Source organism: Anomaloglossus baeobatrachus, chromosome 6 (genome assembly GCF_048569485.1).
Source record: "Anomaloglossus baeobatrachus isolate aAnoBae1 chromosome 6, aAnoBae1.hap1, whole genome shotgun sequence".
In the NCBI taxonomy this organism is placed as follows: Eukaryota; Metazoa; Chordata; class Amphibia; order Anura; family Aromobatidae; genus Anomaloglossus; species Anomaloglossus baeobatrachus.
Genome location: NC_134358.1, coordinates 20,581,508 through 20,725,686, shown reverse-complemented (window position 1 = coordinate 20,725,686; position 144,179 = coordinate 20,581,508).

Genomic DNA, 144,179 nt, shown 5'->3' with positions numbered 1-144,179 from the left:
CTCCTAGACCTGTTCTCTGCCTTCTACATCACTCTGTGCTCCTCCTCCTAGACCTGTCCTCTGCCTTCTACATCACTCTATGCTCCTCCTCCTGGATCTGTCCTCTGGCCTCTACATTACTCTGTACTCCTCCTCCTGGACATGTCCTCTGACTTCTACATTACTCTGTACTCCTCCTCCTGGATCTGTCCTCTGCCTTCTACATTACTCTGTACTACTCCTCCTAAACCTGTCCTCTGCCTTCTACATCACTCTATGCTCCTCCTCCTGGATCTGTCCTCTGGCCTCTACATTACTCTGTACTCCTCCTCCTAGACCTGTCCTCTGCCTTCTACATTACTCTGTGCTCCTCCTCCTGGACCTGTCCTCTGCCTTCACCTTACTTTCTGCTCTTCCTCCTGGACATGTCCTCTGCCTTCACCTTACTTTCTGCTCTTCCTCCTGGACATGTCCTCTGCCTTCACCTTACTTTCTGCTCTTCCTCCTGGACATGTCCTCTGCCTTCACCTTACTTTCTGCTCTTCCTCCTGGACCTGTCCTCTGCCTTCACCTTACTTTCTGCTCTTCCTCCTGGACATGTCCTCTGCCTTCTACATTACTCTGTGCTCTTCCTCCTGGACATGTCCTCTGCCTTCTACATTACTCTGTTCTCCTCCTCCTGGACCTGTCTTCTGGCCTCTACATTACTCTGTACTCCTCCTCCTGGACCTGTCCTCTGCTCTCTACATTACTCTGTACTCCTCCTAGACCTGTCCTTAGCCTTTTAAATTCCTCTGCAATTCTCCTCCTAGCTCTGTCCTCAGTCTTGCACATCACTTCGTCCCCGACCTTCTGTCCACATTCACTTGTGAGTTTCCCATTTTCTGTGCAGTTGATTTTTCAATTTTTACTTTTCTTGTAGGATTTCTTTCACATTATCTTAACAATTTGCACAGGTAAAATGAATTACAGCAAACATCTGTCCTCCAGGACTGTAAATCTCTCCGCTCCTACCGTAATTTCATTGTAAAAAAATATATATATGCTTCTGTTATTGAAAATGTTCTGTGTGCCCATGTTTGTCTTCGGGGGGGCTCCGACTTAAACTGTTTTAAAATTGATTGTAGGGCCACTTGGGCCCCGCTGGCTCAATGCATTAGATCCTGGGAATATTACTGCATTTAGAATACAGCAGTAATGTAATAGAAGCTCTGTCAAAATCTTCTACATTCTTGCAATTTAACAAAGGGGGATTATTACAAATGTGCGAATGCTCGAGACTTGGCACAATGTATTCCTCACTCTGTATACAAAGCGGAATGAGACAGATCCGTGCTGCGTCATATAATGACAGTCTGGCCCCATTATTGGATCTCTATTACCGGGACAATCGGCATCCAGAGTTTGGGTCAGAGAGGGAGCCCCATCTTCTGTCGAAACACCTAGATACCAGGATTGCTACTGAAGGAGGCATCTAAATGTTGGTATATGCAACAGATGAGGACTTCTTTGTGTGAAGGAGGACTTTATGCTGATCTAACAGTAGATGGCGATGTTGTGTAAAGTTTCCTTACTCACTCTACTGTAAAAAAGTCTCTTGTTCTTTTTGGTTTCACTTTCTCTCCCTGATGCAATGCTGTATCACTGTACATATTTTTACCTTATTTTCCAGAAGTAAAGAAGTTATCCCATGTAATCTGCTCTGAGAACTTTCTTCTGCAACTGGGAAGCTGGAAGCTGTGCAACACTAAAGGGGTTAGTGAGCAGGGCCAACCTGCTGCATCTTCCTCATCTTCTGTGGGGGTGGGGGGGTGGTTGCATATTTTTTGAGGCCAGTAACCTTTTTCTTATTTTTGCATCGATTGAGCTGTGTGAGGACATAGTCAGCTCAGGTTTTTATTGATATCATTTTGGGGTGCACGAGCACTATTTTATTGATTTTTCCATGGACTGGTGACTGAATCGCGGCAATTCTGGCTTTTCAATTCTGTTGTTTTTTACGTACTGGTTAATTCATTTTACGTTTTTATAGATCAGATTTCTACAGATGCCATTATATCACACCTAATTAATATTTTAGATTTTTTTTATTAGTTTATTTTCGTATTGGGAAAAGAGGGGAGATGAACTTTTATTTTCTTTGATATTTTTTGAGTATCTTTTACAGATTTTCTGATCCTCATAGGGGATATGATATGAACTTTTATTTTTGTGACGCCCTGGCCTATCAGGTCGTCACAGGGTATTGTGCAATCTGCCCTTCTGCACAGTATCCACCCTCCTTGGTTAACGGATCCCAGTCCTATGGTGTTGTTAATAGCTTGTCAAACAAAATCCTAGGAACATTTCCCACTTGAACCCACCAGACACACCATTGGAAGGCCTGAAGGGAATAGGGCCGCCCATATGGGGGTTGGTGAGGGAGAAGTGAGGAAAGTGGCAGGAAAGTCGCAGGGGATAGTGTCAAGGGGCTTGGACAGCCGAGGAGGGCAGCCGACGGCCTTGAGCTATCACCGGGCGGGGGCCAGGGCACGACGGGGTATGTGGACCCCAGGCCGGAAAGTATCTTCACGCGTTCCGGTAATTTAGGTGACGGGGTGAAGACTTCAAGTGTCATCCCCAACCCGCTCCAAGATCGGGGTACTAGCGCACCGATGGGATAGGACTTTCCCAATACTGTTCAAGAAAATCCTACGCGTGAACCCTGAGAGCAAGCTCACTCCGTTAGCAATACGGGTGAGCCGGACCTGGAGAGTTTCATACCAACGGGTCCAATTGAGACTAAGGTGACAGGATTAGGGCCGCAGACCAACAACAACACCAGGGGCACAGATCCAGGCGTGCTCCTCGCAGACTACAGTGGTGCTCAGAACTTTGGTTTACAAGCTGTCGGTGTGATTATTTTGGGACTGAGTACCTTAAAAGCCCCATACACCTATCTCCCCAACGGCACCCGAACACCATCCTACACCAACGGGCCCCAGGACACGAACCCCCTACCCACGGAGGGGATAAAACATCAGGCTGCCACACCATCGTCACCAGGCTCCCCAACGGCAGCGGTGGTTCCTCACATTACCACGCACCGTGGGTGGCGTCACAAACTTTCCAAACCCCCACCTGTACATATCTACCCCTTCTCTTTTAATCGAGTAGCCGCGTGGCCCCCGGGTCCGGAGACCCCTCGAGCCACTGCGGATCCGGATCCGAGTGGCGGCAGCAAGCCAGCTGCTCGCCCAGGGGCGGTACATTTTCTTTTATGCTTTTTTCTTCTCAATGTTCTTTTTTTTGTTGTGGAAAGTAACAAAAATACACAGTACAAACTTTTCTTTTATGTTTTTTAACTATTTTTTACAGATTATTTGATACTCATACGGACCATTTATTTGCAATTCCTTGATCACTTGTACTATAAGCTGCAGTTTTGTTATGGAAACATCCAAACAGACGCCCCTCTCGATTAGAACCACTTAAGAACTTGCTCTTTAACACAGTGGCGTCTAAATGGTTAAGCTAGCTCTTCTGTACGAAGCAGGTGCACACTGAATAACACAGCCTGCATATGCTGTATGTGGCACCGGCTTACCTTCTACATATGCAACACACATCCATCATACACAAGCTATGGATGAAGGTCAAAAGGTTACGTCTATGATACCGTAGAACATTATATGACTGTTCTACTTCTAGGCGACTGTTTGGAGTCCAGTGATGCAACAGCACACCACATGGCCAGTCATGTTACTACAAGTAAAACTTATTGCACTTGACATTGTCCAGCTTGAAGGACTTTTTTTTTTGCGTATGTATGTTTTTAGGACTAAAATAATTTTTGATGTAGGTTTTTTTTGGGGGGGGGGGGGTTACAGACTCTTCTTTACTTGGACATTCAACTTTGATGTAGTCTGTGGTCATCATGCAGCTAAGATGCGCCCAGAAAAAGACAAATCTACATACTATCCCATAGAACTGTCAAAATAAGCTGCATCCAACAACAGAAAATGCAACACAATGGTTATAAAAGGCGGGCAATGTAAATTAAAAAAAAATAAATATCATTTTTAGCTCAAAATACATGCAGTAAAAAAAAAATAAATATATATATATACACACAGTACAGACCAAAAGTTTGGACACACCATCTCATCTCTAGAACAACTGTTAAGAGGAGACTGTGCAGCAGCCTTCATGGTAAAATAGCTGCTAGGAAACCACTGCTAAGGACAGGCAACAAGCAGAAGAGACTTGTTTGGGCTAAAGAAAACAAGGAATGGACATTAGACCAGTGGAAATCTGTGCTTTGGTCTGATGAGTCCAAATTTGAGATCTTTGCATCCAACCACCATGTCTTTGTAGAAAAGATGAACGGATGGACTGTACATGGCTGGTTCCCACCGTGAAGCATGGAGGAGGAGGTGTGATGGTGTGGCGGTGCTTTGCTGGTGACACTGTTGGGGATTTATTCAGAATTGAAGGCATACAGAACCAGCATGGCTACCACAGCATCTTGCAGCGGCATGCTATTCCATCCGGTTTGCGTTTAGTTGGACCATCATTTATTTTTCAACAGGACAATGATCCCAAACACACCTCCAGGCTGTGTAAGGGCTATTTGACTAAGAAGGAGAGTGATGGGGCGCTACGCCAGATGACCTGGCCTCCACAGTCAGCAGACCTGAACCCAATCGAGATGGTTTGGGGTGAGCTGGACCGCAGAGTGAAGGCAAAAGAGCCAACAAGTGCTAAGCATCTCTGGCAACTCATTCAAGACTGTTTGAAGACCATTTCCAGTGACTACCTCTTGAAGCTCATCAAGAGAATGCCAAGAGTGTGCAAAGCAGTAATCAAAGCACAAGGTGGATACTTTGAAGAACCTAGAATATAAGACATATTTTCAGTTATTTCATATTTTTTTTAAATATTTCATTCCACATGTTTTTATTCATAGGTTTGATGCCTTCAATGTGAATCTACAATTTTTAGAGTCATGAAAATAAAGAAAACTTTTTGAATGAGAAGGTGTGTCCAAACTTTTGGTCCATACTGTGTGTGTGTGTGTGTGTGTATATATATATATATATATATATATACAGTCATATGAAAAAGTTTGGGCACCCCTATTAATGTTAACCTTTTTTCTTTATAACAATTTGGGTTTTTGCTATTTCAGTTTCATATATCTAATAACTGATGGACTGAGTAATATTTCTGGATTGAAATGAGGTTTATTGTACTAACAGAAAATGTGCAATCCGAATTTTATCAATATTTGACCGGAGCAAAAGTATGGGCACCCTTATCAATTTCTTGTTTTGAACCCTCCTAACTACTTTTTACTGACTTACTAAAGCACTACATTGGTTTTGTAACCTCATTGAGCTTTGAGCTTCATAGGCAGGTGTATCCAATCATGGGAAAAGGTATTTAAGGTGGCCACTTGCAAGTTGTTCTCCTATTTGAATCTCCTATGAAGAGTGGCATCATGGGCTCCTCAAAACAACTCTCAAATGATCTGAAAACAAAGATTATTCAACATAGTTGTTCAGGGGAAGGATACAAAAAGTTGTCTCAGAGATTTAAACTGTCAGTTTCCACTGTGAGGAACATAGTAAGGAAATGGAAGAACACAGGTACAGTTCTTGTTAAGCCCAGAAATGGCAGGCCAAGAAAAATATCAGAAAGGCAGAGAAGAAGAATGGTGAGAACAGTCAAGGACAATCCACAGACCACCTCCAAAGACCTGCAGCATCATCTTGCTGCAGATGGTGTCAATGTGCATCGGTCAACAATACAGCGCACGTTGCACAAGGAGAAGCTGTATGGGAGAGTGATGCGAAATAAGCCGTTTCTGCAAGCACGCCACAAACAGAGTCACCTGAGGTATGCAAAATCACATTTGAACAAACCAGTTACATTTTGGACAAAGGTCCTGTGGACTGATGAAACAAAGATTGAGTTGTTTGGTAATACAAAAAGGCATTATGCATGGAGGCAAAAAAACACGGCATTCCAAGAAAAGCACTGGAGGTTCCATCATGCTTTGGGGCTGTGTGGCCAATGCCGGCACCAGGAATCTTGTTAAAGTTGAGGGTCGCATGGATTCAACTCAGTATCAGCAGATTCTTGACAATAATGTGCAGGAATCAGTGACGAAGTTGAAGTTACGCAGGGGAAGGATATTTTAGCAAGACAATGATCCAGAACACCGCTCCAAATCTACTCAGGCATTCATGCAGAGGAACAATTACAATGTTCTGGAATGGCCATCCCAGTCCCCAGACCTGAATATCATTGAACATCTGTGGGATGATGTGAAGCGGCTGTCCATGCTCGGCGACCATCAAACTTAACTGAACTGGAATTGTTTTGTAAACAGGAATGGTCAAAAATACCTTCATCCAGGATCCAGGAACTCATTAACAGCTACAGGAAGCGACTAGAGGCTGTGATTTCTGCAAAAGGAGGAGCTACAAAATATTAATGTCACTTTTATGTTGAGGTGCCCATACTTTTGCACCGGTCAAATTTTGTTTAAATGCAGATTGCACATTTTCTGTTAGTACAATAAACCTCAATTCAATCCAGAAATATTACTCAGTCCATCAGTTATTAGATATATGAAACCGAAATAGCAAAAACCCAAATTGTTATAAAGAAAAAAGGTTAACATTAATAGGGGTGCCCAAACTTTTTCATATGACTGTATATATATATATATATATATATATATATATATATATATATATAAATGTACCAAATGTGAACAGGCACCAACCAAAAAACAACATAGCTACAAAAGCATATCCAGTGGCACTCAATAATATAAGGATACATCAGCATTTCATTACTGCTATAAGAATACTGGAGAAAGGAGAAACATGCATAGCTAATGTGAAAAATGAGTAAAAAGACATAGACATTGCGTTACTGCTTTGGAAATATTGACAAAAAGAGATTCTTTACTTATGTATTGGCCAATGCATGTGAGCCCGATGACCAACTGCAAGGTAATCTCATTATGTCGGGAGCCTAACTGTAAATGCCTCTATGTGCAATTATAATTATTTTGGCTATCTGGCTCACATGGATTGACCTAAGTTAAGAGAAGTTTTTTAAAGGTATATTTTTAACATTTTCTTAAATGCACATATTGAGGCTAAAAATTATTTTTGCAATTTGGTTTCATTAAACATCTTCCACCGTTTTGATTTTGAAGATTTTTTGTGTCCCTCCACAATTAACTTGATCTATGGTAGTAAACCAGCTGAGAGGAGCTCAGAAAAAGATAGACTGAAAAGTTACACACTCCTTGTCACATCATTATAAAGGCTGCCTGACAGATTCTCAGTTAACTCATTCTGCAGCCAACACAGAGGCACAGCAAGATCAGGAGGCAGTTGGTGCAACATTTTTAATTAAACCCAATTACAAAAATGATTGCTAGCCTCAATGCTACAGGCATTTTTGTTTCAGTCCAACAAAAATTGTCTCCAAAAGAAAACAAACTCAACATTAAAATTGTATCACCAATAAGGAGAAGTGGTGGAAGACAAGTCTGGAGAAGCTACAGCCATGGCAGATAAGTCCAGTTGCTCTGGATGGGTCTCTCTGAGTGATGGGCCTGGGGCCCCCACCCCCTCTGCCCCCCCTCACCTGAATAAAAATATATGTCAGAACTTTTGACTGGTAATCTAATATATAAAGCTGAGTGTATGTATATGTGTGTATGCATGTGTGTGTATGTGTGTGCATGTGTGTGTATGCATGTGTGTGTATGCATGTGTGCGTGTGTGTATGTATGTGAATGTGTGTGTATGCGTGTATATATATATATATATATATATATATATATATATATATATATGTGTGTGTATGTGTATGTGTGTATGTACTGTATGTATGTGTGTATATATACAGTATATATGTGTGTGTGTGTATGTGTGTGTATTCTGTGTGTGTGTGAGTGTATAGATGTATGTGTGTGTGTATGTGTGTGTGTACAGATGTATGTGTTAGTGTATATGTATATGTGTGTGCATGTGTGTATAGATGAATGTGTGAGTGTATGTGTGAGTGTGTGTATATGTGTGTGTGTGTGTGTGTGTATAGATGAATGTGTGAGTGTATGTGTGAGTGTGTGTATATGTGTGTGTGTGTGTGTGTGTATAGATGTATGTGTGAGTGTATGTGTGTATGTGTATATGTGTGTATGTGTGTGTATAGATGTATGTGTGAGTGTATGTGTAAGTGTATGTGTATATGTGTGTGTATGTGTGTGTATAGATGTATGTGTGAGTGTATGTGTAAGTGTATGTGTATATGTGTGTGTATGTGTGTGTATAGATGTATGTGTGAGTGTATGTGTAAGTGTATGTGTATATGTGTGTGTATGTGTGTGTATAGATGTATGTGTGAGTGTATGTGTAAGTGTATGTGTATATGTGTGTGTATGTGTGTGTGTATAGATGTATGTGTGAGTGTATGTGTGTATGTGTGTGTGTGTGTGTGTATTCTGTGTGTGTGTATAGATGTATGTGTGTGTATGTGTGAGTGTATGTGTGAGTGTATGTATGTATGTGTGTGTGTGTGTGTGTATGTCCGCTAAATGAATCCGCACTGTCGCATTTACAATCACAAAACTTTGCACAGATGCCTCATGGGACTCAGGGAACATCATAGACTATGTTATGAGGGAAAATTTAACCCCGTGCTGTACAGTTATTCGCTAAAAAACCTGCTTACTGTACTTTAAAGTGAATGGAGCTGGGAGCTACAGGTCATTAATGGCAGCTGTGATTGGTTGCTATAGGCAACAAAAGACATTGTTAGTATAAGAAGCTTCTGTGTGAGGTAATATGATGTCGGTGGAAAAACGGATAGAGAGAGAGACAGAGAGAAACAGAGAAAGAGAGAAATAGAGAGTATCAGACAGAGACAGACAGGGAAAGAGGGAGAGAGACAGAGAGGGAGACAGAGAGATACAGAGACACAGACAGAGACAGACAGAGAGACATAGAAAGAAACAGAGAGAGATAGAGAGAAACAGAGAGAGATAGAGATGGATAGAGTGAGAGACAGGGAAGACAGACAGAGAGAAAAAGACAGAGACAGACACAGTCAGACAAAGACAGACAGAGACAGACAGAGAGGGAGTGAGAGAGTGGGAGAGAGACAGTTAGAGACTTAGTTACCATCCCGGGCATCACCAGGTACCACGGCTAGCATATATATATTATAGTTCATTAGGTAAGTTGAATTCCCAAACCGTAGCTTGAGATGAGCAGCACGGACTGAAGGCGCTGGTGCAGTGCTGAGCAGTGAAAGCAATTTACAGAACAGCACCTGGAGCAGTGAGAAATAGCAGAGCTGGAGGATGGACTGATCTGATGTTTGAAACAGCAGAGTTGAATATGCTGAATGTCATCTTAGTTGTGTAATGGCAGAATTAGGTATGCTGGATAGCACCTTCATCATAGAACACCAGAACTGAGTATGCAGAGCCGCAGCTTGGAACTGCAAAACTGGGTAATATGGTATGGCAGATATGAATTTGTCAGTAGACTCACTTTGGGGAATATGCAGCAGAGCCCTGCAGTAAAGCAGAGCTCAGTTTGACAGTTTCACAGGTATTAAGTCCATAAATGCAGTAGAAATGCCAGACTACCTGAATACTCAGGCTGAGTGCAGCCACCTGAGCCGGCCTACTAAGCCTAGATGTGTGATATTAGAGGTGCTACCCCACGCGTATAGGACAGAGGGAGACGAGCACTGGGGAATGAGGACGCAGAGCTCGGCGCTGTAAGTAACATAAATATTGTATGTATATAGTTTAAATATTTTCCTTTTTTCGCTCATTTCTTTTTCATCCTCGTTTTGATGTCTTTATAGATTTTGCGGTTTGTCGGGATATCTGGGACGACCGACGTCAGAGCTTCATTCCCTGTTTGTAAACGCGGGAGGAGGATCGCGCTGTGTTTTGACAACACAGTTTCTATTGACCTGTCTATTGTGCCAAAAGCTATGTGCAGCGATTAGAGAGTCCTTATCTACACTTGGTTTCTAATGGCAACTGGCAGCGAGACGGTACGAGACAGAATGTCTGCCTTATGTCAGTTATGTAACGGGTGCGTCGCTGGGAAGACGTCGCTACTCGTCAGATGCGCATTGTTTCTACAGGACAGGGATGGCGGTCGTCATTGTAGAAGATTCTATCTCAATAACCTGGAAAATAAGCAACGCCATTCATAAAGATGGAAGAGGAAACATTGGTCCATTCAGCGAGAAATCCTGGACGGCGCTGCCCTGGTGTATGGATAACAGCAGGGGTGGAGGAGCACAGAACCATGGGGGAAGTAGGGTGTATCCAGAAAAAAAGATACAAAAGCTCGCAAAACTCATCAATGTGCCGGCAAAATCCAAAAATAAGTGCAAATCCACCGGGAAGAGTAGAAGTGAGCATGGACGGGCAACAGCTGGGGGCTGGAGAAAGTGGGCGAAAGACGGGGGTCACCCCTCATACACCGTAATGCTCACCACTGAGAATATTTGAGAGGAAATATCAATATATGTGATTGGGAAAGTGACTGATAATAATCATATCTATCATCTATCTATCAAATGCAAAGAAGCTTTATTACATGATTTTCCAAACCAAGTGTGCAATAGGGACTGTAGGAAGGATGGATGGGGGCACATCCAGGGTGGAGACTGTAGGAAGGATGGATGGGGGCACATCCAGGGTGGGGACTGTAGGAAGGATGGATGGGGGCACATCCAGGGTGGGGACTGTAGGAAGGATGGATGGGGGCACATCCAGGGTGGGGACTGTAGGAAGGATGGATGGGGCACATCCAGGGTGGGGACTGTAGGAAGGATGGATGGGGGCACATCCAGGGTGGGGACTGTAGGAAGGATGGATGGGGGCACATCCAGGGTGGAGACTGTAGGAAGGATGGATGGGGGCACATCCAGGGTGGGGACTGTAGGAAGGATGGATGGGGGCACATCCAGGGTGGGGACTGTAGGAAGGATGGATGGGGGCACATCCAGGGTGGGGACTGTAGGAAGGATGGATGGGGCACATGCAGGGTGGGGACTGTAGGAAGGATGGATGGGGGCACATCCAGGGTGGGGACTGTAGGAAGGATGGATGGGGGCACATCCAGGGTGGAGACTGTAGGAAGGATGGATGGGGGCACATCCAGGGTGGGGACTGTAGGAAGGATGGATGGGGGCACATCCAGGGTGGGGACTGTAGGAAGGATGGATGGGGGCACATCCAGGGTGGGGACTGTAGGAAGGATGGATGGGGGCACATCCAGGGTGGAGACTGTAGGAAGGATGGATGGGGGCACATCCAGGGTGGGGACTGTAGGAAGGATGGATGGGGGCACATCCAGGGTGGAGACTGTAGGAAGGATGGATGGGGGCACATCCAGGGTGGGGACTGTAGGAAGGATGGATGGGGGCACATCCAGGGTGGAGACTGTAGGAAGGATGGATGGGAGCACATCCAGGGTGGGGACTGTAGGAAGGATGGATGGAGCACATCCAGGGTGGAGACTGTAGGAAGGATGGATTGGGGCACATCCAGGGTGGGGACTGTAGGAAGGATGGATGGGGGCACATCCAGGGTGGGGACTGTAGGAAGGATGGATGGGAGCACATCCAGGGTGGAGACTGTAGGAAGGATGGATGGGGGCACATCCAGGGTGGGGACTGTAGGAAGGATGGATGAGGGCACATCCAGGGTGGAGACTGTAGGAAGGATGGATGGGGGCACATCCAGGGTGGGGACTGTAGGAATGATGGATGAGGGCACATCCAGGGTGGGGACTGTAGGAAGGATGGATGGGGGCACATCCAGGGTGGGGACTGTAGGAAGGATGGATGGGGGCACATCCAGGGTGGAGACTGTAGGAAGGATGGATGGGAGCACATCCAGGGTGGAGACTGTAGGAAGGATGGATGGGGGCACATCCAGGGTGGGGACTGTAGGAAGGATGGATGAGGGCACATCCAGGGTGGAGACTGTAGGAAGGATGGATGGGGGCACATCCAGGGTGGGGACTGTAGGAAGGATGGATGAGGGCACATCCAGGGTGGGGACTGTAGGAAGGATGGATGGGGGCACATCCAGGGTGGAGACTGTAGGAAGGATGGATGGGGGCACATCCAGGGTGGGGACTGTAGGAAGGATGGATGGGGGCACATCCAGGGTGGAGACTGTAGGAAGGATGGATGGGAGCACATCCAGGGTGGGGACTGTAGGAAGGATGGATGGAGCACATCCAGGGTGGAGACTGTAGGAAGGATGGATGGGGGCACATCCAGGGTGGGGACTGTAGGAAGGATGGATGGGGGCACATCCAGGGTGGGGACTGTAGGAAGGATGGATGGGAGCACATCCAGGGTGGAGACTGTAGGAAGGATGGATGGGGGCACATCCAGGGTGGGGACTGTAGGAAGGATGGATGAGGGCACATCCAGGGTGGAGACTGTAGGAAGGATGGATGGGGGCACATCCAGGGTGGGGACTGTAGGAATGATGGATGAGGGCACATCCAGGGTAGGGACTGTAGGAAGGATGGATGGGGCACATCCAGGGTGGGGACTGTAGGTAGGATGGATGGGGACACATCCAGGGTGGGGACTGTAGGGAGGATGGATGGGGGCACATCCAGGGTGGGGACTGTAGGAAGGATGGATGAGGCACATCCAGGGTGGGGACTGTAGGAAGGATGGATGGGGGCACATCCAGGGTAGGGACTGTAGGAAGGATGGATGGGGGCACATCCAGGGTGGGGACTGTAGGAAGGATGGATGGGGGTACATCCAGGGTGGGGACTGTAGGAAGGATGGATGGGTCACATCCAGGGTGGTGACTGTAGGAAGGATGGATGGGGGCACATCCAGGGTGGGGACTGTAGGAAGGATGGATGGGGGCACATTCAGGGTGGGGACTGTAGGAAGGATGGATGGGGGCACATGCAGGGTGGGGACTGTAGGAAGGATGGATGGGGGCACATCCAGGGTGGGGACTGTAGGAAGGATGGATGGGGGCACATCCAGGGCTAGGACTGTAGGAAGGATGGATGGGGGCACATCCAGGGTAGGGACTGTAGGAAGGATGGATGGGGGCACATCCAGGGTAGGGACTGTAGGAAGGATGGTTGGGGACACATTCAGGGTGGGGACTGTAGGAAGGATGGACGGGGGCACATCCAGGGTGAGGGCTGTAGGAAGGATGGATGGGAGCACATCCAGGGTGGGGAATGTAGGAAGGATGGGCGCACATCCAGGGTGGGGGCTGTAGGAAGGATGGATGGGGGCACATCCAGGGTGGGGACTGTAGGAAGGATGGATGGGAGCACATCCAGGGTGGGGACTGTAGGAAGGATGGATGGGGGCACATCCAGGGTGGGGAATGTAGGAAGGATGGGCGCACATCCAGGGTGGGGGCTGTAGGAAGGATGGATGGGGGCACATCCAGGGTGGGGACTGTAGGAAGGATGGATGGGGGCACATCCAGGGTGGGGACTGTAGGAAGGATGGATGGGGGCACATCCAGGGTGGAGACTGTAGGAAGGATGGATGGGGCACATCCAGGGGGAGGACTGTAGGAAGGATGGATGGGGCACATCCAGGGTGGAGACTGTAGGAAGGATGGATGGGGCACATCCAGGGTGGGGACTGTAAGAAGGATGGATGGGGGCACATCCAGGGTGGGGACTGTAGGAAGGATGGACGGGGGCACATCCAGGGTGGGGACTGTAGGATGGATGGATGGGGACACATCCAGGGTGGGGACTGTAGGAAGGATGGATGGGGGCACATGCAGGGTGGAGACTGTAGGAAGGATGGACGGGGGCACATCCAGGGTGGGGACTGTAGGAAGGATGGATGGGGGCACATGCAGGGTGGGGACTGTAGGAAGGATGGATGGGGGCACATCCAGGGTGGGGACTGTAGGAAGGATGGATGGGGGCACATCCAGGGCTAGGACTGTAGGAAGGATGGATGGGGGCACATCCAGGGTAGGGACTGTAGGAAGGATGGATGGGGGCACATCCAGGGTAGGGACTGTAGGAAGGATGGTTGGGGACACATTCAGGGTGGGGACTGTAGGAAGGATGGACGGGGGCACATCCAGGGTGGGGGCTGTAGGAAGGATGGATGGGAGCACATCCAGGGTGGGGAATGTAGGAAGGATGGGCGCACATCCAGGGTGGGGGCTGTAGGAAGGATGGATGGGGGCACATCCAGGGTGGGGACTGTAGGAAGGATGGATGGGAGCACATCCAGGGTGGGGACTGTAGGAAGGATGGATGGGGGCACATCCAGGGTGGGGAATGTAGGAAGGATGGGCGCACATCCAGGGTGGGGGCTGTAGGAAGGATGGATGGGGGCACATCCAGGGTGGGGACTGTAGGAAGGATGGATGGGGGCACATCCAGGGTGGGGACTGTAGGAAGGATGGATGGGGGCACATCCAGGGTGGAGACTGTAGGAAGGATGGATGGGGCACATCCAGGGGGAGGACTGTAGGAAGGATGGATGGGGCACATCCAGGGTGGAGACTGTAGGAAGGATGGATGGGGCACATCCAGGGTGGGGACTGTAGGAAGGATGGATGGGGGCACATCCAGGGTGGGGACTGTAGGAAGGATGGACGGGGGCACATCCAGGGTGGGGACTGTAGGATGGATGGATGGGGACACATCCAGGGTGGGGACTGTAGGAAGGATGGATGGGGGCACATGCAGGGTGGAGACTGTAGGAAGGATGGACGGGGGCACATCCAGGGTGGGGACTGTAGGAAGGATGGATGGGGCACATCCAGGGTGGAGACTGTAGGAAGGATGGATGGGGGCACATCCAGGGTGGGGGCTGTAGGAAGGATGGGGGCACATCCAGGGTGGGGGCTGTAGGAAGGATGGGGGCACATCCAGGGTGGGGACTGTAGGAAGGATGGATGGGGCACATCCAGGGTGGGGGCTGTAGGAAGGATGGGGGCACATCCAGGGTGGGGACTGTAGGAAGGATGGATGGGGGCACATCCAGGGTAGGGACTGTAGGAAGGATGGATGGGGGCACATCCAGGGGGAGGACTGTAGGAAGGATGGATGGGGCACATCCAGGGGGAGGACTGTAGGAAGGATGGATGGGGCACATCCAGGGGGAGGACTGTAGGAAGGATGGACGGGGGCACATCCAGGGGGAGGACTGTAGGAAGGATGGATGGGGCACATCCAGGGTGGGGGCTGTAGGAAGGATGGGGGCACATCCAGGGTGGGGACTGTAGGAAGGATGGGGGCACATCCAGGGTGGGGACTGTAGGAAGTATGGATGGGGGCACATCCAGGGTGGGGACTGTAGGAAGTATGGATGGGGGCACATCCAGGGTGGGGTCTATGGAAGTCCATGGCTTATCATGTTCCCTGCTCTCTATGACATGCTGTCACATACCGCGCTGCTATCTCCACTGCGCTCTCTTCTTCCCCCAGCAGGATATATGTTTTCTATTTCTCCTTCATGGAACTGATATCCTGGAGGAAATAGGAGAGTCTCCTGAAGTGAGTGTCCCTCACTGCTGAGTATTTGGTGCAGTGTAGCAGGAAGGGGGTCTCATCCTCAGGGTTACAATGGTGGCATAGTCTATCCTCCCTTTGCTTGTAGCTCTGTCTGTGTTGGACAGATTCGATGGCCGGACTGTGGCCACTGGGTCTATACCAGCTCAGGTTTCTCAGGGTCTGGGGCCGGTGTGTAGTCTCTCTGTAGACTCTGGTACATGGTGATGATATCATTCCTCCAGTCACTGACACCTCTCCTGGCCCTTGTCTTCCACCTTCCTGATTCTGGCTGCTGTCAGGCTGCAGGGATTGGTCATTTTCTCCAGTTGTGTTTTCGTGAGCTGTTCTGGGGTCCTAGTTCATCTGGACCACCTACATGTATTAGGGCTTTATGGTGATGCACCTACATCCATGTCTTTACAGGATTGTGAATAAAAAGTTTTTTTATGGGATGGTGAGTGCTGCCTATTTTTCCTTCTTTTCACTTTGTTAAAATATCAGAATATTGGCGTGACAAAATATTCTGCATCTTTATATTTGCAAAAATAATAATGTTTCAATGTACTGAAACTTTTATGCATTAATTATATTTATCAGTAAAAGGAAAACTTTTATATCAAAGAAAAAAAATTTATTGTGAGATTTGAATTCAGGAGGTGAGAACCGATAAAGGGTATATTCGGGACGTTACAAAAAAAATGTTCTCAAGCACTAACAGGCAGGTAGTTGCTACCTACCTGCCTATTGTGGTGGGTGCAGTTCTTCGTCAGCACAGAGGGGTCACAGACCACTTCATTGTCACGGGGTATGTAATGATAGGACAGGAGCCCCTAGGCTGGCTCTCAGACTTGAGACCCTGCACTGACCCTTACTTCGGAGGTAGGCTTGATGGTAGTAAGGTCCGAGCCCTCAGCGTGACCCTAACTCATGTCCAAACCCTGATCTTACTCCCCCTCTCCCCCACCCTTGGTGCGGGCCGGAAAACACAATAACAAAAGCCCACAAAATGACACGGACAAGGGAGAACGGAGACTCACACATGCAGCACACATAACACACAGGAGAGAAAATTTGTGTACAGGGGAGCCACGAAAAAGGAAGGAAGTAAAACACAACTGGGGAATGTTCATACCATTTAAAAGCGCAACACAGATCACCATAAACAGTATCACCACCAAGACTGCGATCGGTGGAGCTTATGCTGAAGCTATCATCAGCACCTACTGGAAGGAAGCCATGCTTTAAATAGGGAGGAGACAGCTGCACCTGACAATAAGCAACCTGAGCTTTTAGGTCCTGCTTCCCTGTCTGCAGGAGTTAACTCTTGCAAAGCTGAAGACCAGAGAACATGAACCAGCCGATGCCCGGCTCTGGTGGAACAATCCAGAATCCTCAGGTTGCTTGTCAGAATCGGTAGTGTGAACAGTGTCTGATGACTCCGTGCCACCAGGTGCGTGCAGAGCTGGACATCGCATGACATTCAGCCAGCGATTCTGCAGCTTCCACTGATGTCACGTTAATAGAGCGATGGCTTCTCATCCGCTCAGCTCTGTAGACGGGGAGGGACATTATCATTGATTCGGACCTGACTCTGGCCTCAATGTCTCATACGGATTGTCCCCCTCTAGATGCATGGTGATACAAAGTGGCCTGATCTACATTGCGGTGGCCACATGCACAAGACTTATATTTTTCTGTCTTTTCCTCCTTTTCATTTTTTTGTTAATCTTTCTAATGCTGTTGGAAATATTGTAAAAAAAAATGAAATACTTTTCAAAAACCTCGTCCTCCTCATTGTGTCTCTCCCCTCCGGAGTTTTTCCTTGGTTCCCGTTAAAGGTATTTAACTTTCACAGCGGGGAACCGGCAGTTCCCCTTCTGGTAATTCAGCAAAGCGTCTTTTGTAGTGTCAAGGTTAACAATCCCATAATGAAAAAGAGAAGTAAAAATGGATTTCCATCATAAGAGGCAGAGATTTGTGCAGGGGTCTCGTGGGTCTGGGGTTGCGGGCAGTGTGCAGCGCGGGTGCACCGGCTCCTCTTTAAGGATAACTTAATGATAAGTGATTTGCGGCTTTGTTGTCTTCCCTAGGACGATACGCTGTATCCTCCTGGACTTGCTTCAATGCGAAAGTTCAATATTTTCCTCCCTCTGATATTAAGCTTTGCCTTAAAGGGCTGTAGTTAAATGAATACGTCTGTAAAGGTTTTCACACTTACTGATAAATCTGATTTTTTCTCGCAGAGAAAAGAGGAACAAATCGATTCTTAACCAATCAAATTCGTTTAGAATTTTTTAAAAATTCAAGGATTCAGGTAAATACAAATTTTGGGTGATTTGCTTCCCCGAATACAGTAAGATGACAGCTCCATGATTGTCATTATTCTCCATTACGGGGACAGGGGGTTGCAAGTAATGAACTCTTGTTCTCTCCTCTCTTTAGTCCATCCCGTACCTGCCGCACCCTGCCTAGGCCACTTTAACCTTGGGTGTAGTCTGGACAGGGGGTAATCTGGCCTGTTACACCGTGTGACCACTGCCAGGGACCACAGACTCAGGATGGCTGTGACGAACAGACTAGAGGCTAGCGCCCACTAAGCAGGATCCCGAGTACCCAAAAACCTTTAACCCCTGCACAGGGATCTAGAATTACTGCAGGGTCCAGGAGGTCACTGCCTATGGAAGGCTGCAGTCCAGAGGAGAGTAGTCGTCAGACAGGGTCACACCAGGAGGTATAAAAAAGGGACAAAATCGGCAGGCAAGAGAATAGTCAGAAAATCAGGCTAAGGTCAAACTGGAGATAGCGGTGAAGTCCAAAAAACAGCAGGCAGGAGATTGGTCAGTGAACAGGCAGAGGTCAAAACACAGGGATCAATATACAGAGCAGGGTGTGAACTAGAGACAAGCATGTACCTAGTCTATATCTGGTGGTGACCAGCAGACTGGAGGAGGAATAAGAAGGATGTTATGCCTTCCCATTGACCCTAGCAGAAAGATGGTAACTTCAGCTGGAAGGCATACACCACCACAGTCAGCCAGTGTTACTTCACGTCCTAGTGAAAGCCAGCTTAGTGGATGGGCGGAGCCTGCACCTACCAGAGACACTGACTCCTTCCCCATCACCAATACTGCCACGGCGGAAATACGGCAGTGTCTGGTGATCGAGCAGAAGGTGCAGGAGTGGACTCTAGTGTAGACATGACACACTGGTTCTCTTCCATGGCTGTTCACATGTGTTTTGGTCCCCGGCTCCTGCCAAGGTTCCTAAACCCCAAGCTCTGCCCGGGTGTTTCCTGGTACTCAACCTAGGATGTGCATAAGAGCTCTCCCCACCTCTTAAAGGGGCGGCAGCGTGCACACCTTTAAAAGGTGTCCCCAGCCTATTGCTGAGAGGCACCAGGTACTTAATGCACCCTCCCCTTTTGGGCAGGACCTGAGCAATTCATTAGGTTTCTAACCTAGTCCTGTCGTGTTGGTCCAGTCTGTTGCTCTGGTCTACCTATATCCAGCACCAGCCTGTAACCAGTTCTGTGCCTGATAAGTTCCTGAACCTGTTCAAGCCGGTGTTCCAGTACCAGACCTGTTCAGTGTTACTGGACCCATCTAGCCTGCTTTCCTGTTCATGTTCCTGGACCGGTTTTCTTTGTTTCCCTAAGTCCTGCTACCAGTCTGAATCCTGCTAGCCCATTCCTGGGTCATGCCTGATGACCTGTGCCAGTAGTTAACGACCGTGCCAGTGTCCTCTAGTATTTGATGTCCTGTGCCAGTACTTGATGTCCTGTGCCTAATGACCTGTGCCAATGTAACGGGGTGCCGCGGGGGTTGCAGTCGTGGCCCCTTTGCGTGACAGGCTAACCCCCGGCCCCGCCGTCACTATTGGGACAGGGGATTGTTTTGTGGGGCAGAGTGTGGATGAAGGAAGCACGTTGACAGACGCAGGAAGATTCTGCAGGCGGGCATCAGTTGAACCAAACGGCATTTTATTGCACATAGTTTCACAACAGGCTCAATGCACGAATCTTGTAACAAGCAATCACAATTCCTGCCGGGAAAACAACTGCTCCTGTCTTCTCTTCTCAGAGGACCTTGCCCGGCTACTTCTAGTCTCCTTCACCTGGGCTCCCGCTCCGGCTACCACAGATTTGACCCACACAACTCTGCTTCACCGACTAGGGCGGGCTTTGCACGCTGCGACATCAGTAACAATGTGTTACCGATGCTGCAGCGATAGTCCCGCCCCCGTCGCACGTGCAATATCTAGTGAAAGCTGCCGTAGCGATTATTATCGCTACGGCAGTTTCACACGCACATACCTGCCGTACGACGTCCCTCTGGCCGGCGACCCGCCTCCTTCCTAAGGGAGCGGGTCGTGCGGCGTCACAGCGACGTCACACGGCAGGCGGCCAATTGAAGTGGAGGGGCGGACCGTCCTTCTCATTGCAGCCGGCGGCAGGTAAGGTGAAGTTCCTCGCTCCTGCGGCTTCATACACAGCGATGTGTGCTGCCGCAGGAGCGAGGAACAACATCGTACCTGTCGCTGCACCGGCATTATGGAAATGTCGGAGGCTGCAGCGATGATACGATAACGACGCTTTTGCGCTCGTTCATCGTATCAAAAAGGATTTGCACGTTGCGATATCGACTGCGACGCCGGATGTGCGTTACTTTCGATTTGACCCCACCGACATCGCACGTGCAATGTCGCAACGTGCAAAGCCGCCCTAGGACACTTTCTTTCTCCTTTCTTTTGCTAGCTGCCACCATAGCTCCCACACTCTGCCCCCGTTGCTCTTGCTCCCCCGTCCCGGAATCAACTGCCTCAAACTTTTTCCCTTACAGCACTCTCTCTCCCTCCCCTAAGCTGCCGGCTCCTCCTCTCTCCTGCACTGTTTCTATGGGGACAGCCGTCCCACCAGGCCACTAGGGGGAAACCCAATAATACAGTAAAAACACAATTTATCATTAACATTAATATTAACAGCTTAATCTACCCCCAGCGTGGGGTATCTTCAGGGGGAAAACTGCGCCTCCTTGTAAGGGGTCCGTCCCACCCCTTACACCAGTACCTTGCAATTCCTGCCATCCTGTTCACAGTACACATCCTGTATCAGAACTATCTGACTCCTAGTACCTATACTGTCTGTGGCTCCATTCCAGTCCTGCTCCACTCAGTTGCTACAGTCCAGGACACTGCACTCGGAGTGGCACTTGGCGTCTACCGGCAGCCAAGTTCAACCTCACTATCAGGGGCTCTGGTGAACACCTGGTAGGCGCTTAGTTAAGTCCCTCTCACATAAGGGTAAGTCCGGACCCCCCTGTGGTCCAGTGGGTCCACTCCCACTCGAATCCATAAGCGTTACACCCTCCCTGTTGCTTCTTCCTCTCTTAGTCTTCTGGAAGAGAGATTAAGTAGCCAAAAGCTACTAGGAGGCAGGAACCCAAGAGAAGACCGCCTTGAGACTGGTTGAGGATCTGGATGGACTTTCATGAGTTTCAATTGATGTAAGGTTGTCTGAGTTGAGTGAGAATGATAAAATTTCGGAACGAAAACTGCGACAGTGATCGGTGGAGCCAGATAGTGGCACAAGCCCAGGTGCACCATTGACCTTGGAGTGGGAGAAAGATACTTATGTGTTTTCTGAATCGTTGTAATGCTATGTGCGCACGTTGCGTACAAGCCCTGCAGAAATTTCTGCAGCGATCTGAAGAGCACATGTGCGCTTTAGATCGCTGCAGAAATGTCCGTAGTGAGCGCCGATTCCATGCGCTCTGCCTGCAGCTCCTGCCATAGACAGAGCAGGAGCTGCCGGCAAAGCGCAGGAAAGAAGTGACATGTCACTTCTTTTTGCGCAGCGATTCGGCAGTAGCCGAAGCGCTGCGCTCTTAAACGCCACGTGCGCACGGCCCCTGCACAGTCTCCATAGACTGTGCAGGGGACACAGGACGCATGCAGTTACGCTGCGCTACAAAGCGCAGCGTAACTGCATGTTTTTACGCGACGTGCGCACATAGCCTAAGTCTTATACCTCCATGTTGGAAGACTGGTAAATAAATGTTTTTTTTTCAGTTTTATTGGGGAGCTGGTGCTTCGACATACTACATGGGGCTTGGGTATACATTGGCCTGGGCCTTCTTACAAATCCATGGCTGAATAATTATCACCAAATCCACCATCTGCTGCGTGGACTCATCTGTTGGTGTTCACATTATGATTATGCTTTGCATTGTCCGCACAGTGTTGTGTTTGGAAGGCAGAAGCGGGACATGCTGGGATTTGTAGTTTGGGAGTCAGGACCGCAGTATAAAGTTCCTAATACTACAGAAGAATGTGAGACTTTGGATCTTTAATCCCTTTAATGTTATCGATCATTTTGATTCTGTTTCCAGAGCCATTATTTGGTAACATTTTGCATTTAGAAGTCAAGTTATATCGATTTTTAAGCAGGATAGTTACAACATTTTTCAAAATATTTCCAAAAGACAGCTGGTGTTTTATTTCTGTCACGGTCGTCTCCTTGTTTTTTAGGGACTAGTGACAGCTTTAGGACTGGAGCCTCTCATTTCCATCTGGGTCTCTATATTTAACCCCATCACGACAGCCTTACGGAGATAAACGGCGGCAGAATCGGGTCCTTATTCTGATCTGCCGTTTATAAACGGCGGTCAGAAAAAGGTAAATAGCGCCCCCCAGCGTCAGAAAATCTCCGGGGTTTCAGCTACCGAGGGTAGCTGAGACCCTGGAGATCATGATTCGGGACGGTCACATGATCGCCGTTACACACGGTGTAACAACGATCACATATAAGAAAATATAATCGTTGCTGAAAATGCTTTTTCTCCCATCTGACATGATCAATCATGTTAGATGGGAGAAAAATGTTCTCCCAAGACCCCCTCTGGTCCCCCGGTGCTGGCACGGTTCTCCACGCCCCCCCCCCCCCGACCCCCACCATGTTTTCAGCCTCCAAAATGGCGACCGCCAGCTCTGTGAGGCCGCCGAGAAGTGTCACAATCTGGTGATCTCTTTCACATCTGAGAGAGATCACCAGATTGTGACATAAGTAAAAGCTCACCCAGTCCCCTCCGGTCCTTCCCCGGTGCTGGCACAGTCCCACACGGCCCCCCCTCCATGGTTTCAGCCTCCAAAATGGCGACCACCAGCTCTGTGCGGCCGCCGAGAAGTGTCACAATCTGGTGATCTCTTTCACATCTGAGAGAGATCACCAGATTGTGACATGAGAAAATGCTCACCCGGTCCCCTCCGGTCCTTCCCCGGTGCTGGTGTGACGCCCTGGGAAAGCCAGGGGTCACAGGTCACAACAACATACACACACACCCCACATTCCCTGCAGGTACACCAGCTAACCTACAAATCCTTGTTGCCTTCCTCCAGGGGCTGGTGTCCACACCAGGGGGTGGAGCCAGGCGGTTGGTGTCCGCCCACCTAGGAGGTCACAGCCCTGGAGGCAGGGAGTACCAGGCAGTTGAGCCCAGGCAGGGCAAGTGTGAAGTCTAGCTGAGGGCTAGAGCGGAGTAACGAACCAAGTGAAAGGAGAAACAACAGAGTGTAGCTCAGGAGGGAGCTAGAGTGAAGTGAAACAGCAGTGAAGTGACAGAAAGCCTGAAGTTGGTCTGTGGCTGTGTGCCCAGACGGAGTCAGCAAGGTCAGCAGACGGCGGTGAAGGTCTGCAGTGGGACTGTCTGGAGGTTACTGGAAGGACCCCGTTGGCTGTGTGCCCGGTGGTCTGGAGCGGATACAAAGGGCAGTCAGCACCAGAGCAGGGGCTTTTCGGATCCCAGCAAGGCTTGGAGTCACTGTAAATTGCTAAATCCGTTAGTGAAGGGGACGTAGATCTCCCAACAAGCAAGTCCTGATTGACGGCAAAGGTCCAACCACAACGGGGAAACACCGCCACCGCCAAGGCACCAGTTTCCCAGGGCCGGCGCCTGCGGGCAAAGTGTGGAGCTCCTCCGGCCCAGATTGCAGTCGGGGAGCGGGTAACCGGTGGGAATCCATCGCTACCAAACAAACATTTCAAAGGTGCAGGGAAGAGACCGTCACCGCTAACTGCAGGGAACCGCAGCACCGTGAACCATCCGAGGGACCCGTCCAACCAGCCGTTTGTTTACCGAGAACTGTGTCGTGTTTACTGGCTGAGTGAGTACCTTCGTGCCGCAAGGCACAGCGCTGCCCCTGCGCCCCTGCACCCCACTGGGCCCCGGGATCACCAACCCCTACCCACGGAGGGACAACACAACAACTGGCTGCTCCGCCTCACCATCCACGGGACCTCCACATAGAGCAGCGGTGGTGTACACTCAATCACCACAACCGTGGGTGGCGTCACGGACATTATCCCAACACCCCAAACCCCCCTTTCACTCACGGGCGAGGAGCGCCGCTAGAGAAACCCCCGGGATCCGGCCCACGGCTCGAGCCACCACTGAGCAGCCGCCGGACCCGAGCAGAAGGGGTGAGCGCGGTGTGCTGACACCCTCCTCCCCGCCCGCGACACTGGCACAGTCCCACACGGCCCCCCCTCCATGGTTTCAGCCTCCAAAATGGCGACCACCAGCTCTGTGCGGCCGCCGAGAAGTGTCACAATCTGGTGATCTCTTTCACATCTGAGAGAGATCACCAGATTGTGACATGAGTAAATGCTCACCCGGTCCCCTCCGGTCCGTCCCTGGTGCTGGCACAGTCCCACACGGACCCCCCACCATGTTTTCAGCCTCTAAAATGGTGACCGCCAGCTCTGTGCGGCCGCCGAGAAGTGTCACAATCTGGTGATCTCTTTCACATCTGAGAGAGATCACCAGATTGTGACATAAGTAAAAGCTCACTCGGTCCCCTCCGGTCCTTCCCCGATGCTGGCACGGTCCCACACGGCCCCCCCACCATGTTTTCAGCCTCTAAAATGACGACCGCCAGCTCTGTGCGGCCGCCGAGAAGTGTCACAATCTGGTGATCTCTTTCACATCTGAGAGAGATCACCAGATTGTGACATGAGTAAATGCTCACCCGGTCCCCTCTGGTCCTTCCCCGATGCTGGCACAGTCCCACACGGACCCCCCACCATGTTTTCAGCCTCTAAAATGGTGACCGCCAGCTCTCTGCGGCCGCCGAGAAGTGTCACAATCTGGTGATCTCTTTCACATCTGAGAGAGATCACCAGATTGTGACATAAGTAAAAGCTCACCCGGTCCCCTCCGGTCCTTCCCCGGTGCTGGCACGGTCCCACACGGCCCCCCCACCATGTTTTCAGCCTCTAAAATGGCGACCGCCAGCTCTGTGCGGCCGCCGAGAAGTGTCACAATCTGGTGATCTCTTTCACATCTGAGAGAGATCACCGGATTGTGACATGAGAAAAAGCTCACCCGGTCCCCTCCAGTCCTTCCCCGGTGCCCAAGTACCGTCAATGCCCCCTCCCCCATTCTCCTCCAGCTTGTCTAATAGCGGGCGCATGCGACCGCTGCAATCAGCTTCTTCTGTCCCATCTAACGTGCTCAAACATGTCAGATGGGTCAGAAGTGTGCTCCCCCGGTCCCCTCCGGTTTCCCCTGGTACCTCAATAAAATTACAAGTCCCCCGTGGCCCCCCTTCTTCTCTCCTGCTCCAAAATGGCGGGCGGAGGAGGGGACGCTGCGCTCACCCACTGCTCGGGTCCGGCTGCTGCTGCTGCTGCTCGGTGGTGGCTCGAGCGGTGGGCCGGATCCCGGGGACTCGAGCGGCGTTCCTCGCCCGTGAGTGAAAGGGGGGATGTTGGTGGTTTAGGGATATTGTCCGTGACGCCACCCACGGTTGTGGTGAGGTTGTGACACCACTGCTGCTCTGGACGCGGATCCCGGGAGCGATGACAGGGAGCAGCTTGGATGTTGGTTCTCCCCTCCGTGGGTAGGGGGTTGGTTGTCCCGGGGCCCGGTGATGGGGTAGGGATGGTTGTCAGGCGGGTTACGGGGCCTGGTGAGGTGCAGGGTCGCGGGGGCAGCGCTGTGCCGCACGGCACGGTGGTACTCACTCAGCCAATGATGAATACAAAGTCTCCGGTAAAACAAACGGCTGGATGGACGGGTCCCACAGACGGCTGCGGTGTTTCTCCTCCCGGTAGGTTGATGGTGACTGCCTTTCCCTGCACCTGTGTTGTGTTCACGGTTCCAAAGGCTTCCCACCGGTAACCCGCTCCCCAGCTTGGATGGGTCCTGAAGGAGCCCCTTTTGCCCGCAGGCTCTGGCCCTGGGAACTGTAGCCTTGGCGGTGACTGTGTTTCCCTTCACGGTTTGAGCGGTTGCCTTCAATCGGGTCTTGACTGCTGGGAAACCCCGAAGGTTCCCTTCGCTAACGGATTTGACCGGTTTTACGGCGACTCCAAGCCTGGTTGGGGTCCGTAGGCCCTGCCGAATGGTGCTGGCTTCTCTTTGCTCCCCGATCCGGTACCGCCGGGCCACCGCCCGTCCACGGTCCTTATGGTTTACTCCGATTAGCCTCTCCTGCAGACGTTCACCTCCGTCTGCCAACCTTGCTGTTTGTGCCCGGGCCACGCACCCGGACACGGTCAGTCTCCTCTACTGCCACTTCACTCTCCAAAACTAATCTCTAACTGACTCCTTTTCCCGCCTCCAGGACTGTGAACTTCTCGGTGGGCGTGACCAACCGCCTGGCCCACCCCCTGGTGTGGACATCAGCCCCTGGAGGAAGGCAACAAGGATTTTGTGTTTGACCTAGATGTGCCTAACCGGGGTGGGGGGTGTGCAGGTGTAGTTCCTGTGACGTCCTGGCTTGCCCAGGGCGCCACACATGTGCAGTGTTTCCACAAAAATCTGCCTCCTCCACATAGCAACCAGTTTCATTGGCTGCTGGCATTTTATCACTGTGATAGATCCTATCAAAGTGATAAAATACCCAAAATATTTACGGAAATGGCAGCATTTGGGTCTGCCTCCCTCTTCTCTCTCTTGTAGTTGATCTGGGAGAGAACAGAGAGAGAGACTACATCTGCTGCTGCTTCTTGTCAAAAAAAAAGAATAGTTTATCATAAATTCAGCAAATATCCTCACCCCAAATATCCTCACCCCAAATATCCTCTCCCCAAATATCCTCACCCCAAATATCCTCACCCCAAATATCCTCACCCCAAATATCCTCACCCCAAATATCCTCTCCCCAAATATCCTCACCCCAAATATCCTCACCCCAAATATCCTCTCCCCAAATATCCTCACCACCTCTTTCAGCATTCCCCTTAGTTAGAATTTTTAATTTTCTATTTTAGATCAGGGTTAGGGTTAGTGTTAGGGTTAAAAAAAAAACAAAAAAAAATTGTATTTTTTCTTTTTCAGAACATTCACTGCTGAGCAGGTATACACGCTGCTTGCCGCCAGCAGTTCAGGCTCAGATACAGAGTCTGCCTCTGAAATCGAGGGATTTTAGGATAGTGACTGAGTGAGTCATCAGTCGCCACTGCTGGAGCTTCGGCGGCTGGCCCTGTCACTGCTGGAGCTTCAGCGGCAGGCCCAAGTACTGCGGTCCCACCTGAACTATGGTATCCCAACGAATCATTTTCCCCCCAAATTTCCCCTTTCATAAGTGTGGCGCCCCAGGACCTGGTCGCCACAACAGCATTGCCCTCCCAAAGGGTTAATGCTGAGCCTGGGAGTAATTGGGAGATCTATTGGCCAGTAAGTTAACACCCAACACAGTTCTCCCTCCGGCCAGCAGGGGGAGCTCTGAACCTGGAACTTCAGGGAGCATTCCTTAAGTTTGGATGAAGGGAGGAAGTAGTGGTTAGTCTGGAGACAGGAGTGAAAGAGGACAGACGGAGAGTAGTGCTGCCTTGTGGAATTGGGGCCTAGAGCTGGAATAGCTTGGCCCAGTGAAGCAAGAGGTGCAGAGAGGCACAGAGGAGACTCGGACATCGGAGTCTGTGGTTGCCAGGGTTATAAAATCCTTCCCTGGTGGCTGAATCCGGAGGGCAGGAGAGCTGCAAGCCCCTGGCCCAGAAGCAAACTGAGGGTACAGCTGCATCCCAAGGGCCTGGTGTGGACTCCAGCAGAGAAGCACCAGAGAGGGCCTGCGCAGTCTACCCCACAGAAAAAGGGGCGAACCACCGGTCCCAGCAGCAAGAGGGCAATTGCTAACCCAAAGTGCAGTGTCCTAAACAGCAAAGAAAGATTAAGGAGTAGGCCTCATACTCAACTGGCCAAAGATCACCCCAGGCACTTCCAGGCCGGCCGGACCATCTTTACCATCTGTGACGGTCTCCCTGGACTAAACTTCTGCCGAGTAAAAGAGGAGAAGGTAAAGAGACTACTGTTTGTGCCTGTTTCTTTCATTGCTTGTCGGCCCTGCACCGTGCTAGTCACACAACACCATAGACTTCCACAAGCACCAACTGTGTCCCGGGGCACCGCTCCACCTGTGGGGAGTAGTACCACCATTGCTGCCACTTCATCACCCCGGAGGCCTTACACAGCAGCGGCGGCTTAATAGCCGCATACCACAGGTGGAGTCACGAACACAAACTTAAAGTCATCAGCCACATATTCTACTGACACCCACCAGGGCCACGGAGCCGGGCCCAGCCACCACTGACTACCACCGGACTAGTCCGGCCCGGCACCGGGTGTCCCATAGCCCTGGGGTGGGCGAGTTATAAGCAGCCCCTGGAATCAAAATAAACATAACCAATTTTGCCCCCTTTGATTTTTTCAAAATCTTTATAAACCAAGATGTACTACTACTAGACCTTATTGTCCAACAAACCAATTTGTATGGCCATCAATATTGCTCCCAAAACCCCAACTCCATCCATTCCCGCTCTTGGATCCCCACAACCGTCTCAGAAATAAAAAAAATTTTAGGCCTTACCCTCAACATTGGTTTAGTAAAAAAAAAACACTCTCCGCTAGTACTGGGCTACTAAAAGTGTCCACAGCACCCCTGTGTTTGCAGCCGTAATGCCCCGATCCCGATATGAGACCCTTTTACGATTCTTGCATTTTAGTAATAATGCCCAAGCCCCCCAAAAAAATGACCCAAACTATGACCGCCTTCATAAATTGAGAGCCCTAAAAGCTTCCTTTCTAAATTCATACACCCCTGAAAAAAATGTTTCTGTAGACGTGTCCCTTATGAGTTACAAGGGCCGTCTGTCTTTCTGCCAATTTATACCCTCCAAACGTGCCAGATATGGTATAAAATTATATAAAATGTGCGAAAGCACAATCGGGTACACATGCACCTTTCTAATATACGAAGGTAGGGACCGCCAAATTAATCCCCCAAACTGCCCCCAGACAATTGGCATCCCAGGCAAAATTGTCTGGGAGCTAATGACCCCATTTTTACAGCAAGGATACCATGTGTACACAGATAATTATTACACCAGTATCCCCCTTTATAAATCCCTCCATGCTGCAAACACAGGGGCCTGTGGCACAATCCGTAAAAACAGAGTTGGTCTACCGTCACAGTTGGTGTCCAGACGTCTGGAGAAGGGTGCGTCCTGCTCACTGGCAAGTGACCATCTTCTTGCCATGGAGAGATCGCAAGGACGTATTCATGCTCACCACCCTGCACGCGGGCACCACTGTGACGGTCAGAGACAGGGGCACCACCAGGGACAAAGAGAAGCCAGTCTGTGTTGCAGACTATAACAAATACATGGGAGGCGTAGATCTGTCGGACCAGGTGCTTCAGCCTTATCTGGTCAAGCGGAAGACAAGGGCCTGGTATAAGAAGGTAGCAATCTACCTGATCCAAATAGCTACTTATAATAGTTTTGTGCTCTATAAAAAATCGCAAGGACCACTTGCCTTCCTCCAATATCAGGAGACAATTATTGAGCATCTCATTTTTGACTCGTAGGCACAGGAGGAAGCCTTCCAGTCGGAGGATGTGCGAAGACTGTCGAAGCGCCATTTTATTCACCCCATCCCTTCCACTCCCACCAACAACCGTCCTCAAAAAAGATGTCGGGTTTGTAGCAAACACGGCAGTAGGAGAGATTCTCGCTACTACTGCCCCATGTGCCCGTCCCAACCAGGCCTTTGTCTCTCCCCCTGTTTTGAGACCTTCCACACAACTAACCATTACTGAATTGCCATCACTTCCCCAAAGTTGTATAATTTTATTTTTTTTCACATAATTGATATTTTTGGTTCATTGGACCCCAGCAGAGATTCTATTGTTACGTGTCAAATAAAAATTACTATTTTCATCAGAAAAACACATTTTACCCCATTTCACAAATAATTCCAGGACACAATCATCCCATCCCAAACTATTATTCAGACAAATCCTCGTCCACATGCCCACGTCTGCATACTCCAGAATGTGGACCCCACTAACGTTCTTGAAAAGTCTGATCATTTGACAACTTCCCAGGACTCGGTCACTCACAAACATTTTATTTTACCATTTATCTTAGTTTGACGGTATTACGACTGTCATGCTACACAAAACTTGTCTTTGCATTTATATTACTTCTTTATCTTGGTGATATGGGCACGATCATTTTATTGGAGGATCTCTAATAATGAGGCTGTTCCATATTCATACGCTATGGGCTATACTGTATGGTTCTTGCCGAACCTCCTGGACAGGCCATAACTTTTAGCATTCTGTAGGATATTGGTTATTTTGTGCACATAGCGGTTCCTACCTTGGCGGGCAGAAACCTGTTATGATGTACCACGTCGCTTGGCACATTCATCCCTCCTATAGGGATTGATGGGGCTAGGAAGACGTATGACCAGTCTCTTTGAAAAATAAACCTGTCCTTCTTGCCCCGCTGGTGTTCATTCATCTTTGGAACAGACTCAGGTTTGCCACATAGTGGCTGCTTATTCCTCCATATTTTGCCCTTCACTCTTTTCTTCCACACTTTTATTCCTGCTACAATAGCAATTACGAAATAACTGTTTTCTTAGCAAGACCAAGTTTTATAATCAACAAATATGTTTTTAGAGGCATGCCGCCCTTTGTGAGGAATAACTCCTGGAAAGATTTTCTTGTTTGATAGCTCAATGTCTCTGTAAGCCTTGAATGGGTCCTGGAATTCCATCAGTTTTACCCTGAAGACCAAATGGTGCACCATCTATTATAGGCACATGCATGCGTTGCATCAACTGCATACAAAATGGTGGTGACAAACTAGTCACTACCATCATTAGATACAGTGCCTACAAGTAGTCTTCAACCCCCTGCAGATTTAGCAGGTCTGATAAGATGCAAATAAGTTAGAGCCTGCAAACTTCAAACAAGAGCAGGATTTATTAACAGATGCATAAATCTTACAAACCAACAAGTTATGTTGCTCAGTTAAATTTTAATACATTTTCAACATAAAAGTGTGGGTCAATTATTATTCAACCCCTAGGTTTAATATTTTGTGGAATAAGCCTTGTTTGCAATTACAGCTATTAATCGTCTTTTATAAGACCTGATCAGGCCGGCACAGGTCTCTGGAGTTATCTTGGCCCACTCCTCCATGCAGATCTTCTCCAAGTTATCTAGGTTCTTTGGGTGTCTCATGTGGACTTTAATCTTGAGCTCCTTCCACAAGTTTTCAATTGGGTTAAGGTCAGGAGACTGACTAGGCCACTGCAACACCTTGATTTTTTCCCTCTTGAACCAGGCCTTGGTTTTCTTGGCTGTGTGCTTTGGGTCGTTGTCTTGTTGGAAGATGAAATGACGAGCCATCTTAAGATCCTTGATGGAGGAGCGGAGGTTCTTGGCCAAAATCTCCAGGTAGGCCATGCTATCCATCTTCCCATGGATGCGGACCAGATGGCCAGGCCCCTTGGCTGAGAAACAGCCCCACAGCAGGATGCTGCCACCACCATGCTTGACTGTAGGGATGGTATTCTTGGGGTCGTATGCAGTGCCATCCAGTCTCCAAACGTCATGTGTGTGGTTGGCACCAAAGATCTCGATCTTGGTCTCATCAGACCAGAGAACCTTGAACCAGTCTGTCTCAGAGTCCTCCAAGTGATCATGAGCAAACTGTAGACGAGCCTTGACATGACGCTTTGAAAGTAAAGGTACCTTACAGGCTCGTCTGGAACGGAGACCATTGCGGTGGAGTACGTTACTTATGGTATTGACTGAAACCAATGTCCCCACTGCCATGAGATCTTCCCGGAGCTCCTTCCTTGTTGTCCTTGGGTTAGCCTTGACTCTTCGGACAAGCCTGGCCTCGGCACGGGTGGAAACTTTTAAAGGCTGTCCAGGCCGTGGAAGGCTAACAGTAGTTCCATAAGCCTTCCACTTCCGGATGATGCTCCCAACAGTGGAAACAGGTAGGCCCAACTCCTTGGAAAGGGTTTTGTACCCCTTGCCAGCCTTGTGACCCTCCACGATCTTGTCTCTGATGGCCTTGGAATGCTCCTTTGTCTTTCCCATGTTGACCATGTATGAGTGCTGTTCACAAGTTTGGGGAGGGTCTTAATTAGTCAGAAAAGGCTGGAAAAAGAGATAATTAATCCAAACATGTGAAGCTCATTGTTCTTTGTGCCTGAAATACTTCTTAATACTTTAGGGGAACCAAACAGAATTCTGGTGGACTGAGGGGTTGAATAATAAATGACCCTCTGAATAAACTTTTCACAATTTAAAAAAAAAATAAAAAAAAGAAATAACATTCTTTTTTGCTGCATTTCACACTTCCAGGCTGATCTACAGTCCAAATGTCACAATGCCAAGTTAATTCCGAATGTGTAAACCTGCTAAATCTGCAGGGGGTTGAATACTACTTGCAGGCACTGTATATATATTACAGGGTATTATTTTCAAAAAATACCTTTATGTGGGTTTTATGTTGTTCTTGTACCACATAGGCTCTGGAAATATGACAATCTACTATTCCAAATAGAGATAAATTTGCTTTCCAAAATTGAAATATTGCTCCTTCTCTTCCGAGGTCTGCTGTTTGTCCAAACAGAACTTTTTGACTACATGTGAGGTATCGCCGCGCTCATATGAAAGTGGTAGCAAACTATGGGGTCCAAGTGTTGGTGTTACTTCTTGAAAAAAGTGAGAAAATTGATGCTAAAGCAACATTTTTGTTAAAAAAATAAAAATTTTCAATATGACAACCTAATGTTATCAAATTCTGTGAAGTACCTGTTAGTCCAAAATGCTCACTATACCCCTAGATAGAAGCCTTAAGGGGTCTAGTTTCCAAAATGGGGTCACTTGAGGGGGGTTCCTGCTGTTTAGGTACCTTAGGGGACCTGTAAATGCAACATGGTGCCCGCAATCTGTTTCAGCCAAATTTGCTTTCAAAAATTCAAATATTGTTCCTTTCGTTCCAAACTCTCCTATTTGCCCGTACAGAGGTTTCTGACCACATGTGGGGTATTGGCGCGCTCATAAGAAAGTGGGTAACAAAGTGTGAGGTCCAATTTTTGGTGTTACCTCTTGAAAAAGTAAGAAAATTAGTGCTAAAGCAACATTTTTAGGTAAAATGTTATTTTTTTTTCATTCCACATTACTTTAGTTCCTGTGATGCACCTGAAGGGTTAATAAACTTCTTTGATGTGACTTTGAGTACCTTGAGGGGTGCAGATTTTAGAATGGTGTCACTTTTGGGTATTTTCTATCATCTAGGCCTCTCAAAGTCACTTCAAATGTGATGTGGTCCCTAAAAAAATGGTTTTGTAAATGTTGTTGAAAAAATGGGAAATTGCTGATGAACTTTGAACCCTTCTAACTTCTTAACCCCAAAAAATTTTGTTTCAAAAATTGCGCTGATGTAAAGTAGACATGTGGGAAATGTTATTTATTAACTATTTTGTGTGACAGAACTCTCTGGGTTAAGGGCATAAAAATTAAAATTTTGAAAATTGCAAAATGTTATTTTTTTTTTGTCAAATTTCAGATTTTTTCACAAATAAGATAAAAAAATATCATCCTAAATTTACCTCTAACATGAAGCCCAATATGTCACGAAAAAACATTCTCAGAATCACCGGGATCCATTGAAGCGTTCCAGAGTTATAACCTTATAAAGTGACACTGGTCAAAATTACAAAAAATGGCCTGGGCATTAAGTACAAAACTGGCTTCGTCCTTAAGGGGTTAAACAAAGTTTGCTTTGTTTTGGTGCTTTATGAGTTAATCCAAGTTTTGTTGCCAGCAGCCCATTAAAGCTAATTTGTAGCCGTGTCCCTTTAGGTTTAAGTAGTGGTGTTTCTCAGTAATCCTTGCTGACTATACAATCCAGTTGTATTCTAGCCGCCTTGGTAGAAGGTGTTACGAATCGGCGCCGCCAAAGCCGCAAGCAGCCTGTTGCGGTTCCTGTTGCACCCAGGCGCCAGCTGCCGTTCTTGGCCGTGCCTTGGGTCGTCCAGTTGGCTGCTCCTTCCACCACGTCTAAGTGTGCAGAGGCGGCTAGTGCGCATGCGTGCGCCGATTCACCCCGGCCAGAGCTTAAGTCCGGTGTTTTGCCTAGTGAGCATGCTCAGTCTGATTGTGTCATTTCTGAGACTAAGTCCTCAGTTCAGGCTACTGAGCATGCTCCCACAATTAACCCTAACAGCCTCTTTGCACAGGTACTTGGACTTCGTGCTGTGTCTAAGTTCTGGGATGTGCCTACTGAGCATGATCAGTCAGATAGTCTGATTTCTGAGTCTGTTGTTCAGGCAACTGAGCATGCTCAGGCACTTAGTGCACCAGAGGCTAGGTCTGGTAAGGACCTCACTGAGCATGTCCGTGAGGTGGCAGGCCCTGATAGGGCAGAGGGTGTCAGGTGTCCTGATGATGTGGCCACTCCGGACTGGCTCACCCCTATGATCTGGCACCTTACTATTGGTCGTCAGATGATGACTGGTGAAGTGTTTGGGGCGTGGCTGTCATGAGGTCATCAATGACGTGGCGGTTCCTGATAGGCCGCTGGTGACCTCGCTGATGACATGGCACTCTGCTATTGGACCTTTGTGGTTCCACCTTTGGTTTGGAGCGGACCCAGGTTATAAAAGGGGCTGGAGACAACATGGAGGTGCGCAGTCTTCACTTAGAGTTCATGGTGGCATAAGCCTTGTTGGCAGCGGTAGGTAGGGCTAGGCGAACGGTGCCTGTCACGCCAAGATTTGTGGCTCAGCACATGAGGGTCAGGCGCCGTGCTGCTTGCTGCCGTTCTAGTTGTGCTATAGCAGTCCAGTGGCGTTAACTGGGCTTCTGCTGCTGCGTCACCTGTTCAGTTGTGCCTCCTACGCACACGGACAGCAAACCTGCTGCGTCACCTGTCCAAGAGTGCCCTCTACAAACACGGACCGCGCACCTGCTGTGCCACCTGTCCGGTTGTGCCCTCTACGCGCATGGACAGCGTATCCCAGAACCCCTGTGGAGTTAACAGGGTGTTCCTGGATTGGGTGTGTGAACCCTATTTGCCTCCTCGGCTTCCCAGTCAAATGCTACTGGTGTGACTACGTGGTCTGACGTGTCCTTCACACACGTGGCCAGTCGAGTGGTGACCAGAAACGCTAATCGGAGGACCGCTCGGCCTGACGTGTCTTACACACGTGGCCGACAGGGTGCTGTCGCGGTGGTCTTCTTGGTCAATGCTACCTGGTCACCATCCAGCCTGACGTGTTCCTTGCACACGTGGTCGGAGTAGCGCTCGTTCCACCGAAACGCTAACTGGGTTGTCATCCGGTCTGACGTGTCCCTACACACGTAACCGGTTCCCAGGTCTCCTGGGTTATCTCTGAGTTATCAGCTCTATAGTCTCCGCCTAACCCACATGGTGCCAGCAGCTCCATTGCCATCTGGAGCATGGTTGTCCCCGACTGGCGATTGGGATATATACTCCCTGGTCCTAATCTGCCGGTCCCCCCGTAACAGAAGGTTCTGCTGAGGATTTCTCCCGAAGTCACTGTTTATCCTTTTTGTTGCCCTTTTCCCACATTTGTCTTTCCTTCCCTTGTGTCTCATTAGTACAGCAGTGGGTCTAGTGAACCTCACCTGCCTCTCATTAGCCAGGGCATCTACAGGCCTTTTCGGGGTTTTGGGTTCCTGCTCGGCGACAGTTGCACAAACTTTATAGGGACTGGTTAGGATAGTTTGGATAGTAGCATGAGAAGATAGGAGGTGTCCAATCTATCCCTCTCACTAGCTCCAAGCTCTTCATTGTTATCGTGTCCCCTTTGTTTGTTGTGTTTCTTTGTTGCACATCAGATGCCCGTACGTTATATTATGTTTTAGTGCTAGAAGAAAGAAGCGCTAATAGGGTTTTACCCGATAAATAACAGGTTAGTAATATAAATTAATACACTCACCGAAAATGGTTGTGAAGGGTCACAACCACCATAGATAGCATAGGATAATGGTGGCTGCCGCGGCCCCACGTGCAGAAGTCTTCAGTATAAGAGAAGAAAAAGGGGTTAAACCCGCGCAATCCGCCAAATAAGATGTAGATATGTTGATAGATTAATCACTCTTTTATTCCATAGGTCTACGCGTTTCAAGGTACAAAGACCTCTTCCTCAGGACCAGAAAATCAACAGATGTTGATTTTCTGGTCCTGAGGAAGAGGTCTCTGTACTTTGAAACGCGTAGACCTATGGAATAAAAGAGTGATTAATCTATCAACATCTCTACATCTTATTTGGCGGATTGTGCGGGTTTAACCCCCTTTTCTCCTCTTATACTGAAGTTATATTATGTTTGACATTAATTACCATATTTCCTTTTTGCCCCACAATGCATGTTCAGGAGATCACACATGGTCACCATGGCCTTTTTTTGTGAAAACCAACCGTCCTCAGCATCCTTAGGGAAGGCAATCTGTATCCTTTGTGGATCTGTGATTAAAAAGCCAGGATAAGAGTTTGCTCTGATCCCTTCATTGTTACCGTTGATCACAGCGCCTCCGTAGGTGAAATAGAAGTGAAAAACACCATTCTCTCGATAGTTTATGGCATGTCTTATCCTTTTTAGCAACTTTATGGAAACTGAGGACAGAAGATCGGGCCAATCTGATTATTGTCCCCCTATACAGAGACCCCACAATGTCTTTGGTTCTTCTCAGATGACCCCCGCTCTCTGCTCAGCTCGAAGAACTTTGCAACAGTTCCCAGCTCATAATATAGCTGGATTTCCATCCGACACTTTCCAGTGAGAATAGCGGCAATTATCCAATGTTTGTCTTATGTGAATCGCGTCTGCTTGTCACGCAGCTGTTTGCCCGTCCTGACAAAGATAACTGATTTTTTATCCCAGACGAGCGCCTTTCAGATCTCGCTATTTCAATGCTGAATCGGGCTCTGTTGCCATATTTATTATTATGTTAGTTTAGCTCAGACACAAAAACTGCAGACGCGTCTTTTAAGTTTCACAATGGTTTTGTTGGTTTGTTTAATGCAATTTCATTTGTGCCTGCTAGCAAATTTGAGAACGCTTTTCACATTTGCTAATGCATAATTACAAAGCAAATTAATACCCACCTAGTTATTCTTGATGGAACGGTTTATTTTGTGTACTGTGGAATATGAATAGAGACCCGTGACCCGCGCCGGCTGCAGACGGCATCGCTGGCTCATCTAATGCACCAGTCACAATAAAGACGAGAGTGTCGTACGGGGACAGAAAATGTATTTCTTATATATGTACAAATTAGGTATTTTTCATGCTTTTATGCAATTATATATGTAACATAATGAAATGTTATTTGTTATGATCTGGAACCATGAAAGACCACCATAACTCATTGGTAAAAGTTGACAAGAGCATTGGCAACTAATCTGGCCGCCATCCGCTTACTAACCATCAACACTAGAAGTAGCCGAGGGGTGAACTAACATCCTGTGCACCGCAAACCCAGCCGGAGAACTAGCCATCCTAAAGGAAGGAAAGATGAATAACTCTCTGTCTCAGAAAATAGACAAAGAATAGCTAGCCCCCCACATTCAAAGACTGCGGGGATATAGGAAAACACAATACACAGATAGATGATAGGATTAGCAAAAAGTGAGTGCCCTACTGACTAAATAGGACAGGATAGGAAAGGGACTTATGGTGGCCAGAGAAAAACCCTGCAAAATTCCAAATTCCTGATAGTACAAAAAGGCCCTCAGATCGCACGATCTGCCCTCCATCCTATACCAGGCGCTCTTGTCATACCAATGAACAGAAAACAAGAATCATTACAAATTCAAAAAGCCACAAACATATGGACCTATAAGAGCGATACTCCAAACAAAACTGCAGGGAGTTTCCCAGCTAAGCAACTGAGAGGGAAAATCCCTTCATGCAAATAAACTGAAAACAACCACAGCAAATGACAAACTCAGATAAGAGTAAAAGAACCAAACAACAAATAAAGAGCAAAGCACTTATCTGGGGTTGATGTGGTCTGGAGCAGGATGAAGCAGGCTGGTGATACAAAGAACAACTGACATCCGGCATCGCCAGCTATCAGACCAGGATTTAAATAAGCAGAGAGTTAGCAATGGAAACGCCCATTGCTCAACACACCTGGTCTATGTCCAAACCATTCCTGGCCACAAGAGGAAGCCTCCCAGCAGCCAAAGCATAACTGACATTCACAACAGTTATTGTCACGGGTGTGACATGGGTGATAGACAGTCCTGTGGTCTCTGGCAATTGAAGGTCACAGCATTTGGCTGCGCAAAATGCTCACTCACTTTCTATTGTTCCTGCTGTAAGTATTCTGTGTACTTGGTATCTCCTCTGCTGGGTTTTCATCCTTTTCCATTTAGGTCCCTGCGGTGCTCATCTTTCCTTCAGCTCCTAATCATCTGTATTTCCCCCTTGGGTTTAAATACTCTCATTTTCCCTGGACTTGTGCTGGAGATATTTATTTCCTTCACAAGCTCTGGATGCAAGCAGGCGGCTTGCACTCATCTGTAGGACGGTTGCTGTTCTTTGCTGAACTTCTTCCTGAAACATCTGGAGATAAGTTGTTCGTGTGCTTTCCCTATGTGTGTGCGTCTTCTAGTGGAGTTGACAAAGAGTTCTTCCCACCTGTTCCCTATCTAGAGTCCAGCTCTATGGTCATCGTAGGGTCAGGTATCCAGCTCAGTGCTAGGTGCAGAACCTAGCTAGGGTCGTGAGGGACCCCAGGGGCCAGCGGTAGGTTTGGTCAGGGGTCACCATCTCCCCCTTCCCTAGACACAGGGTTTCCCTTCCCTTCCTTTTTGACATTCGCTTGGTACTTCCCTTACCTAACGTGACAGTTATAGGCTGACATTTCCATTTTACTTGTAAGCATCAACACATTATCACTAGATGGTAGAGAATGGAGCATATGTAATCTTATTATTAGATGGTGAAGTGAGTAGAGTCATCTCATTATGAGAGGACAGGATCAGTAGAGGCATCTTATTACCACTGGCCACTGAGCAAGGGTGGATCAGTGGTTAGCAACGTTGCCTTAAAGTCCTGGGTTCAAATCCCATTAAGGACCACATCTGCACAATGTTCTCCCTGTGTTTGCAAGGATTTCTTGCTACACTCCAAATAAATACTACTAAGGATTTTAAGAGGAGTCGGTGATGATGATGTATGTATAGAACTGTGTAAACAATGGCACTATATAAGTGAGTAAAATGTATTAATTTATTATTAGAAGGTAGAGTCAACTCATTAAAGAGCAGGATAAGTAAGCTGCCTCATTATCATTAGAGGGCAGGGTCAACAGAGTCATTTCATTGTCATTAGAGAGCAGGGTCAGCAGAGTCATCTCATTATCATTAGAGGGCAGGGTCAGCAGAGTCATCTCATTATCATTAGAGGGCAGGGTCAGCAGAGTCATCCCATTATCATTAGAGGGCGGGGTCAGCAGATTCACCTCATTATCATTAGAGGGCAGGGTCAGCAGACTCATCTCATTACCATAAGAGGGCAGGGTCAGCAGAGTCATCTCATTATCATTAGAGGGCAGGGTCAGCAGAGTGATCACATTAATATTAGATGGCAGGGTCAGCAGAGTCATCTCATTATCATTAGAGGGCAGGGTCAGCAGAGTCATCTTCTTATCATTAGAGGGCAGGGTCATCAGAGTGATCACATTAATATTAGATGGCAGGGTCAGCAGAGTCATCTCATTATTAGAGGGCAGGATCAGCAGAGTCATCTTATTATCACTAGAGGGCAGAGTCAGCAGACTCATCTCATCATTAGAGGGCAGGGTCAGCAGAGTCATCTTATTATCACTAGAGGGCAGAGTCAGCAGAGTCATCTCATTATCATTAGAGGGCAGGGTCAGCAGAGTCATCTCATCATTAGAGGGCAGGGTCAGCAGAGTCATCTCATTATCATTAGAGGGAAGGGTCAGCAGAGTCATCTCATTATCATTAGAGGGCAGGGTCAGCAGAGTCATCTCATTATCATTAGAGGGCAGGGTCAGCAGAGTCATCTTATTATCACTAGAGGGCAGAGTCAGCAGAGTCATCTCATTATCATTAGAGGGCAGGGTCAGCAGAGTCATCTCATCATTAGAGGGCAGGGTCAGTAGAGTCATCTCATTATCATTAGAGGGCAGGGTCAGCAGAGTCATCTCATTATCATTAGAGGGAAGGGTCAGCAGAGTCATCTCATTATCATTAGAGGGCAGGGTCAGCAGAGTCATCTGTTATCATTAGAGGGCAGGGTCAGCAGAGTCATCTCATTATCATTAGAGGGCAGGGTCAGCAGAGTCATCTGTTATCATTAGAGGGCAGGGTCAGCAGAGTCATCTCATTATCATTAGAGGGCAGGGTCAGCAGAGTCATCTCATTATCATTAGAGGGCAGGGTCAGCAGAGTCATCTCATTATCATTAGAGGGCAGGGTCAGCAGAGTCATCTCATTATCATTAGAGGGCAGGGTCAGCAGAGTCATCTGTTATCATTAGAGGGAAGGGTCAGCATCTGCTGTATTGAGGAGTCATTCAAATTCTGATACAGGTTCTTAATAATGAAAGTGTTGCAGACTGAAGAAAATGGACTTCATTGAAGCCTCATGCAGCAGCACATAACTGTGCACTGCTATGCAGAGTTTATTCACTTGGCTTTCTTCACTAACCAAAATCAGAGGCTTTGAAATAGAGAAACAAAAGGAGGAATTTATGAAGATCAGTATTTTATATAGTGGTCTTAATAAATACCACAATGACTTAAAATGTGCCTAATTTATCAAAAAGGCACATGCATAGGAGGGAAGGTTGTACGCACTCTGCTACTAAGTCCTGAGAACCTTGTGCAACAAAGACAAGGGAAATTATTGAAAAAATATTCACTATATGATAAATTGCTACTTTTTTTCGCCTCTACAACTGGTAAATGATACATTTTGGTTACAGTTTCAATAGTGATGTGTGGAAGGTATAAATAATATGTTTTGATGTCTAAGAATTATTATGCAGTGAAGCAAATGACAGTTCTCCAATTTTAATTTAGGTTTTCTCAATTTTGTATAAATGAGTCTTAATCTTCTCTTGCTGTCAGAGTATGTGTCCTCCAGCTTATAGCCGAGGCAGTAACGCTGTACACCGCTGGTGGACAATGCTCTGTGAGCTGAGACCTGGATACAATTGTGTCCAATATAGACAACGCTGTGTGAGCTAAGACCTGGATACAATTGTGTCCAATATAGACAACGCTGTGTGAGCTAAGACCTGGATACAATTGTGTCCAGTGTAGACAACGCTCTGCGAGCTGAGACCTAGATACAATTGTGTCCAGTGTAGACAACGCTCTGTGAGCTGAGATCTGGATACAATTGTGTCCAGTGTGGACAATGCTCTGTGAGCTGAGACCTGGATCCAATTGTGTCCAGTGTGGACAATGCTCTGTGAGCTAAGACCTGGATACAATTGTGCCAGTGTAGACAACGCTCTGTGAGCTGAGACCTAGATACAATTGTGTCCAGTGTAGACAACGCTCTGCGAGCTGAGACCTGGATACAATTGTGTCCAGTGTAGACAACACTCTGTGAGCTGAGACCTAGATACAATTGTGTCCAGTGTAGACAATGCTCTGTGAGCTGAGACCTGGATACAATTATGTCCAGTGTAGACAACACTCTGTGAGCTGAGACCTGGATACAATTGTGTCCAGTGTGGACAATGCTCTATGAGCTGAGACCTGGATACAATTATGTTCATTGTAGACAATGCTCTATGAGCTGAGACCTGGATACAATTGAGTCCAGTGTAGACAACACTCTGTGAGCTGAGACCTGGATACAATTGTGTCCAGTGTAGACAATGCTCTGGGAGCTGAGACCTGGATACAATTATGTTCATTGTAGACAACGCTCTGTGAGCTGAGACCTGGATCCAATTGAGTCCAGTGTAGACAACACTCTGTGAGCTGAGACCTCGATACAAATGTGTCTAGTGTAGACAATGCTCTGTGAGCTGAGATCTGGATACAATTATTTTCATTGTAGACAACGTTCTGTGAGCTGAGATCTGGATACAATTATGTTCATTGTACACAACGCTCTGTGAGCTGAGACCTGGATCCAATTGTGTCCAGAGTAGACAACACTCTGTGAGCTGAGACTTGGATACAATTGTGTCCCATATAGACAATGCTCTGTGAGCTGAGACCTGGATACAATTGTGTCTAGTGTAGACAACGCTCTGTGAGCTGAGATCTGGATACAATTATGTTCATTGTAGACAACGTTCTGTGAGCTGAGATCTGGATTCAATTATGTTCATTGTAGACAACACTCTGTGAGCTGAGACTTGGATACAATTGTGTCCCATATAGACAACACTCTGTGAGCTGAGACCTGGATACAATTGTGTCTAGTGTAGACAACGCTCTGTGAGCTGAGATCTGGATAAAATTATGTTCATTGTAAACAACGTTCTGTGAGCTGAGATCTGGATACAATTATGTTCATTGTAGAGAACGCTCTGTGAGCTGAGACCTGGATCCAATTGTGTCCAGTGTAGACAACGCTCTGTGAGCTGAGACCTGGATACAATTGTGTCCAGTGTAGACAACGCTCTGTGAGCTGAGACCTGGATACAATTGTGTCCAGTGTAGACAACGCTCTGTGAGCTGAGACCTGGATACAATTGTGTCCAGTGTAGACAACGCTCTGTGAGCTGAGACCTGGATACAATTGTGTCCAGTGTAGACAACGCTCTGTGAGCTAAACAGCCCGGAGCCCGGACTTCTCACTGATACATTGTAGCAAACAAGCAGAGAGATTAGAGCAGCTGCTGCTCATGTACCGGATCGGATACAATTTTATCCGAAAATAACTGTGTTTTCATTCACTGACAACAAACACATATGCTAAGAATGGTGGAGGATGGAAACACAGAAGTGTAATGGAAGGTTAGAGATGATAGTGATTCATCCTTATTTACCTAAAACTGGAAATCCCATTTATTTTCCTTTGTTCTCACATCTGCAGCGGATCCCAGTCATTTGTATTTCCACGGAATTAAAAGCAAAATAGGAATAAATCCTTTAATTCATCCATTGCTTCCTTTGCTTTGACGGTTGTGGACATTTAATTTATTCTGCATTGTTCCAGAGGTTAATACCGGCGGCCCCCGGCTTATAATGCCTTTTATTGTGATTACCGTGTGTAGTGAACGATTGTCTGTGATTGGGATTATGGTGTCATTGTGGAGATATGAAACCAGAAATAGGAGCAGACTGTGAGGAGCAGCGAGCGATTACCCACAGACCCCCCACTGCTTGCATTTAATTAAGGTAAAGCATGTGTTTCACCTTATGTGGCCCCTTCCCCGAAACCTCCTGCACCCATCACCAAATGCAGGAGCTAGTCTTGAAAATCAGAAATCATCACAAGATTATAGTAAGTTCCAAAATTTCGGAAATGAAGGCTACATCATATCACTTGTAAGTGATATGATTTGTATGGGTTTTATATGGGATTTTACATTTTTCTTTCAATATTTTATATTTTTACTAATATTAATACATTATAGGGGGAGTTGTCCCGGGGTTTGAGGATTCCAGAAACGCTGTAAAAACTACTAGAAGGTTCCATAGGTCAATGCGGGTCAGCGGTAGGCATGGAATTTCTCACAAACATAACCAAGAGTGACCTATGGACCTTTGTTCTTAGAACAAAGCTCCATAGGATTAGATGGGTGTTGTGGGACATTACTTCACTGGACTACATTGGAACTTCCAGGATTTCTTTTGAAGTAATAAATTAACTAAATTATAACTATTTTTTCCTGTGTGTGTCTGTTAACTCTACACTTATTGGGTTAGTTATGGGGGTGTCTGATAGATGCCTCTCCATTACTAACCCCTGGGCTTGATACCAACTGACACCTCAGAGCTTGTATCAATACCCCACAAGTATTACCCCGATTACCACCACACCAGGGCAATCAGAAGAACCGGGCAAAGTGATTAGCAATGGGGTGTCTCATAGTGTTGCCGGCTGTATATGTTATGGGGTAGTTGTAGGCCTTACATGTTATGAGGTCACTGTTGCATTTGTATATGTTATGGAGGCACTGTTGCAGGCTATATATATATTATGAGGGCAGTGCTGCAGGCTGTATATGTTATGGTGTCACTGTTGCCAGCTGTATATGTTATGGGAGCGTTGTTGCAGGCTCTATATGTTATGGTGTCACTGTTGCAGGCTGTATATGTAATGGGAGCAGTGTTGCAGGCTGTATATGTTATGGTGTCACTGTTGCAGGCTGTATTTGTAATGGGAACAGTGTTGCAGGCTGTATATGTTATGGTGTCAATGTTGCAGGCTGTATATGCAATGGGAGCAGTGTTGCAGGCTGTATATGTTAAGGGGTCACTTTTGCAGTGGTATATGTTTTAGAGGCAGCGTTGCAGAAAGTATTTTTTATGGGACGTTGTTTTCTGACTTCATTATGGGGCACTCTTGCAAGCTGAATCTGTTAAAGGGGCACTGTCCAGACTAAGTTTGTTATGCAGCACTGCACCAAGCTAAATAATTTATGTGGGGGCTGTTGCAGGGGTAATTGGTTACAGAGGCATAACTCCAAGCTAAATTTGGAATGTGGTCAATGTGACCAGAGCTTCAGGCTGTTTTTATTATAGGGAAACTGTTCCAGGATAAATTGTATTTTGTACATATTGAGCCTTTTGGTTGTTATTCTCACTTTATCAGATAAAAATAAACAATTGAGATGGAAAATTTACGTTTTTCATTTAGTCGCCTAATCATTCTCCGCACATAGTGATATTTTCCTAAGAAAAACAAAACTTCACTTTTACTCTCTTAAATATTTAGGTCTCATTTTTATTAACCTTTTGGACTAATGACAGCACTTGAGATGTCAATTAAATAATTAGTTAGCTGTAGTACCCGGGCGTTGCCCAGGATAGTAACTGTCTGTCTCTTTCTGTGTTTCTGTCTGTCTGTCTGTCTCTGTGCGTCTGTCTCTGTCTCTCTCTATCTCTGTGTCTGTCTCTCTCTAGCTGTCTGTCAGTCTCTTTCCCTGTCTGTCTCGTTCCAGGTCTGTCTCATTCCTGGTCTGTCTTGTTCCAGGTCTGTCTCTTTTTCCACCTATTGCGTTCCAGGTCTGTCTCTTTCCCCATCTGTCTCTTTCCCTGTGTGTCTCTTTCCCCGTCTGTCTCATTCCCAGTCTGTCTCGTTCCGGGTTTGTCTCGTTCCAGGTCTGTCTCTTTCCCCATCTGTCTCTTTCCCCATCTGTCTCTTTCCTCGTCTGTCTCTTTTTCCCTGTCTCTTTACTTGTCTTTGTCTCTTTCCTTGTCTCTTTTCTTGTCTCTGTCTCTTTCCCAGTCTGTCTCTTTCCCCGTCTGTCTCTTTCCTTGTCTCTTTACTTGCTTCTGTCTCTTTCCCTGTCTCTTTACTTGTCTCTGTCTCTTTCCCTGTCTCTTTCCGTGTCTGTCTGTCTCTTTCCCTGTCTGTCTCTGTCTCTGGCTGTCTCTCTGTCTATTTCCCTTTCTGTCTGTGTCTGTCTGCCTTTGTCTGTCTCTTTGACTGTATGTCTCTCTCTCTGTCTCTTTCCCTGTCTGCCTCTTACTCTGTCTGTGTCTATGTCTGTCTGTCTCTTTCTGTCTCTCTCTGTTTGTTTCTGTCTCTTATCCGTCTCTCCACCGAAATCTTATTACCTCACACAGAAGCTTCTTATACTAATAATTTATTTTGTTCCTATAGCAACCAATTACAGCTCCTATTAATAACCTAATAGCTTGCAGCTCCATTCACTTTAATGGAGGCAGGTTTTTTGGAGAGTAACTGTAAAGCGCGGGGTTAAATTTTCCCGTCAAAAGATAGTGTACGACGTTCCCTGGGTCACATGAAGCGTCTGTGTAAAATTTCGTGATTGTAAATGCGACTGTGCAGATTCCTTTAGCAGACATACACACACACACACACATACATACACACACTCAGCTTTATATATTAGATGATCAAAAATACAAGGTGCCTAATATTTCTGCGCACAGTGTATGAAAATATACATCCTCAGTTACAAAAATGTTGACACTGTGTAAAGTGTACAGAAATCAAGACAGCAAAGATTTGGAAATTTTCTTTTGGCCATATTTTATTCACATAGATCCCATGGTGAAAACTGGATATTTTTTCATTTTACTTGAAAAATTAGCTCATTTGGATATTGATGGTAGCTACACGTGTAACAAAAATTGGAAAAGGGAGTGGTACTAATGAAAAACAGCAGGAAGGTCAATTTTCAATTGAGTCACAAGCCTGTATATAAAGGACATGTCATAAAGGCAGAGTCTCTCAGAAGCAAACATGGTCAGAGGTCACCAATCTCGGAATAATGAATAATTGCATCTGAAAAATCTGGAATAATTTCATGAAAACTTTCCTCAATATAAAGTTGCAAAGACTTTGAATATACCACCATTTACAGTACAACATATAAAAAAAAATCTGGAGAAATCCATGTGCACAAAGGACAAGGCCAGCGGTCAGTACTGGGTGCTAGTGATCAGTATTGAATGCAGGTGGCACTGCATTATACACAGGCATGATTTCATTGTGCAAATCACTATATGGCTTCAATAACACAGTACATCCAGAAATAATTGTCTATGTATAGTGATGTGTTAACCCAAACTGTAAAGTTCAGGGTCCGTACTGAACACATAGTGTTTTTGCACATGGTCCCGAACACGAATTTTTAAGGGGAAACCCGTGTTACAGTTCGGGTTCAGTGGCTGTAAAAAAAAGCACATTATTAAAAAACATTATGATTATACTTACCGGTCCCGTGACGCGTTCTGCAGACCCACTATCTCCCAGCCGCTTCTGCTTCCGGGTCCGATTATTAACTTCCAGGGATATTCACTGCACTGCTCATCACTCAGCAGTCTTCGAATTTTTTTGGCTGTGATCGCGGTGACGTCAGGGTTCACCCGAGTCCATGGCTTAGCCATGGACTCGATTGAACTTTGACTATCACTGTCAAGGTACGGTTCCACTTGCGTACAGCAGCCTGCAGCTGCCCTTGGAAATGGCAGATTTCTAGGCGCTTTACCCGGCACATCCAGCAACCCTGATGACGGCGGAACGCTGGGCAATATAGGGGTTAATTCCAGCTTTGTATTCTCAGCTGGTACTAAGCCTGAAATTCATTGTGTCACGCCAAATTAGACATAGCCACCATGAATTTCTAGTAAAAAGTAAAAAAAAACACAACACAGAGAAAAAAATGTTTTTCTATTAGAAATAAAACAAAAAAAAAGTAGAGACTCGATCTGTATTACAAAAAATACTTAGTCCAACGTAGTCCACAGGGAGAGCCATGTCAGCTCTGCTTCATCACTCTGTACAGACAAGCGTCTCAACAGAGCGAGAAGCAGGCTGACAGTGACAGTCAAAATTCAATCAAGTCAGGGTGAACCCTGATGTCACCGCGAACACAGCCAAAAAAAGCTGAAGATTGCAAGACTGCCAAGTGACGAGCAGTGCAGTGAATACCGCCGGAAGTTAATGATCGGACCTGGAAACAGAAGCGGTGGGAGACAGAGTCTTCAGGACACGTCACGGGACCTGTAAGTATAATGACGATGTTTATTAATAACTATATTCTTTATTTTACAGTCCCCACCGACCCATCCCATAACTGTAAAGTCCAAGCTCGGGGTTCGGAAGCAAGTTTACGTTATCTCCATCCCCGAACTCGAACTTTACAAGCAGTTTGGGCGAGTATTCGGATGATCCCGAACATCGGGGGGTTCGCCCATCACTAATTATGAACACAGATTTCTGTGAAGTCTATTATTCAAAGAAGAAGACTAACATCAACACAATCCAGAAATGCTGCCATTTTCTCCTGTCTAAGCGCATTTATAATTGACAGTGGCAAAATCAAAAACTGTTTTATGGTTAGAAACCACAGACACCGTGTCCTACGGATTTAGGAGGAAATGGACCATCCAGCTTGCTATCAATGCACAATACCATCATCTCTGATGTATGGTGGCATTAGTGGCTATGCTCGGGCAGATTGCACATGAAAGGTGCCATCAATGCTGAATTTTATATAGAGGTGTTAGAACAACATCCGATCCATCCAGACAATGACTATTTCAGGGAAGATCTCTAATAATTATGAGCGAGCACTTAAATGCTTGCGTGTTCGGTACTTGAATTGAGCAGGTCGGACGTTTGGAAGGGCTTGACTCGAATAATGAGTATAAAGGAAGTCAATGGGAAAGCCAAGTATTTTTCTGAAAGACCCTAATAGGATGGCTGGAGGGCAGCAAAATCACTGAAATGAATGGAAACTTTGCTCAAATAGAATGGGACCAGCATGGGTAAGACGCCTGGACCCATCTGTGACTCCCAGGTCATTGTTTGGAAGAATGTTGTCAGAGTATTATGCCACTTTATTGGAGTGACAATAAAACATACAGAGCCAAAGATACAATGGATTTTACAGGAAACCATGTTAGGAAACATCTTTCCTGTATAATGAATTATATATAAGGCAAAATTAAAAAGAGAAGGAAAAAAAATGACTCCTCCACCCCTTAATAGCCGGGCCATTTCTCACCGTATTTCCTCATTGGCTATGACTACAATAGATGACATAGTAAACACAGAAATAAAACTACACCCACAAGTAGTCAACTGTAAATGTAATTTTAAAATTTTACTCCCTCTCATCTAGGCATGTGTTGCGTTACATGATCAGATACATCCATTTAATTTCTGAAGTAGGGACTCTGAACCTCAGAAAGCCTATGCAGGCAGTTAGAGAACAGCCAAAAAATCAAAAGGAAGAGGGACACTGATACACCCTGTGTTAGACATGAAGGAGGGCTCATACACATTCTGTTAAAATTGTTAGGTAGTGGGACTCCTAAACTAGTAAAGCCTATGCAATAAGTACAAGGGCTGCAAAAACTTAAAAGGAAGGACTGCAATACATCCTGGAAGACACATAGAGGAGGGCCTCAGAAAACGTTTTATTTTTCACATTTTTGAGGAGTGGGACTCCTAGATGGTAAAGCCTATGTACTAAGTGCAAGTGCTGAAAAACATTTACCTCTGGGGAGTATAAATCTATATATGTAAGAGAATTGAAGAGGTAGGCCTCACACACACCCTGAAAAAATATAAAGGACGGCATCATACACACACTTGAAAAATTAATAGCAAGGGTTGCATGCCTCTAAAAATTATAAGTGGCTGCCGTCTGTTTACCGTCTTGAAATGTGGAGCAAGAGTGGTCTGATGACCCTCTAAATATTTTGAGCGAGGGCCACCTAATGACCCTTGAAAAATTTGGAGCAAGGGGTGCCTCATGACTTTGTTGATCTAGTGGGAGAGGAGGAGGTGCAAGACAAGAAAAAGAAGAAACCATGAACCCTTCACCTTTTTTCGGGTGGAAAGGGGTGCGTGGGAATACACCAGAAAAAAAGGAACATTAGAATTGGCTTTATGTTCCGCTGCTGTCATCTGCTGGGGTTGAGAAGTCTGGGCCAACCCATTTTGATAAGAGTCAGCCTGTCATCATTTTCAGTTGACAACCAGATGCACCTATCAGCTATTATGTCCCCGGCAGCAATAAAATCCGACTCTGACAAAACACTAACAGCAGGACAAGCCAGCACCTCCAAGTAGTAGAGGGACAGTTTATACCACGTGTCCAGCCTGGATACACCCCACAGAGGAATCATAGAAGATGCTGGTACGGTCTGCAAAGTACTCCTTTACCAATTCTGAAACTTTTCCTTCTTTGTCAGACTAACCCACACATCAGGGTCAGGGCTCTGCAAGGGTCTAATGAAATTGTCCCAGACCTTGATAGTGTTCCCCTGCCTCTGTTGGTCTTGCTGTGTGTCTCCCTACTCTCAACTCCTTGGTCGCCCAAGGAACTATGACCTCAGCTGACAGCATTGTCAGTTGGGAATTTTTTATCTAATTCTTCTTCTAGGGCCTTCTGGTATTGCCCCATTTTACTAGCCCTCTCCACCTCAGGAAAGAGAAATGTAAAGTTCTCTTTGTAGCATAGGTCAAGAAGGGTGAACAACGAGTAATCACATTTAGCCAGTTGGCCAAAATGCGTATAGTGCAAGAATCATGGAAAAGGCAACAGGACAAAAAAATCAGCCATGTGTGCCAGACTCCCAACAGGCAAGACCTCACCATCCCCACCAGAAGGATGACTCTCCATCTCCTCCTCCCGGTCATCTTCCAGCTCCTCCTCTTCAGCACATCCACGTGGAACAGATGGGTGAAACTTGCTTTTGTATCTCCTGTTACTCCTTTTCCTCCTCGTTATCACCCAATCCACCCTGAGAAGATGAGATGAGGTTGGGTAGTATCACCCTGTGTACTTTCTACCTCCATCTTAACCTGATTCACATGCGAACCTTCCTCTTTAATTGTGAGCAGCAAGCGTTTCAGTGGACACAGAAGCGGGATGGTTATGCTGATTATAGTGTCATAGCCAGTCACCATCTTGGTTGATTCCTCAAAGTTTGTAGAACCTCACAGATCATCCATGTCCACTCGACGGTTCTTATGCACAGAGGCTGACTAAAATACTGACGGGTGTCTTGTAGCTGGTATTCAACTACATCGCTCTGCTGCTCACAAAGCCTTGTCAACATGTGCAATGTTGAGTTCCAGCACATGGTCATGTTGCACACCAGTTGGTGAGCTATCACTTGCAAGCTCTGCTGCAGTACTGCCAGACCAGCTCCCTCTAGCCACCCCACTTCCTCTTCCTGTCTGTTGAGGTGCTGAAGATACTTCCTCCTTTGTGCTGCTGTCTTCACTCTGCATGGCACCTTCCCAGGTTGGGTGAGTGACTTCATCGTCCACCACCTTGTCTTCTACTTCCACACTCTAGTTCTCATTCTGACTTGTTAGTTGCCAACTAGTGATGTTGTTAAGCTATGTCTCATCATCATCTACCTCTTGAGACACTAATTGCCGTTCCCCACCATTGCCTTCTTCTGATCATGGCTGCTCTAGTACGTGGGCATCACTATACACAATCTCCTCATGTCCCTTTTGAAACATTCAAGGTGAGAGGTCAGAAGTAATGAATAGAAATGTAAAGTTCTGCTTGGTGTGCCAAGTGTGGGATCACTTGTCTTCTGGGACTAGCCATGGTGAGAGGAGGAAGGATCAGGGTGAGGATTATGTGGTCCAGACTCTTGGCAAGTGAGACTGGACCGAGTGGAAGACAGGGTGGTACTAGGAAACATTATCTGGCATCAAACCAAACACCTGTTTGCACTGTTCTGGTTTCAAGAGTGTTGTACTGCACCTCCCCTGGAAAGTGGAACAGGAATCTAGGTCTTATATGTGAATAAGGGGTACTTTGCACGTTGCGACATCGCTACTGCGATATCGTCGGGGTCACTTCGAAAGTGACGCACATCCGGCGCCAGTAACGATGTCGCAACGTGTAAAGCCTAGATGCGACGATTTACGATTGCAAAAGCGTCGTAAATCGGCGATCTGTGTAGCGTCGGTCATTTCCATAATTTCGGGACAACCGATGTTACGATGTTGTTCCTCGTTCCTGCGGCAGCAGACATCGCTGTGTGTGAAGCCGCAGGAGCGAGGAACATCTCCTTACCTGCCTCCACCGGCTATGCGGAAGGAAGGAGGTGGGCGGGATGTTTACGTTCCGCTCATCTCCGCCCATCTGCTTCTATTGGCCGCCTGCCGTGTGACGTCACTATGACGCCGCACGACCCGCCCCCTTAGGAAGGAGGCGGGTCGCCAGCCAGAGCGACGTCGCAGGGCAGGTAAGTGCATGTGAAGCTGCCGTAGCGATAATGTTCGCTAAGGCAGCTATCACCAGATATCGCATGTGCGACGGGGGCGGGGACTACCGCGCTCAGCATCGCTAGCATCGGCTAGCGATGTCGCAGCATGCAAAGTACCCCTAAGTGTATTTGTTTTGCTCCTGAAGCAGGCACAGTTTCACCTGGCCCATGGCCTCGGACATTGGGTGCACCATCAGCAGGTCCATTTCTTTGTTCCTTACGCATTTTAAGTTAGGTATATCATATATGTCTGTAAATATTCGAGGATTAATAGGGAAATAAAAATAGTAGCCCTGAAAAGGACTTTTGTTTTAATGATGCAGCACCGACATACAATTACTGCAATAGCAATTTAACCCTGCCTTTATGCCTTCTCTAATCTAAGTTTTCCCTCCTAGATCAACTGCTTACAGAGGAGAGTGTGCCGAGCATCACTTCACCGAGTCCAATATATAATCTAATGATGCCATGCAGTCCTCCAATCACAGTAATGTCAGTAGCCAACATGGCGCGTTCAGGCACCTGCGATTCTCAATCTATCAACAAACATACTCGAGCACCCCGATGCTCATCCTAGAATCGAGCAGTGGCGAGCAGCTTGACAGTGTAAGCCACGTCCTGCCTCCGTCACACCAGCTCGTCTCCACAAAAGAAGAATTCTGGTGATGTACCGGCCGCCTGTGATGCACCAACAGGGTCTTGGAGGGGTTACTTGTCACTGTAGGTTTGGGATGTCACAGCGGCCTGGCCCGGTTCCGTGACCACAGCGGTGTCAGTAATACCAAGATATGTGAAAACACACAATGGGGTATAATAATCCAATAAATATATTTGAAGTATATAAATATCATACAAACATGTATCAGAGAAAAGAACTCTGTAAAATAATACAAAGTAGACAAAAGAGACAATATCATGGAGGAGGTAAATCTCATCAAGGTGGGGACCAGGTGACTAGATTACTATCAATTACCTTTAGTAGTCTGGGGAGGGCAACAAAATGCAGGTTGGGTGAAAAACACTCATTATCCTACTTCCCACAGACCTAATACCCTAGTAAAATCCTGCTTATAATCAGAGGGTTACATTCATTGTGACCCACAACAACCCGTGATCCGTACAATATAATACCATAAACAGTGGATGATCAGGGGTGTTTGCATTAAGGTACACATAGTAAACATATTACATACCCTTTGAGTGGATAAGCAGGATTCAATAGTCCCCGGTCCAGGCCAGACGCGCGTTTCGTGATCTTTTTCAAGGGCCACCACATGTTGGTTTGGGATGTCACAGCGGCCTGGCCCGGTTCCGTAACCACAGCGGTGTCAATAATAGAGGGGATGGGGATGTGGAGTATGTCTTCATGACGCCACCTGTGGTGTGCGGCCAAGTATTAGCCACCACTGCAGGAGGTCTTCTCTGGGGCGGATGACAACGCAGCTCGGACGGTACAGCTCTCTACAGGCAGAGCTCAGGCCCCAGGGAGAATGTTGGGAGTAGTAGTCGCCTATGGCGCAGGGGCGCAATGATGGGAGCGCCGGCATTGATGGGACGACACAGAGGTTGCAGTCAAAGTTCCTTACTCATTGAGATTACACTGCCTTTGGAGTGCCGTGCTCTGCTGTTATGAACTCCAGCTGATCCCAGATAGTTCAGAGGTCAAGGCCGGTGTTTCATTCTGTGTGTCCTTTCTGGTGGTCTTCCCTTCACCCCAACTCCTGGGCCGTGGAACGGATCACAGGTGCCTGCTGCACTCCCCGTGAATCCTGTGATCCCCCTCCTTCCTAAGAACCCGGCTTGAGCCTCCAGCTCCGGACCACGGGCCCCTTTCTATTCTTGTCACTTCTGACTGATGTCTGTTCCTGGTGCGGACCCCCACTGGTGCTAACTGAATTATGAGTGTGATGGCTCCTAACTTCCCCTGCAGGTGCCCCGCTTCCCGGGTTTCTGAACTAGTGGGCAAAAGGTCCCATATCTCATGATGGCCACCCCCGACACCTACCCTAGCCCAGTCCCAGTGAAAGAGCTCCAGGGTTATGTGTTGGATGTATTTTGGTGGTTTACCGATGATGACCTCCTCCGTATCCAAGATGAATAGTGCACCTCGGGTGAGGTGCAGTACCCTGTGGCGACTGAAGCCGCAGGGGCGCCATACCTGCAGTCCGGACCTTTCACCAATACAAAAAATTTGGCGCATTATTAAACTAAAAATCTCAGACTGTGGAGCAGCGAGAATCCAAGATCCATCAAGAATGGGACAACGTTCCTTTTCTACAACTCCAAAGATTGTCTCTTTACCTCCCAGATATTTGCAGACTGTTGTATGAAGAAGAATGAATTCTACAATGGTGGTCCAAGCACAACTTTTCTGAGATGTCACTGCCATCAATTTTGTATACGAGTTTGTTTTTTCAAAAAAAATGGAATATTGTCCAATGGTCAACTTCTGCTCTGTGTTCAAGTAATAATGTGGATAGAATATGGCGCTAAGAGATTTCTGAATTCATTACATTCTTGTTCCCTTTATATTTTACAAAACGTTTTGGGACTGAGGTTGTGTATACTTATAATATTTTCTTGCACAGTCACTCGTAGGTTTGTTTGGTCTCATTTTCCCTTCCTTTTTTGGGTGGGTTTCTAATTGAAGGAAGCTTGCCATATTTGCTCCCTTCGAGTTTCCGTACAAGCTCCGATTTTGCACCTGTTGTTGTCTCCTAGTCATTGTTACACCCGTTCTCTGCTCATTGGTTACAACTGTAAGCCCCTTCCTGCCCCCATTTAAGTCGCATTGCACTTTTGTTTTATAAAATATAATTTAAGGCTTCCTCTGCCGATATTTTGACGGCCAGAAGAAAATTGAAAATAAATGAGATCTATCCATATAAGGAAAAGTGAGTGACTTTCCATTCAGATACATGCAGCTCGTACCCGGAGGAGGCCTGACAGATCCTTTGTGTACAGTGACTGCCTCTGACGTTATGAGACACGTTCCTTTCTCGTGTTCTCTCTCCACCGGCTCTCCCACTCTGTGGAAATAACTGCTAATTGCAGGTGAGTCAGCGGTAACGTGGACATGCCCCCTCAACTGCTCAAATGCCAATGAATTGACTCCGATGACTAAAAGTGAATGTCTGCCGGTTCTGCAGACTGACTCATTAATTATGATAATATCGAGTGATTGGACACTTCAACAATTAGCATCGGAATCTAGATATCATCTCCAGGTGCTGGGGTCCTCCGAGGACAAAAGGAAAAGGCAAAGGACATGGGGGTGGGGGGTGGGGAGAGGGAGAGGGACACAGAGCGAGCAAAAGGTGAGGACCTGGAGGGGGAAGAAGGAGAAAGACATGGAGAAGGAAAAAGGTGAAAACACAGAGGGTGAAGAAGGCAAAGGATATGGAGGGAGAAGAAGGCGAGAGTCATGGAGGAGAAAAAAGGCTAGGAACACGGAGGAAAGAGAAGGAGGACTCGTAGGAGGCAGAACATGTGGGACACGGAAGGGGTAGAAGGGGTAAATGGTGAGGGACACCAAGAGGGCAGAAGATGAAGACACAGAGGATAAAAAGGAGAGAGGCATGCAGGGGGAAGAAGGTGAAGAACACAGAGAGGGTGTCGCGGGCGGAGGAGGGGATGCTGCGCTCACCCACTGCTCGGGTCCGGCTGCTGCTGCTCGGTGGTGGCTCGAGCGGTGGGCCGGATCCCGGGGACTCGAGCGGCGCTCCCCGCCCGTGAGTGAAAGGGGTTGGTTTGGTTTAGGGATATTGTCCGTGACGCCACCCACGGTTGTGGTGAGGTTGTGACACCACCGCTGCTCTCGACGGGGATCCCGGGAGCGGTGGCAGGGAGCAGCTTGGATGTTGTTTTCTCCCCTCCGTGGGTAGGGGGGTTGGTTGTCCCGGGGCCCGGTGAGGGGTAGGGATGGCAGGCGGGTTACGGGGCCTGGTGAGGTGCAGGGTCGCGGGGGCAGCGCTGTGCCGCACGGCACTGTGGTACTCACTCAGCCAATGATGAATGCAAAGTCTCCGGTAAAACAAACGGCTGGATGGACGGATCCCACAGACGGCTGCGGTTGTTCTCCTCCCGGTAGGTTGATGGTGACTGCCTTTCCCTGCACCTGTGCTGTGTTTACGGTTCCAAAAGCTTCCCACCGGTAACCTGCTCCCCAGCTTGGATGGATGCCGAAGGAGCCCCTTTTGCCCGCAGGCTCTGGCCCTGGGAACTGTAGCCTTGGCGGTGACTGTGTTTCCCTTTACGGTGTGAGCTGTTGCCTTCAATCGGGTCTTGACTGCTGGGAAACCCCGGAGGTTCCCTTCGCTAATGGATTTGACCAGTTTTATGGTGACTCCTAGCCTGGTCGGGGTCCGTAAGCCCTGCCGGATGGTGATGGCTTCTCTTTGCTCTCCGATCCGGTACCGTCGGGCCACCGCCCGTCCACGGTCCGTACGGTTCGCTTCAATCAGCCTCTCCTGCAGACGGTCACCACCGTCTGCCAACCTTGCTGTATGTGCCCGGGCCACACACCCGGACACGGTCAGTCTCCTCTCAACTACCACTTCACTTCTCAAACTCCAAACTGATCTGACTCCTTTTCCCGCCTCCAGGACTGTGAACTCCTAGGTGGGCGGGACCAACCGCCTGGCCCACCCCCTGGTGTGGACATCAGCCCCTGGAGGGAGGCAACAATGATTTTTGTGTTTGACTTTGGTGTGCCTAACCGGGGTGTGGGGTGTGTTGGTGTAGTTCTGTGATGACCTGGCTTGTCCAGGGCGCCACAAGGGCAGAAGGTGAGGACATGGAGACCAGTAGACCACTGCACAACCAGCTCTGTCCTCACCTATTGTTCCCTCACCCATCCCCTGTAGACTGTGAACCCTTGTGGGAAAGGTTCTCTTTCCTCCTGTACCAATCTGTTTTTGTAATGTTCATGATTGTTGTACTTGTTTTTTATGTATACCCTTTTCACTTGTAAAGCTCCATGGAATAAATGGTGCTATGATAATAATAATAATCATAATGCAGAGGGAAGAAGAAGAGGGACATAGAGAGGGTAGGAGGTAAAAACACAGACGGGGATGAAAATGTAGCACCCCTGCGGTGCCACAAATGTAAAGGAAACCCAAACACCGGAATATCCGTGCCAGTCAACACATCAGTACCCTCAGACCACACACACGACCCCAACACCAAACTGGGAGACTGCCTAGCAACAGGTAAAAAGGATGGGCACTGACTGGATAGTCGCCACCCAATCTGTACGGAGAGACCCAGCGAGGGGAGGTATACCACCCCAGCAACGGTCAAACCGCTCGGATCCGGGTGTCGCTACTCATGGCTCGAGGGTCTCCGGACCCGGGGGGCTCGAGGTCACTCTTAATTGTAGATGGGGCGATTTACAGGGGAGATATAGTTCGTGACGAACGTCACCCGTAGTGTGCGATAATGGGGAGTACCGCCGCTGCCATTGGGAGTACCCGAGGTGATGGAGTGCGGCAGCTAGGTGACGTGTCCCTCCACGGGTAGGGGATTACCCCGGGACTCTGGTTAGTACCTTGGGAATGCAGGAGCTCGCAGTCTCGCTGGTTCCAGGGGTTATAAGGTACTCACTCAGAAGAATGCAGACACTGACAACGTAGTAAACCAAGTCTCTGACTGCCGCTGTCTCCTGGGGGGAGCTCGTCCAGGTCCCGTCCCCTGCAGCATTACCTAGTGGTCTGTGGCCTCTCTCCTGGCACCTGAATTTGGATGGTCTGTTGTGGCCCGTCAGCCTGGAGCTTTCCGGGCCCCGCTCCCCGCTGTGGCTAGCAAAGGATCTTGCTCTCAGGGGCTCACGCTTGGGATTTCAGTGGGCTGCCTATCATGGAAAGCCCTATCCCCCTCATTGCGCTAGTGCCCCCGACCTCTGAGCTGGTGGGAACAGCCCATGGAGGCCCTGTCCTCCGCAGGTTAATTGCCGGGTTGCTTGCAGCTTCTCCCATACCTAGGGTCCGTGTACCCCGACGTGCCTTTGATCCCAGCCCGGTTTTTGAACTGCGGCTGCTGGCTATCCTCCATGATTAGCTCAGCACCCAGTCACAACCTCCCGCAACCGGGTCTCTGACTCCTCCGGGCCCAGACCACCGTCTGCGACCTAGGATACTTCTCCCCTGTAGAGGATGAACACAAGAGGAGGAAGGGCACTACCCGTGGGATCTCCAGGTATACAGAAAACTGGACCAATTAGAGAAAGAGGAAAGGAGTATACCAAACAAGGGATCACCACATTATTAAACGATCAAGGAGTTAATTTTATTGTACACATGGGAATGTGGTGTTGTGGCCAACGGAAATGTACACTAGGGAGGCGAAGAGACAGTTATCCAACAGAGAATGCTATATAGCGTTACCATCAGATCCAACGAGCATTTTTAAAAAGAATCTGGATAGATTCCTGACCACAGCGCATGATCAAGGCACCATAACTTTGAAGGAGAAAAATTTCTTAACAACAAAGGACCCAGTAACACCAACATTTTACATGCTACCCAAAATTCATAAAGGCCGTCCGGAGCCTCCGGGTAGGCCAATAGTTTCAGGGATCGGTGGTTTACTGGAGAGGCCTTGTATTTATTTGGACTTTTATCTCCAACCATTGGCACAATCTTCCCCTTCTTATGTGAGGGACTCTACTCACCTGATTGACCAATTGGCACAATTGGAAGTTCCACCTGAGGCCCTTTTGGTTACGTTAGATGTAGAGTCCCTATACACCTCAATTGACCATAAGTTGGGATCAATGGCGGTGTCCTTTTTCCTTGACAACAAAACAACCGGGAACAGGAGGCACGATTCCTTTCTTCTGGATCTACTTTTCCTAGTGCTTGACAGGAATTACTTTGTGTTCGACAGGGTCTATTACCGCCAGACATCCGGGACCGCTATGGGGGCGTGCTGTGCACCACCCTATGCTAATATCTTTTTAGGGTGGTGGGAGGAGCTATATGTCTATACCCTGGAACAGTACAAAACCAATGTGGTCCGGTGGTTTAGATATATCGACGATATCTTGTTTTTCTGGTCGGGGACTCTTGATCAATGCAAATTATTCATTGCCACCCTGAATAACAACAGTCTAAATATCAATCTGACTTCCAACATTTCCTCTGAGTCTGTTGAGTTCCTTGATCTTCGGATCACGAAAACAGAAGGGACCATTTGCACGACTTTATACCGCAAACCTACAGCAACCAATAGTCTGCTACATTATAGCAGTTTTCACCCAATGCATGTTAAAAACGGCATCCCTAAGGGACAGTTCATGAGGGTGAAAAGGAACTGTAGTAATAACATCGATTTTGAATCACATGCCCTTGATCTGACCAACAGGTTCCGCAAAAGGGGATACCCGAAGAGGGTGGTTTCTGGAGCACTACAAACTTGCAAGTCTATAGAACGACAGACTCTACTTCAACCGAAAATACGGACAAAACAGACAATTGTGAGTATCATCACACCATTTAATAACCAGTGGCAAGATCTCTATGGTTTGCTTCACAATAATTGGGATATTCTACGGAGTGACAAAAAGCTGATTCCCTTTTTGGGCGTAAAACCCAGGCTGGTAGCGAGGAGGGCCCAGAATCTACGGGGTATCCTCTCAAGCAGTCATTTCACCAGACCGAAGCAGAGCCTGGGCACCGGCGTCAGACTGAAAGGAACCTTTCCCTGTGGAGCATGCACAGTGTGCCCTTTTATGGTGGCTGACGACCATTTCTCCTTACCTATTCCTCCTAGGTGAATTTCTTCTGGTGCCTATTACAACTGTCGGACCAGGAACGCCGTGTATGTCCTCATCTGCAGCTGCCCCAAACTGTATGTTGGTGAAACTACACAGGAGGTAAGAAGGAGGGTTCAACAGCACTTTTCAAGCATCAACACGGCTAGCACAGATCTAAAGAAGGGCAAAGTGCTTACCTCGGTAGCTGCCCACTTCCTTACCCATCATGGAGGGCGTTTCAACACGGTTAAGATAATGATTGTTGACTCTGTTAGACAGAACATTAGGGGTGGGGACTGTACCAAGGAACTCCTTCGGAAGGAATCCCGGTGGATTTACACCCTTAAGAGTCTGGCTCCACACGGCCTAAATGAAGAATTACTGTATACTGGTTTTTATAACATCATTTGAAACTGTGGGTCCTCACAAGCTATTTTTGTCATCACGTTTGTCTCTTTTTGCTCACTAGTCTCCTGTTTTTGGTTAGGAGGTGATATTCAAGCAAGCAGAATGAGAAGAAGGACATCTAGGACGAGGGATGAGGGAAGAGTTGACACGATGACAACATCGGACTTCTCATATTGGATCATCTTCGTACCATCCCTGTGGTGCCGACCTATCTTGATGAAGCATCTCAATTGTCTTAATGAGATCTCACGGACATCAATTTGTTCATGACGTGTTGGAAGGAGAAAAGTCAGAAGAGGGGTAAAAGGAAAAGGAAAAAGAGAGGAAATAATGAAGAGGCACAGAATAGAAAGAAAAAGAAGAAGTAAGAAATAAAAGGAAAGGACTATGACGGCGGAGGTTACCAAACCAAACTATATCGAATACCTTTTTTGGCTTGGTCTTCTACGTATATACTCATCCTCTGATGAGACCTATGGACCCCTGAAGGATAACTCTTTTTCTCCTTGTTAACTTTTACCCCTATTTTGCATTCTTACCATTGATGTAATTATAGTGTTCCTAGTTATATCCCATGAGGGGACAACACGGTGTACTGTCTACCCTATTTTTGAGCTTAGATGGATGAGTCTGCCGACTATTTCCATGTTTTGAGAGCCCTGGGTGAGCTCGACTACTGTTCTCTGACCATGATCATTCTTTGATTAACCTTCTGTAATACTAATCCGATGGTTTCTGACTGATTCCCACCTTGTGTGGGGTCTCCACAATCCTGTTCCCTATGCTCCCTGTTCCATCATAATCCGTCTGTAGTTACTACACCTTGCCTTCAGGGTAGAATAGTGGGTCAAAGCCCTTTGTGGAAAGATTTGCGTATGCACTGGTTGGGACCATATGTCGCCCCTTCGGCTGTGACGTGTGGTCTTAATTGTGTTAGGGCATGTCTCCTTAAAGGCAATACCATGTATTATCTAATGATGATGAGCCCCACATGTGCATGGTATCTGCTGGAAACAGCGCATTCCGATAAACTTTGGTTGTATCATCTAAATAAATGTAACTGTGATTATATTTTGAGTTTTGGATTTCCATATTATGTGGGGTTTCTGTAGTCTGGTTCTCCTGCTCCCCATTCTGACTCGCCTGCTGTATACCTCTGCAGTGTATATATATATAGTCTCCTCTCTCTATGTACCTTTGCAGTGTATATATACAGTCTTCGTTCTCTGTATACCTCTGCGGTTTATATATACAGTCTCCGTTCTCTGTATACCTCTGCAGTGTATATATACAGTCTCCGCTCTCTGTATACCTCTGCAGTGTATGTATAGTCTCCGCTCCCGGGGTGGAACGGTGGGCTAGAGTCCTGTTTATAGTTATTTCTGCTTGTGCTTATACATTGGTTGGGACCGTATGTCACCCTGGTGGGTTTTGACATGTGGTCCTTTGTGTATGAGCATGTCCCCACAGGGGCAATATCTTGTATCATCTAATGATGATGAGTCCCATATTTGTACAGTACTTGCTGGAAACAGTGTATTAGGACGAACCTTGTTCGCACTAACCAAATAAATATAATTGTGATTATAATCTGACCATTGGACATCCATACTACTGATCACATATTGGTCAAACGAACATCATTTTTGTGTGCAGACTTGTTATTGTCCTGTTCTCTGTTCATCCTGATCGGTTTGGCATAAACCTGGATTTGTTCTGTACCTAGGGTTGGATATTGAATTGGGGGATTGTTGCTGTCCCCCATACGAATAAAGAGGTTAAAAAGCCTTGTGCTAGCATCTCTACCTTTCTCCTACCTAAGTACAGATTGTATTATATTCTCTGCTTGTGCTTATACATTGGTTGGGACCGTATGTCACCCTGGTGGGTTTTGACATGTGGTCCTTTCTGTATGAGCATGTCCCCACAGGGGAAATACCTTGTATCATCTGATGATGAGTCCCACGTATGCACAGCACTTGCTGGAAACAGCGTATTAGGACGAGCTTTGAGTGCACTAACCAAATAAATATAATTGTGATCATACTCTGACCATTGGACATCCATACTACTGATCACATATTGGTCAAACGAATTTTATGTTTATGTGCAGACTTGCTATTGTCCTGTTCCGTCCTGTTCTGTACTTGGGGTTGGATATGGAATTGGGGTATTGTTGCTGCCCCCCATACGAATAAAGAGGCTAAAAAGCCTTGTGTTAGCATCTCTACCTCTCTCCTACCTAAGTGCAGATTGTATTATAAAGTGCGTTTTCGGCGATATTTACTGTGTTTTCCCTTTTTCACATGAATGCGTGCACCCATTGATATACATGGGGGGAGCTTTGATACTGCACGTCAATATTTAATACCTGTAATGCTGCACTTTGTATGGGGTTATAATCTGTCGGTATTTTGAACATTTGCGCATGCGCAGTATGGGATGAGGTCGTTCCTCCCCTTCTTTATCATGTGATGTAAAATAGACAGCCAGCGCTGTATATAAGTGTACATATTGAATCGATCATCAAATTACAGTTTCCAGGTGCTGTTAGAGTGCATATCATTTAAACGACATGCTTAGGGACATACAGTGGTATGTTTGATAAAGCGCTACTTGTTTACGACCAACGCATGCGCAGTATGAGCTGTGGGCGTGTATCTGTCTGCCACATGACCCAGGCAAGATGGCGGCCGCCATTAGAACGCGGCAAACATATGAGATTCTCCAGCTGCGGCACTGGTGAGTCCTAATGAATTTCTTGTATATATAGGGCACATACCGAAGCGGCACATAGCTTTCTCCTTTCCCCTGAGGAAGCCACCCTTAGAGGTGGCGATACGCGTGGGGTTATCCCTTGGGAAACCCTCTCCTTATGCGACTTCCATTTGCATGCTTCTTGGTATTTTTCTGGCATCTCACCGATAGTGAGTATAGACCTAAGGGACCCTGAAGGCTTGGTGTAGATAAACTGCCCTGATCTTCTGGGCTACACTGGTTTTTGGTTACGCTGTCCCCATATAGTAAGAACTGTGTAGCCAGTCATACTAAGAGTTAATACCGCAGCCTGATGTTTATTTAGCATCTTCATTTACACCTTCTGGATATTTGGAGGCCTGGGCCTTTCCCAAATTGCATGTAGTGTTGTAAACTGTATTATTATCTGCGGTATATCCAACTGATCCATCACTCAGGACCATTGTTGTAGCAATGCAATGTGTAGTTATTGTCTATAATATATGTATGTCGCATTAAGGAGAGGTTACGCATATTATATTTGTATAATCATTTGTTATATACACTATACTATATATATTGTTTCCCAATGTGATTGGTTTAATGCCATGGGCTTTTTAAGTGTTTTTATTACCTTTTGTGTGTGCCACACTTCCGGTGCGGACTTCTGGTTTTTTGTGTACAATAAAATTAACTCCTTGATCGTTTAATAATGTGGTGATCCCTTGTTTGGTATACTCCTTTCCTCTTTCTCTACTAGGATACTTCTCCCCTGGGAGATCCAACTCCCAGCTTCCTTGAGCTCCTCACTGCTCAAGGGCTACCACTCAACTTCCTCCCACTTTGCTCAACTGGAGCTGACTAACTTGTCACCTCCCACCTCCCTGTCTGACCCCTAGGTGGGCAGCCCTATTCCACAGTAAGCAGCCCACTGGTGTGCCTGACAGGTGTGGTGCAAGGTGTCACAAGGATTTGTGAATGCTGGTGGAGGCAGTACTGCAAGATAGGGACCTAGAACCATGGGGGGTTGAGTCCTGCACGGGGAGAGAAAGATTCTGCAGAACCCTGTGACGACCTGACTAGTCCAGGGCGTCACAGAGGGGCCAGTGGTCAGTTGGAAAGTTGGCAGGAGGAAGTCAGTGAGTCGAGTGAGGAGAAGTTGAGAGAAGGAGGTTGAGAGTAGTAGTGAAGGAGTGAAAGTACAGAAAGAAATGAAAAGACCTGAAGTAACAAAGTCCCATGTTTCATGATGGCCACCCCCTATCTACCCCAGGCCATCCCCCCAGTGGGAAGGCACCTAACTGTTTGTGGTGTGTGAATGTGAGAAACACCAGTGATTAACCTCTCCTTACCTGGGATGAGTACTACATCTTAGGCCTCCTTCAGACATCCGTGTCTCCAGCACGTGTTTGGTCCGTTTCCTCAAAATCAATGGGTCTGCGCTCACGTGCGTGTTCTGCCATGGACCGTGTGTCCGTGTGGAGCATAAGTGTGCCCGTGTGCTCCACACGTAGACATGTCAATTTTTCTCCGGCATCACGGGTGCCACATGGAACGCAAACAGACCCAACGGAGGTGTTTCGTGGGACACACGCCGGAGAAAACACACGTGTCTAAGAAAAAAATAAAAAAACTTTACTCCCCTTCTCCAGCCCTCCCATCTCTGCCGCTGCTGTCACTTGCTACCGACCGCCGCTCATTATGCTCATTGCATATTCACTTCACTGCGGCCGGAAGCAGCAGCAGCGGGGAGTCTGCAGGACCGAAGATCGAATATCAGCACCACGGACAGCGAAGCCAGGGACAGGTGAGGAGAAAGTTCCCGTTCCGAACACACGTGTGCCATAAACACGGCTCACGGAGAGCAATATGCTCCTTTGACACGTCCGTGAAATACGTGCGTGATTTTTACGGACGTGTGAAAGAGGCCTTAAAGGAGATGCTGTACCCTGTGGTGACTGAAGCCTCAGGGGCGCCACAAATGTGCGGAAACTCTGCCCTTCCTGCAGGTGTCATTAGCTTGAAATTGAAAAAAAGAGGCTTGTATAAATGCGGAGGGGCCGCGGCAGAGCTGAAGACCCTACACACAGTCCGCCCAGATGCATGAAAAGGACATTGCACCAAATCTTCAATAATGAATTACAGGCTGCAGATTTCTGCACTACAGTTATCTATTAAATCAGTATAACCGCCCCTTCAGGGCCATATCTTTACTTCCACATATAAAATCGTGACGACAGATTCTCTAAAAAAATTTCAAATTTTTGATAAATTCATAAATACATGCAAATCATATCTATCAAAATGTACTACTGACATGAAGCACAACATGTCACCATCAGAAGTGAAAGAGTTTGCCTGGTCGGTGAGAATAGGCTTCGGTGGTGCGGGGTTAAAAAAGCAACAAGCGGAATATTCAGGGGAGAAGCCGGAGAAACATAGGCACGAAAACTTCCCACCTCTGACCAGGTGACGGGACGTCTTTAAATACAAGCCATAGAGTGAAGCTGCGCACGTTGTGAAGGAACACGCACCTCTCCTCCTCCTCCTCCTCCTCCTCCTCCTTCTCCTCCTCCTCCTCCTTCTCCTCCTCCTCCTCCTTCTCCTCCTCCTCCTCCTTCTCCTCCTCCTCCTCTTCCTCCTCCTCCTCCTTCTCCTTCCATCAGTCTCAGGCTGCATTCACACATCCGTCTATTTTTATATCCGTGTAAAACTGTCCATTTTTTTCTCATGTTTCATTGCCATTGCTTCCATGTGAAATTCCTTCTGCCTTTCTCATGTGTTCTAAAAAATGGAAGGAGGTTGAATGTCTGAACTTTTAATACCCAATGGATTCTGTCTGTCCTTTATACTTGTAGGATTTATGCCCAAGAGAGGATTGACTGATAGTAAAGGTCCCATCAAAAGAAAGGTTGTTTTGTCATGGCTGGTGGATACACGCAAATTGGTTCATTTTTATACAGTGAAGGAAATAAGTATTTGATCCCTTGCTGATTTTGTGAGTTTGTGAGCTGACAAATACATGAACAGTCTATAATTTTAAGTGTAGGTTAATTTTAACAGTGAGAGATAGAATATCCAAAACAAAATCCAGAAAATCACATTGTATAAATTGTATAATTGTATTTGCATTTTGCAGAGATAAATAAGTGTTTGATCCCTCTGGTAAACAAGACTTAATACTTGGTGGCCGTTCCTTTGTTGGCAGCCCAGCAGTCAGATGTTTTTTGTAGTTGATGATGAGGTTTGCGCACATGTCACCAGGAATTTTGCTCCTCTCCTATTTGCAGATCATCTCTAAATCCTTAAGATTTTGAGGTGATCACTTGGCTGCTTAGAGCTTCAGCTCCTCCATACGTTTTCTATGGGATTAAGGTCTGGAGACTGGCTAGGCCACTCCATGAACTTAATGTACTTCTTTTTGAGCCACTCCTTTGTTACCTTGGCTGTATTTTTTGGGTCACTGTCATGCTGGAAGACTCAGCCACAAGCCATTTTTAATGTCCTGGCGGAGGGAAGGAGGTTGTCACTGACGATTTTATATTACATGTCTTCATTTATTGTCCCACTGATGCGAGGAAGTAGTCCTGTGCCCTTAGCAGAGACACACCGCCATAACATAATGGTTCCTCCTCCATGCTTGACAGTGGGGACGGTGTTCTTTGGGTCATAGGCAGCATTTCTCTTCCTCCAAACACGGCGAGTTGAGTTAAGGCCAAAGAGCTCAATTTTTGTCATCTGACCCAAGCACCTTCTCCCAATCACTCTCAGAATCATCCAGGTGTTAATTGGCAAACTTCAGACGGGTCGGTTGCACATGGGCCTTCTTCAGATGAGCCTGCTCCACATGGGCCTTCTTCAGAAGTGCCACCTGCACATGGGTGTTCTCCAGAGGGGCCGCCTGCACATGTGCCTTCTTCAGACGAAGCGACTGCATATGGGCCTTCTTCAGATGGGTCGGCTACACATGGGCCTTCTTCAGACGAGCCGGCTGCACATGGGCCTTCTTCAGATGGGTCGGCTACACATGGGCCTTCTTCAGACGAGCCGGCTGCACATGGGCCTTCTTCAGACATGCCGCCTGCACATGGGCCGGCTGCATATGGGCCTTTTTGAGCAGTGGGACTTTATGGATACTGCAGGATTTTAATCCATTACGGCGTAATGTGTTACCAATGGTTTTCTTGGTGGCAGTGGTCCCAGCTGCCTTGAGATCATTAACAAGTTCCCCCATGTAGTTTTAGGCTGATTTCTCACCTTCCTCATAATCCTGGAGACCCCATGAGGTGAGATTTTGCATGGAGCCCCAGATCGATATCGATTGACACTCATTTTGTATTTCTTCCATTTTCTTACTATTGCACCAACACTTGTCTCCTTCTCACCCAGCGTCTTACTTATGGTTTTGTAGCCCATTCCAGCCTTGTGGCGGTCTATGATCTTCTCCATTCAAGTCTTGTGCAGGTCTATGATCTTCTCCATTCCAGCCTTGTGGCGGTCTATGATCTTCTCCATTCCAGCCTTGTGCAGGTCTATGGTCTTCTCCATTCCAGCCTTGTGCAGGTCTATGGTCTTCTCCATTCCAGCCTTGTGCAGGTCTATGGTCTTCTCCATTCCAGCCTTGTGCAGGTCTATGGTCTTCTCCATTCCAGCCTTGTGCAGGTCTATGGTCTTCTCCTTTCCAGCCTTGTGCAGGTCTATGGTCTTCTTCTCCATTCCAGCCTTGTGCAGGTCTATGGTCTTCTCCATTCCAGCCTTGTGCAGGTCTATGGTCTTCTCCATTCCAGCCTTGTGCAGGTCTATGGTCTCGTCCCTGACATCCTTAGAAAGCTCTTTGTTCGCCCATGTTGTAGAGGTTAGAGTCTGACTGATTAATGGAGTCTGTGGACAGGAGGCTTTATACAGGTGACAATGTAAGACAGCGTCTGTAATGGAGGTAACGAGGGGATTAGGAGTGTCTAAATGTCTGTAGGAGCCAGAACTCTTATTGGTTGGTAGGGGGTCAAATACTTATTTCTCTCTGAAAAATGCAAATACATATATTTAATTTATACAATGTGATTTTCTGGACTTTATTTTGGATACTCTATCTCTCACTGTTAAAATTAAGCAACCCTTAAAATTATAGACTGTTCATGTCTTTGTGAGTGGACAAACATACAAAATCAGCAAGGGATTAAATACTTATTTCCTTCACTGTACAGTTTGTATGACAATATTTCAATATGTTTAGTTTGTACTATGGTTAGTTCCAGAAATATTTGGATAGTGACACAAGTTTGGGCATTTTAGCTTTTTGCCAAAACATATTCAAGACCCAGTTATATAATCAATATGAGCATAAAGTGTCAGCTCCCAGCTTTAATTTGAGGGTATTCAGATCCTAATTGGAGGAAGGGTTTAGGAATTACAGCTATCTAATATGTAGCTGCCTCTTTTTCAAGGGACCAAGGTAATTGGGCAATTATCTCAAAAGTTCTTTAATGGGCTGCATGAGCGATTCCTACATTAATACATCATCAATTAAGCAGGTAAAAGGTCTGGAGCTGATTCCATGTGTTACATTTGCATTTGGAAGCTATTGCTGTGGATCCACAATATGTGATCAAAGGGGCTCTCAAAGAGAGAGAAACATCATCATTGGGCTGAAAAAAAAAAAAAAGAAAAAGAAGAAACCCATCGGAGAGTACAAATGTTAGGAAAGGCCAAAACAACAGTGCAAAAAATATTGTGCACTAGTGAGCTGGGAACAGAAAAAGGCCTGTATGTCCATGGAATACAACAGTGGTGGATGATCACAGAATCCTTTCCATGATGAGGAGAAACCCATTCACAAGATCCCCCCAAGTAAAGACCCCTCTCCAGGGAGTCGCTGTTTCAGGATCTAAGTCCACAATGGATCAGTCATGCTATGGGGTTGTGATGCAGCTAATGGCGAGAGGAACATTTCCCAAGTAGGGGTAAAAATAGATTTATTGAAATTTCAACAAATTCTTGATGCAAACATAACACCATCTGTAAAAAGGCTAAAGTAGGAGGAGGAGAAAAGAGGATGGAGTCTACAAATGGAAATTGATCCTAAACACACATAAAAATCCACAAGACAATCTCAAAAGGCACAAGCTAAAGGTTTTACAATGGCACTCACAGTCCCCTGATCTGAACATCATGGAACATCTGTGGTGAGACCTCAAAAGAGCAGTGCATGCAAGACAAGCCAAAAATCCGACAGAACTGGAAGACATCTCCAAGGAAGAGCAGTGGATGCAAGATGACCTGGAATCTCATAGAACTTAAAGACATTTCCAAGGAAGAGCAGTGTATGTGTGACGCCCTGGACTAGCCAGGTAGTTACAGACATAACACCACACACACCCCCACCCTAGACAGTCACAACAGTCAAACAAAAACCCTTGTTGCCTCCCTCCAGGGTCTGATGTCCACACCAGGTGGGGCGGAGCCAGGCAGTTGGCCCCACCCACCGAGGAGTTCACAGGCCTGGAGGCAGGAAAAGCAGTAGATTGAGTTTGGAGGTGAAAGTAGGAGGACATGAACTGCAAGTGTCTGGGTCGGAGCCCAGGCAATGACAGCAAGGTTGGCAGATGGTGGTGGCCGTCTGCAGGAGTTGGTGGAACTCCGCAGAGCCGTAGGACAGGGGTTGGGCGGTGGCCCACCGGTACTGAACCGGGGAGCGGAATGAAGCTAAGCACACAGGCAGGGCCATCGGACCCCGACCAGGCTTGGAGCCGCCGACAGTAGTCAAATCCGAGTGTGACAGGAACCGTAGGGGTTTCCTAACTACCACGACCCGACAGAAGGCAACAGTCCACACCGAGAGGATATACAGCCACCGCCACAGGCTAGAGATCCAAGGGCCAGCACCTGCGGGCAAAACGGGCTCCTATGGCACTTATACGCCGGGGAGCGGACTACCGGTGGGCAACCACAGGAGTCAGAACATTCTAACAAGTGCAGGGAAAGACAGCCACCATCAGCCGTCCGGGGAGAGCACAACAACACTGCAGCCGGCTGCGGGACCCGTCCATCCGGCCGTTATGGTTTACCAGAGACTTTGTCATTGATTGTCTGAGTGAGTACACCAGTGCCGTCCGGCACCGCGCCGCGCAGTCCCTGCAACCCTGCACCCCAGCCATCCAGCCTCCCCGTTACACCACCGGGCCCCGGGATCACTAACCCCCTAACCACGGAGGGGACAACATCCTAGCTGCTCCCTACCATCTCTCCCGGGATCCCCGTCACCAGCAGCGGTGGTGCCATAATCATCACATCCCGTGGGTGGCGTCACGAACACTCTCCCCAAACAAACCATCCCTTTTCACTCACGGGTGAGGAGCGCTGCTCGAGTCCCCGGGTCCAGCCCACCGCTCGAGCCACCGAGCAGCAGCAGCAGCAGAAGCCCCGGACCCGAGCATGGCGAGCGCGTCCCCTCCGTCCGCGACATATGCAACACGAGCCAGGAATCTCACAGAACTGCAAGATGTCTGTCGCGGGTGGGGAGGAGGGTGTCAGCACTGCGCTCACCCCTCTGCTCGGGTCCGGCTGCGGCTGCTCAGTGGTGGCTCGAGCGGTGGGCCGGATCCCGGGGGTTCTCGAGCGGCGCTCCTCACCCGTGAGTGAAAGGGGATTGGGTTTTGGGATAAAGTCTATTGTCCGTGACGCCACCCACGGTTGTGGTGATTTGTTAGCACCACCGCTGCTCGGTGTGGGGATCCCAGGAGTGATGGTGTGAAGCAGCAAGTTGTTGTGTTGCCCCTCCGTGGGTAGGGGTTGGTGATCCCGGAGCCCAGTGATGAGGTGGGAGATGCAGGGCTTGGTGGGCGCAGGGACGCGGGGGGCAGCGCTGTGCCTTGCGGCACTGTGGTACTCACTCAGCCTGAGACGATGACACAGTTCTCGGTAAAACACACGGCTGGAAAGACGGTTCCCACAGACGGCTGCACTTGCTTTCCCCAGTAGGGGACGGTGATGTCCCTTTGTCCTGCACCTATGTTGTTGATGGTTGCGATGGGTTCCCACCGGTAACCCACTCCCCGGCTTCAAGCTGGACCGGAGGAGCTCTACTCTTTGCCCGCAGGCGCTGGCCCTCAGAAACTGGTGCCCTGGCGGTGGCGGTGTCTCTGCTTTAATGGTTGGGCTGTTGCCTTCAATCGGGGTCCCCTTCACTGACGGATTTGGCAAATTTTGGCGACTCCTAGCCTTGCTGGGGTCCGAGAGGCCCCTGCCCTGGTGCTGACTGTTCTTTGTACACTGCTCCAGACCGCCGGGTCACCACCCGTCCGCGGTCCTTCCAGGAACTTCCGAGCAGTCACCCCTGCGGACAATCACCGCCGTCTGCTGACCTTGCTGTCTCGGTCCGGGCACACACCCGGACCAACTTCAGGCTTTTCAAACTCTTTCTTTTCTGTCACCACTCTTACTGTCCTCCTTTACCACTTTACTTCCTTCACTTCACTACTTGTTTACTCCTTCACCTCCTAAACTGAACTTTACTCTAGCTCTTCCCTGAGCTTTCTGCCTGGTACTTCCTGCCTCCAGGGCTGTGAACTCCTCGGTGGGCGGAGCCAACCGCCTGGCCCACCCCCTGGTGTGAACATCAGCTCCTGGAGGAAGGCAACAAGGATTTTTGGGTTAGCTGATGTGCCTAACTGGGGTGTAGGGTGTGGTGGTGTGATGACCTGTGACCCCTGGCTTGCCCAGGGCGTCACATGTCCCTAAGGACAGTGCATGTGAGACGACACAGGAATCTCACAGAACTGGAAGATGTCTCCAAGTAAGAGCAGTGCATGGAAGACAAGCCAGGAATTTCACAGAACTGGAAGACGAGCCAGGAACTCACAGAACTGGAACACATCTACAAGGAAGAGCAGTGCATACAAGACGAGCCAGGAATATCACAGAACTGAAAGATGTCTCCAAGGAAGAGCAGTGCATGCAAGATGAGCCAGGAATCTCACAGAACTGGAAGAAGTATCCAAGGAAGAGCAGTGCATGCAAGATGAGCCAGGAATCTCACAGAACTGCAAGACATCTCCAAGGAAGAGCAGTGCATGCAAGATGAGCCAGGAATCTCACAGAACTGGAACAAATCTCCAAGGAAGAGCAGAGCATGCAAGACGAGCCAGGAATCTCACAGAACTTGAAGATTTTTCCTAGGAAGAATGGATTAAATATCTTAAAGTGTTTACAATCTGTGATACTTACCAAAGTGGGTGCAACTAGGTACTAACCTTACAGGGTGCCAAAACTTTTACATCCACCCATTTTCCTTTTTTGGTCATTTTAAATGTAAAAAAATAACATTTTGTTTTGCCTAAAATACAAATTAAATGTGTCCTCATTAGTTTCATGTCAATTAGAGAGCATTTCATTTTCAACTTGCTTAACTGTTTACAATAGTACTTTTGACCAGGGGTGCTCAAACTTTTGCATGCCACTGTAGGCTTGTGAATGTCACTACCTCGTCTGCTCGGTGCTGTACACGGCAGGAGACGCTTTTCACCCAGCGCTGAGCATTAATGGGATTTGAGTTTGTACTTTGCATTTGCCGTCATTATTTGGAGGGCATGATTCATGTAATTGCAGTTGTGGACGTGCCTCCATCAGCTCTGTGCAGACGCTGCAGATTTGGGAAGCAGAGGGCGGTGGAGTAAATGGACCGGCATTTTACCTTTCCTCATATACATTATCCAGGCTGGCGCGGCGGCATTGTTGTTGCTGTGGAAACTCGGCGTTTACGGGGTCTTTCTATCCTGAGCAGGCACAATGTTACACCTCTGAGGTATGAGATTTACTGAAGAATCACAGAAAAATCCGGTTTACTCCTTGGGTCTAATAAACAACTTCTAAGCCGTGTTTACGGAGCTCTTAAAGAATAGTCACAACATGCAATCATCGAAAGAAGACTACTTCTTCACAAAAAGACACAAACGCTCCATTTTTGCAGACAGAGTAGCACAGTGCGCTTATTTGTTGCAGAACACACTTAAAGGCACAGTACCTTAAAGTATGACCTACCCCAAAAACTCAAAGTTACAAAAGACTAACTATAAACCTCATTCAAATATATAAAGTTTGGAAAGTTTAAATATTTCTTTGCTGATTTAGTGATAAAAGCTCTGGCCCTTTAAGGAGACTGAAATTGGCTCAATTCAAGGACCCCACTTATGAGCTGAAAGATACAACTGTGGGGGGGGGGGGGTGTCTGTCGGAGCACAGGATATAAAGAACAGGGACTGTGTGTTCACTTTTGATGAGCGCAACTATATGTGGCAAAATCAGTATGGTCCCAGTATATTATATAGTCAAAGGAGATGGTTAGAAGCTGCAATGCAGAAAAAAACTATAGCCGTCTCTTTGTGGTTTGGCTTCTGCCGTTTCTATGTAGAATGTACAGCTTAACCCTTTACAAGCCGCAGTGTCCTCCTGTTATCAGATGAACCACTTTCAAGCAGCTCTGTCCTCCTATTAGCTGATTAACTCTTTACAAGCTGCTGTGTGCTTCTCTTAGCATATGAACCACTTACAAGCAGCTATGTTCTCCTCTTAGCACATTAACCCTTTACAAACAGCTGTGTCCCCTTATTAGCACATTAACACTTTACAAGCAGCTCTGTCCTCCTATTAGATTAACTTTTACACGCTGTTGTGTCCTTCTCTTAGCACATGGACCACTTACAAGCAGTTATGTCCTCCTCCTAGTATATTAACCCATTACAAACAACTGTGTCCCCTTACTAGCAAATTAACACTTGACAAGCAGCTCTGACCTCCTATTAGCAGATTAACTCTTTACAAGCTGCTGCGTCCTCCTCCTAGCACACAAACCACTTACAAGCAGCTATGTCCTCTTCCTAGTATATTAACCCTTTACAAACAGCTGTGTCCCCTTACTAGCAAATGAACACTTTACAAGCAGCTCTGTCCTCCTAATAGCAGATTAACTATTTACACACTGCTGTGTCCTTCTCTTAGCACCTGAACCACTTACAAGCAGTTATGTCCTCTTCTTAGCACATTAACCCTTTACAAACAGCTGTGTCTCCTTATTAGCAAATGAACACCTAACAAGCATCTCTGTCCTCCTATTAGCAGATTTACTTTTTACAAGCTGCTGTGTCCTCCTCCTAGCAGATGAACCACTTACAAACAGCTATGTCATCCTCTTAGCACATTAACCCTTTACAAACAGCTGTGTCCCCTTATTAGCAAATGAACACTTTACAGGCTACTATGTCCTTCTATTAGTAGATTAGCCCTTTAAAAACAATTATGTCTTTTTCCTTTGACTGGACTGTAGAATACACAGGGCATCTTATTACATTATTATTATTATTATTATTATTATTATTATTACATTTATTATTGTTACATTGCTATTTATTCCATGGCACTTTACATGTGAAAAGGGATATATGTAATAAAAACAAGTGCAATAACCATTAACAATACAAAACAAACACTGGTACAGGAGGAGAGAGGACCCTGCCCTCGAGGGCTCACAGTTTACAGGTAATAGGTGAGGATGCAGTAGGTGGGAGTAGAGCTGGTCGTGCAGTGGTATAGTGGAGAGTTACTGCAGGTTGTAGGTTTGTCGGAAAAGGTGTGTCTTCAGGTTCCTTTTGAAAGTTCCCACGGTAGATGAGTGTCTGATGTGTTGAGAGTTCCAGAGTATCGGGGAGGCACAGGAAAACTTTGTATGTGATGGTGGGAAGAGGAGATGAGAGGGGAGTAGAGAAGGAGATCTTGTGAGGATCTGAGGTTGCGTGCAGGTAGGTACCGGGAGACTAGGTCATAGATGTAAGGAGGAGAAAGGTTGTGGATGGCTTTGTATGTCATGGTTAATGTTTTGAACTGGAACCTTTGGTCAATGGGAAGCCAGTGAAGGGATTGGTAGAGTAGAGAGGCTGGGGAATAGCGAATGGAAAGGTGGATTAATCGGGCAGTAGAGTGTTCAAGATAGATTGGAGGGGTGCAAGAAAGTTAGAAGAGAGGCCACAGAGTAGGAGGCTGCAGTAGTCAAGGTGGGAGATGATGAGAGCATGCACAAGTGTTTTTACAGATTCTTGGTTAAGGAATGTACGGACCCAGGAAATATTTTTGAGATGGTGTCGGCCAGAGGTGAAGTGGGCTTGGATGTGTGGCTTGAAGGATAGATGAAGACCAATGTCACTTTATTTGCATCTAGGTCTACGCGTTTCAGGAGCACCTGCTCCCTTCCTCAGGACCGTCAGGTTAAAAATAACATCAAATCTGTCCCACTGGGATCAGACACATCATAAATAATCAAAATGACGTCATAGGGACATCCCTCTTCAGAAAAAAACAGGCGGGAAAAGGGTGCCACGTTGTCAGCTATGACGTTTTACATAAAGACAAAGGAAAAACATCAACCACATAATGTCAAAAAAACCTCTCTAAACTGTGAATCACTGAAAATACAAAAAGTATATATAACATAAAAAACACAGATGTGTATAAAAAAGGGGAATGCATGGTGTAGAAAATAAATAAGACGTGTATATGCATACATGACCACACAAACAGTCAAAGTGAAGTGAAACAGTGTAGAACCCAAAGAAGTATGGGCGCTCAAATCCTCAAGTGCATGCTATATTTAAACAGAGATGGAGAAGTGTTAACATTAGTCTCTGTCGCCACCACAGGAGTATGAAAGTCTGGTCAAAAATAGTGTTAATTGTGACTCCGGTTGGAGCAAGTGTAGAAGAATGTGCAGAAACCAAGAGACTGTGTGTGGTGGCTTTCCCTAGTCTCTCTCCTGTGGTGGCGACAGAGACTAATGTTAACACTTCTCCATCTCTGTTTAAATATAGCATGCACTTGAGGATTTGAGCGCCCATACTTCTTTGGGTTCTACACTGTTTCACTTCACTTTGACTGTTTGTGTGGTCATGTATGCATATACACGTTTTATTTATTTTCTACACCATGCATTCCCCTTTTTTATACACATCTGTGTTTTTTATGTTATATATACTTTTTGTATTTTCAGTGATTCACAGTTTAGAGAGGTTTTTTTGACATTATGTGGTTGATGTTTTTCCTTTGTCTTTATGTAAAACGTCATAGCTGACAACGTGGCACCCTTTTCCCGCCTGTTTTTTTCTGAAGAGGGATGTCCCTATGACGTCATTTTGATTATTTATGATGTGTCTGATCCCAGTGGGACAGATTTGATGTTATTTTTAACCTGACGGTCCTGAGGAAGGGAGCAGGTGCTCCTGAAACGCGTAGACCTAGATGCAAATAAAGTGACATTGGTCTTCATCATCTGAACGAGTGATCTGTTGGCGCGGCAATTAAACACCCTTCTCTATTGCTCTCTGATATCTGGCACTGGGTGGCTGCAGCCGGGGATCGTGTTGTACATGCACATATAGTAGTTGTGACTGTGTTAGAGAAGCCATTTTGTCTCCTTGATAGTTACTAGTTACTCCTCGATAGTTTGGCATCTATCTAAAGTTATGTAACTATATCACATGTCTCATATTGTGTAATATTGTGTAATCAGCTTGAAAAGTATAAAAGAAACCTTCAGATCCAATAAAGCAGCAGAGCTATTTGACTCACTATAATCTCCTGTCTTTATGGTGTTTTAAGCTTGCTCTCACAACCGGCCGGTCCGTCCCTGCTACCTGAGAGGAAACAAAAGCCCGGCTTTAACAACTGTCACAACTATATCAGGTGAGTAATATTACTCCCCCCTCCCCACCCCACACATATTGGGGTAAGACCCTATTTGCGCTTGTTTGTCCACAGCTCTTTCCTATGTCTTGAAGGATAGAGCAGATTTGAGGGTTACCCCGAGGCAATGAACTTGCATGTATGATAAAAAGCAATAGTCAGTATCAAGTAAACTTCAGACTCCTGGTCGATGAAAGAACAAATATTAGGAGGGTCAAAAATAGATACAGTACAGACCAAAAGTTTGGACACACCTTCTCATCTCTAGAACAACTGTTAAGAGGAGATTTTGTGCAGCAGACATTCATGGTAAAATAGCTGCTAGGAAACCACTGCTAAGGACAGGCAACAAGCAGAAGAGACTTGTTTGGGCTAAAGAACACAAGGAATGGACATTAGACCAGTGGAAATCTGTGCTTTGGTCTGATGAGTCCAAATTTGAGATTTTTGGATCCAACCACCGTGTCTTTGTAGAAAAGGTGAATGGATGGACTCTACATGGCTGGTTCCCACCGTGAAGCATGGAGGAGGAGGTGTGATGGTGTGAGGGGGCTTTGCTGATGACACTGTTGGGGAATTATTCAAACTTGAAGGCATACAGAACCAGCATGGCTACCACAGCATCTTGCAGCGGCGTGCTATTCCATCCGGTTTGTGTTTAGTTGGACCATCATTTATTTTTCAACAGGACAATGACCCCAAACACACCTCCAGGCTGTGTAAGGGCTATTTGACTAAGAAGGAGGGTGATGGGGTTCTACGCCAGATGACCTGGTCTCCACAGTCACCAGACCTGAACCCAATCGAGATGGTTTGGGGTGAGCTGGACCACAGAGTGAAGGTAACAGGTCAAACAAGTGCTGAGCATCTCTGGGAACTCCTTCAAGACTCTTGGAAAACCATTTCCGGTGACTACCTCTTGAAGCTCAACAAGAGAATGCCAAGAGTGTGCAAAGCAGTAATGAAAGCAAAAGGGGGCGACTGTGAAGAACCTAGAATATAAGACAGATTTTCAGGTGTTTCACACTTTTTTGTTAAGTATTTCATTCCACATGTGGTAATTCATAGTTTTGATGCCTTCAATGTGAATCTACAATTTTCAGAGTCCTGAAAATAAAGAAAACTCTTTGAATGAGAAGGTGTGTCCAAACTTTTGGTCTGTACTATAAGTCTAGTAGTTTACAATCTTTTTACCACTTCCAGATTTTCTGGCAAAATAAATACAAGAGGGCAAAACAAAATAGGACCCCATCTTTTAGGACAGCTGTCTGGTAGTCAAATCCTTCTTTACGGCCCAGAGACCAATCACTTGGCCTACGGTGTGTTTCTATTTGTTAGCCCTCATAATCCAAAAAATTAGGATTATCCATTTTTAAAAATTTCTTAGTTTGGAAGATTACGATGATGAATGACAACAGATGTATGGCGGTGCCAAGTAGACAACATATGGCGATCTTTACCGGTGACCTCCATCTCACCACGCACAATACGGGACTCTATAGAGGCGCTTTCCAGGATTCAAAGTATTTCCAGGGCACATTTTGCATTTTAATAAAAAAGTATAATCCCTAGAGGTATTCCGACCTAAAATAGAGATGGACCCCATCGCTTGTCATTCTCATTTGGACGTCATGGCTGGCCAAGGAGAAGGCATCATTAAGCTTTTATAAGCCAGATGTAGCCCATCCATGTAGATTAGGCTCACCATTTGGCTAAGTAAGATGACATCTGGGCTGAATAAGAATATCCATCGCGGACGAGCAAATCCCAAGTTATGTCAGGAGAGATTATTTTCTTATGATTCTCGCTCACTGAACCAGCACAGTCAAAATGTCCAAAGTTTGGAGATGAAATTTACAGGGAGAACAGTTTGGGTTTTTTTTTTTCACGCGCTATATTTATCCAGAATATTGGACGCATGCAACCCGGGAGCGGGAAAGGTCACAAAATTCAAGACTTGCTCACATAGAGATTAAGTTAATGTGACAAAGGTTGTTATGCAGTCTTAAAGGATTTTGGCCTTAAAAATCGTTTCTTGAAATAAAAAAGTCAAAGCAAAAAATATCCAAAATAGAAAAAATATTTAAAAAAGAGAAATAAGGTGGCAACAACTTCATATAGCAAATCGCTGCCAAATAATGCTTCCTTTGATACGTCTTCCAGTTCTGTGAGATTCCTGGCTCGTCTTGCTTGCACTGCTCTTCCTTGGAGACGTCTTCCAGTTCTGTGAGATTCCTGGCACGTCTTGTATGCACTGCTCTTCCTTGGAGATGTCTTCCAGTTCTGTGAGATTCCTGGCACGTCTTGTATGCACTGCTCTTCCTTGGAGATGTCTTCCAGTTCTGTAAGATTCCTGGCATGTCTTGTATGCACTGCTCTTCCTCGGAGACGTCGTCCAGTTCTGTGAGATTCCAGGCATGTCTTGTATGCTCTGCTCTTCCTTGGAGACTTCTTCCAGTTCTGTGAGATTCCTGGCTTGTCTTGCATACACTGCTCTTTCTTGGAGACGTCTTCCAGTTCTGTGAGATTCCTGGCTCGCCTTGTTTGCACTGCTCTTCCTTGGAGACTTCTTCCAGTTCTGTGAGATTCCTGGCACGTCTTGCATGCACTGCTCTTCCTCGGAGACGTCGTCCAGTTCTGTGTGATTCCTGGCTCGTCTTGCTTGCACTGCTCTTCCTTGGAGACGTCTTCCAGTTCTGTAAGATTCCTGGCATGTCTTGTATGCACTGCTTTTCCTTGGAGACGTCTTCCAGTTCTGTGAGATTCCTGGCACGTCTTGTATGCACTGCTCTTCCTTGGAGACGTCTTCCAGTTCTGTAAGATTCCTGGCATGTCTTGTATGCACTGCTCTTCCTCGGAGACGTCGTCCAGTTCTGTGAGATTCCAGGCATGTCTTGTATGCTCTGCTCTTCCTTGGAGACTTCTTCCAGTTCTGTGAGATTCCTGGCTTGTCTTGCATACACTGCTCTTTCTTGGAGACGTCTTCCAGTTCTGTGAGATTCCTGGCTTGTCTTGCATACACTGCTCTTTCTTGGAGACGTCTTCCAGTTCTGTGAGATTCCTGGCTTGTCTTGCATACACTGCTCTTTCTTGGAGACTTCTTCCAGTTCTGTGAGATTCCTGGCTCGTCTTACATGCACTGCTCTTTCTTGGAGATGTCTTCCAGTTCTGTGAGATTCCTGACACATCTCACATTCACTGCTCTTTCTTGGAGACGTCTTCCAGTTCTGTGGGATTCCTGGATCGTCTTGCATGTACTGCTTTTCCTTGGCGATGTCTTCCAGTTCTGTGAGATTCCTGACTCGTCTTGCATGCATTGTTTTTCCTTGGAGACGTCTTCCAGTTCTGTGAGATTCCTGGCACGTCTTGCATGCACTGCTCTTCCTTGGAGACGTCTTCCAGTTCTGTGAGATTCCTGGGTCATATTGTTGCATGCTCTGCTCTTTTGAGGTGTAGCTACATACATTCAATGATGTTCAGATCATGGGATTGTGAGGCCATTGTAAAACCTTCAGCTTGCGTCCTTTGATCTTCATCTATTGTGGATTTTGATGCGTGTTTAGGATCATTATCCATTTGTACAAAATGTACAAGTAATCCTCTTTTCTCTTCTTTTTTCCCCTTTTCTCCTCTTTTCAGCTTCAGCTTTTGTATAGATGGTGTTATGATTGTATCCAGAATTTGTTGAAATTTCATTAAATCCATTCTTCCAACTTCCCATGTTATGTTCCCCTTTCCATTGGCAGGTACACAACTCCAAATCATGATTGATCCACCCCCATGCTTAATGGTTGGCGAGATATTCTTTTCCTAAAATTTCCTCCTCTTTTCTCCTTTTTTCTCCTCTTCTCAATTTCAGCTCTTTTACAAATAGTGTTTTGTTTGCATCAAGAATTTCTTGAAATTTCATAAATCCATTTTTACCTCTACCTGTGAAATGTTCCTCACACCATTGGCTGCAACACAACCCCAAAGCATGATTGATCCACCCTCATGCTTAATGGTTGACGAGATATTCTTTTCCTAAAATTCTGTGCCCTTTTTTCTCCACACATACCTTTGATCATTGTGGCCACAGAGTTCTATTTTAAGCTCATCGAACCACAGGACTTGTTTCTAAAATGCATCAGGCTTGGTTACATTTTCTTTTGCAGACTTCTGACACTGAATTTTATGGTGAGGATGCAGGAGAGGTTTTCTTCTGATGACTCTTCCATGAAAACCATATTTGTGTAGGTGTCTCTGAACAGTAGAACAATTTACCACAACTCCAGAGACTGCTAAATCTTCCTGAAGGTCTTTTGCAGTCAGGCAGGGGCTCTGATTTGTCTCTCCAGAAATACAATGTGCTGCTCTCACAGACATTTTGCTTGGTCTTACCAACCTTATCTTGACCTCCACTGTTTCTGGTAACGGACATTCTTTAATTGCATTTCGAACTGAGGAAAGGGCAACTTGAAAACTCTTTGCTATCTATCACCTTCCCCATTTTCATTTTCAGAGTGCTAGGCAGCTGCTTAGAAGAACCCATGGATGCTGTTTTTTGGCACAAGGTTAGAGGAGGCTGGGTTTTTATAAAGCTGTGAAATTTGCATCACCCGACCTTTCCTAATGATGATAGTGAACAAGCCATAACCCTAACAGGCTAATTAAGGTCTGAAACCTTGGTCAAAGATATCTGAGCACACAAATCTCCAAGGGTGTCCAAACTTTTGCTTCGGCCCATTTTCGAACTGAGGAAAAGGGCAACTTGAAAACTCTTTGCTATCTTATCACCTTCCCTTGCTTTGTGGGCCTTCACCATTTTCATTTTCAGAGTGCTAGACAGCTGCTTAGAAGAACCCATGGCTGCTGTTTTTTGGCACAAGGTTAGAGGAGGCTGGGTTTTTATAAAGCTGTGGAATTTGCATCACCCGACCTTTCCTAACGATGATAGTGAACAAGCCATAACCCTAACAGGCTAATTAAGGTCTGAAACCTTGGTCAAAGATATCTGAGCACACAAATCTCCAAGGGTGTCCAAACTTTTGCTTCGGCCCATTTTCGAACTGAGGAAAAGGGCAACTTGAAAACTCTTTGCTATCTTATCACCTTCCCTTGCTTTGTGGGCCTTCACCATTTTCATTTTCAGAGTGCTAGGCAGCTGCTGAGAAGAACCCATGGCTGCTGTTTTTTGGCACAAGGTTAGACGAGGCTGGGTTTTTATAAAGCTGTGGAATTTGCATCACCCGACCTTTCCTAACGATGATAGTGAACAAGCTATAACCCTAACAGGCTAATTAAGGTCTGAAACCTTGGTCAAAGATATCTGAGCACACAAATCTCCAAGGGTGTCCAAACTTTTGCTTCGGCCCATTTTCATCAAAAGATGAAAATACTGTACATATTTTTTGCCTAAAATACAGAAGGAAATGTGTCATTTATAACTTTATGCCTTTTAGAGATCATTTCATCCTCTATTTGGTTAACTGTTCACAATAACTTTAATTTTGACCAGGGGTGCCCAAACTTTTGCATGCCACTGTAAAACACAAATTATACTAAAAACAAGTAGAACTGTTCATGAAAGTATAATTAAAGGGGTTTCTGTGGCTGTGATATTGACGATCTATCTGCCTTACCAGTGGGGGGCCAACACCTAGGATTTCAATGAAAAGTGGGAGTCCGGCCCCTTTAATCAGTGGATCGGTGGGGGTCCTAAGAGTCGAATCCCCACAGATTGGATATCGATGGTCTGTACTTATGACACGTCATTAATATTGATGCCCTGAAAACCTTTTTAAGCTTCGTTTACATAAACCCCTTTAAATTAGGTATGGCTGACGGGCTGAGTCCGGTCCCCGCGGCTCCGGCGCTGTCCGATGTTTACATGTATTTGTCATGTAAAAATGATGCATAAAGACGTCGTTACTCAGGAAAACTCAATAATTGATCAAGGTTCAAAGATCTAATTTCATTATGTTTCAGGAAAAACCTATCAGGCTAAAATTAGAGGCAATGAAAATCAATAGAGGCTGTTACAGTAATTCACTGCCAGAAACCATTCCTCCACCTGATGTATTCTGTAATGGGGTATGGATTTCTGGGGGATGATGAGGAGCGGAATGACTCGCTATTAGCTTACTCAAGAATTTTATTCCGGGGCTTCATTTCTATACTAACTCATAGACATATTATGTGTTTAATGGAAAGCCGCTGTCTGAAAATGCAGAAGAGGATCCATATAATAAAGCTGTGTACTCAATAATGCCAATACAAGCCTTATATTATTATTATATACAGAATATACCCAGGTTATACCAGCTATACATATATAATTATATACAGGAGATGCCCAGGTTATACCAGCTGTACATATATAATTATATACAGGAGATGCCCAGGTTATACCGGCTGTACATATATAATTATATACAGGAGATGCCCAGGTTATACCAGCTGTACATATATAATTATATACAGGAGATGTCCAGGTTATACCGGCTGTACATATATAATTATATACAGGAGATGTCCAGGTTATACCAGCTATACATATATAATTATATACAGGAGATGCCCAGGTTATACCAGCTGTACATATATAATTATATACAGGAGATGCCCAGGTTATACCGGCTGTACATATATAATTATATACAGGAGATGTCCAGGTTATACCAGCTATACATATATAATTATATACAGGAGATGCCCAGGTTATACCAGCTGTACATATATAATTATATACAGGAGATGCCCAGGTTATATCAGCTGTATATATATAATTATATACAGGAGATGCCCAGGTTATACCAGCTGTACATATATAATTATATACAGGAGATGCCCAGGTTATACCAGCTGTATATATATAATTATATACAGGAGATGCCCAGGTTATACCGGCTGTACATATATAATTATATACAGGAGATGTCCAGGTTATACCAGCTGTACATATATAATTATATACAGGAGATACCCAGGTTATACCAGCTGTACATATATAATTATATACAGGAGATGCCCAGGTTATACCAGCTGTACATATATAATTATATACAGGAGATGCCGAGTTTATACCAGCTGTACATATATAATTATATACAGGAGATGCCCAGGTTATACCAGCTGTACATATATAATTATATACAGGAGATGCCCAGGTTATACCAGCTGTACATATATAATTATATACAGGAGATGCCCAGGTTATATCAGCTGTACATATATAATTATATACAGGAGATGCCCAGGTTATACCAGCTGTACATATATAATTATATACAGGAGATGCCCAGGTTATAGCGGCTGTACATATATAATTATATACAGGAGATGCCCGGGTTATACCAGCTGTACATATATAATTATATACAGGAGATGCCCAGGTTATACCAGCTGTACATATATAAGTATATACAGGAGATGCCCAGGTTATACCAGCTGTACATATATAATTATATACAGGAGATGCCCAGGTTATACCAGCTGTACATATATAATTATATACAGGAGATGCCCAGGTTATACCAGCTGTACATATATAATTATATACAGGAGATGCCCAGGTTATACCAGCTGTACATATATAATTATATACAGGAGATGCCCAGGTTATACCAGCTGTACATATATAATTATATACAGGAGATGCTCAGGTTATACCAGCTGTACATATATAATTATATACAGGAGATGCCCAGGTTATACCAGCTGTACATATATAATTATATACCAGAGATGCTCAGGTTATACCAGCTGTACATATATAATTATATACAGGAGATGCCCAGGTTATACCAGCTGTACATATATAATTATATACAGGAGATGCCCAGGTTATACCAGCTGTACATATATAATTATATACAGGACATACCCAGGTTATAGCAACTGTACATATATAATTATATACAGGAGATGCCCGGGTTATACCAGCTGTACATATATAATTATATACAGGAGATGTCCAGGTTATACCAGCTGTACATATATAATTATATACAGGAAATACCCAGGTTATACCGGCTGTAGATAAATAATTATATACATGAGATGCCCAGATTATACCGGCTGTACATATATAATTATATACAGGAGATGCCCTGGTTATACCGGCTGTACATATATAATTATATACAGGAGATGCCCAGGTTATACCAGCTGTACATATAAAATTATATACAGGAGATGCCCAGGTTATACCAGCTGTACATATATAATTATATACAGGAGATGCCCAGGTTATACCAGCTGTACATATATAATTATATACAGGAGATGTCCAGGTTATACCAGCTGTACATATATAATTATATACAGGAGATGCCCAGGTTATACCAGCTGTATATATATAATTATATACAGGAGATGCCCAGGTTATGCCGGCTGTACATATATAATTATATACAGGAGATGTCCAGGTTATACCAGCTGTACATATATAATTATATACAGGAGATACCCAGGTTATACCAGCTGTATATATATAATTATATACAGGAGATGCCCAGGTTATACCAGCTGTACATATATAATTATATACAGGAGATGCCCAGGTTATACCAGCTGTATATATATAATTATATACAGGAGATGCCCAGGTTATACCGGCTGTACATATATAATTATATACAGGAGATGCCCAGGTTATACCGGCTGTACATATATAATTATATACAGGAGATGCCCAGGTTATACTGGCTGTACATATATAATTATATACAGGAGATGCCCAGGTTATACCAGCTGTACATATATAATTATATACAGGAGATGCCCAGGTTATACCAGCTGTACAAATATAATTATATACAGGAGATGCCCAGGTTATACCAGCTGTACATATATAATTATATACAGGAGATACCCAAGTTATAGCAGCTGTACATATATAATTATATACAGGAGATGCCCAGGTTATACCAGCTGTACATATATAATTATATACAGGAGATACCCAGGTTATACCGGCTGTACATATATAATTATATACAGGAGATGTCCAGGTTATACCAGTTGTACATATATAATTATATACAGGAGATATCCAGGTTATAGCAGCTGTACATATATAATTATATACAGGAGATACCCAGGTTATACCAGCTGTACATATATAATTATATACAGGAGATATCCAGGTTATAGCAGCTGTACATATATAATTATATACAGGAGATGCCCAGGTTATACTAGCTGCACATATATAATTATATACAGGAGATGCCCAGGTTATAGCAGCTGTACATATATAATTATATACAGGAGATACCCAGGTTATACCAGCTGTACATATATAATTATATACAGGAGATGCCCAGGTTATACCAGCTGTACATATATAATTATATACAGGAGATGCCCAGGTTATACCAGCTGTACATATATAATTATATACAGGAGATGCCCAGGTTATACCGGCTGTATATATATAATTATATACAGGAGATGCCCGGGTTATACCAGCTGTACATATATAATTATATACAGGAGATGCCCAGGTTATACCAGCTGTACATATATAATTATATACAGGAGATGCCCAGGTTATACCGGCTGTACATATATAATTATATACAGGAGATGCCCAGGTTATACCAGCTGTACATATATAATTATATACAGGAGATGCCCAGGTTATACCAGCTGTACATATATAATTATATACAGGAGATACCCAGGTTACACCAGCTGTACATATATAATTATATACAGGAGATGCGCAGGTTATACCAGCTGTACATATATAATTATATACAGGAGATGTCCAGGTTATACCGGCTGTACATATATAATTATATACAGGAGATGTCCAGGTTATACCGGCTGTATATATATATATAATTATATACAGGAGATGCCCAGGTTATACCGGCTGTACATATATAATTATATACAGGAGATGCCCAGGTTATACCGGCTGTACATATATAATTATATACAGGAGATGCCCAGGTTATACCGGCTGTACATATATAATTATATACAGGAGATGTCCAGGATATACCAGCTGTACATATATAATTATATACAGGAGATGCCCAGGTTATACCAGCTGTACATATATAATTATATACAGGAGATGCACAGGTTATACCAGCTGTACATATATAATTATATACAGGAGATGCACAGGTTATACCAGCTGTACATATATAATTATATACAGGAGATGCCCAGGTTATACCAGCTGTACATATATAATTATATACAGGAGATATCCAGGTTATACCAGCTGTACATATATAATTATATACAGGAGATGCCCAGGATATACCAGCTGTACATATATAATTATATACAGGAGATGCCCAGGTTATACCAGCTGTACATATATAATTATATACAGGAGATGCCCAGGATATACCAGCTGTACATATATAATTATATACAGGAGATGCCCAGGTTATACCAGCTGTACATATATAATTATATACAGGAGATGTCCAGGATATACCAGCTGTACATATATAATTATATACAGGAGATGCCCAGGTTATACCAGCTGTACATATATAATTATATACAGGAGATGCACAGGTTATACCAGCTGTACATATATAATTATATACAGGAGATGCACAGGTTATACCAGCTGTACATATATAATTATATACAGGAGATGTCCAGGTTATACCAGCTGTGCATATATAATTATATACAGGAGATGCCCAGGTTATACCAGCTGTACATATATAATTATATACAGGAGATGCGCAGGTTATACCAGCTGTACATATATAATTATATACAGGAGATGTCCAGATTATACCGGCTGTACATATATAATTATATACAGGAGATGCACAGGTTATACTGGCTGTACATATATAATTATATACAGGAGATGCACAGGTTATACCGGCTGTACATATATAATTATATACAGGAGATGCCCAGATTATACCAGCTGTACATATATAATTATATACAGGAGATGTCCAGGTTATACCGGCTGTACATATATAATTATATACAGGAGATGCCCAGGTTATACCGGCTGTACATTTATAATTATATACAGGAGATGCACAAGTTATACCAGCTGTACATATATAATTATATACAGGAGATGCCCAGGTTATACCGGCTGTACATATATAATTATATACAGGAGATGCCCAGGTTATACCGGCTGTACATATAGAATTATACACAGGAGATGCCCAGGTTATACCAGCTGTACATATATAATTATATACAGGAGATGCCCAGGTTATACCAGCTGTACATATATAATTATATACAGGAGATGCCCAGGTTATACCGGCTGTACATATATAATTATATACAGGAGATGCCCAGGTTATACCGGCTGTACATATATAATTATATACAGGAGATGCCCAGGTTATATCAGCTGTACATATATAATTATATACAGGAGATGCCCAGGTTATACCAGCTGTACATATATAATTATATACAGGAGATGCTCAGGTTATACCAGCTGTACATATATAATTATATACAGGAGATGCCCAGGTTATACCAGCTGTACATATATAATTATATACCAGAGATGCTCAGGTTATACCAGCTGTACATATATAATTATATACAGGAGATGCCCAGGTTATACCAGCTGTACATATATAATTATATACAGGAGATGCCCAGGTTATACCAGCTGTACATATATAATTATATACAGGACATACCCAGGTTATAGCAACTGTACATATATAATTATATACAGGAGATGCCCGGGTTATACCAGCTGTACATATATAATTATGTACAGGAGATGTCCAGGTTATACCAGCTGTACATATATAATTATATACAGGAGATACCCAGGTTATACCGGCTGTAGATATATAATTATATACATGAGATGCCCAGGTTATACCGGCTGTACATATATAATTATATACAGGAGATGCCCTGGTTATACCGGCTGTACATATATAATTATATACAGGAGATGCCCAGGTTATACCAGCTGTACATATAAAATTATATACAGGAGATGCCCAGGTTATACCAGCTGTACATATATAATTATATACAGGAGATGCCCAGGTTATACCGGCTGTACCTATATAATTATATACAGGAGATGTCCAGGTTATACCAGCTGTACATATATAATTATATACAGGAGATGCCCAGGTTATACCAGCTGTACATATATAATTATATACAGGAGATGCCCAGGTTATACCAGCTGTACATATATAATTATATACAGGAGATACGCAATTTATACCAGCTGTACATATATAATTATATACAGGAGATGTCCAGGTTATATCAGCTGTACATATATAATTATATACAGCAGATGCTCAGGTTATACCGGCTGTACATATATAATTATATACAGGAGATGTCCAGGTTATACCAGTTGTACATATATAATTATATACAGGAGATGTCCAGGTTATACCAGCTGTACATATATAATTATATACAGGAGATGCCCAGGTTATACTGGCTGTACATATATAATTATATACAGGAGATGCCCAGGTTATACCAGCTGTACATATATAATTATATACAGGAGATGCCCAGGTTATACCAGCTGTACAAATATAATTATATACAGGAGATGCCCAGGTTATACCAGCTGTACATATATAATTATATACAGGAGATACCCAAGTTATAGCAGCTGTACATATATAATTATATACAGGAGATGCCCAGGTTATACCAGCTGTACATATATAATTATATACAGGAGATACCCAGGTTATACCGGCTGCACATATATAATTATATACAGGAGATGTCCAGGTTATACCAGTTGTACATATATAATTATATACAGGAGATATCCAGGTTATAGCAGCTGTACATATATAATTATATACAGGAGATACCCAGGTTATACCAGCTGTACATATATAATTATATACAGGAGATATCCAGGTTATAGCAGCTGTACATATATAATTATATACAGGAGATGCCAAGGTTATACCAGCTGCACATATATAATTATATACAGGAGATGCCCAGGTTATAGCAGCTGTACATATATAATTATATACAGGAGATACCCAGGTTATACCAGCTGTACATATATAATTATATACAGGAGATGCCCAGGTTATACCAGCTGTACATATATAATTATATACAGGAGATGCCCAGGTTATACCAGCTGTACATATATAATTATATACAGGAGATGCCCAGGTTATACCGGCTGTATATATATAATTATATACAGGAGATGCCCGGGTTAAACCAGCTGTACATATATAATTATATACAGGAGATGCCCAGGTTATACCAGCTGTACATATATAATTATATACAGGAGATGCCCAGGTTATACCGGCTGTACATATATAATTATATACAGGAGATGCCCAGGTTATACCAGCTGTACATATATAATTATATACAGGAGATGCCCAGGTTATACCAGCTGTACATATATAATTATATACAGGAGATACCCAGGTTACACCAGCTGTACATATATAATTATATACAGGAGATGTCCAGGTTATACCGGCTGTACATATATAATTATATACAGGAGATGCCCAGGTTATACCAGCTGTACATATATAATTATATACAGGAGATGCCCAGGTTATACCGGCTGTACATATATAATTATATACAGGAGATGCCCAGGTTATACCAGCTGTACATATATAATTATATACAGGAGATGCCCAGGTTATACCAGCTGTACATATATAATTATATACAGGAGATACCCAGGTTACACCAGCTGTACATATATAATTATATACAGGAGATGCCCAGGTTATACCAGCTGTACATATATAATTATATACAGGAGATGCGCAGTTTATACCAGCTGTACATATATAATTATATACAGGAGATGTCCAGGTTATACCGGCTGTACATATATAATTATATACAGGAGATGTCCAGGTTATACCGGCTGTATATATATAATTATATACAGGAGATGCCCAGGTTATACCGGCTGTACATATATAATTATATACAGGAGATGCCCAGGTTATACCGGCTGTACATATATAATTATATACAGGAGATGCCCAGGTTATACCGGCTGTACATATATAATTATATACAGGAGATGTCCAGGATATACCAGCTGTACATATATAATTATATACAGGAGATGCCCAGGTTATACCAGCTGTACATATATAATTATATACAGGAGATGCACAGGTTATACCAGCTGTACATATATAATTATATACAGGAGATGCACAGGTTATACCAGCTGTACATATATAATTATATACAGGAGATGCCCAGGTTATACCAGCTGTACATATATAATTATATACAGGAGATACCCAGGTTATACCAGCTGTACATATATAATTATATACAGGAGATGCCCAGGATATACCAGCTGTACATATATAATTATATACAGGAGATGCCCAGGTTATACCAGCTGTACATATATAATTATATACAGGAGATGTCCAGGATATACCAGCTGTACATATATAATTATATACAGGAGATGCCCAGGTTATACCAGCTGTACATATATAATTATATACAGGAGATGTCCAGGTTATACCAGCTGTGCATATATAATTATATACAGGAGATACCCAGGTTATACCAGCTGTACATATATAATTATATACAGGAGATGCGCAGGTTATACCAGCTGTACATATATAATTATATACAGGAGATGTCCAGATTATACCGGCTGTACATATATAATTATATACAGGAGATGCACAGGTTATACCGGCTGTACATATATAATTATATACAGGAGATGCACAGGTTATACCGGCTGTACATATATAATTATATACAGGAGATGCCCAGATTATACCAGCTGTACATATATAATTATATACAGGAGATGTCCAGGTTATACCGGCTGTACATATATAATTATATACAGGAGATGCCCAGGTTATACCGGCTGTACATTTATAATTATATACAGGAGATGCACAGGTTATACCGGCTGTACATATATAATTATATACAGGAGATGCCCAGGTTATACCGGCTGTACATATATAATTATATACAGGAGATGCCCAGGTTATACCGGCTGTACATATATAATTATATACAGGAGATGCCCAGGTTATACCAGCTGTACATATATAATTATATACAGGAGATGCCCAGGTTATACCAGCTGTACATATATAATTATATACAGGAGATGCCCAGGTTATACCGGCTGTACATATATAATTATATACAGGAGATGCCCAGGTTATACCGGCTGTACATATATAATTATATACAGGAGATGCCCAGGTTATACCAGCTGTACATATATAATTATATACAGGAGATGCCCGGGTTATACCAGCATGCTCCATATCTTTATACATAAGATGTGTAATTCTCCTTACTCTGTTATTTCCGGGAATTAGTCTATGTGGCTTGCCAGTACAGTGGTATGGAAGGGACATATAGCCGGATCCTGTAATGTTATGGTGTCTTTATGACATGGGGACCATCTATTGATTTTACATCAGTGTAGATAATGATAATACAGATGTACAGTTAGGTTTCTAGTTTAGCAGGTGTAGTGAGTGGAAGCAGGCCTGTGCACCTTTGGCTAGGAGGCAAGCGGTGGCCTCAGCCTGGAGGAGCAGGGAAGACGGCTCGGTGGAACCGTGGTTGACCGGGACAGGGTAGTGGCCCGCGGGTACCGACCCAGTGAACCGACTCGTAAACCGGAGCACAAAGGGGGGTACTCAGACCCTGAAACGAGGTCCAGAAGCCACTGGACCGAGTTAATTAACTGATTGCGGTCTGGACTATAGGTTCTTTTCCACCCAAAGTCACGGCTGAAGACAACAGCCCAACGAGGGGGATAGAAAGCCACCGCACAGGCAGAGAGATCCCATGGGCCAGCGTCTGCGGGCAAAAGGGCTCTCCCGACATTCACAAAGCCGGGGAGCGGGCTACCAATGCTGAAGCGCAGGCAGCCCAAGTACACAACATGGTGCAGGAGAAAGGCCAAGACCACCGAACCGGGTGGGGGACCAGACGCAGCCGGCTGCGGGCACCGACCACCATCATCTTGGTTTACCAGAGACTTGTGTGTGTTACTAATCATGAGTACAACAGTGCCCTCCGGCTGCGCACCTCCCTGCACCGCCCAACCACACAACACACAACACCCAACGAGTCCCAGGGCCATTATGCCTGCTCATGGAGGGGTTAACATCTCCCCCGGGTGCCCAGTAATCACAGCGGTGGTGTCCACCTTCACCACAACCCGTGGGTGGCATCACGAACTCAAACACAGCTCCTGCCGTACACCTACGTCCCCCTAAAGCGTCAGCCCCTTTCAGATCGAAGTGGACCACGATGCCCGGCGAGTCCGGATCCTAGCGGCTTGGTTGCCGTCGAGCACGGGGCGGTACAATTTCAAAACCTGTACATCCGAGTTGAGCACTACAGGTATGTAGAGAATCAGTCTGATAGTGCCAGTATAGCACTGTATGTATAGAATCAGCCTGATAGTGCCAGTATAGCACTGTATGTATAGAGTCAGCCTGATAGTGCCAGTATAGCACTGTATGTATAGAATCAGCCTGATAGCGCCAGTATAGCACTGTATGTATAGACTCAGCCTGATAGTGCCAGTATAGCACTGTATGTATAGACTCAGCCTGATAGTGCCAGTATAGCACTGTATGTATAGAATCAGCCTGATAGTGCCAGTATAGCACTGTATGTATAGAATCAGCCTGATAGTGCCAGTATAGCACTGTATGTATAGACTCAGCCTGATAGCGCCAGTATAGCACTGTATGTATAGAATCAGCCTGATAGCGCCAGTATAGCACTGTATGTATAGAATCAGCCTGATAGTGCCAGTATAACACTGTATGTATAGAATCAACCTGATAGCGCCAGTATAGCACTGTATGTATAGAATCAGCCTGATAGTGTCAGTATAGCACTGTATGTATAGACTCAGCCTGATAGTGCCAGTATAGCACTGTATGTATAGAATCAGCCTGATAGTGCCAGTATAGCACTGTATGTATAGAATCAACCTGATAGTGCCAGTATAGCACTGTATGTATAGAATCAGCCTGATAGCGCCAGTATAGCACTGTATGTATAGAATCAACCTGATAGTGCCAGTATAGCACTGTATGTATAGACTCAGCCTGATAGTGCCAGTATAGCACTGTATGTATAGATTCAGCCTGATAGTGCCAGTATAGCACTGTATGTATAGAATCAGCCTGATAGTGCCAGTATAGCACTGTATGTATAGAATCAACCTGATAGCGCCAGTACAGCACTGTATGTATAGACTCAGCCTGATAGCGCCAGTATAGCACTGTATGTATAGACTCAGCCTGATAGTGCCAGTATAGCACTGTATGTATAGAATCAGCCTGATAGTGCCAGTATAGCACTGTATGTATAGACTCAGCCTGATAGTGCCAGTATAGCACTGTATGTATAGAATCAGCCTGATAGTGCCAGTATAGCACTGTATGTATAGAATCAGCCTGATAGTGCCAGTATAGTACTGTATGTATAGACTCAGCCTGATAGTGCCAGTATAGCACTGTATGTATAGACTCAGCCTGATAGTGCCAGTATAGCACTGTATGTATAGAATCAGCCTGTTAGTGCCAGTATAGCACTGTATGTATAGAATCAGCCTGTTAGTGCCAGTATATGCCGATATGTGGTGATCGCTGCCGTAGCAAACATTATCGCTACAGCAGCGTCACACGCACAAACCTGCCCTGCGACGTCGCTCTGGCCGGCGAACCGCCTCCTTCCTAAGGGGGCGGGTCGTGCGGCGTCACAGTGACGTCACACGGCAGCCGTCTAATAGAAGCAGGGGGGTGGAGATGAGCGGGACATAACATCCCGCCCACCTCCTTCCTTCCGCATTGCCGGTGGAGGAAGGTAAGGAGATGTTCCTCGCTCCTGCGGTGTCACACAATAGCCATGTATGCTGCCGCAGGAACGACGAACAACATCGCTAATAAGCAGAGAACGATTTTTTGTTTCAGGACGACCTCTCCGCGGGAAACAATTTTGACTGCTTTTGCGATCGTTTAAGGTCGCTCATAAGTGTCACACGCTGCAATATCGTTAATGATGCCGGATGTGCGTCACAAACACCGTGACCCCGACGATAATTCATTAACGATATCGTAGAGTGTAAAGCCCGCTTAAGCTACACCATCAATGTAAAAGTAGTGGATAAATTCTTTAAGCAAATGAGCTATGTACTTCGCTTACCTATTCCGGCCGCTACCTGTCTCCTGTCTGTGATTGTCTCTTAGTTCAGACACTGACCATCTTATTCACCACTGCTTGATCTTGTGCAGGTCGTTTTAATGAAAAAGACACTGTGTATAGTGCAACCTGAAAACTATGTAGATCACACATGCACTACCTTTGCTCTTGGGATTAATCTATACTTTAGTTTGTCTGCCTTCCTGTCTGTCTGTCTGCCTGTCTGTCTGCCTGTCTGTGTGCCTGTCTGTCTGCCTGTCTGTCTGCTTGCCTGTCTGCCTGCCTATCTGTCTGCCTGTCTGTCTGTTTGTCTGCCTGCCTATCTGTCTGCCTGTCTGTCTGTCTGTCTGCCTGCCTATCTGTCTGCCTGTCTGTCTGTCTGTTTGTCTGCCTGTTTGTCTGCCTGTTTGTCTGTATGTCGGTCTGCTTGCCTGTCTGTTTGCCTATCTGTCTGCCTGTCTGTTTGTCTGACTGTCTGCTTGTCTGTTTGTCTGACTGTCTGTCTGCCTGTCTGTTTGTCTGCCTGTCTGTCCGCCTGTCTGTTTGTCTGCCTGTCTGTCTGTCTGCCTGTTTGTTTGCCTGTCTGCCTGTCTGTCTGTTTGTCTGCTTGTCTGTCTGCTTGCCTGTCTGTTTGACTGTTTGTCTGTCTGTCTGTGTTTGTCTGCCTGTCCGTCTGCTTGCCTGTCTGTTTGACTGTTTGTCTGTCTGTCTGTCTGTTTGCCTGTCTGTCTGTTTCTCTGCCTGTCTGCCTGTCTGTCTGCTTGCCTGTCTGTTTGACTGTTTGTCTGTCTGTCTGTCTGTCTGTTTGTCTGCCTGTTTGTCTGTTTGTCTGTCTGTCTGACTGTTTGTCTGGCTGTCTATAATTATAAGAAGATTCAGGACATGCTGGAATATGAGAACAGCTAATACCTTATAGATTACTTATTATCCACATTTTCCATGAAGGTACAAAAAACAAAAATAAATATGTGCCAAAATAATGTATAATTGCCGCCCTATAAGACAATGTAGTGGATGACACTCCGTTGTGTCCTCCGGACGTTCTGAGCAGCGGTGAGGAGCAGATCCATATTTCCATATCTGGCTGACTCCTCTGTTATCTATGGATACAAGCATCTGTCACAGGAGATGATGAGAGCGGCCGTTAAAATGCTCTAATAATTCCGAACAGATGTTGGCTTGTCAATTATTCGATTCCTTACATATTTGGACCCTTTAGTAAATTAAATGTTGCAGTTTATTAAAGCGGCATGCTTTAATGAGGTTTGAGTTATGAAGAGTGAAGCTTCCTGAGTTCTACGTCTGCTCTCATCTCCGTACATATGTCAGGGCTGTAAACTCCTCCAATCGAAGGTTGTAGATTTCTGCACAAAAGGCAAAAAAGCGGAGGTATGAAAGCGGGACTGTAGTGATTATCTAGGGGTGCAGCGACTCCAGCATAGATGCATTGTCTACAGGAGTCACAGGTGGTCTGAAGTCCATTGCAAGGCTTGTAAAGGAAGAATATATATTTGTACCATGTTGGGCCAGAAGATCGAAAAATATTCGAAATTGAGAGTATTCAGTGGTTGATCCCTTTATTGGTTAACTAGAGAACTGGTAACAAATAGCAGCTCTTTAGTTCATGTTTGTGATTCCCCCTCAAGATCTACTCTATGGTTGTGATGCCCTTCATGAGGTCTGGTACATTATTGTGATGACTAAACAAGGTCTGGCCCAGGGTTGTGATGCTCGTCCAAGGTCTGGTTCATGATTCTCCTGCCCCCATAAGGTCTGTTCCATAATTGTAATACCGCCACAAAGTGTAGAAAATGGTTTTGATGCCCCCCCCATGAAGCCTGGTCTATAGGTGATGACCCCACAAGGTAAGGTCCATAGTTGTGATGTCCCTACAAAGTCTAGTGTGGGGTTGGGATGCTCCCATGAGGCCTGATCCATGATTATGATGCCCAAGGTTTGATCCATTGTTGAAATGTCCCCATGAGTTCCAGTCCAGGATTATGAAGCCCACATGAGGTATGGTCTAGGGTTGTGATGCCATTTGAGGTCTGGTCCATGATTATGCTTCCCCCCATAAGGACTGATCCATGGTTGAATGCCTCTACAACGTGTTGTGAATTGTTCTGATGCCCCAGTCCAAAGTTTGGATGACCCTACAAGCTATGATCTATAAATGTGATGCCCCATGAGGTCTGGCGTGGGGTTGTAATGCCACCATAATGTTTGGTATGGGGTTGTGATGGCCCCACAAGGTCTGGTTTATGGTTGTGATGTGCTCACATGGTCTGGTCCATGATTATGATGCCCCCACAAGGCCTGGTCCATAAAAATGATGCCCACACGAAGTATGTTCCAAGGTGTTAATGCCCCCACAAAGTGTAGGGAATGGTTGTGATCGCCCAGCAAGGTCAGGTTCAAAGCTGTGCTGCCCCCACGGGGTCTAATCCAGGTTGTGATGCCCCTATGATTTCTAGTTCATTGTTGTGATGCCCCTACAAGGTTTAATTCATGTTTGTCATGACCCCATAAGGTCTAGTCCAGGATTGTGATGTCCCATGAGGCTTAGGCCATAGTTGTACTTACCCAACAAGGTATGGTCAATGGTTGTCCGATGTGGGGTTGTGATGCCCTTACAAGGTCTGCTCCAAGGTTGTCAGGATGCCACAAGGTCTGGTCCATGATTAAGATAGCCGCCAGAAGGTTTGGTCCATAATTTCGATGCCCCATAAAGTCTGGTCCAAGGGTATGATGCCCCCATGAGATCTGGTGTGAAATTATGATGCCCCCATGAGATCTGGTGTGAAATTGTGATGCCCCCGCAAGGTCTGGTCCGAAACTGTGGTGCTCCCACGAGGTCTTGTCCAAGGTTGTATTTACCTCACAAGGTCTGGTCCATGGTTGTGATGCCCCCTTGAGGTCTGATCCAGGATTGAGATACCTCCATGAGGTCTATTCTAAAGTTTTGTTGCCCCCATAAGGTCTTGTTCATGATTACATAGCCCCCCACAAGGTCTGGTCCATGGATACGATGCCCTCACGACGTCTGGTCCGGAATTGTGATGTATCCTTGAGCTGTCGTAGCTTTGACCTCCATATAGTCTTGTCTGAAGTTATAATGCCTTCACAAGATCTGGTCTATGGTTGTGATGTCCCCGCGAGGTCTGATACGGAATATGCCGTCATGTGGTCTAGGATTGTGATACTTCCATGAGGTCTTTTCCATTGTATGAATGCAACCACAAGATTCGGTCCGTGATTATGAGCCTCCCACAAAGTCTGGTCAAAGGTGTGATGTCTCCAATTAAATCTGAGGAGCACATTCTTTAATTTATGTTAAAATACATAACTCCATGTGACACATTCATTGTTGCCCTATTTATAATGGCTGTGATGAGTTTTTTCTCCCAGACTTTTCTGTCTCTCTGGGATCTGAAGTTCCTTTCTATATTAGCATTTTTATGTCCATGATGCTCTGATCGGGGCTATAAAAATGTTTTGCCCCTGGCAGGTTCATCCAGTGCAATGAGAATTCATCCTTGTTCCACACTTCTGTCCTGTTTCCCCTATATATAGACCCACAGTCAGATTTTGGTGCATATAATTAAGTACACCCCATTAGTTGTGGTGCAGCTGAAAGTACCTTCACATCTTGTAGTCCTGATGTGAGCTGGGAATCATATTTTTGATTACCATATTTCTCAATTTATAAGACGCACCAGATTATAAGACGCACCCCAAATTTGGAGGAAAAAAAGGGCAAAAAATGTTGCCCGTCTTACAATCCGGTGGTGTCTTACCAGGAGCAGGTAGCAGCGATGGTGGAGCGGGGTCAAAGGAGACAGAGACGGTGGTGGAATAGGGCGATGCCGCGGGGGCTGTGGTGGAGCTGCGGGCACTGTGCTGGAGCTGCGCTGTGCTCAGGCTGCAGACCGAGGGAGCGGAGCTGTGCTGGGGCTGCAGCCAGAGGGTGCTGTGCTGTGCTGGGGTTGCATGCGCCATCCTGAAAATGACGGCAGTGCGGACTCCAAATAATGGCGCCCGGAGTCGGCACGTGCGCAGATGGAGATCTTGGCCCAAGATCTCATCTGTGTACATGCTGCCTCTAGCCCATTGATCTCCCAGCAGCGGCCTAAAGGGAAAGAGGTGGCACATGCACAAATGAGATCTTGAGCTGAAAGCTCCATCTGCGCACACACCGACTCCGGGCGCCATTGTTTTGAACTCCGCACTGCCATCATTTTCCGGATGGTGCCTACAGCCCCAGCACAGCACAGCACCCTTGTCCTGCAGCCCCAGCACAGCTCAGCTCTTTCAGCCTGCAGCCCCAGCACAGCAAAGCATCCTTGGCCCGAACATCCAGCACAGCACAGCTCCAACACAGCATTGCTCCTGCCACCCCTCTCCACCATCCCCGGTAAGCAACATTTGGAATATAAGATGCACCCCTCATTTTCCTCCCAAATTTTTGGGAGCAAAAGTGCGTCTTTTATAATCCATAAAATACGGTATTCTTGGATGGTAGCCCTGATTCAAAAAAGTCCTTATGAGGCCACCGAGGTGTTTGTAGGGTTGGAACATCTCCGATTGTATGTGGCCTTACTGTAGACAATGGAGATTTTATATGTTTGGGATGAGAACTGTTCCATTTAAGGTACGTTGGCTGGTCAATTGGCTTCTCATACAGGAATGTCTCTATTTCATTGTTCTATATCTCGGTGATGGTGTCCAAAAAGGTTTATTTTTGTACAGGAGTAGATGAGTGTTAAGTTGAAGGTGGGATGAAACTGATCAAAATGTTCATGGAACGTCTTTAGCTGTTGCCCAGACTTCCAGAAGATTAAAATATCGTCAATGTAACAACAATAGGTCAGAAGTCTGATGGGACGTTCAAGCTTTGCCATGAAGGGATTTGCCTATTATAGCTCCATTTGGTGTAAATGAGGGTTGCATCCAGTTGGAGGCATTCAGTGTGACCTCTTCCCTTAACATCCTGTGACATATAAAGGTATATAATGGTATAAAGGTTTTAATGCCCCCACAAAGTGTAGGGAATGGTTATGATGTCCCAACAAGGTCTAGTCAAGGGTTGTGATGCCCCCATGGTGTCTAATCTAGGGTTGTGATGCCCCTATGAGGTCTAGTTCATGGTTGTCATGCCCCCACAAGACCTAGTCTGGGATTGCGATGTCCCATGAGGCATGGTCCATAGTTGTGATGACCGGTCCATGACTGTGATGCCCCCATGAAGTCTGATTAATGGTTGTGAGGATCCCACGAGATAAAGTCCAAGGTTGTAATAACCCCACAAGGTTTGGCCCATGATTTTGATGCCTCCACAAAGTCTGGTCCATGGGTGTGATGACCCTACAAGGTATAGTCCATGATTGTGATGCCCCCATTAGGTCTGATGTATGGTTGTGATGATCCCAGAGATAAACCCTGAGATTGTAATAACCCCACAGGGTTTGGTCCATGATTTTGATGCCCCCACATGGTCTGGTCCATGGGTGTGATGTCCCCGCGAAGTTAAGTTCATGGTTGTCATGCCCCCACAAGACCTAGTCTGGGATTGCGATGCCCCATGAGGCATGGTCCATAGTTGTGATGACCCGTCCATGACTGTGATGCCCCCATGAAGTCTGATTTATGGTTGTCATGATGCCATGAGATAAAGTCCAAGGTTGTAATAACCCCACAAGGTTTGGTCCATGATTTTGATGCCTCCACAAGGTCTGGTCCATGGGTGTGATGACCCTACATGGTATTGTCCATGATTGTGATGCCCCCATGAGGTCTGATTTATGGTTGTGATGATGCCACGAGATAAAGGGGTACTTTGCACACTACGACATCGCAGCTGCGATGTCGGTGGGGTCAAATTAAAAGTGACGCACTTCCGGCATCGCATGCGACATCGTAGTGTGTAAAGGCTCGATGATACGATTAACGAGCGCAAAAGTGTCGTAATCGTATCATCGCTGAAGCGTCGGCATAATCCATAATTACGCTGACGCGACAGTCCGATGTTGTTCCTCGCTCCTGCGGCAGCACACATCGCTGTGTGTGAAGCAGCAGGAGCGAGGAACATCTCCTACCGGCGTCACTGCGGCTTCCGTAGAATATGCGGAAGAAAGGAGATGGGCGGGATGCTTACATCCCACTCATCTCCGCCCCTCCGCTCCGATTGGCCGCCTGCCGTGTGACGTCGCTATGACGCCGCACGACCCGCCCCCTTAACAAGGAGGTGGGTCGCCGGCCAGAGCGACGGTCGCAGGACAGGTGAGTCCATGTGAAGCTGCCGTAGCGATAATGTTCGCTACGCCAGCTATCACAAGGATATCGCTGCTGCGACGGGGGCGGGTACTATCGCGCTCGGCATCGCAGCATCGGCTTGCGATGTCGCAGCGTGCGAAGTAGCCCAAAGTCCAAGGTTGTAATTACCCCACAAGGTTTGGTCCATGATTTTGATGACCTCACAAGGTCTGGTCCATGGGTGTGATGTCCTCGCGAGGTTAAGTCCATAATTGTCATACCCCCTCAAGGTCTAGTCCAGGATTGGATGTCCCATGAGGCCTGGTCCATAGCTGTGATGAGAGATGAGCAAACTCCTGTTCTTCCTATCGACCCTGCTATCTTCTGTCTTCTACCTTCTATTGATGAGCTAATGGGAGGATAGATGATGCCAGGACGAGCAGAAACAGGACTGAGGAGTGGTGAATCTATGATTATTTTAACCCCTTCCTGGCCAATTTAATTGACATCAAATTTATTAAATTCAAATCAAAAAGCCCCCCAAATTGGGGAAATCTGCGCAAAGTGAAATTCGTAAGATTGTCTCCACTGTGATATAAGTGACTATTTGTACTATCCTTAATATTATTTATTTTTTTTCTTTATTTTAATGTTTCTTTCTTTTGTACGAGTCACAAAAGTTGTAAACATCGTCCAAAAAAATCCAAACGTTCCCGACGCCAAAAGGGTTAATCCACCTTATAAACCACGTAACCAGGGAACGATGTATTTCGGGAAGGGTTTCCCGTTAATGTACTTAAATGGAAGAAATTACACTTGTTTGTCTTACATAATTTTTTTCCCATCAACACCAAATCTTGCAGCAGTTGCCTGGAGACGCGGCGCACACAATGCTCCTCTTATCGTCTTGTCCTGATGAATCGCGTTCAGTGTCTATTAATAACTATGAAAGCTCCGCTCCGGCTCTTACCATGCGCCTCGTACAGCAGCGTTTCTTTCTGCCCTCCGTGAAGTTTGATGCAATCGATTTTTATTAAGGTTACTACAGGTGGATGATACCTGCGAGAACAGGTTACACTAGCAGCTTGCGTGGTTTTCTCCATTATTGCAGTTCAGCATTGAACTTTTAATGGGTAGGAGAAGTTTCTGTTTATTAGATCAGCGACATGTAAGTCTGAGCTGCAGCAAATCATATCAGCTGGATACAAAGTAGCAAGAAAGAATAGTAACAACTCGAAAAGGAAAATGATACTAAACTAACAATGCACAAAAAGAGAAGGAAGGACAGAAAGGACAGAAAGAGGGCGGCAGGGTATAAAAATATAATAGATAGATGATAGATAGATAATAGACATTTTTGTAAATATTTAGTTATATCTTTTCATGGGACAACACTACATGAGTTGGAATTAAAAAAAAAAAAAAAAAAGAAAAAACAAAAAGCCAGCACTAAATGTGCACTTCAGCACTAAACACTCCAAACTGTACTTATTATAAAAATTTTGAGATTTTTGGCAAAAAATTGCAATTTCTTGAGCTGCCTCGCCACGTCACGGCAAATCTCATTTGAGGCAGTCCTACACTAAAATATTTTTATAAAATGTGCCATACGGCCTCACATCTGAATAGTAGAACTGCTCTTAGCAGCACTCACCTGGTCTATTTCAATCCCGTAACCATGACTGAGTAATGAGTTGGAATTAGTAGTATATATATACTATACTCTCACTGTGAGCCCCTCGATATTCAGCCTAGTAGTGGAAACAGCCACAGCCTCGTTCATTACTCACTGGTCAATTGTGCAATTGTGCTGATGATTGGGGTAGCAAATTGATTGCAGCGGTGGGATATCTGTGTGCCCTTCTCAGGCTGTCCTGGACAATTGGTGGCAGTGGAGGGATATCTGCATGATCTCACGGGCTGTCTCAGTCTTTGTCCTTGACAGTCTGTATTGTGCATCTGTTGTGTATATTATGTATTTGATGTATGTACTGTGTTTTTTTATGTCTGTATTGGGTATTTGTTATATGTATTTGTGTGGATCAGTGATGTTGAAAGATATTGCGTTGGCAATGTATTTTCTCATCAGGGACACCCTAGGTGGACAGATTTCAACTGAGGTTCCAAACTAGGTGTATACTACCCATTGCCGGCGTCGGCAGCAAGAGGTTCCATGAAGAAGCAGTTTGTATTGACAACATACAACTTTGATTTAGTGTTGCTCCTTCACAGGAGCCACATTACTGGGCAGAAGGCCTGGAAATCTACTTCTACATTATGCCAAATAAAATTGATGTAAAGTTCGACTAAAGGAATTTGATATGGGGCTGGAAGCTGCAGCTCTAGGTCAGAAGGCACTCAACATGCTACTGGGGAAGAGCCAATGGTCGACCAGAGTATGATTAAGTCTCATCATGCGCCAGGATCAAAGCCACAAGGACATCTTGGTGCTGATATTGCTTGGTCAAAAGAAAAGGTCAAAGCTGCAGAGATATCATAAAGTTCAGAACCTGGAAAGTACAAATAATGAAACAAGGCAAACTCAACATCATCAAAACTGGACAAAACAGGACTCGGCTTACTCAGAATTAACGCGCTAAAATTAACACAGTCTTGACATTTCCAGTCAAAAGAACATTGAGTCTACAATGCAGTCAGTAATAGAGCCATCTCAATACGGCTGCAAGGAGCGCCAACCCATGTCATTGTTATACAAGTCTACTTACCAAAAATAGATGACAAACTACCACTAGGTGTCACCAGAAGCAACTAGTTCCAGGGAAGTCAAACAAACCAAAGGTCACCAACCCGGAGGTCACGTATTGAACACAGGGATGAAGCAAAGCTGAGGTCAGAGCACAAGCCGGAGCTCAAAAGCCAGGAAGTCATGTAAGGTACACTCGGGGAAAGAGGAGCCGAGGTCGTGGTACAAACCGGAGGTCAGAAGCCAGGAAGTCACATAAGGTACACTAGGATAAAGCGGAGCGAAGGTCATGGTACAAGCTGGAGGTCAGTAGCCAGGGAACAATGTCAGAGACAGGAACACGGGAGGAGAGGGGTAACAACAGGTCTGGGCTAGGAGGACAAGATCAAAGCACAAATAGGAGCCAGAGCACTTCTTGCAGGCAGGAACTACAACTGACGGCGTCCTGGGTGAGGTTGCTCCCTAATGAAGCAGAGCAATCACCCGGAATGAGGCATCTGGAGAGAGGCCCCTCCCAACGCCAGTGCAGGAAACGAGGACGGGAAATCCCACCGGTCCATTAGTGCAAAATACAAAACAGAACACCCGCTCCGCTGGAGAGCAGAGCACCATGAATCAGAACCATGACACCGAGGAGGAGGACGTTGAATTATTGTACAATCAAATTCAAGAAGAAACCAGCAAGATGCCAAAACAAGACTTACATGGGAGACTTGAATGTTAAAGTGCATCGCGGCAAACATGCAACCAATGTTGGAAACTTTGGACTTAGTGAACAAAATGGGTCTGGAAGAAGATTAATTGACTGTTGTACGACAAAATAACTGAGCATCATCAATGCCTTCCAAAATAAAAATGAAGACTTTACACATTGACATCACCGATTGAGATTATCGATCAGAACAAATAAGCCCAGAAGCTAACTGTGGAACACAACATGAACTTTTGACAGCAAAGATTAAAATCAAGCTGCACAAAAGGTAATTTCCAACTTCAATTTCACCAACATATCTGAAGTTTTTTCGAACTGTCTGCACAGTCTTCTCAGAAAAGAAAGCCTGTGGAATAATGGACACATATAAAGAGCCAGAAAGACAATAAACAAGAGGCCGAAGAGATCCTCACAGCCATGGTTAACAGAAGAGAACCTAAAGATCATTGAAAAAGGATGAATGGCAAAAGTAAAAGGTAACAAGCAGGACGCAGACAACATCAGTTAAAGACTTAAGAGAGCCATTCGAGCAGACAAAGATTTTTATTACCAAAATAAATGTTCAGAGATAGAAAACAAACATGTGAAGGGCAACACCAGGAAGGTACCAAAAGATCAAAGAAATACGAAAAAAGATTCAACCAAGAGTGGGAATTATGAAGATGCCAATGGGAATAAACTGAGCTGGGACAGACCAAGGATCGATGGGGAGGAAACTTGGAGCATCTCTACAAAAACAATTCAGTGATGCAGAAAGAAATGGAGACAGGATATTATAGCAAATCAAATATCTTGAAAGACAAAGTATTTTCTGCTGTAAAGTTTCTGCCGAAAAACAAATGAATGATGAAGTTAAAGGACAAGGTCATCAAATCGAGAGACATTTCACTCAGGATGAAGAAACGGCTTGTACATAGTCTGGTCTCAGCTCATACATAGTCTGGTCTTTTCTGTAGTCACATTTAGGGGTACTTTGCACGCTGCGACATCGCTAGCCGATGTTAGCGATGCCGAGCGCGATAGTACCCACCCCCATTGCACATGTGATATCTTGTGATATCTGCCGTAGCAAACATTATCGCTACGGCAGCTTCACATGTACTTACCTGCCCTGCGACGTCGCTCTGGCCGGCGACCCGCCTCCTTCCAAAGGGGGCGGGTCGTGCGGTGTCACAGCGACGTCACACGGCAGGCGGCCAATAAAAGCGGAGGGGCTGAGATGAGCGGGACGTAAACATCCCGCCCACCTCCTTCATTCCGCATTGGCGGTGGAGACAGGTAAGGAGATGTTCCTCACTCCTGCGGCTTCACACACAGCGATGTGTGCTGCCGCAGGAACGAGGAACAACATCGTATCTCCTATTGGTGCGACATTATGAAAATGTCCGACGCTACACAGATTGACGATTTATGACGCTTTTGTGATCGTTTATCGGTGCATCTAGGCTTTACACGTTGCGACGTCGTTATCGGCGCCGGATGTGCGTTACTTTCGATTTGACCCCGACGATATCGCAGTAGCAATGTCGCAACGTGCAAAGTACCCCATAGAGCGAAACCTGGCCGATAAAGAAGCAAGAAAGAAGAATCAATGCCTTTGATTTGTTGTGCTGTAGAAGGATGATATCAATAATATGGATTGTAAAAAAATACATTTTGGAACAAATCAAGAGAGACATGTCACTTGAAGCAAGGATCACCAAGCTACGACTTGCCTACTTTGGACACATCATACGAAGAGGTCAATCGCTGAAGATGGGCATCATGGTCAGATTAATAGAAGGAACAAGGTGAAGAAGAAGACCAGTGATCCAATGGTTTGAGAACACCCTGATGGACCTAACTAGGCTGCAGAAGATCGATCTTCCTACAGAGCGTTCATCCATCAAGTCGCCATGATTCGCAATAGAGCTGAAGAGCTTAAAATAATAATATAAATAGCAGCCACCACTAGGGGGAGCTCTGGAGCTCACTGTATACTGTTCTTCTGAGCTCCATTCAGTGGTGTCTGCAGTTTATCACTTTTTATATGTAACTATCTTTGTGCAGTAAATTTGGATTTCTGCATTAAAACCTGACCTGACCCTTTCAAAGACAGATAATAAAATTGTTTCGCACAGAATACTGAGCTTAATATCTCAGGAATGTGATGGAAGATCCACGTGACACAAGACGCAATTAGAACAGGAATATAATCATAGTTAATAAAGTCTGTACATTTATATAATATTATGTAAGTATAATCCTCCTCCATTACCGGACATCTATGAGAGGTATTCTCATCGTATTTGGATCCTGACCTCTTCCTTCTCTGTATTTCAGTCACACCTGGATAACAAGTCTTAAAATTGGAATCACGGGGATCCTGAAGGCCACGGCTATAAATAAACAAGTTCCTTCTCCCACTTCATGTAATATTAGTTTCATAATGTAACACATGATGTGACCTGCGAAGAAGGAACATGTGAGCGAGGCTCCTCTCCAGGCAAAAGAGGAAACTATCTATAGTTACCGTTCTGTTCTACTGGTAGGATTCATTCTGACAATATCTATGACCACGTGACTAACAACAGGATATTACATGGAATTATAGCTTCATATATATACAGTTAGGTCCAGAAATATTTGGACAGTGACACAATTTTGGCGAGTTGGGCTCTGCATGCCACAACATTGGATTTGAAATGAAACCTCTACAACAGAATTCAAGTGCAGATTGTAACGTTTAATTTGAAGGTTTGAACAAAAATATCTGATAGAAATTGTAGGAATTGTCACATTTCTTTACAAACACTCCACATTTTAGGAGGTCAAAAGTAATTGGACAAATAAACCAAACCCAAACAAAATATTTTTATTTTCAATATTTTGTTGCGAATCCTTTGGAGGCAATCACTGCCTTAAGTCTGGAACCCATGGACATCACCAAACGCTGGGTTTCCTCCTTCTTAATGCTTTGCCAGGCCTTTACAGCCGCAGCCTTCAGGTCTTGCTTGTTTGTGGGTCTTTCCGTCTTAAGTCTGGATTTGAGCAAGTGAAATGCATGCTCAATTGGGTTAAGATCTGGTGATTGACTTGGCCATTGCAGAACGTTCCACTTTTTTGCACTCATGAACTCCTGGGTAGCTTTGGCTGTATGCTTGGGGTCATTGTCCATCTGTACTATGAAGCGCCGTCCGATCAACTTTTGCGGCATTTGGCTGAATCTGGGCTGAAAGTATATCCCGGTACACTTCAGAATTCATCCGGCTACTCTTGTCTGCTGTTATGTCATCAATAAACACAAGTGACCCAGTGCGATTGAAAGCCATGCATGCCCATGCCATCACGTTGCCTCCACCATGTTTTACAGAGGATGTGGTGTGCCTTGGATCATGTGCCGTTCCCTTTCTTCTACAAACTTTTTTCTTCCCATCATTCTGGTACAGGTTGATCTTGGTCTCATCTGTCCATAGAATACTTTTCCAGAACTGAGCTGGCTTCATGAGGTGTTTTTCAGCAAATGTAACTCTGGCCTGTCTATTTTTGGAATTGATGAATGGTTTGCATCTAGATGTGAACCCTTTGTATTTACTTTCATGGAGTCTTCTCTTTACTGGTGACTTAGAGACAGATACACCTACTTCACTGAGAGTGTTCTGGACTTCAGTTGATGTTGTGAACGGGTTCTTCTTCACCAAAGAAAGTATGCGGCGATCATCCACCACTGTTGTCATCCGTGGACGCCTAGGCCTTTTTGAGTTCCCAAGCTCAACAGTCAATTACTTTTTCCTCAGAATGTACCCGACTGTTGATTTTGCTACTCCAAGCATGTCTGCTATCTCTCTGATGGATTTTTTCTTTTTTTTCAGCCTCAGGATGTTCTGCTTCACCTCAATTGAGAGTTCCTTAGACCGCATGTTGTCTGGTCACAGCAACAGCTTCCAAATGCAAAACCACACACCTGTAATCAACCCCAGACCTTTTAACTACTTCATTGATTACAGTTTAACGAGGGAGATGCCTTCAGAGTTAATTGCAGCCCTTAGAGTCCCTTGTCCAATTACTTTTGGTCCCTTGAAAAAGAGGAGGCTATGCATTACAGAGCTATGATTCCTAAACCCTTTCTCCGATTTGGATGTGAAAACTCTCATATTGCAGCTGGGAGTGTGCACTTTCAGCCCATATTATATATATAATTGTATTTCTGAACATGTTTTTGTAAACAGCTAAAATAACAAAACTTGTGTCACTGTCCAAATATTTCTGGAACTAACTGTATATATAGATCGCTCCTTTGCAGCAATTCCAGCTTTGCAGAGCTTTGGCTTTCTAGCTGGTAATTTGCGGGGGTAATCTGGAGATATTTCGCCCCATGCTTCTGTGGCGCCCTGGACTAGCCAGGTCGTCACAGGTACTACAACATACACCCCCACCCCGAGATAGGCACATCAGAGCCAGACACAAAATCCTTGTTGCCTCCCTCCAGGGGCTGATGTCCACACCAGGTGGGGTGGAGCCAGGAGGTTGGCCACACCCACTGAGGAGTTCACAGTCCTGGAGGCGGAAAAAGGAAGTCAGTGTAGAGTGCAGTTAGGGAAGTGGAAGAGTGAGGAGTAAAGTGGTAGTAGAGGAGCAAACTGACTGTGTCCGGGTACGTGGCCCAGGCACCGAGAGCAAGGTTGGCAGACGGTCGTGGCCGTCTGCAGGAGAGGCAGATCGACGCGGAACTGTAGGACCGGGGACGGGCAGTGGCCCGCCGGTACCGAACCGGGGAGCAAAGTGAAGCCAGCACAAACTGGCAGGGCCTGCGGACCCCGAGCAGGCTTGGAGTCGCCGTTAAATAGGTCAAATCCGTCAGTGACCGGAACCCCAGGGGTTTCCTAACAGCCAAGATCCGATTGAAGGCAACCGTCCAACCAGCAAAAGGAAATACAGCTACCGCCACAGCTAGAGTTCCAAGGGCCAGAGCCTGAGAGCAAAAGGGCTCCTCCGGCACATATACACGCTGGGGAGCGGGTTACCGGTGGGAAGCCATCTGGACCAAACATACACAAAGGAGCAGGGAAAGGCAGCCACCACCAACTGTCCGGGAGAAACCACAGCAGCCGGCTGCGGGACCCGTCCATCCAGCCGTTAGGTTTACCAGAGACTTTGCATCCATTTGTGGCTGAGTGAGTACTACCATGCCATCCGGCACCGTGCTGCACAGTCTAAGCGACCCTGCACCTTGCCAACCCTGCCTCCCCGACACCTCACCGGGTCCCGGGACCACCAACCCCCCTACCCACGGAGGGGAGAGAAACATCCCAGCTGCTCCCTACCATCGCTCCCGGGATCCCCGTCAATAGCAGCGGTGGTGCCCAACCTCACCACAACCCGTGGGTGGCGTCACGGACCAAATCCCAAAACCGAACTACCCCCCTTTCACTCACGGGCAAGGAGCGCCGCTCGAGTCCCCGGATCCGGCCCACCGCTCGAGCCACCGAGCAGCAGCAGCGCCGGACCCGAGCGTGGTGAGCGCAGCGCCCCGCCGCCCGCGACAACTTGGTGTCACGAACAGGATCTTACCGTTCTACCGGCTGGTAGAAGTGCACCTTGTGTCCCGCCGGCGGTGTCCGGCCGAAAAATTTCAGAATCCGCCATCTTGGGCGCGAAGATTTTCCTGCTCGAGTGTCTTCTCGAGCAGTGGAGGCGCGAAAGCCGAAGCCCCGCCCCTGAAGAGGAGGTGCTGAGAAAAGACCAAGGGGGGCGGATGGCGTCCGGCCGCATGTAAACCGAGGCCATAAAAGCAGGGACGCCAGGACTCTGCCGCCATATTTGGTTCCTGGAAGATACCGCTGAAAGCATGTACCGTCCGTCCGGTAACCCCGCAGTCCCCGAGCCCGCGCCCGGCACCGCAGCATGGGTGGAGGTCCGGACCGTTCAGCTGAGCAGCCGCTTGCAGGTCCGATTGCAGCTCCTCCTGGAAGAGTGGGAGGCCGACATGGCGGATGTGGTGGCGGCCATACGGAGACGCATGGTGGAGGAAGTCTTGGAGGAGCGAGTAAGCGACCCACGCCCCTGTGTTCCTACAGGATCGGTCGTCGCAGCTGAGGGGCCCGGTCTGCTCCCGCTCACCCTGCTGCCTCCCCCGCTACCCGTGTTGGCTGCTGCCGCCCCGCCACTAGGCCCGCTACACGCATAACCGGTAGCGGAACCCTGCCTGTCTGCCCAAGCGGACCAACCTGCAGCTGAAGCCCGCAGACGCCCCGAGCCGCTTCCCTGGAAGTACCCGAAGGCATCATCCGTCTGCGAAGACTTACCGGTGGCGCCGGAAGTGACCGTGCCCAGTCCCGTCCCGGCTCCGGTGATCCGTCCCGTGCAGGAGGAGGCGGAGGTCAAGCGGGAGAGGACCCCTGTACCCATTCCCCACGCCTCGGCTGAGGCTGCGCCGGGTCGTTGCTGCAAGGCAGCGCCCCAGGCCATGTCACCGCGGGATCTTCCACCAAGGGCGCCAGTAGTGGGCAGCGTAGTGGAAGTCCCGCGGGCGAGGAGCGCCGCTCGAGTCCCCGGATCCGGCCCACCGCTCGAGCCACCGAGCAGCAACGCCGGACCCGAGCGTGGTGAGCGCAGCGCCCCGCCACCCGCGACACTTCCCCCTCCACAAGTTGGATTGGTTGATGGGCACTTTTTGGTACCATACGGTCAAAGCTGCTCCCACAACAGCTCTATAGGGTTGAGATCTGGTGACTGGGCCCCTCCATTACAGATAGATACCAGCTGCCGGCTTCTTCCCTAAATAATTCATGCATAATTTGGAGGTGTGCTTTGTGTCATTGTCCTGTTGTAGGATGAAATTGGCTCCAATCAAGCGCTGTCCACAAAATGGAGTGATGGCCTTCCTTATTCAAAATCCCTTTTACATTGTACAAATCTCCCACTTTACCAGCACCAAAGCAACCCCAGACCATCACATACCTCCACCATGCTTGACAGATGGCGTTAGGCACTCTTCCAGCATCTTTTCAGTAGTTCCGCGTCTCACAAATGTTCTTCTGTGTGATCCAAACACCTCAAACTTCGATTGCTTAGCTAAGATGGTCAGATGTAGCAGAATTGAGATGATCACATGTAGAAAAACAAAGATGGTCTGATGTAACAGAACAGAGACAGTCAGAGATGTTACATGTGATGAAGAGTTTATGACTAGTGTTGAGCGAGTAGTTGACTATTCGTACTCGCTATGCTGTTAGCGAGTACTGTCCGCTACTCGCATATTTTTTGCGTTTAGGGGGCACAATGTAAGTCAAAGGGAAATACTCGCTAAGTAGCGAGTAACCTGAAAGCCGTACTATTCGCTACTTGCACAAAAAGTACGGCTATCGGGTTACTCGCTACTTAGCGAGTATTTCCCATTAAATTACATTGCACCTGCTATTCGTAAGGAATATGCGAGTAGCTGATCCAGAAGATTGCTGCAATACGGCCATCTGAATGTGGTCAGCGGTTGGCTCCATTGGACTTCATGCGTACGGAGGTTTTAGAAAGCCATTCCTTATGTGTCAACTCTCCCAAATCATCCTAGAGTCCTTCAGAAGCATCCGGCTAAAACCTTCTACATATCAGCAATCTTGGAATGTTTCTATAATGACTGTAGCTTGACTATGACTGGGTTAAGTCAGGTGGGAGGGGTCTGTTCTGTTTTGGCTTCTGACGTGACCTCTTGGCTCTCGACCTTCATACTTCCACCTGTTTACGGCTTGCTCACTCCCTCGTTCAGATGTGACTTCATAAGACTTTACTTGATAACTACCCTTTCACTGGTACATATGCCCCCTTGTGGGCTTTAGTCTAACTGCTCTCTGGAGTTCTATCTCCATTCTGCTTCTGCACCCCCTGGTTTAAGTGTCACGGGCGGGGAGGGGACGCCGCGCTCACCACGCTCGAGTCCGGCGCTGTTGCTGCTCGGTGGCTTGAGCGGTGGGCCGGATCCGGGGACTCGAGCGGCGCTCCTCGCCCGTGAGTGAAAGGGAAATAGTTTTTGGGGTTTGGGAAGTCGGTCCGTGACGCCACCCACGGTTGTGGTGAGGTTGGGACACCACCGCTGCTCTGGACGGGAACCCGGGAGCGATGACAGGGAGCAGCCGAGATGTTTCTCTCCCCTCCGTGGGTAGGGGGGGTTTTGGTGGTCCCGGGGCCTGGTGATGGTGACTGTAAGGTGGATGGCGGGGTTTGGTGAGGTGCAGGGTCGCGGGGACAGCGCAGTGCCAGCTGGCACGGTGGTACTCACTCAGCCAATAACGTAGACGGAGTCTCTGGTAAAACAAACGGCTGGATGGATGGGTCCCGCAGCCGGCTGCGGTGGTCACTCCCGGTAGGTTGGCGGTGACTGTCTCTCCCTGCACCTGTGATGCTCCGATGGCTTCCCACTGGTAACCCGCTCCCCAGCGGTGTATTTGCCAGAGGAGCCCCCTTTGCCCGCAGGCTCTGGCCTTGGGAACTCTAGCTGTGGCGGTAGCTGTATTTCCCTTCACGGTTGAGCGGTTGCCTTCAGTCGGGTCTTTGCTGCTGGGAAACCCCGGAGGTTCCCGTCGCTGACGGATTTGACCGGTTTAACGGCGACTCCAAGCCTGGTCGGGGTCCGTAGGCCCTGCCGAATGGTGCTGGCTTCTCTTCGCTCCCCGGTTCGGTACCGGCGAGCCACCGCCCGTCCCGGTCCTTACGGTTATGCGTCAATCAGCCTCTCCTGCAGACGGTCACCACCGTCTGCCAACCTTGCTCTTGGGTGCCCGGGCCACGTACCCGGATACGGTCAGTCTCCTCTTGCTCCTCCACTACCACTTCACTCAACTTCCAAACTACTCTCCTCTGACTTCCTTTCCTGCCTCCAGGACTGTGAACTCCTCAGTGGGTGGGGCCAACCACCTGGCCCACCCCACATGGTGTGGACATCAGCCCCTGGAGGGAGGCAACAAGGATTTGTGTGTGTGACTGATGTGCCTAACCGGGGTGTGGGGTTTGTTGTTGCAGTACCTGTGACGTCCTGGTTTGTCCAGGGCGCCACATAAGCCTGACAGTTTTTTTGAGATCTGGTGCCTCAGATATATGGGGTCACCAGCTCTGAGAGGGTGCAGGATGGGCACGCAGCTAATGGACACCAGTCTTGGCTCTGCCTTTCCTATATGCTATCTGATAGAAGCTCCTTACATAGGGAGGCTTCCCGGCCCCGTGCCATTGTCCAGAAGCCCTTGGCTCCTACATTTTGGGACTTTGTGAAGCGTAGACTGCGACCAGCAGCTGATGAACATTAGATCTCTGTGTGACACAAGGAGAAGTTAAGCTGAACTTTAGCTAATAGAACTGGTGATTTGCACACTCTGCACTTCGTCGGCGCTCGGAGGGGCTGATGGAGGAGGCAGAGCAATATTGTAGAGTCCATTAACCTAAATACTTTTAAATAGCGCCATTTGTGCTTCTGAGAGGGAGATATTACAGGAATGTAAACTCATTAAAATAAATATACATATGGAATGAAAGGCATCGCTGGGAGCTCCCCCTCCCGCTACATTGTTGCAGTCATCTGTACATTGTACAATACACAATAATGCTCTTCTCAGCCTTGTGTAGGACCGGAGATTTACAATGTGTCTTCTCTCCTCGTCTCAGTGTCTCTCACCAGATGGCGGAGTCATTCTGTACGGTTATACAACTCATTGAGTGTGATGGTGCATGTTCAAAGGAGTTATGTGTTAATATGATAGCGAACTGCAACCTTCAGCTTCTAAGTTACCGCTCTCAGAAAGTTCTTACAGTTGCGCACTATGAGGCTATGTTGGAAGTGTAGCTTTCCAACAGCTATGGTGGCACATGAAGTCCCGACAGGCCTCGAGTACAGATCCACAGGTGTTCTATGAGCATCTTATGGTTTGTGCTTGAGGCACTGTAATCTACCCTAGAAGCAATGCTTGTAACCTATAGTATCGCCATACCACTTATATAATAACTCTATAATACAGCTGTGAGAGTGCTGATATTTCAGTTGCAGTGTCTCCTCCTGTCCACCAGAGGGGTTTCTGCTCAGTCTGGAAGATGGATTCTGTGTGGAAGAAGAGAGAGAAAGCAAGAAGTGCAGAGAACAAACCAGAATGTTTCTGATGTGTGGTGGCCGACTTTTCTTTCGCGGGTCTATATTGTTTCGACTGATGGAGACTGCCTGCTGAGTGCTGGATGAACAGCAACAACTCAGCTAAGTTTCAGGCATTCAGAGACTTTTGCCAGAGAGAGAACTGTAACCAGAGCAACCTTCCTGGTAACTCCGGCCTGCCACCTGACTGCTGTTCCATCCCTGAGGTGATCTTTCTTGGTGACTGCCATTTGCTTATGAACCCTCTGTGGTGCTGAAATCTGCCAGGACTTCTCTGGAGCCAATACCCCTGGACCTATCTTTCGGTACTGTAAGTCCTGAGCACGGGCCCACTCATATTTTTTTCTATTTTTGCAGGAAGTGTGTAGACAATCAGTAATTTTGGCACTAAATTGGTTGAGATACACGGCAGCCAGTAACACAGCACTGAACTTGAGCTATTGCAGCATTGATGTAAACAAAGTGTTTGGTAGCCTGTTACTGTTTACATGTGAGAAGGGGAGAGGGGGAAAAGTGAAATACAGTAGTTGTTTGTCAGTCATTGTGCTGGTCCTGAGACAGGTCCTGGGTGCACTCAGTAATTTACACTTTTTACTAGTTTATTGGTTTGGTACTAACATTGTTTAGGTTTCCTGTCCGGTAAGTTTGTTCCAGTAGTTCCTGAAACATTGGAAAGGGTCTCTGGACCAACACATTGATCCTGGCTTCATGAGCCAGGTGTATGTATATTTGTTTGTGGTAAATTCTGACTGTTATTCCATGTTGCATCTCCCACACCTTAATTGTTTATAAAGAAAAAGAGTCCATACTCAGTCATTGTCTGGTCTTGTTCCTAGTCTGTGACGCGCTGTATCCTGGGACTAACCCATGGGTCCACATTTTGGCATAGTCGGCAGGATACAGCATTTGTCATGGATGGGAATGGGGAGGGAAATTATCCCTCTGCACCAGTAGCACCACTACCGGTAGAGAACTCACCAATCGCGGCTTTGGCTCCTGGGGGGATATGTACCGGTGGGGGTGCTCCTACAACACCTGCCCAAAAATGATGGGAAAAATATGACGTTGCCATACTAGACAGAAAGGGTGCGGAGTGTACTTAAAATGTGTAATTTAGCCCCTAAACTGAGAGCTGAGGTTGCGTTGAATGTTTTAGAGGTGGATGCTACGCGGACAGTAATGGTACGCCCAGAATCAGAGAAGGATACGTTAGAGAAGGTTCTGATATTGTTAGAAGGGTCATTCCGTGTCAAGTGGACCAGTTTTAAAAATCGTCCCCACTCGACGTTCTCCGATTTTGCTGAAAATTTATAAGGATGTACATGTATGTTTGAAAAGAGGTTCTGTAAATTTTTAGGGCCAGATCTCAAATATATTGGGCACTGTTGACCTTTCACTGGAGCCCCCCCCCGAGCCTGCGGCTTCAGCTAAGAGGATTTTGCAAACTTTGGCACATAGCCATTAGAGTGCTATACTGGCTATGATGCTGAAATTTGGCATACTAGCTCAACTTTTGCTGCTAAACGCGATAAAATTATTACCGGCTATGACAAAACAATATTTCGGCCGCAATTTTGTGTCAAAGTAGCTTGCAAAACGCCTCGCATAAAATTTATGCCAAACTTTGCCCATATATAACTCAAGACCAAAAACCAATAGGAACTGGTGCTTTACCCTGTACAACAAACAACTTCAAGACTTTGCATTGCTGCAATATCACGGTCAAAGCATATGTATTTGTGGAAATATTCACACCCACATATGATGAAAAACGTAAAAAAACAGAATTTTACCTATTTTTAGGTCAAATTTCCCAAAAAGGGTACCCCTAAAATATATTAATTCTGTTATCATTTGAAAGAGCACATTTTTCTCTGCAAGGATCATTGGGGTTTTTTTTTGGAATCTCTCCATTTAAGAAAAGAAAAATGCCACTGAACATGGGCATTATTAATACGCAATGAATGGTAACTGCACTATTCAAACCCTTGCGTTGGTCCATGGTGGTTCTACCACAACCAATTCCCTAAGAATTGGTCTTATAATCCTATTAAGAACTGTAATAATGCTGTCTTTCGAGAATTGGCAGCCCCATCGCCTAGGAGCCATGGCCGATAGCCGTGCAAGGCAAGTCGCGGGTGGTCTCTTTATCGCAGGTTCCAAAGCCTGAGGGTGGGTGTCTTTGCCTAGGATCCCAAGCCTAATATTGGGGATCTTTTGTTGGTTCCCAAGCCATAATGTTCAGTGTAAGTAAGTGGTCTGGAATTGTTGCTGAATTTGCAATGAAAGATGAAGGGTCATTTGACACCCTTGTTGCAGTCCACACTTTCTTAACAGTAATTGTGGAGTATCTCAAGACTCTCATCAATGGGATTCATCATATCCACTACTTCAGTAATGGATCTGCAGCCCAGTACAAAAATTTCAAAAATTTTCTCAACTTGTGCCACCACAATGCTGATTTCAATATCAGCGCTGAATGGAATTTTTTTGGTACCAGTCATGGAAAGTCGCCCTGTGATGGGATTGGAGGGACAGCAAAGAGGTTGGCAGTTCGTGCCAGTCTTCAACGCCCAACTGAAAACCAAATACTGACCCCGGTGGATTTATTCAACTTTTGCAACGAGCAACTGCATGGAATCAAGTTTTTTTTTGTTCCAAAAGAAAAAATTGACGAAATACGGGTAGTTCAAGAGGAAAGGTTCAAAGATGGACATACAATTGCTGGAACAAGAGAAAATCACCAGTTTGTGCCAATTAATGACAAAAAGATTCGCATTTCAAGGTTGTCAAATGACCCTTCATCTTTCATTGCAAATTCAGCAACAATTCCAGACCACTTACTTAGACTGAACATTATGGCTTGGGAACCAGCAAAAGATACCCAATATTAGGCTTGGGATCCTAGGCAAAGACACCCACCCTCAGGCTTCGGAACCTGCGATAAAGAGACCACCCGCGACTTGCCTTGCACGGCTATCGGCCATGGCTCCTAGGCGATGGGGCTGCCAATTCTCGAAAGACAGCATTATTACAATTCTTAATAGGATTATAAGACCAATTCTTAGGGAATTGGTTGTGGTAGAACCACCATGGACCAACGCAAGGGTTTGAATAGTGCAGTTAGCATTCATTGCGTATTAATAAATAACACCATGTTCAGTGGCATTTTTCTTTTCTTAAATGGAGAGACTCCAAAAAAAACCCCAATGATCCTTGTAGAGAAAAATGTGCTCTTTCAAATGATAACAGAATTAATATATTTTAGGGGTACCCTTTTTGGGAAATTTGACCTAAAAATAGGTAAAATTCGTTTTTTTAAGTTTTTCATCATATGTGGGTGTGAATATTTCCACAAATACATATGCTGTGACCGTGATATTGCAGCAATGCAAAGTCATGAAGATGTTTGTTGTACAGGGTAAAGCACCAGTTCCTATTGGTTTTTGGTCTTGAGTTATATATGGGCAAAGTTTGGCATAAATTTTATGAGAGGCGTTTTGCAAGCTACTTTGACACAAAATTGCGGCCAAAATATTGTTTTGTCATAGCCGGTAATAATTTTATCGCGTTTAGCAGCAAAAGTTGAGCTAATATGCCAAATTTCAGCATCATAGCCAGTATAGAACTCTAATGGCTATGTGCCAAATTTTGCAAAATCCTCTTAGCTGAAGCCGCAGGCTTGGGGGGGCCTCCAGTGAAAGGTCAACAGTGCCCAATATATTTGAGATCTGGCCCTAAAAATTTACAGAACCTCTTTTCAAACATACATGTACATCCTTATAAATTTTCAGCAAAATCAGAGAACGTCGAGTGGGGACCACTGGTCCACTTGACACGGAATGACCCAGAAGAGAACCTGAGAGGCCACGCCAGAGTGGCGCAATTGCATGCCCTCTTCTTTAATCGGCCCCTGAGGGAGAATGAGTCCCTAATGCAGTTTTTCACCACCCTGCCGGAAACCCTGAATGAGGTGCAGCGCTTGTATCCTCAGGCCATGGGAGTGTTCCATTATGTGGACCGGTTACTACAAAACCAGTTCATCACCGGCCCGGCACATAGATTTCTCTGGGATAAGTTACAGGAAACGGCTCGCTCCATATCTGAACTGGCATTCTGGGATGTCTATTGGGCTGCCATTGAGAGGGAGTAGGAGTTTGCGCCTGTGGCTGGGAAGGCTGTAGATAGTGCTAAAATGACTGGAAGCACAGGGACCGCCCCTAAAACCTTAATGGGGGTAGTCCTAAACCTGAGGGAAGAGCTGAGAGATTTGCGATTGGAAGTGTCCAAGATCCATTGGGGGGGGTGAGCCCCTTCCAGCAGGAAGACCACCTGCCATGCCTGCCAGTTCCACCCCCTGCCCAGGCACAAGAGTCACATGGGGTTGTTGTACCTGGCGCCCGCAACTCTGTTAGACATATTTGCTGCTAGTGCCACCAGCAGAGCCATATAGCCCAACACTGTCAGGCCAATGTCATCCCAGAGGACCAGTTGCCAGTGTTAAACTACCAGCCACTGCCGTAGAAGGGAAACCTGCAGCAGCTTTCCCCTCACAAGGCCCTCGGTGGTAAGAAAATGATCTCTACTCCTACAGTCCCGTACTGGAGGCTGAATTTGAAGGGCAGAAGGAGAAGTTCTTGGTAGACATGGGATCGGAGTGCACCATTATGCCCTCGGAAGTGTTTGAGTGCCATTTTTATCAGATGATGGATCCGGAGGACGGTCTGGTAATCCACCTCACTGACGCTAACAATTGCCAGCTGATAGTGAAGGGTATCGTCTGGATGAGGCTGAAACTGTTTGGTCAAGACATTGGTCAAAAACTAGTGGTGCTGGTGGACCACCCTCCTCAGAGGGGGTTGGACATGATGCTCGGGATGAATATCTTGAGGGATCTGCATCACCATCTATAGACTAGAGCCAGTACACACCGACCCACGCAAAGAATGCTGCACCAGTTGGAGAAGAGCTGTGACCTCCAGAAGACTGCTGTCCCAGGACATTACGTGGGCGTTGTCAGAGTACCTTCCAGGGGCCCAGTGGTGCTAGTACCAAGGCGAGAGCAACTCCTGATGCTTCCTGTGGGGGCTGACCAGAGACTGAATGGACTAGAACTACTGCTTGACCTAGCTCCCGCAGAAGCTTCATCTGCTAAGATGTTTATGGCCTGCGCGTTGGTATTCTAGAGGGATGGACAAATACCAGTCAGGTGAATCAACGTGTTGGTTGAGATGGTCACAATCTCGGCTGGGGAATTGTTGGCAGAAGTCTTCGTGACGGACGGGAAGGCACTCCGAGGCACAGAATTCAGACTTCAGCTGGCTCACCGGTAAGCTTGGACTTACGCGGTGGAGTTGACCATGCCAGACAAGCCCACCGCTGAATGGAATGGCCAAGTAATCAAGGATCAAATGGAGGTGGATAGAAGAATGCTGACCTCTACTCAGTTTAGGCGGTGATCCATGTCTGTTGACCTGAACCCTGACGACTGTAATTCCATGCCTGGTGACCTGGACCCTGAGGACCAGAGTTCCTCCAGATGTCCTGTCCTGACCGTACCTGTGTCCAATATCCTTTGCCTGATGTCCCTTGCCTGGTGAGCTGAGCCTGATGATCCGTGATGGAAGTTCTGCCTGTACCAATTCTGCCTGTTCCCTCCCACACTATGTTCCTGTTTGCCAGCCCCGTTTGACCTTGCTGTGCCCATCCTGCCAATCCTGTCCGTTACCTGACCCCAGTCCTGCTGTCTCCCTGCTACGCTCAGCTGCCACAATCCCGATTACTGCCATGGGAGTGGCACCTGGCATTCTACGTTGCGGCAGGTGCTTAGTCAAACCCCTCCCAGTATAGGGTAAGCCTGGGTTCCCCCTGTGGTCCAGTTGGCCCACACCAACTCGCCGTCCTCAGCAGCGGTGAGCGTTACACCTTTGCAATCACAGTCACTGCTGCTGCAACTTTGCTATTGTATCAATGGCTACCCCATCTCCTGAAAGTAAAGTAAGTTTTTCTATAGCGCCACCAGAGGATAAATGAAAAATTACACTGTGTCCATTCGTATTAATGCAGTGTCTATGTAATGCAGGGCATGACAGGTTCTCCTCTGTTTGCAGCTGCTCTCCTCTTCTGCTATTATCTCCCTATTAAGGAATTTGGACAATCCCTTTAAGAAGAGCACTGGATAAGTCATGTTTGTTAAAGCCGGATTTGATCAAATACATGAAAAGTTAAGTTCTCTCCGGTGAGTGACAGATTGTGGAGAACGTAGAAGACTGATGACTAGTGAGTGACTAATGCTACCCGAAATATGAAGGATGACTGAAATATGAGGCATGTAAGATGAGTGATGTGTTGTGAGTACAGATGAGTGCATGGATTTGATGGGAATCGAATTCGACACAAAGTTTATGAAATGTGCAGGTTCCAGAAAATTCCAACAGTTTGTGATTTGATTTGCATGAATCGCAAAAAGGAAAACAGATGCCCGTTGACTTTTTTACACATTGCAAAAGATTGCATCAGTCACAGAAGGCTGACATGATCCCACTCGTAACTGCACAGGTTTTCCCTCAGCGACGGATATAGCAAGGGAAAGCCCTATAATATGTGACAAACTGGCCATACAATAATGTGTTGTACAACTGCAGCAGTGGAATAGTCTGAGAATAATACAGAAATTCAATAAATAGGGGGGGATAGAGACAGGACTCAGTGCCAGACTCCATGCGATTGGTCAGAGCAGCTGGCATCTGTTCTGCTGCGTATTTCTTGATTCTTAATGCACTAGAAAGCTGCAGCAAGACAATACTATATCTTTTACAGAAACAAATCTCAATTCAGTGTCAGTCACAGACGTGGTGCTTGCTTGTACCAAGATACTATACTGAATTTTTGCATTTTTTTTTATTCAATCCTTTTTGTGAAGTGGTGAATACATTTAAAAAAAAAATACAAAATAAAATCTCCCAAAGTGTGTGTGTCGCAAACATTTTTTTGCATATCTGTATTGCTAGTCAAATTGTAAATCCATACTGGACATGTAACACCAGAAGAGTACAGTATATCAGAAAAAGTGAGTACACTCCTTACATTATTGTAAATATTTCATTATATCTTTTCATGGGACAGGACTGTGGATCTGACCTTGTGATACAATGTACAGTGTCAGTGTGCAGCTTGTATAACAGTGTAAATTTGGTGCCTTCTAAATAACTTAGCACACAGCCATTAATGTCTAAACTGCTAGGAACAAAAGTGAGTACACCCCATAAGGCGGGCTTTACACGTTGTGACATCACTACCGATATATCGTCGGGGTCACGTCGTTACTGACGCACATCCGCTGCCGGTAACGACATTGCAACGTGTAAATCCTAGGTGCGACTATGAATGAGCACAGAAGCGTACAATATCGCTGATCTGTGTAACGTCGTTCATTTCCATAATGTCGGTTCGACCGCAGGTACGATGTATGGAGCTGCAGGAACGACAAACAACATCGCTGTGTGTAAACCCGCAGGAGCGACAAACATCTCCTTACCTGCGTCCACCGGAAGGGAGAAGGTGGACGGGTTGTTATGTCCCGCTCATATCCGCCCCTCCGCTTCTATTGGCCGGCCGATTCGTGACGTCACGGTGACGCCGAACGCACCTCCTCCTTGAAGGAGGGATTGTTCGGCAGTCACAGCGACGTCGCCGATCAGGTATGTGCGTGTGAAGCTACGGCAGAAATCACCACATATCGCATGTGCGACTGGGGCGGGTGTTATCGCGCTGGACATCGCTAGCAATTGCTAGCGATGTCGCAACGTGTAAAGACCACCTAAGTCATAATGGCCCAATTGTGCCCAGTTAGCCATTCTCTCTCCCCGGTGTCATGTGACTCATTAGTGATACAAGGTCTTAGGTGTGAATGGGGGCAGGGGTGTTACATTTGGTGTTATCTCTCACACACTCTCTCATACTGGTCACTGGAAGCTCACCCTGGCTCCTCATGGCAAAGAATTCTCTGAGGATCTGAAAAAAGAATTGTTGCTCTACATAAAGATGGACGAGGCTATAAGAAGATTGTCACCACCCTGACCCTGAGCTGCAGGTCGGTTGCCAAGACCATACAGCAGATAACAAGACAGGATCAACTCAGAACAGGCCTCACCATGTCCGACCACAGAAGTTGAGTGCATGAGCTCAGCGTCATATCCAAAGGTCGTCTTTTCAGAATAGACATATGAGTACTGCCAGCATCGCTGCAGAGGTTACAGGGGTGGGGGGTCCGCCTTTCAGTGCTCAGACCATATGCTGGAAGTGGCAGAGGTTACAGGGGTGGGGGGGTCCGCCTGTCATTGCTCAGACCATACACCGCACACTGCAGAGGTTACAGGGGTGGGGGGTCCGCCTGTCAGTGCTCAGACCATACACCACAGACTGCAGAGAATACAGGGGTGGGGGGGTCCTCCTGTCAGTGTTCAGACCATACACCAGACACTGCAGAGGTTACAGGGATGGGGTGTCCTCCTGTCCGTGCTCAGATCATACACCGCACACTGCAGAGGTTACAGGGGAGGAGGATCCTCCTGTCAGTGCTCAGACCATACACCACACACTGCATCACATTTCTCTGCATGGCTGTTGTCACAGAAAGCCTCTTCTAAAGATTATGCACAAGAAAGTCTACAAGCAGACTAAGGACATGGATTACTGGAACCGTCCTGTGGTCTGATGAGATCAAGATAAATTTATTTAGTTCAGATGGTGTCAGCATGTGGCGAGGGACCTAGGTGAGGAGGACAAAGACAAGTGTGTCCTGTCTACAGTCAGGCATGATGGTAGAGGGTCATGGTCTGGGGCTGCAAGAGTGCTGCCAGCGGCTTGGGGGAGCTACAGTTCATTAAGGCAACCATGAATGCCAACATGTACTGTCAAAGCAGAGCATGATCCTCTCCCTTTGTATTCCAATATGATAATGATCCCAAACACCTCCAAGACAACCATTGCCTTCTCAAGAAACTGAGGTAACAGTGCTGTACCGGCCGAGCGTCTCCAGACCTAAACCCTATGTAGCATCTGTGGGGCCTCCTCTAACATCTAAGGTCTCTAACATCCACTAGCAGCAGTGGAATCACGACCACCATCAATGGCATCAGGTCACCGATGGTGGAATATATGGCATAAACTAACAACATAATGATGTTACCTCTGACAGCAACACAATCAGTTTCAGTCAGTTTTTTGCAAAGAAAAGGCCTGCCTTATTTCAAATAACTAAGACATATAATGCTTGGATTGGTTTTTTTTTGTTTGTTTCTTTTTTTACGCATGAAAAGTCTGTCAGTGGCTGAAATATTACATGGGCTGCTGTTTACTACCGGTTACCGTCAGTTTGTATGGTGAGGTCACTGTGGCATTACCAAGGCTATGTTGGCTGTTATGATTCACTGACCGAGGAGGATCCGAAAAAAGGGACAAAAACAGGAAAACCCAGAGTGTTACCAGAGTGGTTGGAATCTTAACGGACTGCAGACCTCACACTGACACACAACTAGAAGTAGCCGTGGGAAGTGTCTACGATGACCTAGTCATCTCGACACAGTCGGAGAACTAATTATTTCTACAGAGAGAAATACAAGAAAAGCTAATCTGCCTTGGAACAGTTCCCCACAGATATAGACAGCCCCCACATATAATGATTACGGTGATGTAGGAAAACCCAACACACAGGAAGAAAACAGATTCAGCAAAGATGAGGCCCCAACTATCTATATCGGAAAGGATAGAAAGAGCACTGTCTGCAGCCGTGCAAAACCCTAGAAAATACAAACACGCCTGATATGGAAAAATACTGAGTCCATACGGACTCTGCCCCCACTATATCAGTACTCTGGTGTTACTGGGATCCAAGCAAAACACTAGTATAGAGGGGGGACTGAAATCAGTACCAAGCATGACAAAACAAAATATACTGCAGAAAGTGAAGCAAGGTACACAGACATTCTCAGCAGGGAATGATCCAACTCCACCCAGACTCCACACAAGCAAAGTCAGAAAATTAGCCTTAGTACCTAAACAGCAAACAACAAGTAAGTGGAAACCACCAGCAGGGTACAAAGACCAGACTTATCTGTAATGAGTCCAGGTAGAAACATAAGGTTAGGCTGGCTTCAGTATGTCCTAGAATACAGGAGGAAACATTGAGCACTGGTTAGGAACAAGAGAACACTACACAGTTATATAAGCCAGTCAGACAAACCTGATTTTCAGTCCTCATCGCCTGTCTGGCTTCTATTAAGCAAGTTAACTCCACTACCAGCATTGGCTACAAGTGGGAGCCCAAAACTGGAACCCAGTCCAAATGTGTTCAGTTCACAACAGTTGGCATTAAGTAACTTGAACAGTGTTGGATACAGTCCTAGGGGACCTCAGAGTCTTACACACATATTTTCAAGGAAAATGGAGGCTTTGTGGTTAATTGATTAGTTGCAATTTAAATTTGGGGGGAAAAATTCATTGCACCTGGCGAATTGGAATCATCTTGGGTTTTTGGTGGAATTAAAGCCAATATATGATGGAGATATGTTTAGAGTGATGACAGGAATCTACAGATACAGTCAGGGCCAGAAATATTTGGACAGTGACACAAGTTTTGTTATTTTAGCTGTTTACAAAAACATGTTCAGAAATACAATTATATATATAATATGGGCTGAAAGTGCACACTCCCAGCTGCAATATGAGAGTTTTCACATCCAAATCGGAGAAAGGGTTTAGGAGTCATAGCTCTGTAATGCATAGCCTCCTCTTTTTCAAGGGACCAAAAGTAATTGGACAAGGGACTCTAAGGGCTGCAATTAACTCTGAAGGCGTCTCCCTCGTTAACCTGTAATTAATGAAGTAGTTAAAAGGTCAGGGGTTGATTACAGGTGTGTGGTTTTGCATTTGGAAGCTGTTGCTGTGACCAGACAACATGCGGTCTAAGGAACTCTCAATTGAGGTGAAGCAGAACATCCTGAGGCTGAAAAAAAAGAAAAAATCCATCAGAGAGATAGCAGACATGCTTGGAGTAGCAAAATCAACAGTCGGGTACATTCTGAGAAAAAAGGAATTGACTGGTGAGCTTGGGAACTCAAAAAGGCCTGGGCGTCCACGGATGACAACAGTGGTGGATGATCGCCGCATACTTTCTTTGGTGAAGAAGAACCCGTTCACAACATCAACTGAAGTCCAGAACACTCTCAGTGAAGTAGGTGTATCTGTCTCTAAGTCAACAGTAAAGAGAAGACTCCATGAAAGTAAATACAAAGGGTTCACATCTAGATGCAAACCATTCATCAATTCCAAAAATAGACAGGCCAGAGTTACATTTGCTGAAAAACACCTCATGAAGCCAGCTCAGTTCTGGAAAAGTATTCTATGGACAGATGAGACAAAGATCAACCTGTACCAGAATGATGGGAAGAAAAAAGTTTGGAGAAGAAAGGGAACGGCACATGATCCAAGGCACACCACATCCTCTGTAAAACATGGTGGAGGAAACGTGATGGCATGGGCATGCATGGCTTTCAATGGCACTGGGTCACTTGTGTTTATTGATGACATAACAGCAGACAAGAGTAGCCGGATGAATTCTGAAGTGTACCGGGATATACTTTCAGCCCAGATTCAGCCAAATGCCGCAAAGTTGATCGGACGGCGCTTCATAGTACAGATGGACAATGACCCCAAGCATACAGCCAAAGCTACCCAGGAGTTCATGAGTGCAAAAAAGTGGAACATTCTGCAATGGCCAAGTCAATCACCAGATCTTAACCCAATTGAGCATGCATTTCACTTGCTCAAATCCAGACTTAAGGCGGAAAGACCCACAAACAAGCAAGACCTGAAGGCTGCGGCTGTAAAGGCCTGGCAAAGCATTAAGAAGGAGGAAACCCAGCGTTTGGTGATGTCCATGGGTTCCAGACTTAAGGCAGTGATTGCCTCCAAAGGATTCGCAACAAAATATTGAAAATAAAAATATTTTGTTTGGGTTTGGTTTATTTGTCCAATTACTTTTGACCTCCTAAAATGTGGAGTGTTTGTAAAGAAATGTGACAATTCCTACAATTTCTATCAGATATTTTTGTTCAAACCTTCAAATTAAACGTTACAATCTGCACTTGAATTCTGTTGTAGAGGTTTCATTTCAAATCCAATGTGGTGGCATGCAGAGCCCAACTCGCCAAAATTGTGTCACTGTCCAAATATTTCTGGACCTAACTGTATGATGTGTTATTGTGAAGAAGTGATGTACTATGAGTGATGAGTGAATTATGAGGAGATATGAAGAGTGACGAGATATCAGTGTTGATTGACAAAGTTACATTTGAAGAAAAAAGGTTAAACGATGAGTGATGATGAAATATGAGGAGCGAGAGATGAGTGATAGGTGACACACATGAGAAAGAATACATGATGCGAGAATTCAGGCAGATATAATATAAGGGACATGGGAGAAGTTGTCAAAAACATTGAAAATCAAATGTTTGAATAAGAAAATATAAACTTCTGGGCAGAATTGTATTAATTACAAATAGAGATGAGCGGTTTGATTGGTTGGGCTCCAGTCTAGCGTCCTGGTCAGTGGTACATGGCAGGTAGATGGAAGACTTGTGAATCTCTTATCACTGGGGACACCGGAAGGTAAGAGACTCAAGGACCTCCCATCTAGCCGTCATGTACCACTGACCTGAACGGTGGACGGGAGGCCCGCGACTCTCTTATCACTGGAGATGCCGCACAGGGGACGTCAGAAGGTAGGAGATTCATGGGCCTAACGTCTAGCCTTCATTTAACACTGACCTGGATGCTGGACAGAAAGCCCATGAATTTCTTACCTTCTGGTGTCCCCAGTGTGGCATGCCCAATGATAAAACATTTGCGAGCTTCGCGTCCAGCATCCAGGTCAGTGGTACATGACGGCTAGACAGGAGGCCCGCAAATCTCTTATTGCTCAGTGCTCCGCACAGGGAAAACCAAAAGGTGTTATTATTATTATTATTATTATTATTATTATTATTATTTATTTATAGACCAGCATTGATTCCATGGTGCTGTACATGAGAAGAAGTTACATACAGAATACATATACAAGTTACAGCAGACAGATTAGTACAGAGGGAGGAGGGCCCTGCCCTTGCGGGCTTACATTCTATAGGATTTTGGGGAGGAGACAGTAGGTGGGGTGTAGGTTGTGCAGTAGCTCCGCACGGTGGTCGGGCAGCAGCTCCACACGGTGGTCGGGCAGCAGCTCCACACGGTGGTCGGGCAGCAGCTCCACATGGTGGTCGGGCAGCAGCTCCACACGGTGGTCGGGCAGCAGCTCCGCACGGTGGTGAAGCAGTGAGGTCATTGGAGATTATAGGCATTTCTGAACAGATAAGGTAAGAGATTCATGGGCCTCCCATCTAGCCGTCATGTACCACTGACCTGAATGCTGGACAGGAGGCCCACAAATCTTTTATCACTGGGTATGCCACACTGGGGTGACCGGAAGGTAAGAAATTCATGGGCTTCCCGTCCAGCATCCAGGTGAATGGTACATGATGGCTAGACGGGAGGCCCTCAAATCAAACCATTCATCTATAATTACAATTGCACGTAAGAACTATTCCAATTGGCACTATCTGACCAAGAAACAGGGTCAAACTCTGACAGTAAAGATCCCCTGCGCATATGTTGTAAAGACTCCTACCCATTACTAACCTAGGGCTTGATGGCAGCTGTGATTTTTGAGAAATTATAGCTGACATCAACCCCATATATTACACTGATTGCCACCGCACCAGGGTTATTGGATGAGCCAGATAAAGTGCCAGAGCTGACACAAATTATGGATGAGCCACTATTTGGATGGCTGCGGCCTGGTATTTTTAGGCTGGGGAGGGTCCAATATCAATGGATCTTCCAACCCTGATAATACCAGCCCCCAGCTGGCTGCTTTATAAAAAATGTGGGGGAACCCATACTGTTTTTTTTATATTATGGGATCCCCTCTATTTTTCATAACCAGCCATGGTAGAGCAGACCGCAAGGGTTTGCAGCCTGTAGCTGCTGCTTTAACTGGGCTGGCTGTCTTTTTTTGTTAACAATGGTTTTCTTGGACAATCACAGACAGGCCAATATTAGACATGGCTGTAATGGGGCTGGAAGTGACCACAATCGAAACACTTGCTTATTGGCTGCTATCCAACCTTTCAACAAGCTTTATCAAGATGAAAAACCCAAACAGTAGCCAAACGTACAGTAAAATGTTAGGGTTCAGCACCTGACCCAAGGTATTCGGTACGAACCACGAACTTTACAGTTTGGGATTACTCATCCCTACTTGTAACCTTCTTAAGTTCCATTTTGCCAAACATACATAACCGTTACCATTGCAGCAACTTGGCTAATTAGTGACGTTTACTTTCCTAAAATATGCTAAAAAGTGATAATTGTAATGGTTTCTCATTAGTTTTTAGTACGCTTGTAGGATATATTGCTTAAATACATGTATATAGAGATGGACAGAAGGAGAATAACATTTAGCTATCTTCTATACTCAGCAGTGAAACCTGTAACTCATCGTTAAACCTGATGCCTACAATGTAACAGGTTGTGGGTTTCACTCCCAGGACGCCCAGTGGTTGCTATTGGTATTGCAGTCTATTGAAGGTTTTGCTACCATGTAACAATATTGTATTGATTCTCGTTTGAGTGATACTGGAGTCTCAAAATTCACAAAAAGGTAAAAGTGAGTAATAAAAAAGAAATGAATGTAGCAGGGAACAGTGTGGAAATAAAAATAATCAAACTTACTATTGCTTCCTATTTCACAAAATAAAACTATGAAGAATAATGAGGAAAAAAATTACCAGAGCAGACTTTTAACCCTTTATTACCTGCATTAGCCTTCACTAAATTATATATAAATTCTCAAGTTGCAGAACTAGCGCTAAAAGTTTCTGTATTGTTAAAGCCCGTCCCTCCCGGAAAAGTTTCTGATTATTTAATACTTTCTTCTCACTTCAAACTTCAAAATATCCTTGAAAGGAGAGTGGTTACATAATAGACAAGACATTAGATAACACGTACAATCCTGACGAAAAACACGAGACCAAGAAGAAACACCTTTATTTATAATTATGCTTAAAGACGTTATTACATTTAGTGTCATTCATTCTGCATAATTATGACCTTCCACTCTGTGCAGACAATACCAAGCATTATATAACGCAGAGCTGCACAGACCAGAACAGAGGAGTTCAGAGAGTGCAGCTCTGGAGTGTAACCCAAGATCAGTAATGTATGTACACAGTGACTGCACCAGCAGCATAGTGAGTGCAGCTCTGGAGTATAATACAGGAGCCAACTCAGGATCAGTACAGGATCAGTAATATAATGTATGTACATAGTGACTGCACCAGCAGATTAGTGAGTGCAGCTCTGGAGTATAATACAGGATGTAACTCAGGATCAGTAATGTATGTACACAGTGCCTGCACCAGCAGAATAGTGAGTGCAGCTCTAAAGTATAATACAGGAGGTAACTCAGGATCAATAATGTAATGTATGTACACAGTGACTCCACCAGCAGAATAGTGAGTGCAGCTCTGGAGTATAATACAGGAGATAACTCAGGATCAGTAATGTATGTACACAGTGACTGCACCAGCAGAATAGTGAGTGCAGCTCTGGAGTATAATACAGGATAAGTAATGTAATGTATGTGCACAGTGACTGCACCAGCAGAATAGTGACTGCAGCTCTAGAGTATAATACAGGAGATAACTCAGGATCAGTAATGTAATGTATGTACACAGTGACTGCACCAGCAGAATAGTGAGTGCAGCTCTAGAGTATAATACAGGATGTAACTCAGGATCAGTAATATAATGTATGTATACAGTGACTGCAAAAGCAGAATAGTGAGTGCAGCTCTGGAGTATAATACAGGAGGTAACTCAGGATTAGTAATGTTATGTATGTACACAGTGACTGCACCAGCAGAATAGTGAGTGCAGCTCTGGAGTATAATACAGTGTGTAACTCAGGATCAGTAATGTAATGTATGTACACAGTGACTGCACCAGCAGAATAGTGAGTGCAGCTCTGGAGGATAATACAGGATGTAACTCAGGATCAGTAATGTAATGTATGTACACAGTGACTGCACCAGCAGAATAGTGAGTGCAGCTCTGGAATATAATACAGGAGGTAACTCAGGATCAGTAATGTAATGTATGTACACAGTGACTGCACCAGCAGAATAGTGAGTGCAGCTCTGGAGGATAATACAGGATGTAACTCAGGATCAGTAATGTAATGTATGTACACAGTGACTGCACCAGCAGAATAGTGAGTGCAGCTCTGGAGTATAATACAGTGTGTAACTCAGGATCAGTAATGTAATGTATGTACACAGTGACTGCAGCAGAATAGTGAGTGCAGCTCTGTGAAGGTTGTTTTTTTTTTTCGCTCACCACACTTTCCTATATTTTTTCTAGGATCTTCTTTGCTTTGATCTACAATGGCTTCTCTAGATATAGTGATTCTCCCTGTGGACTGCTAGGACTATACTGACCTCTAACCATGTATTGAGGACTTCGGGGAGTGTAGGCTGTGATATCAGAAGAATACTTGGTGCAAGTGGCCCTGACACAGAAATAAGATGCCCGATAGTACATTGCGCACCAGAGGGAAGAAGAAGCTGCAGCAGTGATGGGACTGTGAGCGATGCAGGGAATGTTAATTATATGTTATTTTCATACCCCCCACTCATTACAATCTGGGATCTGGAGAGAACACATAAAGAACATTTGCCATATACTTTAGAAATCTTTATATTAGAACTTATTTGCAGTTACCGGGTCATTCTTATTGCATAATTAATACACAGGCTGGGGGCGTGTCTGACTGCGACCAATCACAGATGCCAGGACTGCCAGTAGGCGGGGGAAGCAGTGAATATGGATGAGCAATAATGAGCAGCCTGAAGGAAGAATGAGCGGCTGCAGGAGCATTTACAGCCAGACTCGGCAAGTATGAAATGCCTGCTCCAATTGCTCTATCCCATCTACCACCATTTTTACGTTCCACATTCTGGTTCCCATAGACTTTTATGGGGACCAGCCTCCGGTCAGATATCCGGGATCAATTCTGGGCCAGAATCGGATTTTTATTTTCATCCGGTTAGATCTGCTGGTCCCGGTTATCTGCGAGTCTGCCCATCACTATGCATGAGTCCATGTCTAGAGAGCAGAAAACAAATCCGAGATCATGTGCACAGGGCAAAAAAGATTCCAATAAGTCCATTTACACAGGACAAAAAACACATCCATGTCTATATCCACAGGGCAAAAGACACATTCCAATAAGTAAATGTTCACAGGGCAAAAAAAAGACATCTAATGAATCCATGTCCACAGGACAAGAAACACTTCCAAACAGGAAAAAAAACCCATATCTAACATATCTGTGCGCCCCTGTGTCAGCAGCCGGGCTGCTCGGATCCGGATCTGCGGTGGCTCGAGCGGCGTCCGGACCCAGGGGTCGTGCGGCCACTCAAATAAAGGGGGTATTTACAGGGGAATATATTTAGAGTTTGTGACGCCACCCGTGGTATGTGGTAATTAGGAGTACCACCGCTGCAGGTGGGAGTACCCGGGGGTGATGGAATGGGGCAGCCAGATGTTAGAACCCTCCAGGGGGGTATGGGGGAATGCCCCGGGACTCGGTGATGGTGATTGGGAAGTGCCGTGGGGAACCAAGGGGAACACTTTCGTACTCACACAGTCCAAGAAGATGACACTGACATCTGGATAAACCAAAGTTCTGGATACCGCTGCCGCTGAGGGGAGCATGTTCGGGTCCCGTCCCCAATGGTGTTGCCTGATGATCTGTGACCTTTTCCATGGCACTTAGTTCACTTCTTGGTTGGCACCGGTAGCATGAAACTAGTCGTGTCCCGCTCCCCAGTGTGGCTAACTGTGGGAGCTTGCTCTAAGGGGTCACCCTTGGGATTTTCTGGACCGTTTTAGTGGAAAGTCCTATCTCCTTGCCTGAAGCTACTCCCTGACCTAGTGTCCACGTACCCCGTCGTGCCCTGGTCCCAGTACGGTGATGGTACAAGGCCGCCGGCTGTCCTCATCGACAGTTCCGTGCCCCTTGCCATGATCCCTTGCAACCGGGGGTCCAGCTCCTCTAGGCCCAGACCAACTTCTGCCACCTAGTTCCTTCCAAGGAGCCCGGCTCCTGACCTCCTCTCTCCTTCCACTCCTCACTTCAACCTCCTACTCCAACCTCAACTTCAACTCCAACTCCAACTTCAACTGACTAACACGCCTGACCTTCCCAACCAACCCCCCTCCTCTCTCCTTCACTTCCTATACTTCACTGAACTACTCCTAACACTCCTGACCTCCCCTTACCCAACCGCCCAAGTGGGCAACCCTATTACACTCAGGCCGGCCACTGGTGTATCTGGTGGGTGTGGTGCAGAGTGTACCTAGGATAATATGGAGATTGTTTGTATTATAATAAGCAATATTAGTCTGCATTTCTTTCCTGTGAGTTCTCTGGTCATCTTTGTTTTTAATCATTCTATTTATATGTATTGTTTTTCCGTTTTTTCTGTTGTCTGCAAGTTTTTGGTGCAGTGTCTCAGTTTTTTATTTTCTTCTGTGCTGTCTACACCAAGTGTGGTGGGTGTGTACCCCATTTAATTAATTCAACCTGTTTTGACGTGCACAGACTTTAAATACTGTTTTGGAGACTTTCTCTGCGCATTCCATGATTAAGACCTTCATAGGTCGAAACGCGTAGGAAATTGCTCCTCTGTCTCATTTGCCTCTTTATTTTTGTCCTATATTGATGGAAGATTTTTATTACTAATAAAGAAATTGATTTTAAGTCGATTCTCTCCTGGAGTTGCTGGAATTCCTCCTTTTTCTCCACGTGTTTCCACCCAGGTCAGCGTGTTTCCGTGCACCAGAGGTAAGATCTGGAGTGAAGAGGGGTGAGCTGAATTTTTCCCTTCCCCTTTTTTGGCATTACTATTGACTTTCTTCGTGCTCCCCCTACAACTTCTCTTCTAACTGTACGGTTTATTAAACCCGCTTGTTTTCCACTCCGTATGGATCTACCTCTGCACAGGAGAACTAAATTCAATTCCATCTTCAACCCTTGCAATGGTGCTACTTCTACAGAGGCTACCGTTAAAGACAATGAGGAGCTACTACAGCTAGACTGCTGAGACCCCACCACCGTATCGAGTGTCCCATGCCCGAACAAAACACACAAATGTAGTAGTAAACCAAAATGAACTTTATTGGAGAGATAACCAAATATGTACAAACTCTCATCTTTTGTTGGGTTGGGGTCGGTCACAGCTTTTGAAATAACAGGTATAATTAACCAACCAAATATACCATGTCAACGAGGCGTAATGCCAGGCCGGACTCCCGGTGCAATCAGCCTTCGCTTAACATCCACCATTTTCGACCACTGACCGCCACTGAGGAGCAAAAGTCACTAGACTGCGCTCCGACCCCCACCCATGATAGATAGCACAACCCCGTCCTGAGGGCCCAATAAAAATTGTATACTGGAGGCCTCGTCCGTTGCACCGCTCCCTGACCAACTCAAAATATAAGAATGGCCCAACCGCCGCACTACCAAACGGGCAAAGTATCAGCTATAGAATTACAAACCGAGAATATGACGGGTGCGAAAACAGATGTTAGGGTCAAGCATCTAAGCGCTAATGCTTTAAATGACTGAATTACCAGGGGTGAATACAAAAATGTTATGGCAATAACTACGCACATGTGGGGCAAGGGTGTACATGAGGCGGCAAAACTGGGCGGACAAGAGAAAATCATCCAAGAAAGGGGTTGAAAACAACTCAGAAAATGATGGCAGACAGGTGAACTTGTAAAATACAAAAATCGACTTTGTGTCAGGAAAAGGAAACAGGGTCCCGCCAATTGCAATTCAACGTACAGTATTTGAAGGAATACGGTGAAAATCCGAATCCGCTTAAGGATTGGAGCAAACGAAGGTTCCCTAGGAAGGATAAGGGTGAAAAATAAAACAAAAGTGAAGCCAAATTACCGCTGAGCAGCTGCTCCTTTATTGGGTATCAGTCAAGCCATGTCGCCATCATAAGGCTCACTGGCATCATTATTTGGCCTGTGGGGTGTCGTTGCTGGCAGTTTCGCAGATGGTCGGGGGCACTGGGCTGATGCGTGCGGTCCACCACAAGTGGAGCACTCGTGCTTAAATTTACAAAGGCCAAAGAAGCGGCAGTGGCCTTCATTGAATAACCAACACGTGTCCGGTCTACGAACGGCCACTGGGCCGAAGCCGGCAGAGGTGCTATGAGGCACAGAATGAAAAGGACTTATAATCCTTCTGGGCCAACATTAAACGCAGCCAGGTGTCCGTGGCTTTAACTCCCCAGCCCAACTGGGGTTGAAGGGCTAAACGACGACGAAAATCCTTGTCGTAGCGCCACCAGGCTGATCCCCCATGAGCTTTATAAGAATTATATATTGTGTCGAGATATATAAACATCTCGGAACAGCGCTCAGGGTGCTTTTGTCCCATGACACATCCCATAACAGAAAATGCCTGAAGCCAATTGTTAATGGACTTCGCCACTTTGGGCGTCCCCCCAAAAGGACGATCAGATGGACGCCGCTCCTTATCAATTGTATGCTGATCGGTCGAAACTAAAGACCATATATCAACATAATCGTTCGCCCAAATTTTTCGGACGGTCTCCTCAGTCAAGTGGGATCCCAAAGGAGTAACGCCGCAAAAGAAAGCGTCCCTATGAATATCGGCGCGAGGCGGAGGGTTAGATTGTATAAGAGGTTGACCAGGAGATGAAGGCCCAACTAGAATATTCCCCCCCGCCGCAGGCTGCAAATTATCTAAAAGTGTTTTAATAGCCGCTGCCATACCCGCCCTATCCCCCCCGGCCCCCGAGTATCGATACTCACCAGCATCCGGGAGGGGAGCGTCAGAAGGCTCCTGTGCAGGATCAACAAATGCCACAGGCTGCCGACGTGCTGAGGGAATAATAATCTCCCCCTGAGAAGGTTGGTAACGACGGCGGTGATGCCCATGGGGCACGACTGAGGAATCCGGTGTAGTGGAAGTAGAACGCCACCCCGATGAACGAGAATGGCGGCTCCTCCAAGCGGATTGGGAACGACGGCGGAATGGCAGCTACGTCTGCCACGTGATCCAACAGAGCGTCCGTGCCGGCGAGGGGTGCGAGGGGGTGACGGCGAGGAAAGCGAGGAGGAGCGGTTACCGCTCCCACGGTGGCTACGACCGAGGGCCGGTGTTCCAGCAACCACCTGCGTTGGACCAGCAAGATATGGTGGTTGACAGACTGGGGCAGGTGCACCTGGGGCAGATGGGGCTTGTGGGGTGGGGGCAGGCACTGCAGGGTGCACACCTGCAGCCTCCTGCTGTAATGGCGGCAATGCCAGCAGTGGGGGTTGTGAAAGGGGGGTAGAAGGGCTTATTAACGCCCTAGCAGCCAGGGGTGCATCATGTTGAGGAGACTGGGGTGGGGCGTGGGGGTGCACCATGTGTGCAGACCCCTCTATAGACGAGGGGCCGCAGACATGGCGACCTGGCATTATAAGTGGTGATGGAGGATGTAGGAATGGTGGTTCGGGTAGGCAGGGGTTAACTACTACCGGCCGTGGCTCTACACTGACAGGGAAACAGTGCCTGCGTGCATCAGCCACGGCCGGAAGCTGAGAGGGGGTGAGGAGCTGGGAGGGGATGAGGGGGGAGGAATCCACATGCATTGGTGTTACAGGGGGGTTAACAGCTCCCGACTGCAGATCCACGCAGCCAGGATGGTAGTCCCGCCGGTGCACAGCCGCTGCAGTCGGGAGCTGGGTGGAACTGGGCTGTACTGGTCGCGAGGCGCGCGCACGAGAAGCGCGCACGCCCCGCGGTGCCATAGCTCCCTGTGTCGCCCTGGGCAAGCCAGGGGACACAGGTCACACACCACCACACCCCACATCCCAGGTAGGCACACCTAAGCTGAACCAGAAATCCTTGTTGCCTTCCTCCAGGAGTCTGATGATGCACACCAGGGGGTGGGCCAGGCGGTTGGCTCCGCCCACCGAGGAGCTCACAACTCTGGAGGCGGGAAAACCAGGCAGATAGCCACGGGCAGGGGAAGAGTGAAGTCCAGTGAAGGGCTAGAGTAAACAACAGAAAAGTGGAAAAGGAGGAAAGCAAGAAGTGGTGACAGAGCAGAGAGTGTGCAAGCCTGAGAGCCCAGCTTTGTGTAGGGCCAGAACAGCAAGGTCAGCGACGGCGGTGACTGTCTGGAGGGGGACCGTTTGGAAGTTCCTGGAAGGACCCCGTTGGCTGTGTGCCCGGTGGTCTGGAGCAGTGTTCCGAAAGACAGTCAGCACCAGGGCAGGGGCCTCTCGGACCCCGGCAAGGCTAGGAGTCGCCAAAGTTGCCGAATCCGTCAGTGAAGGGGACGTAGATTCCCCCAACAACCAAGTCCCGATTGAAGGCAAAAGCCCAACCTGTACAACAGAGGCACCGCCACCGCCAGGGCACCAGTCTCTGAGGGCCAGCGCCTGCGGGCAAAGTGTAGTGCTCCTCCGGCCCAGCTTGAAGCCGGGGAGCGGGTTACCGGTGGGGACCCATCGCAACCATCCGTACATACAGGTGCAAGGAAGAGGGACATCACCGTCACCTACCGGGAAAGCAAAGCAGCCGTCTGTGGGACCGTCCTACCAGCCGTTTGGTTTACCGTACAAACTGTGTCCAAGTCTCAGGCTGAGTGAGTACCATAGTGCCGCAAGGCACAGCGCTGCCCCCGCGTCCCTGCGCCCACCAGGCCCTGCACCTCACAAGCCATCACCGGGCCCCGGGATCACCAACCCCTACCCACGGAGGGGCAACACAACACCTGGCTGCTCCCCATCACCATCCCCGGGATCCCCGCATTGAGCAGCGGTGGTGCTACACATCACCACAACCGTGGGTGGCGTCACGGACATTATCCCAACACCCCAAACAACCCCCCTTTCACTCACGGGCGAGGAGTGCCGCTCGAGGAAACCCCCGGGATCCGGCCTACGGCTCGAGCCACCACTGAGCAGCCGGACCCGAGCAGAAGGGGTGAGCGCGGTGTGCTGACACCCTCCTCCCCGCCCGCGACAACTTGGCGTCACGAACAGGATCTTACCGCTCTGCCGTCTGGTAGAGGTGTGCCTTGTTACCGCCGGAGGTATCCGGCAGAAAAATTTCAGAAGCCGCCATCTTTGGCGCGAAAAGTTCCCGCTCGAGCGTCTTCTCGAGCAGTAGAGGCGCGAAGGCCAAAACCCCGCCCCGAGAGAGGAGGGGCCGGAAAGAGCTAAGGGGGACGAAAACAAGATGTCTGCGCCCGACGGAGCCGCTGGAGGAGCAGTGGTCGCAGCCGCAGCGGCACCCGCGGATGGGAATGGGCCTGCCCAAGCCCCGGTTGTACCAGCGGGAGGTGCCGCGGCCCCCGCGCTCGCTCAGGTCATGCCGTTTTCCTTGCCCTATGCGCCCGGAGCTGCCTGGCTACCGCAGTATGATGGGAAACCGGATGCCCCACAGGCTTTCCGGAAAAAGCTTAACCCGTTGCTAGAGCTGTACCCCTTGACTGATAAGCAACGTGCAGCGATAGTGCTAGGCCAGCTAACCGGTGCGGCGGAGCAGGAAGCGGAGACCTGGGCCGAGGGGGACTGGCTCTCTGTAGCCACCATCTTTGAGAAGCTACAGACTGCCTTCGAGACCCGGACTGAAGCTGAGCTGAGGATGCAGTTTTACCAGTGCCGGCAACGAGCCGGGGATAGCATTCGGGACTATGCTCTACGTCTGCAGACCGCCCTCCGCACGCTGAAGCGGGTGAGCTCTATTAATGAGGCGGATAGCAACAAGATGCTGGTGGAGCAATTTGCGCAGGGGATGAGGTCCCCTGAGGATCGTAAACAACTTCGGCTGTGGGCTCTGGAACACCCTGATGTGGACTTTGCTGTGTTAAAAGAGCAGGCTATCAAAGCACTCCAGCCCCCAGCTGCTGAAGTTCTGGAACCCGTCCCGTGGCCCGTCGAGACGGCTCCTGTTGTGGCGGCCTCAGCCAAACCAACCTCTGTAATGCCTGCAGCCCCAAGCAGCACAGTCGAAGAGTTGGCAGCCCAGGTCCGTCGCATGGACGGAGACCTTGCCAAAATCCTTGCTGCACTGCAACCTTTGACCAGATCTCAGCCTCCAGCGCAGATACAGCTTGCTGACAGTCCCGAAGATGTTCCCTGGATGCAGCGGAGAAGTGCTAACAACCCGCGGAGCAGACCTCCAATCTGCTACAAGTGCCGTAAGCCGGGCCATTACTACCGACAGTGCCCGTTAAACGAGCAACCCCTGGGGCCCCGGGCCAATCCTCAGGAGTAGAACATCGTGGCCCCCCGGACTGGCGAGACCGATATATCGAGGCCCGCCCTATCATCCCCGTGGCTGTGGACGGCATACCAGTGATGGCTCTCTTGGACACTGGATCACAGGTAACTACCATACCGTACACGTTGTACCAGCGGTATTGGGCCGTAGACGAGCTGGCGCCCCCAGACAATAGCATAACGTTGATAGCCGCTAATGGACTTCCATTGACCCAGGTGGGGTATAAACAAGTGGCTATGACAGTGGGGCAAGCTGAACTGCAACACCAGGGTATGATTGTGATCATGAATGAACCCAGTGATCATAACCCGAAGATAGTGCTGGGAACCAATGTGATGGAACACTGCATGGCTGATGTGTTGACCCTATTGCAACAGCTGGCCGCCACAGCGGCAGGGAGCCGGCAGAGGGCTGTGCCTCGTGAAATCCGTGCCCTGATGTACCGCCAGCATGTAAGCCCAACAGGAGGGGAGATTGGTGGAGTGAGAGTGATGGATGTTGCTCCATTGACTGTGCCCCCTAGGAGTGAGATGATGATCTGGTGTAGGGCAGCGGTAGGGCCTCAGGGGCGTGACTACCCTGCGATGATGGAGCCCATACCTTCTGAGCACTGGCCCACTGTGATGGCCGCCCGAGGGGTGGTGGATGTGAAGAAAGGGAGAGTGCCTGTGAGAGTGCTGAACTGTGGAGAGGAAGAAGTCAGGCTTCCCCGGTATGCCACCATTGCCAAGCTGCTCACCCTGGACCCTCACACTATCCATGAAGCCAGTCCATCCACACTTCCACCTACCACCAGCACTTCCCCACCCCAGGGGGAGACAAAGGAGTGGCATCAACAGCTACATGTAGGCACTGATGATACCCCTACACATCACAGGGCAGGGGTACACAGGGTGGTGCAGGAGTATGAACAGGTTTTCAGTAAGCACCCCCTAGACTTTGGGCAGATCAAGGGGGTCCAATACCACATTCCCACAGGTGAACATCCCCCTATCAAAGAGAGGTATAGACCTATTCCCCCTGCACATTACCAGTGTGCCAAAGATATGTTGAGGAATATGAAGGAGGCAGGGGTTATTCGGGACAGCTGTAGTCCCTGGGCCGCTCCGTTGGTACTGGTTAAGAAGAAGGATGGTACCATGCGGATGTGTGTGGACTACCGGAAGATCAACCAGATAACCCATAAAGATGCCTATCCATTACCTCGTATTGAAGAGTCTTTGGCTGCACTGAGAACTGCAAACTACTTCTCGACCCTTGACCTCACCAGCGGATACTGGCAAGTAGCCGTGGCCCCAGAGGACCGGGAGAAGACCGCCTTCACCACCCCGATGGGGCTTTGCGAATTCAATAGCATGCCGTTTGGGCTGTGCAATGCCCCCGGGACCTTTCAACGGTTGATGGAGTGCTGTCTGGGACATTTAAACTTCGAGACCGTCCTGCTGTATTTGGATGATGTGATTGTTTATTCCCAGACGTATGAAGCCCATCTGGAGCACCTGGCCGAGGTGTTCGCGTCCCTTGCCAAGTACGGGATGAAGTTGAAGCCCTCAAAATGCCACATGCTGAAACCCAGGGTGCAGTATCTAGGGCATGTGGTGAGTGCGGATGGTGTCGCCCCCAACCCTGAGAAGATCACTGCCATCCAGAGCTGGCCGAGACCAACTACAGTGAGGGAAGTAAGGCAGTTTCTGGGTCTGGTGGGGTACTATCGGCGCTTTATAAAGGGGTACACGAAGATGGCTGCCCCCATGCAAGATCTCCTCGTGGGACAGACCAAAGGTGGTAGATCCATCGGAGCCCCACTGTCGTGGGAGGACAAGCATGAGGAGTCCTTTTGCCAGTTGAAGACGGCCTTGACCGGAGAAGAGGTCCTGGCGTACCCTGACTATGGGCGCCCGTTCATCCTCCACACGGACGCCAGTAACGTGGGGTTAGGAGCGGTCCTATCCCAGGTCCAGGATGGAAAGGAGAAGGTGATTGCCTACGCCAGCCGAAAACTCCGGCCGACTGAACGGAACCCTGAGAACTATAGCTCCTTCAAGCTCGAGCTATTGGCGTTGGTGTGGGCTATCACGGAGCGGTTCCGCCACTACTTGGCGGCGGCAAAATTCACCGCGTTTACGGACAACAATCCGCTGACTCACCTGAACACGGCCAAGTTGGGCGCGCTGGAGCAGCGGTGGGTAGCCCGGCTAGCCAACTATGATTTCACCATAAAGTACCGAGCTGGTCGTGTCAACATAAATGCTGATGCACTCTCCCGGATGCCCCATTTGTCAGAAGAGGGGTGCGAGGATGACGACCTCGAGGAGATCGAGTTGCCTGCGTTTCACCAGCCGCCTACTGAGAGGGTACAAGTATGTCAGCAAAGGGTGGATCTGGACCCGCGGCCCAGTCAAGAGTGGCAGGACGCCCAGGACCAAGCACCGGCTGTCCGCCTTGTCAAGACTCTGGTGGAACAAGGTGCTATGGGAATAGACCCTGCCGCTCCAGCCGAAGCCCAACGCTTGTGGAAAGAACGGAAACGGCTTTACCTACACCAAGGGAGGCTGTACCGTGAGCTGATCAACCCGAAGACCCACGAGAAAATATGCCAGTTAATCGTTCCTCAAGCTGATGTCGCCACTGTCCTACAGGCATACCATGATGGTGCTGGCCACTTCGGGTGGAAGAAGCTGGAGATGCTGTTGGGGGAGCGGTTCTATTGGAGTGGCATGCGTGAGTCGGTGGAAGCCTGGTGCCGAGAGTGCGGTCCTTGTACGCTGAGGAGAAAGGACGAAACTAGCCAGAGGGCACCGTTACATCCCATAGTCACCCATCAGCCGCTGGAGCTGGTCGCCCTAGACCATGTCAAGCTCACCCCTAGCCGAAGTGGGTACACCTATGCATTGACCATGGTAGACCACTACTCAAGATTTATGGTGGTAGTCCCCGTTAAGGACCTGACTGGTCGAACCGCTGCTCGAGCGTTCCAGGCTTATTTTTGCCGACCCCATGGGTACCCCGAGAAGGTGCTGACTGACCAAGGCCCGGCTTTTGAAGCAGAAGTGTTTCACGAATTCTGTCAGTTGTACGGCTGCAAGAAGATCCGGACCACTCCGTACCACGCCCAAACCAACGGCATGTGCGAGAAAATGAACCACTTGGTCCTGGGGCTCCTCAAGATGCTACCGCTGGAAGAACGGAACATGTGGCCGGAAAAGTTGCCCGACTTGGTCGACATGTACAATAATATCCCGTCCAGCTCGACGAAGTGCACCCCAGCGTATCTGATGAGGGCTCGGCCTGGTCGCCTGCCGGTGGATCTGGAGATGGGGTTGGAGGCCCCGGAAGCACTCCCTTCAACGGCAGAGTGGGAAAGTCGGAGGAGGGCCCAGTACCAGCAAATCCAGGAGTACGTGGAGAAAAATCTCAGTCGAAGTCGAGAACAGCAAGAGCACCGGTTCAATCAGAAGGCGCCCGCAGGTCCTTTCCAGCCAGGAGATGTGGTGCTGAAACGGAAGAGAAAAGCCCACAAACTGGATGATCAGTGGGAGCAAGTCCCTTACGTCATACAACTCACAGAGTGGGACGATGGGAAGACCTACCAGATCAGTCGCGACCAAGGGGGTACCCTGGCCACCGTTTCTCGGGACCATCTAAAAAAATGCCCCCCAGCGTTGAAGGCAGAGGCTGAAGTACCGGTTCCTCCACCAGTGGAAAAGGCGGCAGAGGTAATCCACACTGTGATGGGTGACTTCCCAGCAAACTGGCCTACACAGAACGGCGCGGTGATACTTCCAGTGATACTGTTCCCACAACCCGTGGATGAAGAAGTAGTGGAAGCGGTTAACCGTGAGCCAGAACCTGTGCCAGTGCCCAGGGATGAACCTGTACCCAACCCCCCTACACCTCCGCCTGCTCCACACTATAGTAGGGAGGAGGAACCGATTGTTCCCTCTACCCCACTGTCTAGCAACACTGACACCGGGCCCCGAAGGTCCACCCGTTCCAACCTAGGTAGACCCCCACTTAGGTACAGGGAGACCGTTCTATGAGTAAAAGGGGGTCCGCAAATGTGTAGAGTGAGTTGCTTGTTTGTTTGGTTGGAAAGTTTTGAAAGTTCTGCAATAATAAGGAAAATGATTATCCGAGTTTTCACCTGATTGTCTGCTGTGATTTGCAACCGGCTGGAGCCGGCACCGTTGTCCCCGTGGGGACCGTTTAAAAAGTTATGCATGGAGGACTATCCATGGACAAGCCCGTGAACTTTGCAGGGAAACCACAAACGTTAGTGGCTTGTAAATATGTTGGGTACCGTTACCGTTTCCGCAGTGCCGCCTCCGGAGAGGCAGGTTGGAGGGAGGGCCCTGAGCAGAGCAGGCCAGGGCCCAGCCACCAAAGGAACCGGTGGCTACCCTCTGGAGGGAAGGACAGATCCCGCTCGGGTACCGTGTGCTGGACTGTGGGTCAAGGGGTGCTGCCTGGGCTTTAGGGGCAGCATCAGGGCCAGGTTACTTGGGTGGGAGAGAGCGGAAACCGTGACCGTATACCGTTGAAACGTTAAAAGTAAATGTGCCTCCCGTCTTGGGAAGAATTTATTAAAAATGTTATGCATGTTGTTTAACCCTGTTATCCCTTTTACAGAAAAATAAAACCGGTGTAGAACGGCAGCCCGCGGACAGTCTGCGTTTTGCTAAGGGGGAATGTGTCGCCCTGGGCAAGCCAGGGGACACAGGTCACACACCACCACACCCCACATCCCAGGTAGGCACACCTAAGCTGAACCAGAAATCCTTGTTGCCTTCCTCCAGGAGTCTGATGATGCACACCAGGGGGTGGGCCAGGCGGTTGGCTCCGCCCACCGAGGAGCTCACAACTCTGGAGGCGGGAAAACCAGGCAGATAGCCCCGGGCAGGGGAAGAGTGAAGTCCAGTGAAGGGCTAGAGTAAACAACAGAAAAGTGGAAAAGGAGGAAAGCAAGAAGTGGTGACAGAGCAGAGAGTGTGCAAGCCTGAGAGCCCAGCTTTGTGTAGGGCCAGAACAGCAAGGTCAGCGACGGCGGTGACTGTCTGGAGGGGGACCGTTTGGAAGTTCCTGGAAGGACCCCGTTGGCTGTGTGCCCGGTGGTCTGGAGCAGTGTTCCGAAAGACAGTCAGCACCAGGGCAGGGGCCTCTCGGACCCCGGCAAGGCTAGGAGTCGCCAAAGTTGCCGAATCCGTCAGTGAAGGGGACGTAAATTCCCCCAACAACCAAGTCCCGATTGAAGGCAAAAGCCCAACCTGTACAACAGAGGCACCGCCACCGCCAGGGCACCAGTCTCTGAGGGCCAGCGCCTGCGGGCAAAGTGTAGTGCTCC